The following is a 114,322-nucleotide window of genomic DNA, read 5'->3' as shown; positions in this document are numbered from 1 at the left end:
GTTTGGCTCAGTGGATAAAGCCTCGGCCTGAAGACTGAAGGGTCCCGGGTTCAATTCCCCTCATGGGCACATGCCCAGGTTGTGGGTTCGGTCCCCAGTAGGGGACGTGCAGAAGGCAGCTGATCAGTGTTTCTCTCTCCTCATTAATGTTTCTATCTCTTTCCCTCTTCCTTCCTCTCTGAAATCAGTAAAAATATATTTAAAAAACAAAAACAAAAATCAAGCCCCTGGGGACCCTTGCATCCGATTCCTGAACCCTCTCTAGGCACATCTGCCTCCCCTCTTGCTGCACTTGGGCACTCCTGGAAACTTAGGACCGTCTGAGCAGCAAACACATCAGCTTTATTTTTATAAATTCATTTTATTTATTTTTCTTTATTGATTAAGGTATTACATATGTGTCATTATCGCCCCATTGCCCCCCCCCCATCGTGCTTTTTCATACCAACAAGCCTTGCCCAAACCGTACCTCCTACTTAGAGAGCTTTCCCTATTCAATTCTCAGATCTTGACATGTCTCTCCCCCGCCCCGCCTTCCCTTTCTCAACTCAAACCCCCAGAGCCAAATAATACCGCCTCCTTCTCTCTGTCTTTTCAAAATTCCCAGCCCTGGAGCTTCAGCTGTGACTGTGCCTTTGAGCCTGTCTCCTTTCACACACTGGGAGCGAGGACAACACCACCACCCGCCCCCTACCCACCCACCCCCCGCCCCCTCACCCCCCCATCCCCCCGCCCCACCCCTGCCGCCAGCCTGCACTTTTAGGACCACGGTCACTGAGAGAGTTGGGAGATGGGGAAGGGGAGGCCTGGGGTACTCCTTCCCCTTTATTCTGACACTTGAAGGGCAATCTTTTTTTTTTTTAATATTTTTAAAAAATATATATTTTATTGATTTTTTACAGAGAGGAAGGGAGAGTAATAGAGAGTTAGAAACATCAATAAGAGAGAAACATCGATCAGCTGCCTCCTGCACACTCCCCACTGGGGATGTGCCTGCAACCAAGGTACATGCCCTTGACCGGAATCGAACCCGGGACCCTTCAGTCCGCAGGCCGACGTTCTATCCATTGAGCCAAACCGGTGCTGGCTTGAAGGGCAATCTTGAGTAGGGCTCCTGGACAGGTCTGAAGAGCTAGAGCAACTTTTCCAAAAAACCTCTGCCCAGCTGTAGCTGGTTTGGCTCCGTGGATAGAGCGAATGCCTGCCGACCAAAGGGTCCAGGGTTCGGTTCCTCTCAAGGGCACATGCCTGGGCTGAGGACTCCATCCCCAGTGTGGCAGCCAATCAATCATTCTCTCTCATCATTGATGTTTCCATCTCTCTCTCCCTCTCCCTTCCTCTCTGAAATCAATAAAAATATATTTTAATATGTATATATTAAAAGAAAATTTTAATATATATATTAAAAGAAAAAAAACCCCTCTACTCAGTCTAGTTAGGAAACTTTCAATAAAGGAGGGGAGGGCTTGCATAATTCAATCCTTGACCTCCATATCTGCAGGATCACACTCCAACCCACCAGCTCACTGAGACTACGGTTCTTCATAGCTAAGGGTGCACTTTACATATCGTAAAATTTCACTTGTCAGTTATATCACAATAAAGCTGAACAAAAAGGTCACAGATGTGCCATGCTGAGGTAGCCTCTGCATCAGAAACAGGTGTAATCAGCACCTTGATTCTGGGCAGACTCTCCAAGAGCAGGCCCTTACCATGGGCATCTAAATGAGTGACCCAGACAGTTATTACAGAACTGCCATCAGTTTCCACAGTTCACAGCCCCAAAGTGGGGTGCCCTTAATCTGCCAAGGGCAGTTTTCCAAGTGGCACACTAAACAACTAGGCCACTGGCAGCAGCCCAGGTACCTGAGAACTGACCGGTGACAGGAACAACCACATCCGATTTCAGTTCTGCACAGGTGGCATTGAGACTGAACAGCCCCAGGGTCCACAGGACACCAGCAGGTTTCAGCTTAAACCACCAACGAACCAGGGCCCTGCACTTAGGGGAATCTCAGAGGATTGGGGTTCCCAGTGCCAGTGGCTTTGGCTAAAGTGTGGAGCTTAAAATTTCCTCCATAAGGGACAGATACCACATGTTCCTGTAAAGTCAAGGTGTTGTTGGGCCAGTGTAGCTTCATTCTTTTCTTTTTTTCCAATATGTTTGTTTTTTTAATTGATTTTTAGAGAGAGAGGAAGAGTGAGGGATAAAGAGATATAAACATGGATGGGAGCCTGACTGGTGTGACTCAGTGGTTGAGCATCGACCTATGAACCAGGAGGTCATGGTTGCATTCCTAGTCAAGGCACATGCCCGGGTTCTGGGCTCAGTCCCCAGTAGGGGGTGTGCAGGAGGCAGCCGATCAATGATTCTCCTATGTCACTGATGTTTCTCTCTCCCTCTCCTTTCCTCTCTGAAATAAATAAAAATATTTTTTTAAAAAGAAACATTATTAATCAGCTGCCTCCTGCTCACCCCCGGCTGGGGATAGAGGCCGTAACCCGGGCATGTGCCCTGACCAGGTGCTCTTGGTTCATGGGTTGATGCTCAACCACTGAGCCACACCGGCCAGTCTAGCTTCATTCTTGAATATGCACTTTGTAGGAGACGCAGAACTCTTGGGCCCTTCTCACCATGTGAGTAGTGGAGTCCAAGTTGACTCACTCTAAAACTGGAATACCAAGCCTGTTGAAAAGGAGACAGCAGGCCAAAAATGGAGTCATGTGTAGGACACCCCACATTAACCAAACGAGACATAATACCTAACCTGGCAGTTTCAAGGGCTCTTGGACTGTAACCTTTGACCGCTCCACCTGGAATTACATGGTCAGCATCAATGAGGTAAAATTCCTCAACTTCCATTCCCCTTACAAAGGCAACCCTGCTGGAAATGATATGTTTTTGATAAGAATTTCCTTTTCCCACCTTAAAAAAAAATCTTTCATTTTATGGAGCCCTTTGGAGTTCCTTTCTACTGGCTAGATAGGATGTTGACTGATTCAGGAATCATTGAATAAAGTCAATCTAATGTTTAAATTGACTTGTTAGAATTTTTATTTAACAAGCCAGAGAAGTGCATGTTCCTAAAAGTCACACCTCAGTTTGGAAGAGTCCCGACTAGTAAGCTAATTAATGCTTTCAAAAGTGTATCTGAGCCCGGCTGGCGTGGCTCAGTGGATGACCTATGAACCAGGAGGTCACGGTTCAATTCCCAGTCAGGGCACATGCCTGGGTTTGCAAGCTCAATCCCCGGTGTGGGGTGTGCAGGAGGCAGCCGATCAATGATTCTCTCTCATCATTAATGTTTCTCTTTCCCTCTCTCCCTTGCCCTTTCTTTCTGAAATCAATCAAAAAAAAAAAAAAGTGTACTTGTTGCCCTGGCTGGTGTTGCTCAATGGTTAGAGTGTTGGCCTGCACACTGAAGGGTCTCTGGTTTTATTTCCAGTTAAGGGTACTTACCTAGGTTTGCTCCCCAGCCCCGCAGGGAGGGTGCTGGAGGCAACCAGTCTATGTGTGTCTCCCCCGTAGATGTTTCTCTTTCTTTTCCCCCCCTCCTCCACCCTCCCTCCCTTCCACTCTCTCTGAAAAAGCAATGGGAAAAATATCCTCGGGGAGGATTAACAATAAAAAAAAGCGTACCTGTTAGTTGTGTCAGGGTGGCCCTGAGTTCATACATTAAATGGGTTCTAAGGGGAGGCTACTCCCTTTGCCAGAGGCTCTAAATCACAAAATCATCACAGAGACGGAGCTATGTCCATATCCCAGGGGTCTATGAGGGGCTGGGCCTCCTGTGGATAAAGGGGAGCCAGAGCGACAACAGACATTCCTTCCCTGCGGGAAGGACAGAGCTCAGTACATCTGCCTTAGAGTCCCAAACAACACTCTGGCCCTAGCTGGTTGGGCTGAGTGGATAGAGCGTCCGCCTGCAGACCAAAGGGTTCCAGGTTTGATTCCAGTCAAGGGCATGTACCTTGGTTGCAGTCTCCTTCCCAGCCAGGGCCTGGTCGGGGCACGTGCAGAAGACAAACAAATCAACGTGTTTCTCTCACATTGATGTTTCTATTTGTCTTTCCCTCTCTTTTCCAGTCTCTCTAAAAATCGATGGAAAAAATATTCTCACCAAACAAAACAGAAAAACCACTGTGCATATGGTCAAGGTGTAGTAGTCACCCCCACTGGCCGAGAGGTGACGACACCTTAGACATGGCTATGGAGACTGAGGCCTCCAATTTGCCAACAAAGAGAATACCATGCCCTGGCTGGTGTGGTTCATTTGGTTGGGCATCATCCTGTGTTGGTTTGATTCCCAGTCAGGGCACATGCCCAGGTTTCAGACTTGATCCCTGGTGGGGGGCATGCTTGGGAGGCGATCAATGTTTCTCTCCCTCTCCCTCCACTCTCTCTGAAAAACACACACAAATCAATAAAAACATTTTTTTAAATATTTTTTTAAAGAGAGAATATCATTTACATGATAAAAACTGTGTATATCAGGGGTTAGTGGCACTTGATCTAAACGCTCACCTAACCGACGACAACAGACAGGGTAGTTTGTCTCCTTACCCCTACTCTACTTGCCACTGCTCTACTGACCTCACTCTGGTGCATAGGGGATGAGGAGGCACAGACATATCACACATATCTCCTATTATATTCTGATGTCGAAAAGCAAAAGAATGTTGCCTTGGCCTAACTGGTTTGGCTCAGTGGATAGAGCGTCGGCCTGTAGACTGAAGGGTCCCAGGTTCAATTCTGGTCAAGGGCATGTACCTTGGTTGCAGGGCACATCCCCAGTAGGGGGTGTGCAGGAGACGGCTGATCAATGTTTCTCTCTCATCGATGTTTCTAACTCTCTATCCTTCTCCCTTCCTCTCTGTGAAGAATCAATAAAATATATTATTAAAAAAAAAAAAGAGCCGAAACCGGTTTGGCTCAGTGGATAGAGCGTCGGCCTGCGGACTGAAGGGTCCCAGGTTCAATTCCGGTCAAGGGCATGTACCTGGGTTGTGGGCACATCCCCAGTAGGAGATGTGCAGGAGGCAGCTGATCCATGTTTCTCTCTCATCGATGTTTCTAGCTCTCTATCCCTCTACCTTCCTCTCTGTGAAAAATCAATAAAATATATATTTAAAAAAAAAAAAAAAGAATGTTGCCTTTTGCCAAGAGGTCCTGCTATGATCTGTGTCCCACACAAAATTCATATATTGAAACCCAACCCCCAAGGTCAAGGTATTAGGAGGTGGAGCCTTTGGGAGGTGATTCGGTTACCAGGGCAAAAGTCCTCATGGATGGGATGGATGCCCTTGAACGGGGGGCCTGAGAGAGCTCCCGTCGTAACCCCCTCTGCCTTGTGAAGATTCAAGGAGAAGTCTCCCATTCAAGAGAGAACCCTCAGCCCTAGCCTGTTTGCCTCAGTGGATAGAGCATTGGCCTGCAGTCCTTAGGGTCCCAGGTTAGATTCAGGTCCAGGGCATGTACTTCGGTTCCAGGCTCCTCCCTGGCCCGGGCCTTGGTCAAAGCTCCTGCAAGAGACAACCAGTCGAGTGTCTCTCTCACATAGATGTTTATGTCCTTCCATCTCTCTAAAAATCCATGGAAAAATATACTCGGGTGAGGATTTATAAAAAAGAGAGCGAACCCTCACCAGACCGTGCTGCACCCTGACCTCAGACCTCCATTCTCCAGAACTTTGAGATAGAATTATTGTTTATCAGCCACTCTGTCTGTGAAATTGTGTTACAGCCCAGGCAGACATGGCCCGTCGATCTCAACAAGTCAGCTTCCCTCTGGTACGAGGCGATGCACAAAGGCTATTCATATAGGGGCTCAGTCACCCTCCCTCCGCATGGCCAAGACTGTCAGAGATGGAAAGAGGTTAATATTTTACTCCATTTGCAAGCCAACAAGGTAGCCTGCCTGTTTCAAGGATGCCGAACAAGACATGAAACTCCTCGGACTTAGACAAAGACATTATTATTCACAGCACAACAGGTCGCAAGAGCTTCATGTTCACAGGGGTTCCCATGGCTCCCATGGCCCCATGGGGCCATGTAAAGAGAGCCAGGTGGCCCAGCCAGCGTGGCTCAGTGGTTGAGCATCGACCTATGAACCAGGAGGTCCCGGTTCAACTCCCGGTCATGGCGCATGCCCAGGCTGTGGGCTCCATCCCCAGTGGGCTTGCAGGAACCAGAGAGGAGGGAGCCCGATTCCGGGGTGTGTCACCCAAGAACCATCCTCTCGCAATCCGGGACCCCTTGGGGGATGTCAGAGAGCCAGTTTCAGCCCAATCCCTGCCGCAGGCCAGGCCAAGGGACCACACCGGGCCTCTAGCCCATTGGCTCCTCACTTCGGGTCTGGCTCCCCACCAGGGCTCTAGCCCACTGCAGAGATCATGGGTCTGGCCCTTACAGAAACTTTTCCACTAGCCCTGACCAGTTTGGCTCAGTGGATAGAGCGTCGGCCTGCGGACTGAAGGGTCCCAGGTTTGATCCCAGTCAAGGGCTTGTACCTTAGTTGCGGGCATATCCCCAGGGGGAGGTGTGCAGGAGGCAGCTGGTCGATGTTTCTCTCTCATCAATGTTTCTAACTCTCTATCCCTCTCCCTTCCTCTCTGTAAAAAAAATCAATAAAATATATTTAAAAAAGAAACTTTTCCACTCAGTTAGCTACATGATGAGAGGTGCAAGACCTACTGGCTGTGGGCCCAGACATCTGGCGCCCATGCCGGCCTTTCCGCTTAATATCAATTTCCAGTGGAGGCAATGAATTTTCCCGCTACCACTCTCGGCTGAGAAGCCGCAGCTTCCCTCCTTCCGGGTGGACAGTAGCTCCAGTGGGCAACCTCTGGGGAGGGAAGGAGGTGAAGGAGCAGCTCAGGTGGGAAGAAGGTTCCCGCTGCCACAGGACTCCTCCTGGGCAGAAGGGCCTGGGCCTGAGCCTGATAATGAGCAGGGTCCCTAGGCCAGCTAGATTCCAGGCTAAGTAAATCCTGTTTGCTAATTAATTGCATTTTGCAGTTAAATGCCCACAAGTCGTCAGTTACTGCCAAAGGTAGGGTAAAGTAAGATGAAAGAAGTGAAACAGATATAGAGAGAAAGTGACATAATATTGGGAGGAGAGGGGAGGGAGCCCAATTCCAGGGTGCCTCATCTGAGAACCGCCAGCTCACAATCCAGGGCCCCTGGGGGGTTGTCAGATAGCTGGTTTCAGCCCCATCCGTGAAGGCCAGGCCAAGAGACCCGGGCCTCTAGTGTATTCATAATTAGAGATTAAGTAATTAAATAAATGACATCGATGTTATACAGATCATTCCAAATGAGAAGGAGGCACAAAAAAAAGACTTAAAAATAGATACTCTGCTCTTGCCAGTATGGCTCAGTTGGTTGGGTGTCGTCTGGTGCATGCAAGGTTGCTGGTTCGATTCCTGGTCTGGGCACATGTATCCTGGGTTGTAGGATCTATGCAGGAGGCAGCTGATCATCTCACATCATCTCACATCGATGTTTTTCTGTCTCCCTCTCCCTTCCTCTCTCTCTAATAAGCAATTAAAAAGCTTTAAAGAATAGACTCACACAATGGTTTTCATTTATCTCTGTTAAAGTAATCCTTTATAATAAAAGCGTAGTATGTAAATTGTCCCCTGGATTGGGAATTCGACCAGGAGTTGGACCAGGGGATGGGACCGCATCCCCTCCCCCCAGCCAGCCCAGCCTGATTGGCCCAATTGGGGCGGGCCAGCCAGACCCCACCTGTGCACAAATTGGTGCACCAAGCCTCTAGTACAGTGGTTCTCAACCTTCCTAATGCCGCGACCCTTTAATACAGTTCCTCATGTTGTGGTGACCCCCAACCATAAAATTATTTTCATTACTACTTCATAACTGTAATTTTGCTACTGTTATGAATCGTAATGTAAATATTTGATATGCAGGATGTATTTAGGCGACCTCTGTGAAAGGGTCGTTCGACCCCCAAAGGGGGTCGCGACCCACAGTTTGAGAACCACTGCACTAGATCGATTGTACCTAACTACTTTGTTAGGTAGATAATGACTAGAGTATTTACAGGAGAAGACAAAAGAATTTTTAATTAGTACTTTGAGGAAGAAACAAAATGAAATTTGATCAAGTTGGATGAAGGTATCATCTAGTCCAGTGATAGCGAACCTTTCGAACTCAGCGTGTCAGCATTTTGAAAAACCCTAACTTAACCCTGGTGCCGTGTCACATATAGAAATTTTTTGATATTTGCAACCACAGTGAAACAAAGACTTATATTTTTAATCTTTATTTTATATATATTTTTAAAATATATATTTTATTGATTTTTTACAGAGAGGAAGGGAGAGGGATAGAGAGTTAGAAACATCGATGAGAGAGAAACATCGATCAGCTGCCTCCTACACACCCTCTACTGGGGATGTGCCCGCAACCAAGGTACATGCCCTTGACCAGAATCGGACCTTCAGTCCGCAGGCCAATGCTCTATCCACTGAGCCAAACCGGCTAGGGCTATTTTATTTTTTTGATATTTATTAAATATTATATATTGAAATGCCATTTAACAAAGAAAAATCAACCAAAAAAAATGAGTTCATAGGTTCGCCATCACTGATCTAGTCTGTTCCCAGCAGTCAACATCTGAGCCTCAACCTACCTACTGTCCAGGGTCCCTGGGTGTGCAAAGCTGCAGCTTCATGCATGTCTACAGACACACTGGCCTACTCCCCCAAACAAACAAAACACAAAAAAATCGGATACCAAATTAAATCTGAAATATGAACCGGAAACTTGCGTTCACTAACCGGCCCCATGCCCAGGATTCTCGGTATATCACTATCCTGGCAAAGACACCGCATTCAATGACTCTCACCTACCACTCCAGTTTTGAGTTTTCTGTTGTTAATCCTCACCCGAGGATATTTTTCTATTGACTTAGAGAGTGGAAGAGAGAGGGAAAGGCAGAAAGAAATACTGATGTGACAGAAACACATCTCCTGCATGTGCCCGGACCAGGGCCCAGGCCAGGGAGGAGCCTGTATCCGAGGTACATGCCCTTGACCGGAATCAAAACTGTACCGGAATCAAACCTGTGACTCTTTGGTCCACAGCCTGACGCTCTATCCACTCAGGCAAACCGGCTAGGGCTTCCGTTCTTTTTTTTTTCTTTTTTTTAAAAATATATTTTATTGATTTTTTTACAGAGAAGAAAGGAGAGTGATAGAGAGCCAGAAACATCGATGAGAGAGAAACATCAATCAGCTGCCTCCTGCACGCCCCCCACTGGGGATGTGCCTGCAACCAAGGTACATGCCCTTGACCGGAATTGAACCCGGGACCCTTGAGTTCGCAGGCCGATGCTCTATCCACTGAGCCAAACCGGTTCTGGCTCCCGTTCTTGATCACTGAGCCCCACAGCACCACGCAGGCCGACAACAAACCCTGTCGTTTGCATTTTCCATCATTAATATCTTCATAAACTCGGTAACACCGACACTAAAGCCAAGACGCCCTAGTGATTGAGACAAAAGTCCCCAGAGCTGCCCTTCTCTCGCCTCACAGGCACCCCACTCCCCTCGTCCGCAGACCCACCTGATGCTGAGCTTCTCAACACTCCACAGCAGCGACCAGTGCCCCAAGCCCGGTCTCTCTCTCTCTCTCTCTCTCTGTTGCTAGGGACGCTTCTCGGGAGTTCCGTTCTGGCCGTGGGCGTGGCTCTGTTACGCAACGTGACCACGCCCACCGCGCCCACCGCGCCGCTCAGGCCCCGAGTGGCCATTGTGGTGTCAGCGCCGCAGCGCGCGGAGAAGAAATTGAAGGCACTTTGTGGACGTCTCTTAGCCTCCTTGAAAGTGCCAACAACACTGCGTTGAACAAGCCTTCAGAGGCCGAGCCTAGTCGAGGCCAAGGTGGAGCAAGTTGTATTCCCTTCATGCTTTGGGCAAAACGGGAAGATGGCGGCGCCCTGGCACTGCGCCCTGTAAGATTGCTTGGGGGCAGCCATCTTACAGGAAGTGCACTTCCCTAGGGCAGAAGGGACCCCGGAACCTCATGCTGTGAGAAGACTTGGGGTGAAAAACTGCAAGTTTGTAGGAGCCAAGGCTTACGAGGTGGTGGGCAGACCTCACACGGCGCCCAGGAGGCCTTTCAGTCCTGGTGAGATCTGGGCCTGGGGTGGGGCTGGGGGTGGGCCAGCCTGGACGGCTTTTGGTCAGACACCTGTTGTGGAGGCAAAAGCAATGGTGAGGGCGGGCGGGGCTCTGAGAAATCGAGGTCCACAGGTTCCCTGGAAAAGTGATTCTCGGGATGAGGAGGACCCAGAAGGTGGGAAGTAAGAATTCCTCCCTCACGAAGACCAGTAATACTTTTATTATTTATTTACTAGAGGCCCAGTACACGAAATTCGTGCAGGGGAGGGGGTGTCTCTCAGCCCAGCCCTGGGGGGATGCCTAACTGACGGTTCCCTGTAGGGAACGGGCCTAAGCCAGCACTCGGACATCCGGAGGCAGGAGAGGCTCCCGCCATCACCACTGCGCTCGCCAGCCGTGAACCCAGCTTCTGGCTGAGAGGAGCTCCGCCTGTGGGTGCGCACTGACCACCAGGGGGCAGCTCCTGTGTTGAGCATCTATCCCCTGGTGGTCAGTGCGCATCATAGTGACCGGTTGTTCCACTGTTCGGTCGATTTGTGTATTAGCCTTTTATTATATAGGATTTTAAAATCTTTATTGTTGAACCCTATCTGGTTTGGCTCAGTGGATAGAGCATCAGCCTACAGACTTGAAAGGTCTTCTGGTCAGGGGCTCATGCCCAGATTGTGGGCTTGGTCCCTGGTGGGGTGTGTGCAGGAGGCAGCCAATCAATGATTCTCATCATTGTTTTACTATTTCTCTCTTCCTCTTCCTTCCTCTGTGAAATCAATAAAAAATAAATTAAAAAAAATCTTTATTGTTGAAAGTATTACATGTCTCCCTTTCCCCCCCATTAACCCCCTCTAGCCTACCTCTTCTCCCCACCCCAGGCCCTCACCACCCCGCTGTGTGCATCCATGGGTTATACTTTTATTAATTGCCTGTTTGGCAGCCAGTGTTTTAACTACGTGTACTTCTCACAACAAAGCTATGAGGAAGATACAATGAGATATAGTTAAGTTGTTCAGAGGCACACAGCTTAGGATTCAAATCAGGCAAGTGTGAATTCAGAACCCACTCCTAAGCATTATTCAAGGTGAAGGGTGGATTTCTTTGGAACATGAGGATCCTGGGTGTGGTAGTAGGCTTAGGTGTGCACTAAGCTGCCTTCACCTGGAGTTGTCAAGCTTTGAAAGGTGCACTCAGCACATAGGTCTCACAGCAGCCTGGCCAACCTACCTTTGCTTGGGTCCTGACTGTTCAATCCCATGATGTTGGAAAAAACACTGTAGTAATTTTGCTAGCATAAATGAATACTACATACCTACAACTATAGTCTACATATTTCAATCCAAGAGTCACTTGTAATAATGTTCAGCAAATGATTAGCATGTGATAATACCGCATCTCACTTGGTAATAGGTTCTGTAACCATATGGAATGACTTTCTACAGCAGTTTTAACATGTGCACCAGGCAATGTTCCAACTTGTGCTAAGCCACGGCCTAGCCTTGTAGACATATTCTGTATAAATGTAAAGTTAATGTATGTACTGTAGGACACATCATTGTAATCCTAACCTTAAAGTATGGACAAACAGAAGAGTTAATTTAGTCCAGCCGACCTGGATATCACGGTTGGATTCCCTGTTGGGGCACATGCCTGGGTTGCAGGCTTGGTCCCCAGTAGGGGGCGTGCAGGAGACAGCCGATCAATGATTATCTCTCATCATTGATGTTTCTATCTCTTCCTCTCCCTCTCTGAAACCAATAAAAAAATATTTTTTAAAGTTAATGTTAAATTAAAAATTCATACCAAAGTTGGAGTCTGGAGTGTCTGTGTCTTGTATAAGTGAGCACTGTGGCATAAAAAAGCAAACTGTATCAGACATTTTTTAAAAAAAGACAAGTCCAGCCAGTGTTGTTCAGTGGTTGAACGTCAACCCATGAACCAGGAGATCACAGAACTTGGTCAGGGCACATGCCCAGGTTTCAGACTCGATACCTAGTAAGGGGCATGTGGGAAGCAGCTGATTAATGATTCTCTCTCATCATTGATGTTCCTATCTCTCTCTCCTCCCTTCCTCTCTCTGAAATCTATAAAATTTTTAAAAGACAAAATTAAAAAGTTTGCATTAATATGTGATGTAGGTTCAAACACCCATCCCAGAAAACATATGAAATTGGCACATAAAACTCCAGTTGAAGAAGCATTGTTGAAGTTGTACCTGCAACAGCATTTTTATGGGATTCCAGTGCAGGCAGTTGAAATGAAATCTGTAGCAATGAAATTAGCCAACCACATAAACACACCATTCAAAGCAAGTGGCTTTGGCGTTTTCCTAAAAGGCAGAGAATTATGAACAAATTTACGGCAAAGCTTCAAGTGCTCCATCAGAAGATATTGAACTATTTCGGCAAAAATTACTGGAACAAATAATAATGAAATGCTATTACAGTCTCAGATTTACAGTGCTGACAAACTGGTTTGTTCTGGCGTTATGAACCTGAAAACACACAAGCCTCAAAATATGAACAATCAGCAAGGACAGGATCTCAGCACTGCTTTGTGCCAAAGCTGATAGCATAAACGGACACCTGTAATTGTTGGCAAATCTCATAAACCTAGAGTTTAAGAAATATATACTGAATCACCTGCCTGTTTTGTACATCACTTACCCAGCCCATGGACCAGGGCCACATGCGGCTCTTTGGCCCCTTGAGTGTGGCTCTTTCTAAGCCTTAGGAGTACCCTAATTAATAACAATGTACCTACCTATATAGTTTAAGTTTAAAAAGTTTGGCTCTCAAAGAAATTTCAATCGTTGTACTGTTGATATTTAGCTCTGTTGACTAGTGAGTTTGCCGACCACTGGACCAGGAGTAATTCTGGCAACAAAACGAATATACTGCAACAGTTTTTACTAGTAGAGGAAGTAATGGTTGCATTGCAGGGTGAATGAAGAAGATACAAGAGGACAGTGTACCTTACAAAATTTAGAGTTATAATTTAAAATAGGCAATTTTGAATTTTACTGAAACATTGAAAGAAAAAGTGCAAACATTGAAAAATGGTTAGAAGAATTTGCTTGACGATAAAGATGCAGAATTGGGTTTAAAAGAGCTAGAGGGCCCTAGCTGGTTTGGCTCAGTGGGTAGAGCATTGGCCTGCGGACAGAATGGTCTTGGGCTTGATTCCAGTCAAGGGCACATGCCCTGGTTGTTGGCTCAATCCCCAGTAGGGGGTGTGTAGGAAGCAGCCAGTCAATCATTGATGTTTCTAGCTCTCTCTTTCTTCCTCTCTGAAATCAATAAAAATATACTTAAAAATAGTAATAGCCTTAACCGGTTTGGCTCAGTGGATAGAGCTTCAGCCTGTGGATTGAAGGGTCCCCAGTTCGATTCCGGTCAAGGGCATGTACCTTGGTTGCAGGCGCATCCCCAGTTGGGGGTGTATGGGAGACAGCTGATCAATGTTTCTCTCTTATCGATGTTTCTCTCTATCCTTCTCCCTTCCTCTCTGTAAAAAAATCAATAAAATATATTTTAAAAATAATAAAAAATAAAATGGCTAGAGGTTACTGACGGCTGTAGGACAATACAGAATATTCGTGAAGAAGAAGCCAACTGTTTTACAGTGGTTAGAATTACCCTGGGCATCACAGCATGATGAAAGTGAAATAGCAGATGAGGTTATATCTTAGAAGATGAGGATGGAAAATGAGGAAAAAGAAACAACACACCCCAAAATAATCAGTGACTAGATAACATCTCAACAATCTAATAACATTTATTGACAATTCATCTGATAACAAAATTCAGTTTTATTACACCCTTTTATCTCGTTAATCCTCACGCGAGGATATTTTTCCCATTTTTATTTTTTTTCTAAAGAGAGTGTAAGGGAAGAAAGAGGAGTAACCTGTAACCCTGAGAATCCAACTCATGACCCCTTGCTTCAAGGGCCAATGCTCTAACCACTAAGCACACCAGCAGGGCTATTACACACACTTTTGTAACTTTAGGGAGTTAATTACTTTAAAAAACCAGGAGACTAAAAAAGTTCAAATAAAACTTGATAGTTTTTTCAAAGCATGATTACCTAAAGCAGGCGCTTTGACATTGAACATAAATGTCACACCACAATGGGAATGTCTGGATATATCATCATCCAAAGACAATTAAATAGTAAAATATGTTTGCTTTTACTAATATAAAATTTAAATTTTGTTTTGTTTTTAAGAACATTACTTATTTAGTTAAATATAAGTGTACATTCAGAAAAAAATATTTATTTCTATTTAGACTGCATACTTATTAAAGTCTCAAAACTACAGTGCATATATAGCAATAATGCATACAGAAAACTTTTGTGAAATTAAACTTTTCATATAATTTTAAATATTATTGCAAGTGTTACATATGTCCCCTTTTTTCCACCATTGACCCCCTGCAGCCCCCCACCCCCTGCCTTCACCACCCTATTGTCTGTGTCCATGGGTTATGAATATATGCATACAAGTCCTTTGGTTGATTACCTCTCACCCACCCACCCTCCCACCACCTTCCTGAGAAGTTTCCACACTTTGTTTCATGCTTCCATGTCTCTGGATCCACCCTGTTCATCAGTTTACTTGTTACTTAGATTTCAAATATGAGTGAGATCATGTAATATTTATCCTTCTATGACTGACTTACTTCACTTACCATGATACTCCCCAGGTCCCTCCATGCTGTCTTAAAGGGTAAGAGATTCTTCTTTTTTTATGCTGCATAGTATTCCTTCATATAAATGTTCCACAGCTTTTTTATCCACTCATCTGATTAGTCCATTATGTTGGTTTTACAGCATAAGGTTTCTCTTAAGTATGAGTTCACTGATGTAAAGTGAGATTGCTCTTCATAGTGAAGCCTTTTCCATATCCATTACACACATAGGGCTCCCCTCCTATATATTTTTTGCTGATGTCTGATGAGATGATTCTTCACTGTAAAACCTTTCCCACATTCACTACATACATAAGGTCGCTCTCCTGTATGAAACCGTTGATGTAAAATCAGCTGCATCTTTCTTGAGAAGCCTTTTCCACATTCACTGCATACATGGGGTTTCTCTCCTGTGTGAGTTCGCTGATATAAAATCAAAGAACTCTTCACAGTAAAGCCTTTCCCACATTGACTGCATATATATGGTTTCTCTAAAGTATGAATTCGCTGATGTACAGTGAGACTACTCTTAACGGTGAAGCCTTTTCCACATATATTACATACATAGGGCTTCTCCCCTGTATGTGTTAGCTGATGTTTGATGAGAAAACCCTTCCTGGTGAAGTCTTTCCCACACTCATTACATATATAGGGTTTCTCTCCTGTATGAGTTTGCTGATGTGTGGTGAGATGGTTCATCATGGTGAAGCCTTTCCCACATCATTACACATATATGGTTTCTCTCTTCTATGAGACCGCTGATGTAAAAGCAGCTGCATCTTCACTGGAAAACCTTTTCCACATTCACTACATACATAGGTTTTCTCTCCTGTGTGAGTTCGCTGATGTAAAATCAGAGAACGCTTCACAGTGAATCCTTTCCCACATTCATTGCACACATAGGGTTTTTCCCCTGTGTGAATTCGCTGATGTAAAATCAGAGAACTATTCACAGGAAAGCCCTTCCCACATTCACTACATACATAGGGTTTTTCTCCTGTGTGAGTTCGTTGATGTAAAATCAGAGAACTATTCACAGTGAAGCCTTTCCCACATTCATTGCACATATACGGTTTCTCTAAAGTATGAATTCGCTGATGTACATTGAGATTACCCTTCATGGTGAAGCCTTTTCCACATACATTACATACATATGGCTTCTCCCCTGTATGTGTTCGCTGATGTTCCAAGAGAAGGCTCTTTCTGCTGAAGCCTTTCTTACACTCATTACATATGTAAGGTTTCTCTCCTGTATGAGTTTGCTGGTGTCTGGTAAGACTGTTCATCAAGGCAAAGTCTTTGCCACACTCATTACATATATATGGTTTCTCTCCTGTATGAGTTCGATGATGTTCAACAAGGTGACACTTCTGGATGAAGCCTTTTCCACATTCACTGCATATATAAGGTTTCTCTCCTGTATGAATTTTCTCATGTTTACTGAGATTAGACTTTGTAGAGAAGGTCTTCCCACATAGACTGCATCCATGGGGTTTCTCTCCTGTATGAGTTTGCTGATGTATGGTAAGAGTGTACATAACAGCAAAGCCTTTCCCACATACGTTACATAAATACGGTTTCTCTCCTGTATGAGTTCGATAATGTGCAATAAAACGACACTTCTGGATGAAGCCTTTTCCACATTCACTGCATATATAAGGTCTTTCTCTTACATGAGTTTTTTCATGTTTCTTCAGATTAGACTTTGTAGAGAAGGTCTTGCCACACAAACTACATTCATGAGGTCTCTCTCCTGTATGAGTTTGCTGATGATAAATGAGGTGCCTCTTTTTGAACACTTTCCCACATTCACCACAAATATAAGGCTTCTCTCTCATCTGAGTTTTCTGATGTATACTGAGCTGTGATTTCTTGAGGAATGTTTTGTCACATTCAGTGCATTCATACTGTTTCAGTCTTGTATGAATTCTGTGATGTTCAGTGAGGCTGGATTTTCTGGAGAAGGCTTTTCCACACAGACTGCATCCATAAGATTTCTCTCTAATATGATCTCTCTGATGATGAATGAGCTGAGATATCTTGACAAAGGCTTTCCCACATTCAATACATACGTGGGCTTTCTCTATGTTGTGAGTTCTCTGTTGCTTTATAACCTGGGAATTGTTATTGATGTTTTTCATATTGACAGGAAATTTAATTTCAGTGCAAAATTGTTCATGGTTGTCATGCAGAATGCCTGTCCCATCTCCATTCAACTCAACAGAATTAGTTAAGTTACCGCTTCTGTTTTGGTTTTCAAAACATAAATTTGATTTTAAAGGTTTCTCACAAATCTCAAACATATCATGATTTTGCTTTAATAGGAAATGACCTTCACTTTGATTAACATTTGTAGATATATTATGTTCACAGCATTGTTCCACACTATTCTGAAGGCTTTGATTTTGCAAGTGATAATGCAGAGGATCGTCAACTTGCTTGAGTTCTGGGGAAAAAGGAGAACAGTAAATTCTGTAATCTCTCATAATCTTAGTTTGAAATAAAACTTTTCATAAAATGCTTTCATGTGAGTAACTATTTAGTGGCAATTCTATGTGTTGTAGAATAAGAAATATACTTGCTCTTGCCGGAGACCAATTCCAGCATGTCATAATTTCGAGAGTTTCATCAAAAGGTTGATGAGACCTGGGGACTCAACAGGGTTGAGCCACACATGTAGTCACCTGTTGGGAATGGCTGAAGTCATTTCCCCAAACCTGAATAGGAAACTGATTGTGGCTGCCGGACAGTTAAAAGGCATCTTAATCTATGTTATTGCCTCCTACTGGCCAAATACCTGAATAGCCGTAGGCTAATTCTTCCATTCTAACAATGGACTCTGTACAAATCCCTGACCCTTTGAAGTGTATATCTCTGCCTCACCTCAGGACAAATTGTGTTAATGAAAAGCATGGGGTCCTGGGGACGGAGAGAACCTAAGAAAGAACCTAAGACCTTAGACCTAAGATCTTGGATCTTAGATCCTTTAGTTAAGCTCCTCTGACCCCCAATGCCTTTCAATATTATATCTGGTCTCCGGACTCTTTATTAGTCTCTGGATTCCTATTAAATCTACACACAGCCTTCTCCAGATTCCTGAACCCTTCTTGATGCTGGGACAAGAACCCCGGCAGCAGTTCTTGACACTGCTTATAAAACCCTTGTAATTTCCTAAGTGATATGAGTATCTTTTATTATATATTTTTTAAAAAGCCTTCCAGCCCGAGCTGGTTTTGCTTAGTGGTGAGAACATCAACCTGCCAACTTAAGGGTTGCAGGTTTGATTCTGATCAATGGCATGGGTACTTTGGTTGCAGGCTCAATCCCTAGCCCTGGTCAGGGCACATGCAGGAGACAGCCAATGTATGTGTCTCTCTCAAATTGATATTTCTCTCTGTCTCTACCCTTCCCTTACTCTCTCTCAAAAAATTAATGGAACAAGTATCCTTGGGTGAGGATTAACAACAACAAAAGACGACCCTTATAATAACAGCTGAGTTTATGCTCATAAAATAACTTAGCACAGGGTTTCTACATACACTCAGGATGGAGATAGTTACCAGAAAGACCAATTGATGAGAAGGCTGGACTTTCTCAATGACCTCTGGGAAAGGAGGGAGAGACTAGGAATTGAAACTCTATAAAAACTCTTAACCAGATTTCATCATCTTCTGGGTTAGTGAACACATACATGTGCTCGATGGGTGGTTCATTCCAGTTCCATGGGAACAGAAGCTCCTATATTCAGGAATCCTTCAGACCATGCACTATGTACCTATTCATCTGTATGCTTTATAATATAAGTACTTCTCCCCTGAGGGCTGGTCTAACAAATTAATGGAACCAAAAAAAAAAAAAGCTCATGAGCACTTCCAATTTATAGCCAGTTGGTCAGAAACACAGGTGACCATATAAACTTATGATTGAAATCTGAAAGGGTATAGTCTTATGGGACTGAAATCTTAACTTGTAACATCTGACACTATATCTGTGTAGATTGTTTCAGAATAGAGTCAAATTTGTTGGGCCTCCAGGTTTAATAATTTGAAGGATAGACACCTAAAAAAAAAAAAAAGTAATAAAGGCAATCACAGTCTGTGAAACATGGTTCAAGGAGCAATGGAGATGTAAGAGGTTGAGTAAACCAGGATATACAGACTCGGGCAAAAGTAGGTTTTATAGTTGTTTATACGGAAAATCATGGAATAATTAATAGATAATAATATAAGTAGAAACCCTGTGTTTTATGTACTCACCAATAAAAACCTACTTTTGCCCTGTATTTGAAGAAAAGACAAAGTTCAATGATGGGATTGCTGAGATAAGCAGGACAAAGTTACTGAAAGTGAGGACTCAAAGATTACTCCAGGAATTATCTGGTGTGAGGCACTGGGTAGGTGGAATGCAACAAGGGATACTATTGAAGTTCAGAATAAGGGGATTTGAGTGCATTGTAGAACAAAGTTTAAGATGATTATTACATATCCAAGTACCAAGATGAAGAAATTGGTTGAATGTATAAAACTTATGAAAGGTCTATTCTGAAAATACAGGTATGGATCCTATCAACATACACAAATTCTTTAAAGAAAAAGACTGAGACTGGTTTTCTTTTTTAGTGTTTTTTTTTCTCTCCTGATAATCCACCCAAGGATATTTTTTCCATTGCTTTTTAGACAGAGTAGAAGGGAGAGACACAAGGAGGGAGGAAGAGAGAGAGAGAGATTGAGAAACATCAATGTGAGAGACACACATTAATTTGTTGCCTCCTGCACATATCCTGACCAGGGCTGGGAATTGAACCTGCAATCCAGGTATATGCCCTTGAACAGAAATCGAATTGGTGACACTTTGGGCCAATGCTCTAACCAGTAAATCATACCAGCCAGGGCTTTAATTTTTTTTTTTTTTGAGTTGCATAAAAACTGGATTTATTTTATGCTGTGGGTTTGTGGAAGAGAAAAGCAATAACCATCTTGGGTCACATTTCTGTATATCATTTTTCTTTTTTTTAAATTTATTTTATTGATTTTTTACAGAGAAGAAGGGAGAGAGATAGAGAGCCAGAAACATCGATGAGAGAGAAACATCGATCAGCTGCCTCCTGTACATCTCCTACTGGGGATGTGCCCGCAACCCAGGTACATGCCCTTGACCAGAATCGAACCTGGGACCTTTCAGTCCGCAGGCCGACGCTCTATCCACTGAGCCAAACCGGTTTCAGCACATTTCTGTATATCTTAATGTGTGAAACATTCACCTACACAACAACAGTTTGATAAAGTAAAACATATATATATATAGAGATAACAACACAAATATTCCCAGCAGATTTACTTATAATACCCCAAACCTGGAAATAACCAACATCATAGACAGATCAATAGAAAAAGTCATTATTCATAGAACACAATACTACTCGCCAATCAAAAATTAACAAGTGTTGAATCTCAAAATAACTGTATTGCATGAAGAAAACCACTATTTGTCACACAACACACCTGATAGTGCCTATAAAATTATGAAAAATTCGAACTAATCTATTGTATAGGAATCTTTAGTGGTTTTTTAAAAGTTGATTTTCAAGAGGGGTGGGGGTGGAAACCATAAATGTGAAAAACATCAATTGGTTGTCTCCCATACAAGCCCCAACCCAAAGATTGAACCCACAACCTAGGAATATTCCCTGACACCCAACAGGAGTGAACCTCCAACAATTTTATGTACAGGTCAACTCTCCAACAGAGCCACATTGGCCAGGGCTTTATTTATTCATTTTTTTACTGAAAAAAAATTTTTTTTTAAGATAGAAGAAGAAGATGGAGAGAAAGAAACATCGATATGAAAGGAAAACTTTGATCAGTTGCCTTCTGCATGCCTCTAACACAGCAGTTCTCAACCTGTGGGTCGCGACCCCTTTGGTGGTCAAACGACCCTTTTCACAGGGGTTGCCTAAGACCACCCTGCATATCAGATATTTACATGATGATTCATAACATTAGCAACATTACAGTGATGAAGTAGCAACGAAAACAATTTTATGGTTGGGGGTCACAACATGAGGAACTGTATTTAAAGGGCCAGAAGGTTGAGAACCACTGCTCTAACAGGAATTGATCCTGCAACCTGGACATGTGCCCTGACCAGAAATCTAATTGTGACTTCCTGTTTTCACCTGGTTCATAGGATGACACGCAATCACTGAGTCATACTAGCTGGGCTCCCATTGATTTTTTTGTTTTTGTTAATCCTCACCTGAAGACATTTTTTAAAAAAAGAGATTTTTATTGATTTCAGAGAGGAAGGAGTGGGAGAGAGAGATAGGAACACCAATGATGAGAGAGAATCATTGATGGGCTGTCTCCTGCACGCCCTCTACCGGGGATCAAACTGGCAACTTGGGCATGTGCTCCTGACCAGAATCAAACCTGGGAACCTTCAGTCCACAGGCCGACGCTTTATCCACTGAGCAAAACTGGCTAGGGCAAAACATTTTTCCATTGCTTTTCAGAGAGAGTAGAAGAGGGAGGGAGGGAGGAGGAAAGAGAAAGAGAAAGATCGATATGAGAGAGACACATCAACTCGTTGCCTCCCCCATACATCCGACCTGGTACGGGGAGTGAATCTGCAACTGAGGTACAATGTGCCCTTGACCGGGAATCAAACCCCTGATCCTTTGGTTTGAGGGCTGATACTCTAACCACTGTAGCACACTTGCCAGGGCTTTCCATTGATTTTTAGAGAGATTGGAAGTGAGGAGAGAAGGGGAGAAAGAGAGAGAGAGAGAGAAAGGAGAGAGAAACAGCAATGTGGGAGAGACAAATTGATTAGTTGCCTTCCACATGCCCCCCTACCAAGGGTGGGGATCAAACCTGCAACCCAGGTACGTATGCCTTTGACCAGCAATCCAATCCTGAATGCTATAACCATTGAGCGCACTGGACAGGGCATCTACCTTTTGTACTGCTGATAACTTCAAAAATATTAGGCTCTCGCCAAAACCGGTTTGGCTCAGTGGATAGAGCGTCGGCCTGCGGACTGAAGGGTCCCAGGTTCGATTCCGGTCAAGGGCATGTACCTGGGTTGCGGGCACATCCCCAGTAGGAGATGTGCAGGAGGCAGCTGATCGATGTTTCTCTCTCATCGACGTTTCTAACTCTCTATCTCTCTCCCTTCCTTTCTGTAAAAAATCAATAAAACATATTTTTTAAAAGAAAAAAAATATTAGGCTCTCAAAATGCAAGTTTTAGCCAGGCCAGTGTGGCTCAGTGGTTGAGCATCGACCCATGAACCAAGAGGTCATGGGATCCATTCCTGGTCAGGGCACATGTTCAGGTTGCAGGCTTGATCCCCAATAAGGGGTGTGTAGGAATCAGCCAGTCAATGTTTCTCTCTCATCGATGTTTCTATCTCTATCCCTCTCCCTTCCTCTCTCTAAAATCAATCAAAATGTATTTTTTTAAATGCAAATTTTAAAGAAATAAGGCAATCACAAGTATGGAACACATTAAACAGTGTTTAGGAAGGTGACAGAAACTTTCTCATCAAGACAATAGGTTATCACAGAGATCACTGAAAGATAATCTGCAATTTTTTTTTTAAATATATTTTTTATTGATTTTTTACAGAGAGGAAGGGAGAGAGATAGAGAGTTAGAAACATCGATGAGAGAGAAACATCGATCAGCTGCCTCCCGCGCATCTCCTACTGGGGATATGCCCGCAACCCAGGTACATGCCCTTGACCGGAATCGAACCTGGGACCCTCCAGTCCACAGGCTGACACTCTATCCACTGAGTCAAACCGGTTTTGGCGATCTGCAATTTTATATGACAGGAAATTTGGTTACCTGGGAGGAAGTGTCATTTGAACATGATGGGAAAATAATAAATTTTCTTTTTATATCCTAGCAAAGAATAGTCTGAAAATGCAAACAATACCATTTAGTAAATAATAAAAGAGAATCTCATACTTAGGAACAAACTTAAGAAAAGGAACTGTAAAACTTTTTTTTTTTTTTTAATGAGACCTAAGAAATTAAAGACCAAATTAGAGCCCTAGTCGGTTTAGCTAAATGGATAGAGCTTCAGCTTGTGGACCCAAGGGTCCCAGGTTTGATTCCAATCAAGGTCACGTACCTCAGTTGCAGGCTCCTCCCGACCACAGCCTGGTGGGGCTTGTGCAGGCGGCAACCAACTGATGTGTTTCTTTCAATATACTATAACCCAGTGAATCATATTTAATTTAATTACATGTTTTAAATAGGTAAATTGTATGGTCTGTGAATTTAATCTAAGTAAAACCATTAAAAATATGATGTGGCCCTGCCGGTGTGACTCAGTGGTTGAGTATCGACCTATGAACCAGGAAGTCATGGTTCAATTGCCAGTTTGGGCACATGCCCAGGTTTTTAAATTTTTATTTATTTAAATTTAAATTCTTTATTGTTTAAAGTATTACATAAGTCTCCTTTTTCCCACATTGACCTCTCCCCGGCTGCTCCCACTCCCCAGCACATGCCCTCACCCCCCTCTACTGTCTGTGTCCATAGGTTATGCTCATATGCATGCATACAAGTTCTTTAGTTGATCTCTTCCACCCTCTCCCCTGCCTTCCCTCTTAGGTTGGATGGTCTGTTTGATGCTTCTATGTCTCTGGATCTATTTTTGTTCATCAGTTTATGTTGTTCGTTATATTCCACAAATGAGTGAAATCATGTGATATTTATCTTTCTCTGATTATGCCTAGGCTTTGAGCTCATTCCCCAGTGTGAGACGTGAGACGTGCAGGAGGCAGCCGATCAATGATTCTCTCTCATCATTGATGTTTCTAGCTCTCTCCCCCTCTCCCTTCCTCTCTGAAATCAATAAAAAAATATTTTTAAAACATATAATGTGAAAACAAAAGCTTTAAAAAATGCATGCAGCCATTCATTTTCTAAGAATGAAGAAAAATCTGAATTAGGAAAACTGGGAAATAAGTCACATGAAGCAGTTATGATGTAGGTTGGGCTGAAACTCACGTAGCATGCTAACAAGATCTTTTCTACTTAATCGAATGAAATGGTAGAGACCTTTAAGAAGAGAGCTAAACATGGAAAGAACATCCCAAGTGATGCCACGATGGACAGAATTGAAAATGTATAGTGCAGGAAAACAACCTAAATTTAAAATAGAATGGAGGAAAGATGATTGCTGCTCTCACACACAAAAAAAGAGAAGTCATAGGCCAGCTGCCATGATGATGAGTAAAATACATAGAAAGAAAGTGGACATTAGACAATTTTTTTCTACCTCCACGCCCCTCCATCCCTACCCCAACCCCACTGCACTCAAGATTTTGGCTTTAGGGAAGAGTGAACAGCATGAGTACCTTTATTCGACCACTAAACAGTGGATTTATTGTTTGCCTTTCTTTTCTGAACTTTCACCTTTCCTCCCCACCCAAAGAATTACATCTTCTACATCTAGAAAGATCCATTCACACCAATTTCCCCCAATCTCTCATTTGGTCCAGGACTTAATTAATTAGCTTCATTGATTACCCTTGCCTTTTTTTCCCCTTTTAATCCTGCCCTATGTGTAGCTTTGGGCCAAACTTCTCATGAAAACTGATCCTTCAAATGAATTTCTGATGATCTCTATGCTACCTGCTAGGAACATCTGAATCTCAGTTCAGACTCAAACTGGAAAACAGTTATATGGACTAGTAAATTTTACCAAACACTAAATGTACACATTTCTTAAAGTAAAACAGGCCAATAAAAATATCTTCCAAATTGAACTTGACCCAAACAGATGAATCTTCCTGGTTCAATTCCAGATACAAAATTGTTTTGATTTTCAACCTCATCTCAAGATGTTTAGAGAGGAAACCAGTTAAAGACACCCAAATCTATTAGTTCTATTTCCAGGTCTCTGGCAGATTCTCCATTAGACAATACTGAGGGAGTAGTCAATTTGGGAGTCCATTTCACAGAACAGAAAGAGGTCAACTCATGGGAATAGAGGAGATGTTTAATATTGATGAGAACTGAGTATGAAGAACCTTGATGGGACCAAGGCAAAGAACACATAAATGCACTGTGAAAATGAGATCACGGGGACCCACCATCCAAGATGGGGTTGGATGTTATGAAGGAAAATCACTATTTTCCAACAGAGCAGGTAAGCCCTGTCGTAAGGAAAAAATGATGAATTGTCTGGCTCTGTGGATGAGTGTTGACCTATGAACCAGGAGGTCACAGTTCAATTCCCAGTCAGGGCACATGCCCGGGTTGCAGGCTCAATCCCCAGTGTGGGGTGTGAGGAGGCAGCTGATCAATGATTTTTTCTCATCACTGATGTTTCTGTCTCTTCCTTCCTCTCCCTTCCTCTCTGAAGTCAATAAAATATATATGAAGAAAAAGGTGATGAATTCAAAGTTCTGTCTTTCCAGAGAGGCCTGGAAAGTGGAATTTCATAGCAAGAGAGGTGCTAACATAGGCAGAGACAGTGTGGCTGTGGATAAAGAAATAAAAAAGATCTGAGAATCGCCCTGACCAGACTGAAGGGTCCCAGGTTCGATTTTGGTCAAGGGCATGTACCTTCGTTGTGGGCACATCCCCAGTGGGAGGTGTGCGGGAGGCAGCTGATCAATGTTTCTCTCTCATTGATGTTTTGGATTCTCTATCCCTCTCCCTTCCTCTCTGTAAAAAATCAATAAAATATATTTTTTAAAAAAAAGATCTGGGAATCATAGGGCAAAGAAAACCACACAAACAAAAACAAGAGTAGAAAAAATAAATGGGTCAGAGCTCAGAAGAGACAAATGGGGTATGTTATATTCCAAATTTTTACAAAGAAAAAAAGGGTTCTCATATGTGGCAGAATGGTTTGAGTTTCCTCATTCACTGTCACTGCTCTGATGCCATTTCTGACTAGAATGTGACTTCCCGGCCGCCCACCTTGCTGGCTCTCACCCCCTCACCTGGAAAGACTGGACAGTGGAGTTCATCTTGTACTATCCACAGTTCCTCCCCTCGTTCTAATTTGGAGAGCACGTCTGGTTTGGGGGCTTGATATCCTGCGCAAGAAAAAAATGACAAAAGACTTAGACATACTGAATTGGGTGGGATTTGTCAAGAAGGGAGAATGAAGAGTTTTTACAGCTAACACAATACTTTTTCTATTAGGAGAGGGGACATTATAATATCTTGCGTGGGGCAAGAGAAGGATCTGAGATTGCATCATGTCAGAGAACTAGAGTTATTCTGAAAGTTAAGCAGCTGAGAAAGGAAAAAGCCACTAACAGGGCAGCGTCTGAGTGACACAGGGAAGTTGTCCTCACCCAGGGCCATTAGGTGGCTGTAGTTCTCCATCATCACGTCCCTGTACAGGTCCTTCTGATCAGGGTCCAGGAGTTGCCACTCCTCTGAGGTGAACTCCACGGCCACATCGTGAAATGTCAGGGATTCCTGTAACAACAACATGCTGTTTAATGGAATGAAGTCTTTTTTAAAAATATATATATTTATATTTAGTGTTGACAGTATTACAGATGTATCCCATTTTCCCTTCGACAGATACATTCCTTTTAAAAATATATATATAGAGGAGAACCAAGATGGCGGCATAGGTTAACGCCGGAGTTTGCTGCTTTGAACAACTACTTCAAAAGTGAAACCAAAAAACGGAAGGGACATCACCCAGAACCACAGGAACGCTGGCTGAGTGGAAGTCCTACAACTAGGAGGAAAGAGAAACGCATACGGACACTCAGAGGAGGCGCAGTGCTCAAGTCAAATTCTGAGGTGCAGAGTGCGCGGAGCAGGCTGGCGGCGGAGGGCGCGGTTGGCGTTTTCAATCGGGAGGGAGTCCCTGACTCTGAACTCCAGATACAGGGGAGTCTTTAGGGACCCAGACTCAAACGGGAGAAGCGGGACTGTCTGGCTTCGGTCAGAGCGAGTGCAGCTTTCTCTCCGAGGTTTGCAGCCATTGCTGGGACTCAGAGAGGCAGAGCCCCTGGGGACAGGACTGAGAGCCGCCATAACTGCTCTCTCTGGCCCACCCTGTTGATCCTGTGCGACCCGCCCCGCCCAAGCCCTGCACAGAGGCATTTGCCGGATAGCCTCAGGCAAAGGCTAGATTAGCACCTCCCTAGAAGACAGAAGTTCTCTCACTGCTGACACAGCTGATTCTCATAGCCACTTGGCCTGGAGGTCAAACCCTCCCTGGAATTAGCTACAACAATCAAGATTTAATTATAAGATTGCGAACAAAGACCACTAGGGGGTGCACCAAGAAAGCATAACAAAATGCGGAGACAAAGAAACAGGACAAAATTGTCAATGGAAGATATAGAGTTCAGAACCACACTTTTAAGGTCTCTCAAGAACTGTTTAGAAGCCGCCGATAAACTTAATGAGATCTACAAGAAAACTAATGAGACCCTCGATCTTATATTGGGGAACCAACTAGAAATTAAGCATACACTGACTGAAATAAAGGATAATATACAGACTCCCGACAGCAGACCAGAGGAGCGCAAGAATCAAGTCAATGATTTGAAATGCGAGGAAGCAAAAAACACCCAACCGGAAAAGCAAAATGAAAAAAGAATCCAAAAATGCGAGGATAGTGTAAGGAGCCTCTGGGACAGCTTCAAGCGTACCAACATCAGAATTATAGGGGTGCCAGAAGATGAGAGAGAGCAAGATATTGAAAACCTATTTGAAGAAATAATGACAGAAAACTTCCCCCACCTGGTGAAAGAAATAGACTTACAGGTCCAAGAAGCGCGGAGAACCCCAAACAAAAGGAATCCAAAGAGGACCACACCAAGACACATCATAATTAAAATGCCAAGAGCAAAAGACAAAGAGAGAATCTTAAAAACAGCAAGAGAAAGAAACTCAGTTACCTACAAGGGAATACCCATACGACTGTCAGCTGATTTCTCAACAGAAACTTTGCAGGCCAGAAGGGAGTGGCAAGAAATATTCAAAGTGATGAATACCAAGAACCTACAACCAAGATTACTTTATCCAGCAAAGCTATCATTCAGAATTGAAGGTCAGATAAAGAGCTTCACAGATAAGGAAAAGCTAAAGGAGTTCATCACCACCAAACCAGGATTATATGAAATGCTGAAAGGTATCCTTTAAGAAGAGGAAGAGGAAGAAAAAGGTAAAGATACAAATTATGAACAACAAATATGCATCTATCAACAAGTGAATCTAAGAATCAAGTGAATAAATAATCTGATGAACAGAATGAACTGTTGATTATAATAGAATCAGGGACATAGAAAGGGAATGGACTGACTATTCTTGAGGGGGAAAGGGGTGTGGGAGATGCGGGAAGAGGCTGGACAAAAATCGTGCACCTATGGATGAGGACAGTGGGTGGGGAGTGAGGGCGGAGGGTGGGGCGGGAACTGGGAGGAGGGGAGTTATGGTGGGGGGGGAAGAGGAACAAATGTAATAATCTGAACAATAAAGATTTAATTAAAAAAAATATATATATATTTATTGATTTCAGAGAGGAAGAGAGGAGAGATAGAAACATCAATGATGAGAGAGAATCATTGATCAGCTGCCTCCTGAACACCCCTCACTGGGGATCGAGCAGCAACCCACGCATGTGCCCTTGGCCAGAATCGAACCTGGGATCCTTCAGTCCGCAGGCTGACGCTTTATCCACTGAGGCAAGCCTGCTAGGGCAAAGGCGTGAAGTCTTTTAAGATGCTATGGAAAAAATGTTATTTTTGTGATCATTTTCACTTTATACGTTGCATCTATATAGTGAATGGTGTTTTATTTTATATACAGTGGAATAACCACATGCCTCATAAAATACTATTTTATAATTGTTCATTCATCTATGAATTCATCCAATTAGGTGTTACTATAATGTAAAGAAGTTAAATTTTTTTGTTAGCCTAGAAACACCTTTCATATATTCTAAGTTATATATTTGAGACTATATATATTTTTTTTCCAGATTAATGAAGGTGTATTTTTTTAAATCCAAACCCAAGAATTTATTTATTATTATTATTATTTTACTGATTTATGAGAGAGAAGAAGGGAAAGGGAGAGACACAGAGAGAGAAACATCTTTTGGCTGCTTCCCTTATGTGCCCCTGACTGGGAATTGAATCTGAAACCTTTTTGGTGTACAGACCAATTGTGCCAATCGGCTGGGCATGAAGTTGGTTTTTATAGACTTCTGCAAATCCGTTACTGAAGAAAGAGAAAACAAACCCAATCACCTGAGCCTGGAGCATGTTCTTCTGTTCTTTGAAAAGAGCTGGTAACTAGGAGGCTCTGTCTTGGTGTGTTCGGGGTCTGCTCTAAACTTCTGCTCAGAAATCTGTCTTCAGTCAGGTATGTCCCAGGAAATGCTGCAGCTTCCCCCTGCTTCTTCCTAGAATAAAAGAACATTATTCTATTGTTCCTGGTGTCATCTTAAGATACGTCCAAACCTGTAGAGAATTTTTCTGAGTTTATTTAAATCAAACTGAAAACAACTGCCAGGAAGCAAAATAAGAACGGATTAAGACTGCTTTACAGAACAGCAGTTCTGCACCTTATTTTATACATCAGAATCAAAGAAAAGGAGGGTTACATCAAATCCACTGGTGAGAGATTAGGGAAGGGAGAGAAAGCAAAGCAGGGAATTCTCTAGGACTGGGTAAAAAGTAAAAGAAGTAGACACATATTTCTTCTACGAATGTGGGATAGGACAGTTGACAGTTAATAATTAATGTGATAATAATAACAATGATGAGCTCTGAAATCGCTTGCTCTATGGGAGATTGGGTCCTGAGGGGTCTGGAAAAAAAATTTAACCCGACATTCCAAAGGTATGTTATCTTTGATGCAAAAAGACAATGGACAGCCTGTTTGCTTCATTGCTACAAAGAGCGTCAGATGGGTCACCAGCAGCTCTACTGGAGCCATCTGAGGAAATTCGGCCAGGGTTCTCATTCTTGCTGTGTTTGCTCAAACCTCCACGGTCTGATCCGGAAATACGGCCTCAACCGGTGCCGCCAGTGTTTCGGTCAGTATGCGAAGAACATAGGATTCATTAAGTTGGACTAAGTGAACGTCCATGAATGAGTCATTTAAGACATATACCTTATGACAGAATGCTATCTCTTTTTACATAAAAAAAAAAAACCTTCAAAAAAAAAAAAAGACAATGGACAGGCTCAGTTAAGGCATACAATGACTCAGTGGATTGAGTGTTGTCCCATGCACCAAGAGGTTGCTGGTTCGATTCCTGGTCAAGGCCTGCAAGAGGCAGCAGATTGATGTTTCTCTACCTTTGAGGTTTCCATCTTCTCTCCCACTCCTTTCCGCTCTGAAATGAATAAAACTATATATATATATATATACATATATATATATATATTTTAAAGAATGGAATTGGAGAGAAACCAAGATGGCAGCATAGATAAACACCGGAGTTTGCTGCCTCGAACAATCACTTCAAAAATACAACTAAAAGACGAAACGGACATCATCCAGAACCGCAGGAAGGCTGGCTGAGTGGAAGTTCTACAACTAGGAGGAAAGAGAAAAGCATTCCGAGACTCAGAGGAGGCGCAGTGCTGAAGTCAAATACTAAGGTGCAGAGTGCATGCGGAGTGGGCTGGCGGCTCAGGGCGTGGTTGTCGTTTTCAATCGGGAGGGAGTCTCAGGCTCTGAGCTCCAGTTCCGGGCAAGTTTCTAGGGATCCAGACTCATACGGGAGAAGGGGGACTGTCTGGCATCGGTCAGAACCCTAGGGCAGCTTTCTCTCCAAGGGGCTTGCAGCGATTACCGGGACACTGAGAAGCAGAACCTCTGAGGGCAAGACTGAGAGCAGCCATAACTGCTAACCCCGCCCTGTTGATCCCATGGGACCCGCCCCGCCCAAGCCCTGCAGGGAGACTTTTGCTGGATAGCCTCAGGCAAAGGCTAGATTAGCACCTCCCTAGAGATCCAGGAGCCAGGAAGCCCAGAGGTCAGAGTGGGACCATCAGTTTGCAGCTCCATGGAACCATAAAAGACACACTCAGGGGGCAGACTCAGTGAGCACCAAAGCCCCACCGAAGCAAGTCTAGCCCCAGAGGGGTGTCTCCAGCACAGAAGTTCTCCCACTGCAGACATAGCTGATTCTCACAGCCAATTGGCCCGGAGGTCAATTCCTCACAGTGATAACTACAACAATCAAGGCTTAATTACAACAAGACTGTGCACAAAGCCCACAAGGGGGTGCACCAAGAGTGTCTACCTCAGGTAATTGGGACACTTAGCACTCTATCAACACAGCGAAGCATAAAAAATGACGAGACAAAGAAACAGGACACAAACGACAGAATTGGAGGAAAGCAAACTACTGGATATAGAGTTCAAAACCACACTTTCAAGGTCTTTAAAGAACTGTCTAGAAGCCGCCGATAAATTTAATAAGGCCCTCGAAAAGACTGGTGAGACCGCTGATAAATGTAGTGAGATCTTCAAGAAGACTGGTGAAACCCTCGATGTTGTGATAAAGAACCAACTAGAAATTAAGCATACACTGACTGAAATAAAGAATATTATACAGACTCCCGCGCTAACCGGTTTGGCTCAATGGATAGAGTGTCAGCCTGCAGACTGAAGGGTCCCAGGTTCGATTCCGGTCAAGCGCATGTACCTTGGTTGCGGGCACATCCCCAGTAGGGAGTGTGCAGGAGGCAGCTGATGGATGTTTCTCTGTCATCGATGTTTCTAACTCTCTATCCCTCTCCTTTCCCCTCTGTAAAAAAATCAATAAAATATATATTTTTTTAAAAAGAATATTATACAGACTCACAACAGCAGAACAGAGGATCGCAAGAATCAAGTCAAAGATTTGAAATACGAGGAAGCAAAAAACACCCAACCGGAAAAGCAAAATGAAAAAAGAATCCGAAAATACGAAGATAGTGTAAGGAGCCTCTGGGACAGCTTCAAGCATACCAACATCCGAATTATAGGGGTGCCAGAAGAAGAGAGAGAGCGATACTGAAAACCTATTTGAAGAAATAATGACAGAAAACTTCCCCTACCTGGTGAAAGAAATAGACTTACAAGTCCAGGAAGCGCAGAGAACCCCAAACAAAAGGAATCCAAAGAGGACCACACCAAGACACATCATAATTAAAATGCCAAGAGCAAAAGACAAAGAGAGAATCCTAAAAGCAGCAAGAGAAAGAAAATCAGTTACCTACAAGGGAGTACCCATACAACTGTCAGCTGATTTCTCAACAGAAACTTTGCAGGCCAGAAGGGAGTGGCAAGAAATATTCAAAGTGATGAATACCAAGAACCTACAGCCAAGACTACTTTATCCAGCAAAGCTATCATTCAGAATTGAAGGCCAGATAAAGAGCTTCACAGATAAGAAAAAACTAAAGGAGTTCATCACCACCAAACCAGTATTATATGAAATGCTGAAAGATATCCTTTAAGAAGAGGATGAAGAATAAAAAGGTAAAGATACAAATTATGAACAACAAACATGCATCTATCAACAAGTGAATCTAAAAATCAAGTGAATAAATAATCTGATGAACAGTATGAACTGGTGATTGTAATAGAATCAGGGACATAGAAAGGGAATGGACTGACTATTCTTTGGCGGGGGGGAAGAGGTGTGGGGGTGAGGGAAGAGATTGGACAATAATCGTACACCTATGGATGAGGACAGTGGGTGGGGAGTGAGGGCGGAGGGTGGGGTGGGAACTGGGTGGAGGGGAGTTATGGTGGGAAAAAAGAGTAACTAATGTAATAATCTGAACAATAAAGATTTAATTAAAAATAAATAAATAAATAAAAAGAATGGAATCAGCCAAATATCCTACTATAGACAGTGATTTAAAAAGCCCTAGCTGGGCCCTGGCCAGTTTTGCCTAGTGGATAGAGGGTTGGCCTGCAGACTGAAAGGTCCCAGGTTCGATTCCGGTCAAGGGCATGTACCTTGGTTGCGGGCACATTCCCAGTGGGTGGTGTGCAGGAGGCAATTGATCGATGTTTCTCTAACTCTCTATCCTTCTCCTTTCCTCTCTGTAAAATTTCAATAAAATATATATATATATATTTTTTTTTTTTAAATATATTTTATTGATTTTTTACAGAGAGGAAGGGAGAGAGTTAGAGAATAGAAACATCGATGAGAGAGAAACATTGATCAGCTGCCTCCTGCACATCTCCCACTGGGGATGTGCCCGCAACCAAGGTACATGCCCTTGACCGGAATCGAACCCGGGACCCTTCAGTCCGCAGGCCGACGCTCTATCCACTGAGCCAAACCAGTTTCGGCAAAATATATTTTTAAAAAAGAAAAAAAAAAGCCCTAGCCAGGCCCTAGGCCAGTTTTGCTCAGTGAATAGAGTATTGGTCTGTGGATTGAAGGGTCTAGGGGTCAATTCCAGTCAAGGGCATGTACCTTGGTTGCAGGCTCAACTCCCCGGGCACATGGGGGAGGCAACCAATCAATGTCTCTCTCACATCAGTGTCTCACATCGATGTTTCTCTCTCTCTGTGTCTCTATCCCCCCCCCCCTCCACTCTCTCTAAAATTAATGGAAAAATATCCTCCAGTGAGGTTTAACAACAACAACAAAAAAGTAAATGTCCTTCATAGCTTCAACTAGGTTTTCAGAGCTTCTCCCAGGTCTGCAGTTTCTTCAAGTCAACCAGCCTAAATTAAGAATCAACATCCCATAGAGACATGTTTTAGGGTGGGAAATGCTCCCCTTCATACTCAAGGAATTGTGTATTTAAAAGAGAAAATTCTTTCCCAGAAACGACTAACAGATTGTCACATATATAGCTGGTTAGAACTGTGTCATGTACCTAAGCTCATTTCACATTGATTCAATCACTAGCAATGGGAATTGGAACCACCAAGGTTGTCTAACACAGATCAATACTTACTAATACACTGGCATATGGGTCATGCTACCAAAGGGATGGGTATTACATAAAATGGAGATTCAGTTAGCAAAGAAATACCTATGAACATATGACAGGCAAATAGGCAACAGTGTCTGCTGCTATATACTCAGAGATGAGTTCAGGCATTGTGTTGGCAAACATTGTCTGAAAGAGAGATGAACATTTTCCAATTTGCAAACTAAAACCTATATCACAACAACCCAGTTTTGCCTTTGCAGCGAGAAAAGTGCCAAAGAGGATACATGACAAAGGCATGTTGTTGGTTTATCTTCTGAATTTGTAGTCAGTCAACTACTAGATTAAAAGTTAAGCCCTAACTGGTTTGGCTCAGTGAATAAAGCGTTGGCCTGCAGACTGGAGGGTCCCAGGTTTGATTCCGGCCAAGGGCATGTACCTTGGTTGCGGGCACATCCCCAGTAGGAGGTGTGCAGGAGGCGGCTGATCAATGTTTCTCTCTCATCGATGCTTCTAACTCTCTATCCCTCTCCCTTCCTCTCTGTAAAATATCAATAAAATATATTTTAAAAATAAAAATAAAAGTTAAAACACACACACACACACACACACACACACACACACACACACACACACAGAAAGATTGGAAATAGTACCCTGGGTCCTAAGGCCTTCGGTCCCAACAGCAGCCGAGGCTTTAACCTTAAACACCAATAATCCGCCGCGTCCAAAACTTCACCCTCACAAACCTCTCCGGACCACGGACACCGGTCACACTTCCTTTATTAAACAGAAACCTGGGTCGGACACCCGCATGGGACGGCCACCCGCACAGGCCCCCAAATCTCTAAGCTGCCTACCAAAAAAACCCCAACCTGAACTCGACTCCGCCAATCTTCCTAAATGCCTCCGAGATCCCTTACAGGTGGGGTGCCCTGCAGAACCCCAGACCCCGACAGTGAGGACAAGGGCGTGATCTCTACAGACTCTTCATCTGGGCACCGGCCCCGGGGGCACCCCGACCATAGAACGATGCCTCTGGTTCCCTTCAAATACCTCAAATCCCGTGTCCATGTAGTTCCCCTTAGCAACCTCCTCTCGGGCGCTCCTACCCTCCCCCTCCGACCCAGGTGATCATTCCAAGCTCCTCACGACACCACGTGCACACGTCACACTGAAAGAAACAAAACTTCTACTGTGATGGAAACACGTCCGGGTACAAAGCCACACACTCACCTGAGTTTTTCCCCAAAAAACCACAAGAGGAGCGCACATGTGGTATTTCCTTCCAAACCTCTCTAGCTGCTGGACCGGTCCGCTCCTCTACGGTGGCCGATCGGGATCTCGGGCGTTTGCAGTAGCAGGTGACCCGTTGCTGGCTTTCAGCGGCAATATGTCTGCGCCGGAGTCGCTGTGCCACCATGGAGGCCGCCATGTGGTGGGACCTGCATTGCCGTACAGAAGGCAAAGATGCAAGTCCGCAACCAGGAGCCCGGGAGAGCAGGAAAGTTAGAAGCTCCAGAAATTGTCCCCTTTCCCGGCACTTCTACGCTTGTGGAAAAGGAGTGTCTTATCAGAGATCCGAGGTTCTTGCGGCAAATGGTGCCGCGAGGAAAATATCGGTCAGTGGGCGCTAGGCAAAGAAGTCATATGGGCCCTAACCGCTTTGGCTCAGTGGCTAGAGCGTCAGCCTATGGACTCAAGGATCCCAGGTTCGATTCCGGTCAAGGGCATGTACCTTGGTTGCGGGCACATCCCCAGTGGGGAGTGTGCAGGAGGCAGCTGATCAATGTTTCTTTCTCATTGATATTTCTAACTCTCTATTCCTCTCTGTAAAAAACCAATACAATTAAAAAAAGAAGTCATATGGCCTCCGCCTTTATTTTACAGTTTGTGTTTGTGTGTGTGTGTGTGTTTTAAAAATATATATTTTTGTTGATTTCAGAGGAAGAGATAGAAACATCAATGAGAATCACTGACCAGTTGCCTCCTGCACGCCCCCTATGGGAGATGGAGCCCACAACAGAGGCATGTCCCCTTGACCAGAATCGAGCCTGGGACCCTTCAGTTCGCTGGGCAACGCTCTATCCACTGAGCCAAACCACCCAGGACTAATGCATACCTTTTTTATGTGATTCTAGTTACCATTCTACTAGTTCACGCATGATATTATTATAGCCACTTCATATTAATTACATATAGATCAGCGGTGCTTAACCTGTGGGTCGCGACCCCTTTGGGGGTCGAACGACCCTTTCACAGGGGTCTCCTAAGACCATCGGAAAACACATATATAATTACATATTGTTTTGTGATTAATCACTATGCTTTAATTATGTTCAATTTGTAACAATAAAATTGGGGGGTCACCACAACATGAGGAACTGTATTAAAGGGTCGTGGCATTAGGAAGGTTGAGAATCACTGATATAGATGGACATAAATATTTTATAATATGGAAATACTTATGAGAAATTAAAATGAAATTAGATTATACATTTTTCCCCAGTTTGAGATATAGTTGACAAAGATTAGACCTACTTTATTTATTTTCACTGCAGGATATTTTTTTCATTGATTTTTTTAGCGAATGGAAGGGAAGGGAAGAGACAGAGAGAGAGAAACACTGAGGCACATCAATTGGTTGCCTGCCAAATGCACCCTGATCAAGGCCAGGCATTGAGCCTGAAACAGAGGTACATGCCCTTGACTGGAATCAAACCCATAAGTCTTGTAAGACTGAGAGCAGAGGGCCCAGGTAAACTGTGTCTCAACTTCTGACTGATAGAAACTGAGATAATAAATGTGTGTAGTTTTAAACCAGTTTGTGGAAATTTGTTACCCATCAATAGAAAACAAGTACAGTGATTGATACAGAAAAATTTTAAATAACAAAACTAGTGAGAAGCAGCTAAACCAGTATATGGAGAGAAATTTATATCCTGGTTTATGCTCTAAACTTTCGGATACATTAGTTCACTTAAATTCACAACATCTCTTGGCAAGCCTGTTCAAGGCACACAGCTAAGGGGGAGAGCGCTACAAAAGTGAAAGATTTGCTCATGCCACTTACTCTTCAGCCAAAATTGTTTTCAGATAAAAGACTGCTCAACTAGAAAATGTCAGTAATACCAAGAGCAATGCAATTGCTCTATTAGACTACAAAATGTAGAAGCCAGGGCCCAGCTGGCATGGCTCAGTGGTTGAGCATCAACCTGTGTACCAGGAGGTCACAGTTTGATTTCTGGTCAGGGCACATGACTGGGTTTTGGGCTCAATCCCCAGTATGGGGCATGCAGGAGGCAGCCAATCGATGATTCTCTGTCATCATTAATGTTTTTATATCTCTCTCCCTCTCCCTCTCTGAAATCAATAAAAATATATTTTAAAATAAATAAAATTCAGAAGCCAGGAATTTTTTTTAAAAAGGCACTACTGCCTAGCTGGTTTGGCTCTATGGAAAGAGCATTGGCCTGTGGACTGAGGGGTCCATGGTTGGATTCCGGTTGGGGCGTGTGCCTGGTTTGCAGGCTGGGTCCCCAGTGCGGGGCATGCAGGAGGCAGCCAGCCGGTGGCTCTCTCTCATCATTGATATTTCTGTCTCTCTCTCCCTCTCCCTTCCTCTCTGGAAAAAAAAAATAATTAAAAAAAAATATATATATATCACTACTTATAATTGCATAGAAGTATCTGTAGGAATAAGTGTAACCAGAAATGGCTGAGATATACAGAAAAAGAGACACAACAAATCCTGGAGGTGGGTGGGAGAATCTGGATGAGCAGAGACTGACAATGGGTTGCAAAACAAACTATAACTGAGTACATAAGCCAAGCCTATCCAAATTAATGTACACATTGAATGGACTCTAGTCATCTTATCAGTAGCTCACCTGCCTAATGAGACACTATTGCAGACCTTAAGAAAATCTGCATAAAATGCCAAGAGCAAAAGATAAAGAGAGAATCTTAAAAGCAGCAAGAGAAAGACAGTCAGTTACCTACAAGGGAGTACCCATCCGACTGTCAGCTGATTTCTCAACAGAAACCATGCAGGCCAGAAGAGAGTGGCAAGAAATATTCAAAGAGATGAATAGCAAGAACCTGCAACCAAGATTACTTTATCCAGCAAAGCTATCATTCAGAATGGAAGGTCAGATAAAGAGCTTCACGGATAAGAATAAGCTAAAGGAGTTCATCACCACCAAACCAGCATTATATGAAAAGCTGAAAGGTATTCTTTAAGAAGAGGAAGAAGAAAAAGGAACTCTTACCATTTGCCACAGCATGGATGGAACTGGAGAGCGGATAAATACCACAAGATCTCACTTATTTGTGGAATATAATGAACAACATAAACTGATGAACAAGGACTGATCCAGAGACGGAGAGGCATTGATTGGACTATCGGGCCTTGGAGGGAAGGTAGGGGAGGGTGGGGGCAAGGGGGAAAGATCAACCAAAGGACTTATATGCAAGCATATAGGCCTAACCAATGGACACGGACAACGGGGGGGTGAGGGGGTGAGCGGGGAGAGGGGGGGTAGAGGGTACACATATGTAATATCTTAATCAATAAAAAATATTAAAAAAAAAAAAAAAAAAGAAAATCTGCAATCATTTTATACTATAAAATATGTTTCTAATTAGAGATTAAGTGATCAAATGGAAGGATATCTATGCTATACAGATCATTTCAAATATGAAGGAAGCACAGACTTTTTAAAAATGACATATATGCTGCCATGGCCGGTATAGCTCATGGTTGGAGCATTGTCCTGCACCCTGCAGGGTCACAGGTTCGTGAAAGATCAGACAGAGGCCGAAAACCAAGACTACAGGCTTTATTAGAGGAGAAGGACCTTGCTGGGCTGTCTCGCAAGGGGAGGACAGCAGCACGTGCAGAGGTGAGCCCGTCTTTTGGGGGGCGGGATGGGAAGGAATGGGGGCTTAGTGTACTCGGCGTGCGCTGATTGGTGGCTTAATGTATGGTCCATATAGGAACAAGGGCTTAGGGTATTTGGCAGGTGTTGATTGGTGATTCAATGTATAGTCCATATAAGGTGCCTGGTTAGGTACTCAGGTATTTATGGGCTGCAGGTTAGGTCATACTCCGCCCACCAGTTGAGGGGAAGGGAGGATCTATCAGTTCGATTCCCAGTCGGAGGACACACCCAGGTTCCGGTTCCATCCCCAGTTGGGGCACCTACAGGAGGCAACCAATGGATGTTTCTCTCTCACATCAATGTTTCTCTCTCCCTCTCTTCCTCCCTCTTGAAAACTTTTTTTTTTAATCTTTAAAAAAAATTAAAAAGACACACATCCAGTGCTTTCACTTATCAGAGCTCAGGGTAATAAAAATCATTACTTGTGTAAAATGAGCATGAAAGGAGATACCCAAGACAACTGTGGAGGGAAGTTTGAGGCAGAGAACAAAACACATTATTTTATGACACACATTAGATCATATCTAACTACTTTGTTAGGAAGATAACTTTATTTACATGAGAAGACAAAAGAGGTTTTAATTAGTTCTTTGAGGAAAGAGTGAACTAGATTAGGATCAGCTGGATGAAGTATCATGTTTCCAGCAAACATCTGAGCTGCAACCCACCTACAGCCTCAGGTGTCTCCACAGACATACATTGGCCTCCCCCAGAAAACAGAAAACAAAAACCTGATTTCAAGTTAAACCTTAAGTCTGAATCAGGAACTCCCGTTCATTAACACCCCCAAAACCACCCCACCTTAAGTTTCTCCCTACCCGAGCCCCCAGTAAATTGCGATTCTGTAAGAGACACCACCTTCACTGACACCTACCAGTCCAGTTCTTTTATTATTATTATTAATATATTTCTTTATTGATTTCAGAGAGGAAGGGAGAGGGGAGAAAGAGAAACATCAATGATGAGAGAGAATCATTGATCGGCTGCCTCCTGCATGCCCCCTACTGGGGATCAAGCCGGCAACCCAGGCATGCGCCCGTGGCCAGAATCGAACCTGGGACCCTTCAGTCGGCAGGCTGACGCTCTATATCCACTGAGCCAAGCCGGCTAGGGCTAGCAGTCCAGTTCTTAATCACCGAGGCCCACAGGATCACACACTGACAGTTGACCCCTGGGTCGTTAACATCTTCATATGCTTAAGGACACTGACCGCCAAGGGGAGGACCACTAAAGCCAACTCCCCAGTGGCCGAACCCAATGTCCCCCAAAGGCCCTTCTCTCGCCTCACAGACCCCAACCCACCTGATGCTGAGCTTCTCAAGACTCCATGCAGCTACCAACAGCTCAAGTCACTTCCAAAACAGTCATCCCCAGGCGCTAATGCGGAGGCCCCCTAACTCTGGCTGTTGCTAGGGACGCTTCTGGACATTCCAGGTCTGGTCCCGGTGGTGGTGGTGGTGGGGAGTAGACTCTATGACGTCACGTGACCACGCCCACCTCCCGGATCTAAACCCAAGTGGCCAACCTGAGGTGGAGGAGGAGGAGCAAAGAAATTTTTTAAAAATATATATATTTTATCGATTTTTTTACAGAGAGTTAGAAACATTGATGAGAGAGAAACATCTATCAGCCGCCTCTTGCACACCTCCCACTGGGGATGTGCCCGCAACCAAGGCACATGCCCTTGGCGGGAATCGAACCTGGGACCCCCTCAGTCCGCAGGCCGACGCTCTATCCACTGAGCCAAACCGGCCAGAGCAGAAATTTTTAAAAAATATAATTTTGTTGCTTTCAGAGAGGAAGAGAGAAGGAGAGATAGAAACATCAATGATGAGAATCACTGATCGGCTGCCTCCTGCATGCTCCTACTGGGGATCGAGCCCGCAACCCGGGCATGTGCTCTTGACTGGCATCCAAGGTGACCTCCTGGTTCATAGGTCTATGCTCAACCACTGAGCCACACTGGCCAGGCAGCAAGAAATTGAAATCACCTTTTGGACACCTCTTAGTCTCTTTGTGGATTGAGAGCACCGAGCTGCAGAAGTTTTCAGAGGCCAGCGTGGAGCAGTTTGTATTCTATTCAGGCTTTTGGGCAAACGAGGAAGATGGCAGTGCCCACATGCCATTCCTGAGGAGCAGGATGGGGGCGGCCATCCTCCTGGGGCAGAAAACAGCCCGGGAGCTAATGTCCTGGGGTGCCTTTGGACAAACAATGAAGTTGGTGGAGCTGAGATGTTGGAGGCAGCAGTGAGACTGGGGACAGAACACTGGGAGGCTTGAAGTCCTGGTGAGAGTTGGGCATGGGGTGGACTGGGGGTGGGGTTGACTGAGGCCAGTCTGGATGGCCTTGATCAGACACCTGTTGAGGGCAGGGCTCTGTGTAAATCCAGCCTACAGGCTTCACTGCAAACGAGCAAACTGAAGAGGACGATCCAGTATATGAGAGGAAGGAGGGATTTCCCCCCGGCTAGGACCAATAATGATACTTTCATTAATTGCCTATTTGACAGACACTGCTTTTTAAACTACATTCACTTCTTTTTTAATTTTATTATTTTTTTAAATATACTTTTATTGATTTCAGAGAGGGAGAGGGATAGATAGAAACATCAATGAGGAGAATCATTGATCAGCTGCCTCCTGCACGCCCCCTACTGGGGATCGAGCCCACACCCTGGGCATTGAGCCCACAACCTAGGGAAGTGCCCTTGGCCATAATCGAACCTGGGACCCTTCAGTCCGCAGGCCAATACTCTACCAACTGAGCCAAACCAGCTAGGGCTTTTTTTTTTTTTCTTTTTAATCTTCACCCTAGGATATTTTTTCATTGATTTTTAGAGAGAGGGAAAGACAGAGAAATATTGATGTGAGAGAAGCACATAGATTGGTTGCCTCCTGCATGTACCCAACCAGGGCCTGAGCTGGGGAGGAGCCTGTAACCAAGCTACATGCCCTTGACTAGAATGGAACCCCAGAACCCTTCATCCACAGGCCAATGCTCTATCCACTGAGCCAAACCTAATAGGGTTAAACTACATCCACTTTTAACAACAAACCTGAGGCAGACAATACTTTAGAGATCCACTGAGACATAGGTGAGTTAAGTGACTTGCTCAAAGGCACACATCTTAGGATTGAAATCAGGCAGTGTGACTTCAGGAACCACTCCCAAGCACTATTCCAGGTGAAGGGTGGATTTTATTGGAACCACAAGGATCTGGGTGTGATAGCAGGCTTAGGTGTGCACTAGGCTGCCTTCACCTGGAGTGGTCAAGCTTTGAAATGTGAGCTCAGCACAGGAAACAGCGTTCAGGGAAGCCTGGCAGCAGGTCCTAGGGTCCTGACTGTTCAGTTCCAGGTGTGAGCTGATGTGACCTTGCTATGGCCACATCTGGAAATCTCAGGACCAGAAGTGTAAGCCTGGTTGGTGGAGCTCTCATGACTGATTCTTTGCTGGAGACTGTATGCCCTGAATCTACCCCATTACTAGCTATACTGTGAGGGCAGTGGTGGGGACATTAATCCAGATTAAAATTTCTATAAAGGCTGTTCTTGTGCTGTTGTGTTCACTGATGTATCATGTGTGTAAAACTGTACTTTTTTCCAATTAAATTCAACAATCTAGAATTTATTTTTATTTTCTTAAATATATTTTTATTGATTTCAGAGAGGAAGGGGGAGGGAGAGAGATAGAAACAAAAGATGATGAGAATCATGGATCGGCTGCCTCCTGCACAGCCCCTACTGGGGATTGAGCCAGAACCTGGGCATGTGCGCTTGACCAGAATCGAACCTGGGACCCTTCAGTCCGAAGGTTGATGCTCTATCCACTGAGCCAACCCAGCCAGGGCTAAAACTGTACTTTTTCACAGTGATAGCACTTTTATTTCTACAAGCGAATTATCAGAATGTCTTGAACTCTGAGACAGCCACAGCATGGCAAATTTCCATTTCTTTTCCTATGCGTAAGACTCACTGTATGTAACTGGAATATAATAGTCTCATGAGATCAAGAGAAAGAACTCTGAATAAAGGAGAAAGTGAAGAACCCAGGGCAGTGGGGAGGAATGAGGGAGGTGAAAGTCCCATGTATCAATTCAGCAGGTCCCAGAGGAGTCCTGATCCTTATCACAGGTGACAGGCCAAACTTATAGATTAATCTCCAAAACATTACAAATAGATGTCACTTCCTCATTCATAGAGACTAAGGTTCTCATTTTGTTTTTTGTTCTACTTATTCTAGGAATCATCTTCCTTTTCTGCCTTCTTTATAACCAGTTAATAAATCTCTCTGATCCTATAAAAAGAGTTTTGGGTGACAATTCTGTTCTTTAGAACTATTTTCTTTTTAAAATATATTTTATTGATTTTTTACAGAGAGGAAGGGAGAGAGATAGAGAGTTAGAAACATCAATGGGAGAGAAACATTGATCAGCCGCCTCCTGCACATCTCCCACTGGGGATGTGCCCACAACCCAGGTACATGCCCTTGACCGGAATCGAACCTGGGACCCCTCAGTCCGCAGGCCGACGCTCTATCCACTGAGCCAAACCGGTTTCGGCTAGAACTATTTTCTATGAAGTAGTTATAAAAACTAGCCAATTAGTTCATTCATTCACTTTCCAAATCTATATGAAATAAGGGGTTTGGTTTGTTTTTATGGGCTGGCAAATGTAAAATCATAGAATCTACAACTCACCGATATCATTTTCTAATACAATGGAAATAACAGTAATTTCTCTCAGAGCCTCAGTTTAGCTCATTGTCCTATATCTACTCCTCACATGACTGCTGAGCATATGAAATACGACTAGTGTAAAATAGAAAATGATTTTTTATTCATTGGTGTTCAATTATTTTTAAAAAATATATATTTTATTGATTTTTTACAGAGAGGAAGGGAGAAGGATAGAGAGTTAGAAACATCGACGAGAGAGAAACATCAACCAGCTGCCTCTTGCACACACCCCACTGGGGATGTGCCTGCAACCAAGGTACATGCCCCTGACCGGAATCGAACCCGGGACCCTTTAGTCCGCAGGTCAATGCTCTATCCACTGAGCCAAACCAGTCAGGGCCTGTGTTCAATTATTTTAACAATTAAACTTTAAGTAAAGCCACTAAAATTAAGAACTTTATATCCCTGTGGAGAAAAGTAATGGGCTTAAAAATAACTTATTTGTGTTCTGTGGTACTTAACTGCAGGCCATTAAAGAATCACTCCCCAATCCCTCATAATAATATGCAATTTCAACAATACATTTTCGCATCCCCTTGAACCAATTACTTCATGTCCATTTCACCCAATAAAGACATTTACATTCTCTAACTAGATTAGCTGGAGTATAGAGATACCACTTAAAGATAACCCAACTACCTCAGTGCTCTCTCGCAGAAACCATGGGATTCTGCTGTGATCACCACTGTATCCTCAGCTCCTGGAGAAGAACCAGGTACAAAGTATTTGACAAAAATTTAATATAAATGAATGAACTGACTCAATCTGAACCTGTTGTCTCATAAATCCTTCTGCATAATATAAATGTCTAAGAGTTTATGGTAAACATCCCAGTTTTCAATTAACCCTTCACCTTGGACTAAGGAAACTGAATTGATATATACATGCCCAATATCCCACCAATCCATATTAGCTCCTTTCTGTTTTTTGATTCATATTAACATTCCAGATATAATTTTTAAATTTTTGATTAGAGAGAGAGGAAGGGAGAAAGAAAAATATCAATGTGAGAGCAGAACATTGATTGGCTGCCTCCTGCACACCCTCTACGAGGGATGGAGCCCACAACCTAGGCATGTGCCCTGACTCGGAAAAGAACCAGCAACTTTCTGGTGCACTGGACAACATCCAACCAATTGAGCCATATACAAATTATTTTTATGTTTTTAAAAAATTCACTTATTGCCCCAGCCGGTTTGGCTCAGTGGATAGAGCATCGGTCTGCGGACTGGGGGGTCCCGGGTTCGATTCTGTTCAAGGGCATGTGCCTTGGTTGCTGGCACATCCCCAGTGGGGGGTGTGCAGGAGGCAGCTGATTGATGTTTCTCTCTCATCAATGTTTCTAGCTCTCTATCCCTCTCCCTTCCCCTCTGTAAAAAATCAATAAAATATATTTAAAAAAAAATTCACTTATTGGCTCCACTTAGCTACTTTCTCTTTCATTTAGTTAACACAGTAGACAAATTGCTGTGTTTGGTTTAACATTATGCTTTTGTGTCAATACACATATTTAATAGGATGAGAATATCACAACTTCCCCTTCTCAGCATTTATTCAAAAAATTTCTCTCCGTATATAATTTTCAAAAATAATCTGAGCTACATTTTTTTTATCTTTTAAAAACATATATATTTTATTGATTTTTTTTACAGAGAGGAAGGGAGACAGGTAAAGAGTCAGAAACATCAATGATCAGCTGCCTCCTGCACACTCCCCACTGGGGATGTGCCCGCAATCCAAGGTACATGCCCTTGACTGGAATCGAACCCGGGACCCTTCAGTCCGCAGGCCAACGCTCTATCCACTGAGCCAAACCAGTTAGGGCTGAGCTACAGCTATATTTTTTTAAAAATACTTTTGATTTTGAGAGAGGAAGGAAGAAGGAGAAAGAGAAACATCAAAGTGAGAGCAGAACTGCCTCCGGCACATCCTCTTACCAAGGATTGAGTCCACAACCCAGGCATGTGCTCTGACCAGGAATTGAACCAGCAACCTTTTGGTGCATGAGCTGATGCCCAACTGAACCACATGGGCCAGAGCTGAGATAGAAATGTCACATATATATCTTTATTGATTTTGGAGAAGAAGGGCAAGGGAGAAACATCAATGATGAAAGAGAATCATTGATTGGCTGCCTTCTGCATGCCCCACACTGAGGATCGAGCCCACAACCCAGGCACGTGCCCTTGGCTGGAATCGAACCTGGGACCCTTCAGTGCGCAGGCTGACGCTCTACTCACTGAGCCAAAACGGCTAGGGCTATTTATTTATTTATTTTTTTATTTCAGAGAGGGAGGGAGAGGGAGAGATAGAAACATCAATGATGAGAGAGAATCATTGATTGGCTGTCTCCTGTAAGCCCCCTACTGAGGATCAAGCCCTTTACTGGAATTGAATCCAGGACCCTTCAGTCTGCTGGCTGATGCCCTACCCAATGAGCCAAACAGGGTAGGGCTGAGCTAGAAATTTTTGATCAAATCGTTGCACACAGAATATCTCTGGATTTTATCTTATTGGTTTCCTGTGACATAAAATAAAACATAATTGCTCACTGAAGGCGAGACCACACTCACTGTATTCATAAGGTTTCTGTCCTGTGCAAATCCACCTGAGGGTGCACATCTGGCCACAGGCTGGCCCACGATGACTACATTTCTGTCTTCTAGAGGCCCACTGATGTTCAATACTGTCTGAGGGACCACAAAAGGCACCTGCAGAGTCACTGTATTAACAAGGTTTTTCTCCTGCAGGACGACACTGGTCTGTGATGAGCTGGGACTCTCTGAGCGAGGATGTTCCACCTTGACTGAATGAATTTTCTGATGTTCTTTGAGGACTGATTTTGCTCTGAAAGTTTTCCCACATTCATCACAACCATAGGGTCTCTCCCCTGTATGAATTCTCTGATGTACAGTGAGCTGTGGCTTCCTGATAAAGGTTTTCCCACAGTTACTACATTCAAAGGGTTTTTCTCCTGTGTGAATTCTTTCATGTTTAATGAGATCTGTCTTCTGGGAATAGGATTTTCCACATTCACTGCACAAAAAGGGTGTCTTTCCTGTGTGAAATCTCTGATGTGTTGTGAGAGATGTCTTCTGGCTGAAGCCTTTTCCACATTCGTTGCATATATAAGGTTTCTCACCTGTATGAGTTCGTACATGTACCATGAGGTTGCCCTTCTGGATAAAGCGTTTCCCACAGTCACTGCATACAAAGGGTTTCTCTCCTGTATGTATTTTGTAATGTATGTTGAGCTGTGACTTCTTGAGAAAGCCTTTGCCACACTCTGTACATGCATGAGGTTTCTTTCCTGTATGCGATCTCCGGTGTTCATTCAGTGTGACCTTTCTGGAGAAGCTTTTCCCACACAGACTACATTGATGAGGCTTCTCCCCTGTATGAAGATTCTTGTGATCACTGAGCAAAGACTTCCTTGTGAAGGCTTTCCCACATTCACTGCATACGTGAACCTTCTCTCTTTTATGAGGTTTCTTATAATTAATGAGTTGGGACTTAGTGTTGACGAGTTTTTGGTTTTCCAGGAATTTCATTTCAGTCTGAAACTGTTTACTGTTAACGTGGGAAAAAGATTTCCCATCTTCAGGAAGTTCACCAGGCTCCTTGATTTCATAGTCACAATTTTCAAATAACTTATTTTTGTGACATTGTTCTAGGCTATTCTCCATGCTTTCATTTTGTATGTGCTCTGGCAGATGGTCATCAAGTTTCCAGATATCTAGTAAAGAAAATGAATTTCCCATCATCTTGATTTGTAAGAAAGGTAATGAAAAATATACCTTGATGTGTGATGCCTTTTATACTGAGTGTAACTAACACTTCATGTTTGATGTTCCCTGTTCATTAGTACAAGTAATGAAAAAAAAGTAAAACTGAATAAACACTTTGGCTACTTTCTGAATATTATTAGCCTTGCCAAATATGCACACTGTGAAATACAAACCATTTACTGTTTCTCACTTCTATTATCCTTCAGCATATACCAGGCTATCACACCACAGGTGGGAGGGCCACCTCATCTGAATTGGAGAGGCATTCCTTCCACATTCCTCACTGATGACTACTGTATACCAACATGGTCCTAGGTTGGGGACACACAAACACAGTCCTGATGTTCACAGAGCTTACACTGCAGTTTGGTGAAGCCACTTAAAGGGCAAAGACACATGCAAGAAACACCTGCAGCCCTGACTGGTTTGGCTCAGTGGATAGAGCGTCGGCCTAGGGACTAAAGGGTCCCAGGTTTGATTCCAGTCAAGGGCATGTACATTGGTTGCCGGCATATCCCCAGTGGGGGATGTGCAGGAGGCAGCTGATCAATGTTTCTCTCTCACTGATGTTTCTAACTCTCTATCCCTCTCCCTTCCTCTCTGTAAAAAAATCAATAAAATATATTTTAAAAAATTGGAAAAAAAAAAAAAGAAAGAAACACCTGCAGGTTGTGAAAACGGGTGGGAAGGTGCAGCGGAAATGGAGAGAGGTGAAGGAAATCAGGCTACATTTTGGAAGAAGCCAGGACTCACTGTGGACTCATTGTGCTGGGTGGGCATGAAGCAAGGAAAGATGATGACAGAGAAGAGAACTTCCAGCACTTCTGACTCTAAAACTACATCTCAGAGAAGTGTTCTGTTTCCCAACGAAGTAACGCTAGCCATTATGCTGACTAAATTTCATTCCAGCACTTTTCACCCCGTATACCTATAATTTACTTTTTTATTTTTATTGATTTCAAGATTCCACCTTTTAGAATGAGAGCTTTTGGTGTATTTGTATGCCTTTTCTCACATCTATTATCCTTCAGCATATACCAGGCTATCAAAAGTACTTTATAAGCCCGGCCAGCATGGCTCAGTGGTTGAGCATGGACCTATGAACCGGGAGGTCAGGGTTCAATTCCCGGTCAGGGCACATGCCCAGGTTGCAGGCTCCATCCCCAGTGTGGGGTGTGCAGGAGGCAGCCGATCCATGATTCTCTCTCATGATGAATGTTTCTATCTCTCTCCCCCTCTCCCTTCCTCTCTGAAATGAATAAAAATGTTATTTCAAAAAAAAAAAAAAAAAAAAGTACTTTATAAGCCTAGCTGGCGTGGCTCAGTGGGTGAGGGGTGACCTAGGAACCAGTAGGCCACAGTTTGATTCCTGGTCAGGGCACATGCCCGGGTTGTGGGCTCCATCCCAGTGTGTGGCATGCAGGAGGCAGCCAATCAATGATTCTCTCTTTCATCTTTTATGTTTCTGTCTCTCCCTCACTCTCCCTTTCTCTCCGAAATTAATTTTAAAAAAAGAAAACCAATTTTTAAAAAGTACTTTATAAAAGGATAAATCAAGGAAGCAATCTCAAGTATGGAATATACTGTGGAGTTTAGGAGAGAAGATGTAAATCTCTGCATGAGCAAGATATACTATATCACAGAAATCACTGGAGGATTTCATGTCATGTGAGAGGCAACAGTTAACTGGGACTTAATGTTGACGGAATATGATGGAAAGAAAAAGGAAACATTTCAGGAGGTAAATACAGTGGGAATATCTATGACAAACAGTTAAGAGAGATCAGAATTAAATACACAAAGGAATTAATTTGAAGTAGGCAACAGTTATGGTCTGGTTTAGGCTAAAACTGTATGCAAGTTAAACTAAATGTTCTAGTTAAAACACACCGTGAACAGCAGACTCCTTTAAAGAAGAGAGCGCTGTGGGTAAGGAATAACTGAGGTGGTGGCTGGATGGCCAGGGGGGCAGGTGCACAGGCGTGAAGGAGAACCTAAGCTTTCAGGGGTTCTCTAGGAGGGACGATGATTCTAGTTCCTTGCTGTGCCTGGGAGCTCATCGAGAGTTGCCATCGAGATGAGTAAATTCCACAGAATAGCGTCTGTGGTGGATCACATTGGGGAGGTCGCACTATGGGAGTCTTGTGAGGGGAACAAAAGAAGCTTAGCTGATTAGAATGAAGAAAACTTTGAAGGGTTAGTGGTTCAGATGACAAAATGGAAACCAGAACCTTCGAAGACCCTCAGAGTGAAGAATAGGCGAAACTAAGATAAAAAGAAAAGCAAAGGCACAACGAACCAATTAATTTTGGAGGCAGAGCATCCAAGATGGGATGAATCTTAGGAAGGGAAATCAGTATCACCAGGGGCAGAAAGGAGCAATGGTCAGAAAACAGTGACCACAGTTTCTCTTGGGATGGAGGCCTTGGACAGTGGACTTCCATAGCAAAAGAGGTGAAGGAATATAAAGACTAAAGGAAAGGTTTCAGAATTCTAAAAAAAAAAGAACCATACAACCACAACTCAAGGTGCAGATAAAGAGGGATCAAATCCCAGAAGAGAGTAAGGGATCTATTTTTCTCTAAACGCCTACAAACAGAAAGGGCTCTACCCTCTCTCACTGCGAAGGACATACACTGAGGCACTGCTCACCTATCCTCAAATCCCTTCACCTCTGAGCGCCTTCTCTGAGCGACTAAAATGTGATTGATTTCCACAGCCCCCCTGCGCTGGTTCTCACTCACCTGAACGGGTCCCACAGAGGAGTTCACCTGCCACTGTCCATGGTGCTTTTCCGTGATCCAACTTGGAAAGTATGTCAGGTTTGCTGGCCTTACGACCTGTTCATGGGGAATGATAGAAGCCTTAGACACACTGAATAGGACGTGGGGTCTGTGAAGACCATAGAATATAATAAGGACAAAACAATTTTCACACTTAGACAGTAAAGGTATTCTCTCAGGAGAAGAGAGAATATTCCTCTCTGGGGCCAAACAGAAGACTAAGATTCATCTACCACTTCAGAAAGCCAGACATGCCAGAGCTTTCAGAAGCTGAGAATGGAAAGGCCACTGACTGAGGCCCATTGGACTGACACACGGGAGCTGTCCTCACCCACGGACACCAGGTGGCTGTAGGTCTCCAACATCACATCCATGTACAGGTCCTTCTGCTCGGGGCCTAGGAGCTGCCACTCCTCCCAGGTGAAGTCCACGGCCACATCGTGAAATGTCAGGGGTTCCTGTACCAACTCCATGCTGTGTAACGGCGTGATGTTCTTTAGATGACATAGGAGAAATGTTAGTTTTTCTGCTCATTTTCACTTTATAGGCTACACCTATATAGCCAGTGAGGTTTTAGTTTAGTATACAGTTGAATAATCACATGCCTAGTAAAATACATGGTGGAGAAAAGTAGTTTTACAGTTGTTCCTATGGAAAATAATACAATAGCCCTAACCGGTTTGGCTCAGTGGATAGAGCATCGGCCTGCGGACTCAAGGGTCCCAGGTTCGATTCCGGTCAAGGGCATGTACCTTGGTTGTGGGCACATCCCCAGTGGGGAGTGTGCAGGAGGCAGCTGATCGATGTTTCTCTGATCGATGTTTCTAACTCTCTATCCCTCTCCCTTCCTCTCTGTAAAAAATCAATAAAATATCTTTTAAAAAAAGAAAAAAGAAAATAATACAATAATTCATAAACAATAATCAACTGTTTCACATACTAACAACTGCAAAGCTACTTTTGCCCCACATTGCATCTTACACCTGAGCATTCAGTCATCCATGTGTTTATCCAATTAGGAGTTTCTATAATGTGAACGTAAATGCACTTGTTACCTAGAAATACCACATTCGTATATTTGAGATACAATACAGGGTGTCCCAAAACATGTATACACACTTTGAATAATTATTAATTCCAGTGGGTTCAATCTGAAACGAAGGAAATATCAATCGTGATATTTATAGGCCTCATTTCCTTCTGTTCTCTGAAAAGAGTTGGCCACGGGGAGGCTCTGACTTGGTGTGTTTGGGTTTGCTCTAAATTTCTGTTACCCAACTGTGCAACTACCTCCTTCCTGCTTCAAGTGATTCTATTGCGTCTGATGAGTCAGAACCTGTGGGTTAAGGTGAAAATTCAATGAGTGATACATTTCGTCTGGGATCCATTGCTAACAAAATGCCCACAGTATCCCCGGTGTCCCTTTAGTTTAGTGGTTCTCAACCTTCTGGCCCTTTTTTTAAAAAATATATTTTATTGATTTCTTACAGAGAGGAAGGGAGAGGGATAGAGAGTCAGAAACATCAGTGAGAGAGAGCCTCCTGCACACTCCCCACTGGGGGTGTGCCCGCAACCAAGGTACATGCCCTTGACCAGAATCGAACCCGGGACCCTTGAGTCCGCAGGCCGACTCTCTATCCACTGAGCCAAACCGGTTAGGGCCCTTCTGGCCCTTTAAATACAATTCCTGCTCTCCTGCTCCGAGGCGGCAGCACCCTGGAGCAGTGGGCGCCTTCCTGCAGGGCAGGTGGGCGTGCGGCGGCGGAGCAATGGATTGGCGGCCCAGCCACAGGCCGGCGCGGGCAGCCGGGGAGGAGCGGAGCCCGGGGAGGAGCGGAGCCCGGGGAGGAGCGGAGCCCGGGGAGGAGCGGAGCCCGGGGAGGAGCGGAGCCCGCCTGCGGACCGGGATCCCAGCACTGCAGCCGCTCCCGCCCCGAGCCGCGCCACCGGGCGGCGTGGAGACCGTAGCTCAGCTGGGAAGAGCCCTCCAGGAGCCTGAGTGGTTCCGGGTGGGGGCGGCGGGCCCAGAGGACACCCCCGCTCACTCAGGCCCCCAACGCACTGCAAGCCCGGGCGCCACCCCCAAGTTCTCGGGGTCCTTCCAACCCTGACTAGGACTTGGATTCTGGTGTGATCGGGAGGCTCACGCCCTGCCCTGGGGAACCCAAGAGTGTGGGAATGTAAATGAGACAGCAGAGAAGGGTGGACGATCCTCTCCAGAGAAAGAATGAGGAAGGGCTGTCCTCACGTGGTTGCTGACCCTCCGGCCACCCGGGGAAGACGTTATTGGTTGATGCAGTCGGTACCAGGCAGGGCAGAGGAAGAGGTGCAGAAGCCGCCTTCTAATCGTTCCCTCCATTATGCTAGAAACATGGTGTTCAGCAGGCATTCATTCAGCATCTCTAGTGCGCCCAGCGCTGAGCCAGGGGGGTGGGCAAGGTGAAGCCGGGAGGGGCTCACACAGGACGGAAGGATCTGGGAGGCCTTCGTGGAGGAAGTGGCACTTGAGCTGAGTCTCAAAGGACCAAGTAGGTGACAGGGAAGAAAGGCTGTTTCCGAGAGGGCGTGAGTTTGGGGAAAGGCAAAGAGTGTGATGGTCCTGGCGCTTTCCAGATGTACCGTGTCAGGAGGATACAGACTGGTTGTGAGGGGCCTTTAATGGCAGCAGGGCTGGGACGAGAGTGCAACATTTAAGGAGACACTCTCCGGACAGCGCACAACCCTGAGAGTGAGTGCCTACTTGAGAGCTGGGCCCTAGCCCAGCCAGCGTGGTTGAGTGTCAGTCTATGAACCAGGTGAGGGTTCCATTCCCGGTCAGGGCACATGTCCAGGTTGCAAACTCCATCACCAGAGTGGGGTGTGCAGGAGGCAGCCAGCGATCAATGCTTCTTTCTCATCATTGTTGTTTCTATCTCTCCCTCTCCCTTCCTCTCTGAAGTCAATAAAAATATATATTATTAAAAATAAATAAATAGCCAAAACTGGTTTGGCTCAGTGGATAGAGCGTTGGTCTGCGGACTGAGGGGTCCCGGGTTCGATTCCGGTCGGGGGCGTGTGCCTTGGTTACGGGCATATCCCCAGTGGGAGATGTGCAGGAGGCAGCTAATCGATGTTTCTCTCTCATCGATGTTTCTAACTCTCTATCTCTCTCCCTTCCTCTCTGTAAAAAAAATCAATAAAATATATTTTAAAAAATAAATAAATAAATAAATACAATTCCTCATGTTGTGACCCAACCATAAAATTATTTTCGTTTCTACTTCATAACTGTAATGTTGCTACTGTTATGAATCGTAATGTAAATATCTGATATGCAGGATGGTCTTAGGTGACCCCTGTGAAAGGGTCGTTCGACCGCCAAAGGGGTCGCGACCCACAGGTTGAGAACCGCTCCTTTAGTTGGTCTCCAATAAATATTCACTCTTCAGGTCAATAAAAACCTTAGGGCCGAAACCGGTTTGGCTCAGTGGATAGAGCGTCGGCTTGCGGACTAAAAGGTCCCAGGTTCGATTCCGGTCAGGGGCATGTACCTGGGTTGCGGGCACATCCCCGGTAGGAGATGTGCAGGAGGCAGCTGATCGATGTTTCTCTCTCATCGATGTTTCTAACTCTCTATCTCTCTCCCTTCCTCTCTGTAAAAAATCAATAAAATATATTTTAAAAAAACAAACAAACAAACAAAAAAACCACCTTAGGTTCTAAATGTGGAGGTATTCCTTTATTCTGTGGGATTTAAGTGGTGCATTGTGAAAGAAGATGAGGGAAATGCCATTATAGGGGCAGAATAATTGTTCCTTCTCTTCTAGGTTCTTTGGCTGATCTAATAATTAAATCCATATAACAGATTAACAGAGGAAAACAATAAAAAATACCTCCTGTATACAGGGAAGCACTCAGAAAAATGGAGTATTGGCCAAAATGGCAAACATCACCACCTGAAAAACCTTTACCTAAAGTCCAAACATGTTGGGGGCGGAGAGTCAGCTGTAGAGGTTACTGGAAAAGGCACAATAAAGACAGTTAATGTTGGTCAGCCGCGGGACCCTGGAGATGGCGGCTCAGAAGATAAACGAGGGGCTGGAGCACATCGCCCAAGCTGAGAAAGACCTGCAAACTGGTTTCTTAAAGTGGAAGCCAGATTATAACAGTGCTGCTGATGAATATAGAGAAGCAGCTCTTGCTTTTAAAAATGCCAAACAGTTTGACCAAGCAAAACATGCCTGCCTGAGAGAAGCTGTGGCCCATGAGAGTAACAAGGCTCTTTTCCATGCTGCTAAAGCTTATGAGCAAGCTGGCATGATGCTGAAGGAGATGCAGCAACTCCCACAGGCTGTCCGGCTGATTGAAAAAGCCAGCATCGCCGAACCGGTGTGGCTCAGTGGATAGAGCATTGGCCTGCGGACTCAAGGTTCCCAGGTTCGATTCCGGTCAAGGGCATGTACCTTGGTTGCGGGCACATCCTCACTGGGGGGCGTGCAGGAGGCAGCTGATCGATATTTCTCTCTCTCATCGATGTTTCTAACTCTCTATCCCTCTCCCTTCTTCTCTGTAAAAAATCAATAAAATATATTTAAAAAAAAAAAAAAAGAAAAAGCCAGCATGATGTATCTGGAAAATAGCACCCCCGACACAGCAGCCATGGCCTTGGAGCGCGCTGGAAAGCTTATAGGAAATGTAAACCCGGAAAAGGCTGTACGTATAGTTATACCAACAGACAGCTAATGTGTTTGAAAATGAGGAACCTCTAGGACAGGCAGTTGAAATACTAGGAAAAGTCTCCAGACTGCTAGTACGAGGACGCAGGTTTGATGAGGCGGCACTCTCAGAAAGAAAAAAATATTTATAAGAAAATTGAGCCCTTGCCGGTTTGGCTGAGTGGATACAGTGTCAGCCTGCGAACTGAAGGGTCCCCAGGTTCGATTCCAGTCAGGGGCACATGCTCAGGTTGTGGGCTCGATCCCCCGTGGGGGACTTGCAGGAGGAGCCAATCCATGATTCTCTCTCATGATGGATGTTTCTACCTCTCTCTCCCTTTTCCTTCCTCTCTGAAGTCAATAAAAAATACATTAAAAAAGAAAAAAAGGCCCTAACCGGTTTGGCTCAGCGGAGCGTCAGCCTGCAGACTCAAGGGTCCCAGGTTCAATTCTGGTCAAGGGCGTGTACCTTGGTTGCGGTCACATCCCCAGTAGGGGGCGTGCAAGAGGCAGCTGATCGATGTTTCTCTCTCATCGATGTTTCTGACTCTCTATCCCTCTCCCCTCCTCTCTGTAAAAAATCAATAAAATATATTTAAAAAAAAAAAGGCCGAAACCAGTTTGGCTCAGTGCATAGAGCGTCCGCCTGCGGACTGAAGGGTCCCAGGTTCGATTCCGGTCAGGGCCATGTACCTGGGTTGCGGGCACTTCCCCAGTGGGGGATGTGTAGGAGGCAGATGATCGATGTTTCTCTCTCATCGATCTTTCTAACTATCTCTCTTCCTTCCTCTCTGTAAAAAAATCAATAAAATATATTTTAAGAAAAAGAAAATTGAGAGAATTATCCAACTTGTTATAAGAAAACAATTGCTCAAGTCTTAGTTCACCGTCACAGAAATGACTATGTGGCTGCAGAAAGATGCATCAGGGAGAGCTACAGCATTCCAGGGTTCAATGGGAGTGAAGACTGTGCTGCGCTCAACAGCTGCTTTAGGGCTATGACCAGCAAGACCAAGATCAAGTGTCAGAGGTCTGCAACTGGCCCCTCTTCAAGTACATGGACAAAGATTACGCTAAGCTGGGCCTGAGTTTGGTGGTTCCAGGAGGAGGAATCAAGAAGAAAGACACAGCAGCACCCCAGGCACCATTGCTCTCCTCCTTCCCCACGCCCCCAAAGATGAATATGCGGGAGGGCTGTGCTAGGCTTTGCCGAAGGGAAACATCCTCATAAGGCATTCATGGACTTGGAACTTGCCTAAGGGTACCCACATTCCATTGCAGTCTTGGCTTTGAATGCTAATAAAGGTAAATTTAGTTTACCACTTCCTCAAATCACCCATTGTACCTGCTACCCGTGAAGCACTTTTTTTCTTTCTAAATACACCGGAAGGAATTAACCGGAAAAAGTAGTGTCCCATTTTAATAGTTGATTTTAAAGTTTGCAAGCCAAATTCTAAGACAAATTATGTTCTAAGCAAAACAAAAGAGCCCATAGACATATTCTTTTTCTTGTAATTTATAGTTAGAGAATTTTCTTTGCATTTTTTAAACTGCTGCTGCTAAAATTGAAGTTTACTAGTTAAACAAAATATTTTAAACATTTGTTTTGCTATAGGAAATTTATCCCTTGTAATATTAGCTACATTTTCTTTTTTTAAATATATTTTTATTGATTTCAGCAAGGAAGGGAGAGGGAGAGAGAGATAGAAACATCAGTGAGAGTGTCATTGATCTGCTGCCTCCTGCACACCTCCTACTGGGAATGGAGCCGGCAATCCAAGCATGTGCCCTTGACCAGAATCAAATCCGGGACCTTCCAGTCCGCAGTCCAATGCTCTATCCACTAAGCCAAACCAGCAAGGGCTAGCTACATTTAAATTAAATCTTTTTAGATGAGAGATTGGAACAGGAAGCTATTTTGATCTTAACAATATTTTGTAGCCCAGTAAAGGACGCATTTAAAGTCTTCTATAAAAAAAAAGAAGAAGCAGCAGCTTAATGTTGTTGTGCAGATATAAGTCCTGCTTCCTCCACTGATTGTTTAGGGGGGTTTGGTATAGTGAGGGAGACACCCTTACAGATGAAATTGCTCTGACAAATATAAATGGCCTTTTTAAGGGGTAACTTCTACTAGGTTTTCAGAGCTTCTCCCAGGGCTGCAGTTTCCTCAAACCAACAAGCTTAAAATAACCAATATCCAGGCAAAGAGGCATGTTTTAGGGTGGGAAATGCTCCCCTTCATACTCACAGAATTGGTTATTTAAAGGAGAAAACTCTCTCCCAGTAACGACTAACAGGTTTTCAAATACAGTGGAGCTTTGACTTTCGAGTTTAATTCCTTCCGTGAAGGAGCTCGTTACTCAAATTACTCGTATGTCAAATCACTGTGACGTTCGCTGCGCCAACTAGCGGTGGGGGTATCTGAAGCTGGTTCGTACGTAACCCGAATTTTAGCTCTCAACTTAAAGCAAAAAATCGGCCAAGAGGCAGCTCGTATCTCAAAAAACTCGTTCGTCGGGAACTCATAAGTCAAGGCCCCACTGTATATAGCTGGTTAAAACTACACAATGCATCTAAGCTCATTTCACAGTAACTCAATCACTAGCAATGGGAACTGGAATCACCTTGTTTGACTAAGATGGACCTGGACTTACTAATACACTGGCATATGGGTCACCTTCCCACAGGGATGGAAACTAAAATATAATAGAGTTTTTGTTAGGAAAGAAAAACACATGAATGCCTATCAGGCAAATAAGCAACAGTGTCCCTTGCTGTATACTAAGAGGTGATGCAGGCGTTGGCAAACATTTGCTGAAAGGGATAGATTAACATTTTCCAATTTGCAGACCAAATGTCTGTCACAAGGACCCAATTCTGCCTTTGCAGGGCAAAAGGTGCCATAACGGATACATGACAAAACAGGCTGGCCATTGCTGGTTTAGTCCCTGAGTCTCCAGTTAGTCAATTAGTGGACTGAAGGTTAAAAAAACAGGACTGCCCTAGCCGGTTTGGCTCAGTGGATGGAGCGTCGGCCTGCAGACTGAAGGGTCCCTGGTTCGATTCCGGTCAAGGGCATGTGCCTTGGTGGCGGGCACATCCCCAATGGGGGGCGTGCAGGAGGCAGCTGATCAATTTTTCTAACTCTCTATTCCTCTCCCTTCCTCTCTATAAAAAAAAATATATATTTTTAAAAAACAACAAAAAAAACAAAAAACAGATGGACTGCCCTAGCCGGTTTAGCTCAATGGATGGAGCGTGGGCCTGAGGACTGAAGGGTCCCTGGTTGATTCCAGCCAAGGGCACATGCCTGGGTTGCGGGCTCATTCCCCAGTAGGGGGCGTGCAAGAGGCAGCCGATCAATGATTCTCTCTCATCATTGATGTTTCTATCAATCTCTTCCTACCACCTGAAATCAATAAAGAAATAAATAATAATAAAAATAAAAACACACAGAAGGACTGGAAATAGAACTCCGGGACCAATGCCTTTGGTCCCAACCGCAGCCCGGGTCCTAACCTTACAACAAACACCAGGGATCCTCCACTTCCAAAACTTCACCCGTACAAGCTTCTCAGGACCACACTGACCACACTTCCTTTTTTATTTTTTTTTCCAATATATTCTATTGACCTTCCACAGAGAGGAAGTGAGAGAGACAGAGAGCCAGAAACATCGATGAGAGAGAAACACCGGTCAGCTGCCTCCTGCACATCTCCCACTGGGGATGTGCCCGCAACCCAGGCACATGCCCCCGACCGGAGTCGAACCCGGGACCCCTCAGTCCGCAGGCCGACGCTCCATCCACTGAGCCAAACCGGCCTCGGCCACACTTCCTTTTTAATCAGAAACCCGGGCGAGACACTGCCGTGAGCTGACCTCCCTCGCCGACCTCAACATCACTGACCCGCGTTTTAAACCCCAACCTGAACCTGACACCGCCATCTTCCCAAATCTCTCCGGCACTTCTTACACGTGGGGTGACCCGCAGCACCCCATGGCCTCACAGTCAGGACCAGGGCGTCACCTCTACAGACTCTTCATCTGGGCACCGACCCCGCGGGCACCCCGACCACAGACAGATGCCTCTGCTTCCCTTCAAATACCTCACATCCCGGTCCTACGGGGCTCCCCTCGGCTACGTCCTCCCGCCGCTCCTACCCTCCCCCTCCGTCCCCGTGATGATTCCACGCTCCGCACAACGCCGCGCCCACCCGTCACCTGAGAGAAACCAAATTCCTACTGTGACGCAAACACTTCCGTGTACTCACCTGCGTTTTCCCTCAAACGCCGCATTACAGCACAAACAGCGCGAACCCTTTCAACTTCGGCACGCGCCCCGCTCCCTCTACGGTGGCCGAGGAGGGTCTCAGGCTTTTGAAGAAACGAGGCTTACGCTTTGCCGTACGTTTTCAGTGCATTCAGGGGCAATATGTCCGCGCCCACGCTGCGGTAGCCCATGGGGGCCGCCATGTCGGGACGCCTGACTGCCGTACAGATGCTACCGCGGCGAATTTCATGCACGTAGCCAGGGATGGCGGACAGGTGAGAAGCTGCTGAAATGATCTCTGTTAGGTCGGAGAGAGCCCAGGATCGCATACATGCAGACATGTGACGAGATAATGGACTCCCCCTGGCATTTCTAACAGATCAGCATGCCAGACACAGACACTGGCTTCTCCACGACCCCTACGCAGATACTGACCCCTTTCTGAATACCTTGCTGACCCCCTGCAGCTGAAACTTCCTCAGCTGAATACCTCAGCTCATGTCCCCGCCCCTCACCCAACCGCGGTATAAAAAAAGCGCCCCCCTCCCTGTTGGCGTGAATCCACGTGCCCTGTCCTTGGGGGTACGTGGGTCTCCCGGGGACGCAGCATAAACTTTCCTTCCTTCCTTGCTTGCTTTTCTGATCAACTCTCTTTATTTCCTTCGCCGCCTCCGGAGCCACCTAACCTAACAATCTCCTTTACGGGCACTTGGACTCTTGCGGAAAACGGGTACATTTTGAGAGCTTCGTGATGCCAACATGGTGCGAGCTCAGTTGCTTTCAGCGGGCTGGGCAGAGAAGTGTATTCTCCACTTTGTATTTCCTGCGCACACGCAAAACGTTCCCAAAGGATCCATTAGGACCTCAGGTGGCAGCAGAGCAGCGCAGGAGGAGCTCCTAGAAAGAGACAGCATCACACACCTGTTCAAGGGACACCCACGGAGAGCTCTGGCCAGAAAATAGTTGGCCTGAAGCGCTTTTTAAAAATAGATATATTTTATTGATTTTTTTTACAGAGAGGAAGGGAGAGGGTTAGAGAGTTAGAAACATCCATCAGCTGCCTCCTGCACACCCACTACTGGGGATGTGCCCGCAACCAAGGTACATGCCCTTGACCAGAATCGAACCTGGGACCCTTCAGAACACGGGCCAATGCTGTAGCCACTGAGCCAAACTGGTCAGGGCCTGAAGCACTTTTTAATAACAGAAAGGTTTTTTCAGAAGCTGGTACAGTGTGAGGCTGGGCATCACCAACTAGGAGAGAGGAACTCTGGGAGAAGCCTAAATTGTCATGGGGGGGGGGGGAGGGGACCCTGAAAAAGGCTACTAAAGTGAAGGCAGTAAAAGTCTGGAATCAATGGCAAGGCCACATCATGAATCCATCCCATTACGAGGTATATTGTAAGGGTGGTGATGGGGCTGTAATCCAGGATTTAGGGCAAAGAATGTCAGATTGAGGTGTGCATGAGGCCGCTGTTAAAATGCTATAGTCCTGGAAACCAGTTCAGTACTGGAGTTTCTGGTTTAGGGGATGTGGGATGTGACCAGGAAAATTGCGTTCATTTTAAGTGTCTGAGGCAGGAAGCCTGTCCATAATCAGAACCAGCCCTGTGCTGGACTTACTGGGGATCATTCTGTAAGTTATACACATGCCTAATCACTGTACACCTGAATCTAACATAATGCTGTATGTCAACTGTAATTGAAAATTTTTAAAAATATATTAAAGGATAAAAACCATCCTGGAATGTGTTCTCTCTCTCTCTCTCTCTCTCTCTCTCTCTCTCTCTCTCTCTCTCTCTCTCTCTCCCCCTCTCTTTCTCTCTCTCTCTTAAAATCTTCACCAGAGGATACTTTTCCATTGATTTGTAGAGAGTGGAAGAGAGAGGGGAAGATAGAAATATCGATGTGAAACACATCAATCGGTTGCCTCCTGCATGATCCCCGACCACTGGCCCTGGGGCCAGGCAGGAGTCTGCAACCCAGGTATGTGCCCTTGACCAGAACTGAACACGGGACCCTTCCGTCCAAGGGCTTATGCTTTACTTACTGAGCCAAATCGGCTAGGGGTGGAATGTTCTCTCTTTTTTAAATATTTTTTATTGATTTTTTTACAGAGAGGAAGGGAGGGGGATAGAGAGTTAGAAACATCCATGAGAGAAAGACATCAATCAGCTGCCTCCTGCACACCTCCCACTGGGGATGTGCCCGCAACCAAGGTACACGATCTTGACCGGAATCGAACCTGGGACCTTTCAGTCCACAGGCTAACGCTCTATCCAGTGAGCCAAACCAGCTAGGTTGGAATGTTCTCTTGATACACACATTATGATGGGTGACTCCCCTCAGCCCCTCAGTCTTGGTTCAAAATATATCCAGAAAAGCCTAACAGAGCAGGGCCAGAATACCACCCCCCATCCCATTACAACCTATACATTATTATAAATTAGTATCTATTGTTATCTTTCTTCCTCATAGGATTTATCACATGCTGAGATTGCACAATCCATTTACTGTCTCTCTCCCACCATTATAAGGTCCATAAAAGCCGTTCCTTTGCCTGCTTTGCTTACTGTTGGAACTTCAGTGGGTACTACAGTGTCCGGCACAATATTTGGTGCCTGAAAATATGTCTGAAGGAGTATAAATTACCCCAAAACCAGCATTTGAGATTAAATCCTGAAAGAGCCACCACATAGCAGAGCTAATTTCCATTTCTTTCCCCAAAGCAGAACTGTTTATAGTGTGGATCGTGGGAAACTATGGGACAGTTATGAGATTAAGGGAGAGTGCCCTGGAGAGCGAGAAAACCAGAGTCCCTCTCCCAGGAGAAGGAGAGGAAAAAGGAAGAAAAAGCACATGTCTCAATTCAGCAGGAAACAGTGGAGCTGGAAGCTTTGAAATGGTGGCAGCTCTTAAGAATGATTGATAGTCCCTTGGACAAATGCAAAGGCTTTGTTTGGCAACATCCCTTAAGGATCTCACACCCCATCTCCCACATTCTCCATTCTTAGAGACTAAGATTCTTGTCACCCTTTTTGCTCTATTTATTCTGAACACCTTTTTCTCTCCTGCTCTGCCCAGTTTATATTCAGTTAAGCTTTCTACTCACACATGATTTTGGGGGGGACTGTCCGGTCAGCCAATGTGACTCAGCGGCTGAGCATCCACCTATGAACCAGGAGGTTGCTGTTCAATTCCTGGTCAGGGCATATGCCTGGGTTGCAGGTTCTATCACAGGTGGGAGTCATGCAAGGGGAAGGCGATCAATATTCTCTTTCATCAGTGATGTGTCCATTCTTCTCTCTCTCTCTCCCTGAGGATAAAAATATATATATTTTAAAAAATAATTTGTGCCCTAGACTGTTTTTGCTTAGTGGATAGTGTGTCGATCCTTGGACCAAAGGTTCCGGGGTTGAATTCTGGTCAAGTACACATACCTTGGTTTCAGATTCCCTGGACCTGGTTTCTCTCTTTCTCTCCCTCTCCCTTACTCTCGCTCTCTGAAAAATCAATGGAAAAATATTCTAGGGTGAGGATTAACAATAACAACAAAAAAAGAATAATTTGTGGGGAGATAACTGTTCTTTTTTAAAATCTATTTTCACTGATTTCAGAGAGGAAAGGAGGCGAGAGAGAAACATCAGAGAGAAGCACACAGATAGAAACATCAATGACCTGCTGCCTCCTGCATGGCCCACACTGGGGATCAAGCCTGCAACCTGGACCTGGAATGGAACTGTGAACTCCTGGTTCATAGGTCCGATGCTCGACCACTGACCGACCCAGACTGGGTGAGACAACTGTTTTCTACAATTTTTTTATGAACCCTTTTCAATGGCTCATTCCTGTCAGTGACAAAAAACTCTGATTAGTAATTTTAGCACAATCAGTCACTTCCCAAATCAACATACAACTGGTTTTTATTTTTCTGGGCTGGGAAATATAGAATCATTTCAAGCAGTGCTCTCCAATGTAACTCCCTGGCATAATGCAAATTATGAGATTTCTCTGAGTAGCCATATTGTTAGCTACAAAGTTTTGTTCATTGTGCTGTCCGATGAGGTCGCTACTAGTCACACATATATGGCTACGGAGCACTTGAAACGTGCTTTCCGGCACCCTTAAAACAGTTTTTATTTGTTTTGTAAAGATGAAAAATTTAGTCACCAATGGGAACCAATGGAAGACCAGGAGGTGAGAGGGCAACAGAAGCTAGAGGGTCCAAGGAGGTGGGAGCAACCAGGAGAGCACTATCCTGGAGGAAGGGGATCCTTAGTATCAATGCATATATTCCAATGCATATTGGAAGACACCAGAGCCAGCCTGGATCCTGAGATGTTGACAGTGGCAACTCTGACTCATCCACCAGGCTCACCCTCCTAAGTGACAGCCAACTCTCCTTGCAGATTGGGGCTCAGTTTAAGCTGCTTCCCGTGAATGAGCAGATCTGGGAGCTGCAGACCATCATCCAGACAAAACAGCCAGTAGAAGGGACCTCATGTTTTCTGCAAATCATTTGCTCAGATTTGTTGTGGAAGAGAGATTGGATGAGCTGCCCTATAAAGAAGGCATGGCATATATGCATAATCCATGGACACAGACAATGGGGAGGTAAGGGCCTGGGGCAGTGGGCAGGGGCTGGCTGGAGGGGATCCATGGGGGGAAAATAGGACATATGTAATAATTTCAACAATAAAGGATTATTTCTTTCTTTAAAAAAATATTTGTATTGATTTCAGAGAGGAAGGGAAAGGGAGAGAGAGAAACATCAATGATGAGAATCATGGATTGGTTGCCTCCTGCACGCCCCCTACTGGGGATCAAGCCCGAAACCCAGGCATGTGTCCTTAACTGGTATTGAACCTGGGACCCTTTAGTCCCCAGGCCAATGCTCTGTCCACTGAGCTAAACCAGCTAGGGCAAGAATTATTTCTTCTTTTTCTAAAAATATTTTTATTGATCTCAGAGAGGAAGGGAAGGAAATGTCAATGATGAGATTGAATTATTGATCAGCTGCCTCCTGCACGCCCCACACTGCAGATGGAGCCCACAACCCGAGCATGTACCCAGATCTGGAATTGAAACCCTGACCTCCTGGTTCAGAGGTCAATCACTGAGCAACACCAGCCGGGTTTGAAAAATATTTTAATAATATTCTTATGCCAATTGCAGATCCCTCAGTACATTGAAACTGTTTCCTAATTGGTAAACTTTCTCTTACAGCCACAAATAAACCCAAATGGGAGTAAGTTTTTTGATCCTCTCTAGTTCGCATTTTGTTTAGTTTGCTTACAGTTCATGAGGGCTCCAATTACAGTGGACATATAGCATTATATTAGCTTTAGGTGTACAACATTGTGATAGGCATGACTATAATTTACAAAATGAGTTCTATTTAAATAAATTTCTGCTTCTATAAGCCACCCAGGCTATGGTATTGTCTTACCGCAATGAGAACAAACTAAGACCAGGCCCAGGGTGTAGACACTGACATACCCTTACACGATTAGCTGGTGTGTACAGGTGCCACTTAGAGATAAGATCACATGACTACCTGAATGCTGTCTCTGGGACACCATGACCTTCTTCTCTTTTCATCACTACTGCCTCTTCAGCTCCTGGAACAGAACCAGGTACAAAGGAAGTACTTGACAAAAACTCAGTATAAATAAATGAATAGACCCAATCAATATAAAGCTTCTGTTTCATAGGACCCTCTGTATAACATAAACTTCTTAAAGAGTTTAGGTAGACACGCCCATTTTCAATTAACCATTCACACTGGTCTGGGGAAACTGAATTGATAAATACGTGCACATATACCACTGATCCAGTATTAGCACTTTAGTGGTTTTCACTCATACCAACCTTTCAGATACAATTACGTTCATGTTTTCAAAATTCACTTATTACCTCCAAAGAGCTCCTTTTATTTCTTCAACTGACACAACTGACCCATTGATGTATGTGTTTGGGTTAAGATCAGAGTATGCCTTCATATCAGTGCATATATTTAACAGCAGGAGACTCGCATAACTTCCCAGTTTCAGCATGTAGACAATTTCTCTCAGGATATACTTTGCAACAATAACCTGAACTAGAATTTTTGGATGAAATCTTTGCACACAGGATGACACCTATTGGTTTCCTATGACATAGAATAACACATAATTGGTCACTGACGGTGAGACCACACTCACTGCATTCAGAAGGTTTCTGTCCTGTGTACCTCTGGCCTCAGGCTCACCCACAGTGACTACATTCCTGTTTGCTAGAGGCCCACTCATGTTTAATACTGTCGGAGGGACCACAGAAGGCCCCGGCATAGTCATCGTATCAACAAGATTTATCTCCTGCAGGACAGCACTGGTCTGTGATGAGCTGGGACTCTCTGAGCGAGGAAGTATCGCCTTGACTGGGCCACCACCATGAGTTGCTCTTGGGTGTATTTTTTTATGTGTCACAAGGGTAGACATGTAGGCAAAAGCTTCCCCACACGTGTTGCAGGTATAAGGTCTCTCTGCAGTGTGAATTCTTTGATGTTTAATGAGACTTAACTTCCGGGAAAAGAATTTTCCACACTCACTGCACACAAAGGGCGTCTTTCCTGTGTGAAATCTCTGATGTGCTATGAGATCGCCCTTCTGGATGAAGCCTTTTCCACATTCGTGGCATACATAAGGCTTCTCCCCCGTGTGAATTCGCCTGTGTACAGTGAGATTGCTCATCCGGATGAAGCCTTTCCCACATTCCTTGCATATACAAGGTTTCTCCCCCGTGTGAATTCGCCTGTGTACAACGAGGTCGCCGTTCCGGGTGAAGCCTTTTCCACACTCAGTGCATACGAAGGGTTTCTCTCCTGTGTGTGTTCTCTGATGTATACTGAGTAAGGATTTTTTGAGAAATGCTTTGCCACATTCAGAGCATTTATAAGGTTTCTCTCCTGTGTGCTTGCTCTGCTGTTCAGTGAGCATGAAGTTTCTGGAGAAAGCTTTCCCTCCCTCACTGCATTGATGTGGCTTCTCACCTGTATGAATGACCTGATGATCAGTGAGGCAAGACTTCTTCTTGAAGGCTTTCCCACAGTCACTGCATACGTGAGCCCTCTCTCTTTTCTGTGGTTTCTGAGGTTTGACGAGTTGGGACTCAGTGTTGAGGAGTTTTTGGCTTTCATGAGATTTTATTTCAGCCTGAAACTGTTCACCGTTAGCATGGAGGAAGGATTGTCCAGCTTTAGGATACTCAGGGGGCGTCCTGATTTCATAGTTTCTCCTCCGGTTAAGTAAAGAAAAATCTGATTTCATATTTTTTCCACATGAGTCAAACATATGTTTTTGTCCTAACAGAGAATGGTTTGTGCTCTCATGGGCGGTATTTTCACATGTGTTACGTTGATGCCATTGTTCTAGGCTTTCATTTTGTAAGTGTTCTGGCAGATTATCATCATGTTTACAGATTTCTAGGAAAGAACAGAACAATGAACCCATCCAACATCTTGAACTGGAAGAAAGGTAATAAAAAATTATCCTGATACATTCAGCCCAGCTGGCTTGGCTAAGTGGTTGAGCATCGACCTATGAAATAGGAGGTTTTGGTTCGATTCCCAGTCAGGGCACATGCCCGGGTTGCAGGCTCAATCCCTAGTAGGGGGCATGCAGGAGGCAGCCAATCAGTGATTCTTTCTCATCATTGATATTTCTCTCTCTCTCTCCCTCTGCTTTCCTCTTTAAAATCAATAAAATTGTACTTGTTACAAATTTCATGTTCAATGTTCTTTGGAAAACACAGTAATAAAAAGAAAGGAAAGGCAAAAGTTGAATATAAAAACAGGTTCTATGATGAAATATATATCTGTCTACTTCCGTAAGGATATGACACACATGCAGACTGTAAAATATAGGCAATTTATGGTATCAGCAGACACAGGAAAGGGCCACCTTAACCGAACTGGAGAGGGACAGACACTCCTTCCCCATTCCTCACTGCTGACTACTGCGTACCAACACGGTCCTAGGTTGGGGACACACAGACACAGTCCTCACATACAAGGGGCCTACACTGCAGTTTGATGAAGCCACTGAAAGGACAAAGACGTGCACAAAACAGCAACTGGTTGTGAAAACGGGTGGGAAGGCACAGTGGAGATCAGGGGTCCTCAAACTTTTTAAACAGGGGCAAGTTCACTGTCCCTCAACCGTTGGAGGGCTGGACTATAGTTAAAAAAAAAAACTATGAACAAATTCCTATGCACACTGCACATATCTTATTTTGAAGTAAAAAAAAAAAAACAAATCGAGCCATAACCAGTTTGGCTCCAGTGGATAGAGCGTCGGCCTGCGGACTGAAAGGTCCTAGGTTCGATTCCGGTCAAGGGCATGTACCTTGGTTGTGGGCACATCCCCAGTGGGAGGTGTGCAGGAGGCAGCTGATCGATGTTTCTAACTCTCTCTCTCTCTCTCTCTCTCTCTCTCTCTCTCTCTCTCTCTCCCTTCCTCTCTGTAAAAAATCAATAAAATATATTAAAAAACAAAAACAAATCGGGAACAAATACAATATTTGTATTTGCATGTGGCCCGCGGGCCGTAGTTTGAGGACCCCTGGTGGAGATGGAGAGAGGTGGAGAAAAACAAGTTACATTTTAAAATATATATTTTATTGATTTTTTTACAGAGAGGAAGGGAGAGGGATAGAGAGTTAGAAACATCGATGAGAGAGAAACATCGATCAGCTGCCTCCTGCACACCCCCCACTGGGGATGTGCCCGCAACCAAGGTACATGCCCTTGACCAGAATCGAACCCGAGACCCCTGAGTCCGCAGGCCGACGCTCCATCCACCGAGCCAAACCGGCTAGGGCACAAGTTACATTTTAGAAGCCAGGACTCTGTGGGCTCATTAGTGAGGTAGGCATGGCGGGAGTAAGGTGATAACACAACAGAAAGCTCCTAGCACCTGTGACTAACAACCTCCAGAACAGAACCCCTGATTTTGCAACCCAAATCCTTCTGCGCATCTCATCTCCATTAACGTAAATGAGAACTCCACTCTTCCCTGTAACCAGAAAAAACTTCTCAGTATCACCCTTCATCTGGTACTCTCGCTCACACACAGCATCTACCTCAATGATAAATCCCGCCTATCTTCCCTTTGAATATGTCCAGAATTGGACTAAAACCCCTTCCACATGTGGAAGGAAGTCCCTCTTTCAGACTACAGCAGTAGCCTTCTGCCTGCTTTTCCTGCTTCTCCCTGCCAGTGACTGTTATTTCTGGAATGCTCCCCACAGCCCACTCTGCTCCATTCACACCAGCTCCTGAATGTTTCTTCAAACACATTCCTATCTTTTCTTCTGCTGGCCTCTCTACGGGGAATCTTCTAACCCAGCAGCCTAATGTCCCTCATCTCTTGGCTCAAAAGCATCTTATCAGAGAGGAGTTCCCTTCCTAAAAGAGCAGCCCGAGCCCTAGCACCTATAGCTGCATTCTTCAGAATGAATTTTTTTAAAAATATATTTTATTGATTTTTTTTTTTACAGAGAGGAAGGGAGAGGGAGAGGGATAGCAAGTTAGAAGCATCGATGAGAGAGAAACATTGATTCAGCTGCCTCTTGCACGCCCCCCAGTGGGGATGTGCCCGCAACCCAGGTACATGCCCTTGACCGGTATCGAACCTGGGACCCTTGAGTCCGCAGGCCGACGCTCTATCCACTGAGCCAAACCAGCCAGGGCCTTCAGAATGAATTTTTATCACAGCAGTTTTCACCTCCTCCATATATTATTTGTGTGTTTTGATTCATTTTCTTACTCCTTCTCTTAAAATGAAAGCTCTTGGTATATTTGTAAGGTTTGTCTCACTACTGTTATGCCCAGCATACACTAGGTTATCTAAAAATAATTTGTAGAGGATAAAACAAGGAAGCAACAACAGGTATGGAACACAATGGGCAGCATTTTTGAAAAAAGATAAAAATCTATCTCTTTACGAACAACATATCATATCATGCAAATAACAGGAAGAAAAAAATTTTAACATAATTTTGATGGGTATTAGAGTTAACCAGGATTGAATGTCCTCATTCTATGGTGGGGAGAAAATGAAAAGTTTTAGGGAAGTGAATGCTACAATGGTAACATCTACAATACACAAGAACAAAGTTCAAAATTAGAAAATACACAAAGGAATTAATTTGAAGTCAGCAAGAGTATTATTTAGGCTGGAATGTACCTAGTTAGATGTTCTAGTTAAATCACATCATGAACAACAGATTCCTTTAGAGAGCGCTGTGGGTAGGGAACTGATATGATGGCTGGATGGCCAGGGGGGCAGGTGCACAGGAATGAAGGAGAACCTACACTTACGGGGGTTCTCTAGGAGGGACGATAATTCTAGTTCCTTGCCGTGACTGGGAGCTCATCGAGAGTTGCCATCGAGGTGAGTAAATTCCACAGAATAGCGTCTGTGGTGGATCACATTGGGGAGGTCGCACTATGGGAGTCTTGTGAGGGGAACAAAAGAAGCTTAGCTGATTAGAATGAAGAAAACTTTGAAGGGTTAGTGGTTCAGATGAGGAAATGGAAACCAGGATCTATGCAGAACCTCAGAGTGAAGAAAAAGAGAAGAGAAAAAGGAAAGGAAAGCACAGTGAGTCATTTCACTTGGGGACACAGCATCCAAGATGGGGTGGATGTGAGGAAAGCAATCAACATCAGTGGGGGCAGAAAGCAGCAGTGCTCAGAAGACAGAGAGAATTTTGTCACTGAAGGGCGGCCTTGGCCGGTGCAGTCTCATAGCAGGGGAGGTGGAAGGGTATGCAGAAGGGAAAGATGTGAGTATCCTGAAAAAAAAAAAGAACCATGTCCGGGGGGCATGGCTCAGTGGTTGAGTGACAACCTGTGAACCAGGTCACAGCTCGATTCCTGGTCAGGGCACATGCCTGGGTTGCAGGCTCAATAGCTAGTATGGGGCGTGCAGAGAGCAGCCGATCAATGATTCTCTCTCTACAAAGTGATTCCATCTCTGTATTCCTCTCCCTTCCTCTCTCTCTAAAAACAAACAAACAAACAAACAAACAAAATATTTAAAAAAGTAAAAACCATACAACCAAAACTCAAGGTGCAGATAAAGAGGGATCAAATCCCAGAAGAGAGTAAGGGATCTATTTTTCTCTAAACTCCTACAAACAGAAAGGGATATCTCTCTCACTGGGAAGGACATACACTGAGGCACTGCTCACCTATCCTCAAATCCCTTCACCTCTAAGCCCCTTCTCTGAGCGACTAGATAGAATGTGATTTCCACAGCCCCCCTGCGCTGGTTCTCACTCACCTGAACGGGTTCCACAGAGGAGTTCACCTGCCACTGTCCATGGTGCTTCCCTGTGATCCAACTTGGAAAGTACGTCAGGTTTGCTGGCCTCACAACCTGTTCACGGGGAATGATAGAAGCCTTAGACACACTGAATAGGACTTGGGGTCTGTGAAGACCATAGAATATAATATTTAAAGACTAAACAATTTTCACATTTCGATAGTAAAGGCTATTTTCTCAGGAGAAGGGAGAATATTCCTCTCTGGAGCCAAACAGAAGACTAAGATTCATCTACCACTTCAGAAGACCAGACATGCCAGAGCTTTCAGAAGCTGAGAATGGAAAGGCCACTGACTGAGGCCCATCGGACTGACACACGGGAGCTGTCCTCACCCACGGACACCAGGTGGCTGTAGGTCTCCAACATCACGTCCCTGTACAGGTCCTTCTGCTCAGGGTCCAGGAGCTGCCACTCCTCCCAGGTGAAGTCCACGGCCACATCGTGAAATGTCAGGGGTTCCGGTAACAACTCCATGCTGTGTAATGGTGTGATGTCCTTTAGATGATATGGAAGAAATGTTAGTTTTTCTGCTCATTTTCACTTTATAGACTACACATATAGCGAGTGGGGTTTTAATTTAGTATACAGTTGAATAATCACATGCCTATGGTGGAGAAAAGTAGTTTTACAGTTGTTCCTATGGAAAATAATACAACAATTAATAAACAATACAGCAATCAACTCTGTTTCACATACAACTGTAAAGCTACTCTTGGCCCACTTTGCATCTTATAATTGAGCATTCAATCATCCATGTGTTTATCCAATTATGTGTTTCTGAAATATGAAGAAGTTAAATGTTCTTGTTTCCTAGAAATACCACATTCATGTATTTGAGACACAATACAGAGTGTCCCCAAAAAATGTATACACACTTTCAATAATTATTAATTCCAGTGCGTTAAATCTGAAAGAAAGAAACATCAATTGAGCTATCAGTCTTAAAGTGTGTATACAATTTTTTTCGACACCCTAGATATATGTATACTTCTCAGATGAACAATGGTGGTTTTTATAGGCCTCTAGACATCCATTCAGGAAGACAGAAAATGATAAAACAAACCCAAAGTCACCTGATCTTGGAGCATTTTCTTCTGTTCTCTGAAAAGAGCCGGTGCCTTAGCCAGTTTGGCTCAGTGGATAGAGCATTGGCCTGGCGCCCGCAGAGTCCCGGGTTTGATTCTGTACAAGGGCACATGGCTGGGTTACGGGCTCCATCCCCAGTAGGGTGTGTGCAGTAGGCAGTCGATCAGTGGTTCTCTCTCATCATTGATGTTTCTAACTCTCCTCCCTTCTTCTCTGAAATCAATAAATTTTTTTTGAAAGAGCTGACAACGGGGAGGCTCTGACTTGGTATGTTTGGGTTTGCTTTAAATTTCTGATACCCGATTCTTCAACTTCTCCCGATTCTTCAAATTCCTCCTGTTTCATATGATTCTATTGCTTCTGATGAGTCAGAACCTGTGCATTAAGGAGAAAATTCAATGAGTGACATATTTGGTCTGGGACCCAGTGCCAACGTCCTCCTGTTCACACAATGCCCCCCATGTCCCTCCCTTCATTTGGTCTCCTAGAAGTATTCACTCTTCAGGTCCATAAAGCCTATATTTTAAAGTGGTGGAGGAATTCCTTTATCCTGTGGAATTTAAGTGATGCATTGTGAAAGATGATGAGGGAAAAACCATTGCAGGGGCAGAATAATTGTTCCTTCTATTCTAGGTTATTTTGCTGATCTAATAATTAAACTCATATCACATAGATTAATAAGGGAAAAACAATCAAAAAGGTTAATGACATGTATACCTCCTATATACATGGAAGCAACTCAGAAAAATAGAATTTTGGCCAAAATGGCAAACATTATCACCTGAAAAACAAACCACTGTTACCTAAAGTCAAAAAATGTTGGGTGGAGCCCTAGCTGGTTTGACTCAGTGGGTAGAGTATAGGCCTATGGCCTGAAGGATTCCAGGGGTCGATTTCAATCAAGACATATACCTGGGTTGCAGGCTTAATCCCCAGTATGGAGCGAGCAGGAGGCAGCCTATCATTGATTCTCTCTCATCATTGATGTTTCTATGTCTCTCTCCCTCTGCCTTCCTCTCCGAAACCAATAAACATACATTTTTTTTTTAATGCTGAGAACATCGTAACTATTAAAAAAATATGTTGGGGGTGAAGAGTCAGTTAGGGGAGGTTACTGGGAAAAGCACAGTAAGGAAGCTTAAGGCGGTGGTGTAGATATAAGTCCTGCTTCCTCCACTGATCCTTTAGGGGGGTTTGGTATAGTGAGGGAGACACCCTTACAGATGAAATTGCTCTGACAAATATAAATGGCCTTTTTAAGGGGTAACTTCTACTAGGTTTTCAGAGCTTCTCTCAGGGCTGCAGTTTCTTCAAGTCAACCAGCTTAAAATAACCAATACCCCACAGAGGTATGTTTTTAGGGTGGGAAATGCTCCCCTTCATACTCACGGAATTGGGTAAAACAGAAAATTGTCTCCGAGAAACGACTAACAGATTTTAACATATATAGCTGGCTAGAACTGCACTATGTACTTAAGCTCATTTCAAGGTAATTCAATCACTAATGATGGGAACTGGAACCACCACATTTGACTAAGATGGACCTGGACTTACTAATACACTGGCATATGGGTCACCTTATCGCAGGGATGGAATCTAAAATATAAAGGAGTTTTTGTTAGGAAAGAAGAATGCACTAATGCATATCAGGCAAATAAGCAAGTGTCCTTGAGTATATTCACCCATTAACTGCCACGCGTCCAAAACGGAAACCATACCCACATGCCAGGATATTTTGAATTTAACTAAAAAAATCAATTTGCAATGAATGTTATACAAATAAATATATTCCTCACAATTCGGGTGTTCTTGAATATTTTCAGTTGAAAATTCTCACGAAAAATGATTTTAAAGTTGGTCATGGCTGCCACTTAGGGAAAACCTTTTTTTTAATTCTTCCAAAAAAACATTTTTAATTATTTTTAAAATACACTTTATTGATTTTTACAGAGAGGAAGGGAGAGGATAGAAACATCAAAAATAAACATCAAAAATATAAATCTTTGTCTTACTATGTACCTTAGTTGCGGGCACATCCCCAGTAGGGGGTGTGCAGGAGGCAGCTGATCAATGTTTCTAACTCTCTCTCTCCCTTCCCCCCTGTAAAAAAACTCAATAAAATATATTTTTTTAAAAAGAGGTGAGTGCAGGGGTTGGCAAATATTTGCTGAAAGAGACAGATGAATATTTTCCAATTTGCAGACCCAAATGTCTGTGTCACAATGACCCATTCTGCCTTGGCAGGACAAAAGGTTCCACAAAGGATACATGACAAACGGGCCGGGTGTTGCTGGTATAGTCCCTGGGTCTCTAGTTCGTCAACTAATGGACTAAAGGTTAAAAAAACAGAAGGACTGGGAATAGTACTCTGGGCCCCAAGGCCTTTGGTCCCAACAGCAGCCAAGGTCTTAACCTTAATTAAACAAACATCAGAACTTCACCCTTACAAGCTCCTGGGGACCAGAGAAGAGACACTAATCCCACATCCTTCTTCTTTTTTTTTTGAATTGGAACTTGCTTTTTAAAAAATTTTTTTTTAAAATATGTTTTATTGATTTTTTTACAGAGAGGAAGGGAGAGAGCCAGAGAGCCAGAAACATCGATCAGCTGCCCCCTGCACATCCCCCACCAGGGATGTGCCCACAATCAAGGTACATGCCCTTGACCGGAATCAAACCTGGGACCCCTCAGTCCACAGGCCAACGCTCTATCCACTGAGCCAAACCAGTTTCGGCTGGAACTTGCTTTTAAGTGAGGAAGACATGCACTTGGGGGTGGGTGGATGGGAGTTCTCATTTGTTTTGAAATCCTAAATGAATGAGCATGATAAACTGTTACTGCTGGCACTGGCTTTACCCCAAGTGGCCAAGAGGCACTGTCTGACTCTCTACTCTTTTTTTTTTTTTTTTGACTCTCTACTCTTAAATCCCCTAACCCCCATCCTTTGCCTTTCCATTGACTTGGGACAGCCCTTGTAGACCTGCCAATCACAGTGGGAAGGCGGAGATCACAGTGCATGGGGTTCAAGCTCACATTGGGAGGAGCAAAGGGGAGCACCGTCCAAGTGAATCAGGTGCTTCCCTCTGCTCAAGTCCAGTTGTTCGCCATGGCAGTGCGCCCCCAAGCGGGCAAACCCAGGAGGTAGTGACGGGGTAGAGGTGGCATTCTTTCTTGCCCGCATTTACCTGCGCTGTTTGAAGCCTTCTGACCCATCAGGACCCAAAACTGTCTGATCACATGATTGGGCTGCCTGCGGTCTTCGGGGTGGGAGAGCCTGGCTGGCCCCCTGAGGATGGGTTTCTCTGGTTCCTCCTGGGGCCGGCGCTGCGCAGGACCCGCTCCTGGGCTGTGCGCACTGTGCCTCCCGCTGTGCCGGGGACGAGATGGGAAGGGCTGGCCAGCTGGCAGAGTGGGGGCTGCTGACCTCATCGTTTCTGGTTGGGCCTCCTGAGGATGAGGATGTGTGGGGGGGGAGGGGGGGAGGATTGGGCGGGGGAGAGGAGGGGATGGTGGGCAGGCTCTGGCCCTGCATCACAATGGACACTTTGGGAGATTTGCATTCCTGCCCGCCTTCTGCCGCCGCCTCCCAGCTCTCTGAGATCTTACGCGCCGCTTCCCCTCCTCCCCACTCTTCCTTCTTAACCAAATCCGGGTACGGACCTCCCTCGCTGAACTCAACATCCCTGACCCGCCTATCAAACCCCAACCTGAACCTGACACCGCCATCTCCCTAAATGCCTCCTGCACTTCTTGCAAGCGGGGTGACCTGCCGCACCCCATAGGTGACAGTCAGGACAGGGGCGTTATCTCTACAGACTCTTCACCTGGGCACCGACCCCGCGGGCACCCCGATCACAGATGCCTCTGCTGCCCTTCAAATACCTCAATTCCCGGTCCTACACGGGTCCCCTTAGCAACCTCGTCCCGGGTGCTCCTACCCTCCCCCTCCGACCCCGTGATGATTCCATGCACACACGTCACCTGTGCGAAACCAAACTCCAACTGTGACGCAAACACTTCCGAGGACAAGGGCACACACTCACCCGAGTTTTTCCTCAAACCCACCAGGACAGCACACACTGTGGGGTTTTCGCAAAAACGCTTAAAAACGCTTCAGCTTCTGCACTATTACGGCTCCCTCTACGGTGGCCGAGGAGGATCTCCGGCTTTTGAAGAAAGGCAGCAAACCCTTTTCAGTGGCAGTATGTCCGCGCCCACCCAGCGATGGCCCACGGGGGCCGCCATGTCGGGACACCTGCTCACCGTACAGATGTTACAGCTGCGACTTTGAGGCAAGTACTAGCCAGGGATGGCGGACAGGTGAGAAGCTGCTGAAATGATCTCCTTTACGGGCACTTGGACTCTTAAAAAACGGGTACATTTTGAGCGCTTCGTGATGCCAACACGGTGCGAGCTCAGTTGCTTTCAGCGGGCTGGGCAGAGAAGTGTATTCTCCTCTTTACATAGAATTAAACACAAAAAACCTTTCCAAAGGATCAATTAGGATTCTAGGTGGCAGCAGAGCAGCACAGCACAGGAGGCGCTCCTAGAAAGGGACAGCATTACACACCTGTTCGACACTCAGAGATCGCTCTAGCCAGAAAATATTTTGGTGTTGTTTTTTTTTTTTTAATATTTTATTGATTTTTTACAGAGAGGAAGGGAGAGGGATAGAGTTAGAAAAATCGATGAGAGAGAAACATCGATCAGCTGCCTCCCGCACACTCCCCACTGGGGATGTGCCCGCAACCAAGGTACGTGCCCTTGACTGGAATCTAACCTGGGATCTTTCAGTCCGCAGGCCTACGCTCTATCCACTGAACCAAACCAGTCAGAGCCAGAGAATAGTTTTTTAAGAACAGAAAGAATTTGTCCCGGCTGGCATGGCTCAGTGGATGAGCATCAGTCTATGAACCAAGAGGTCATGGGTTCGATTCCCAGTCAGGGCACATGCCCAGGTTGCGGGCTTGATCCCCAGTGGAGGGTGTGCAGGAAGCAGCCAATCAATGACTCTTTCCCTCTCACTTCCTCCCTGAAATCAATAAAAATATATTTAAAAAATAACAGAATTTCAGAAGCTAGTACAGTCTGAGGCTGGGCATCACCAACTGGAAAAGAGGAACTCTGGGAGAAGGCTACTAGTAAATTGTCACGGGGTGGTGGTGGGGGGGTGTGGGCGGCGTGAGGGGAGGACTCAAATAGGCCACTAAAGTGAGGGCAGCCGAAACCGGTTTGGCTCAGTGGATAGAGCGTCAGCCTGCGGACTGAGAGGTCACGGGTTCGATTCCGGTCAAGGGCATGTACCTGGATTGTGAGCACAGGATGTGCAAGAGGCAGCTGATTGATGTTTCTCTCTCATCGATGTTTCTAACTCTATCTCTCTCCCTTCCTCTCTGTGAAAAATCAATAAAATATATATATAAAAAAAATAAAAATAAAAAAAATAAAGTGAGGGCAGTAAAAGTCTGGAATCAATGGCAAGGGCAAACGGCAATCCATCCCATTACGAGGTCTACTGTAAGGGTGGTGATTGGGCTGTAATCCATGATTTAGGGCAAGGAATGTCAGCCTGAGGTGTGCATGAGGCCGCTGTTAAAACGCCCTAGTCCCCAGGTTGAGCACCACCTGGGAAGTCAAACTCCTCAAGCCAAGTGGCTGAAGTTGTTTTATCACAACAAAGGCCCAGTTTGTTCCATGAGAATGTTGTATAATTATTATCATTTTTTTGTTAATCCTCACCCAAGGATATTTTTCCATTGATGTTCTTAGGGAGAGTGTAAGAGAGAGGGAAAGACGAAGAGAAACACTTATGTGAGAGTATGTATGTATTTTTTCAGTTAAAGCCTTCAGAAATACATAATAAATTTGGACCAGGGGATTTGTAATTATTTAAAAAAAAAAAAGAGAGAGAAAAACACATAATGTTTACTCACAACATTTAATATCATTTCACACTTTCCAAATTCTATAAATTTTAAAATATATATACTACATAGTTATGCTTTAAGTTGCTACACACTGTACAAATAAAAGTTACGTTTTTAGGTACCCAAACTTATTTGAAACTTCTCAAAAAAATTTCTCCCCATGTTTTTAAAACCCTTCTTGTCTAGTCAAACAGAATACAATTTATCCTTCTCTATTATTATTGCCAAAATGAAGAAAAAAACACCTTTATTTTTGCTGATTATAAGTTATACATGCTTCTTAAAAATTAAACAATACATAAGAAAGGTTACCTGTTATCTAACCTCTAGGAAATTTAGCAATTAACACTTTAGAGTGTATTTCTCAAAACTTTTTTGATCCATCTATAAGCATATGCAATTTCCCTTTAACTTCTATTAAACCATCTTTTACCACACAGAAGTTACATTTTGTGTAATGTTTCTGGATTTGCGTCACACTTAGAAAGGCCTTCCCTAACAAAAGAATATAGAAAATCCTTCTATTAAATTTTTGCTTCCCCCCCCAGTTAATTAGAATTTTTATATTAAAAAAAATCAATAGTCCTGGATCCCAGATCAGTACTGGAATTTCTGGTTTAGGGGGTGTGAGATGTACCCGGGAAATTTGCACTCATTTAAGTTTCTGAGGCAGGAAGCCTGTCAATCATTAGAAGTAGCCCTGTGCTGGGTTTACTGGGGATCATTCTGTAAGTTATTCACATGCCTAATTACTACGTTGTACACCTGAAACTAATATAATGCTGTATGTCAACTGTAATTAGAAATTTAAAAAAATTAAATATTAAAGAAAAAAACTGCCCTGGAATGTTCTCTTGATACAAACATTATGATGGGTGACTCCCCTCAGTCCCTCAGTCGTGGTTCAGAATATATCCAGAAAAGCCTAACAGGCCAGTGCAAGAATACCCTTCTCCCCACCACCTATTACAACTATACATTATTGTAAATCACTATCTATTACTGTGCATTCTTCTTCCTCATAGGACTTATCACCTGCTGAGATTGCACAATCCATTTACTGTCTCCCTCCCTCCATTGTAAGGTCCATAAAAGCTGTTCCTTTTCCTGCTTTGCTCACTGATGTCACTTCAGTGGGCACTATAGTGCCTGGCACAATGTTTGGTGCCTGAAAATATACCGTAAGGAGTAAAATTACCCCAAACCCAGCATTTGAGATTGAATCCTGAAAGAGCCACCACATGGCAGAGCGAATTTCCTTTTTTTTTTTTCCAAAAGCCAAACTGTTTATGACTTTATGACTTGGATAGGTGGAAAAGTATGGGACAGTTAGTAAAGTGCTCTGGAGAGCGAGAGAACCAGAGTCCCTCTCCCAAGAGAGAGGGAAAAGGAAGAGAAAGCACATGTCTCAATTCAGCAGGAAACAGTGGAGCTGGACGCTTTGAAATGGTAGCAGCTCTAAGAATGATTGCAGCCCTGACCGGTTTGACTCAGTGGATAGAGCGTCGGCCTGCAGACTGAAGGGTCCCAGGTTCGATTCCGGTCAGAGGCATGTGCCTTGGTTGTGGGCACATCACCAGTGGGGGGTGTGCAGGAGGCAGCAGATCGATGTTTCTAACTCTCTATCCCTCTCCCTTCCTCTCTGTAAAAAAAAAAAATCAATAAAATATATATATATTTTTTAAAAAAAGCATGATTGCAAAAGCTTTGCTTGACAATATCTCTTAAGGATCTCACATTCCATCTCCCACATTCTCTATTCTTAGAGACTAAGATTCCTGTCACCCTCTTTACTCTGTTTATTCTGAACACCTTTTTCTTTCCTGCTCTGCCCAGTTTATATTCAATTAAAGTTTTTAATCACACATGACTGTCCGGGACTGCCCAGCCAGCCTATGTGGCTTAGTGGTTGAGCACAGACCTATGAACCCAGTTATGGCATATGCCTGGATTGAGGTGGGAGGCCTGCAGGGGGCAGTCATCAATTATTCTCTCTCATCAGTGATGTTTCCATCCTTCTCTCCCTTTCCCTGAAGATAAGATATAATTTGTAGGGAGACAACTGTTCTTTATTCCAGAGAAGAAGGAATAGGGAGAGAGAAACATCAATGATGAGTGAGAATCATACAGATAAAAACATCAATGATCTGCTGCCTCCTGCATGCCCCCACTGGCGATCAAGCCTGTAACCTGAACCAGGAATCAAACTGTGACCTCCTGGTTCATAGGTTGATGCTCAACCACTGAGGCACCCAGCCTGGGTGAGACACGTGTTTTTTTACAGTTCTTTACAATTGCCTTCCAATAGCTCATCCCTGTGACAAAAATCTGATTAGTAATTTTAATACAACCAATCACTTTCCAAATCAACATACAACTAGTTTTTTACTTTTCTGTGCTGGGAAATATAGAATCATTTCAAGCAGTGCTCTCTAGTATAACTCTCTGGCATAATGCAAATTAAGACAGATTTCTCTGAGTAGCCATATTGTTAGCTACAAAGTTTTGTTCATTGTGCTGTCACACAGATATGGCTACTGAGCACCTGCAATGTGGTTTAGGCAGGGTCGGCAACCGTTAGTTTAGGTCACCCTTCAAACAGTTTTTTTTGGTTTTTTTAAAATATATTTTATTGATTTTTTACAGAGAGGAAGGGAGAGAGATAGAGAGCCAGAAACATCAATGAGAGAAAAACATCGATCAGCTGCCTCCTGCACATCCCCCACTGGGGAAATGCCCGTAACCCAGGTACATGCCCTTGACCGGAATTGAACCCGGGACCCTTCAGTCCGCAGGCCGACGCTCTATCCACTGAGCCAAACCGGTCTCGGCTGAAACAGTTTTTATGTTTTGTAAAGATGCAAAATTTAGTCGCCAATGGGAACCAATGGAAGATCAGGGGGTGTGAGGGCAACCAAGGCTAGAGGCTCCAAGGAGGTGGGAGCAACCAGGAGAGCAACATATTGGCAGAGGGGCGTCCTCAGGCCTGAGGCAGCGCTAGTGCCAGCCTGGATCCTGAGATGTTGACAGTGCCAACTATGACTCACCCACCCTCGACTCCCTCCTAAGTGACAGCCAACTCTTCTTTCATATCGGGGGCTCAGCTTAAGCTGCTTCCCATGAGTGAGCAGATCTGGGAGCTGCAGGCCATCATCTGGACAAGAAAGCCAGTGTAGGGACCTTTGTGTTTTCTGCAAATCACTTGACCAGACTTGGCGTGGAAGAGATTGGATCAGCTGCCCTATAAAGAAGGCATGGTGCCGAAACCGGTTTGGCTCAGTGGATAGAGCGTCGGCCTGCGGACTGAAAGGTCCCGGGTTCGATTCCGGTCAAAGGCATGTACCTTGGTTGCGGGCACATCCCCAGTGGGGAGTGTGCAGGAGGCAGCTGGTCGATGTTTCTCTCTCATCGATGTTTCTAACTCTCTATCTCTCTCCTTTCCTCTCTGTAAAAACTCAATAAAATATATTAAAAAAAAAAAAAAAAAAGAAAGCATGGTGACCACTCCTTCAGGATACAAGGATGGAGTGAGATTTGAGAAGGGAAATTGTGGCCTCAGCATGAGTATCAATTCACATATTTAACAGCATGAGACTCTCACAACGTCCCAGTTTCAGCATTTATACAATTTCTCTCAGGATATACTTTTCAACAATAGTCTGAACTGGAATTTTTTTGATCAAATCTTTGCACAAAGTCTCCTATTGGTTTCCTGTGACATAAAGTAACACGTAATTGATCACTGATGGTGAGACCACACTCACTGCATTCACAAGGTTGCTGTCCTGTGCAAGTCCTCCTGAGGGCACACCTCTGGCCACAGGCTGGGCCACGATGACTACATTCCTGTTTGCTAGAGGCCCACTCATGTTTAATACTGTCTGAGGGACCACAGTAGGCACCTGCATAGTCACTGTATTAATAAGGTTTATCTCCTGAAGGACAACACTGGTCTGTGATGAGCGGGGACTCTCTGAGTCAGGACATGTCGCCTTGACTGAACTATCACGTTTTCTTCTTAGGTGTTTTTTCTCATGTCTCACAAGGGTCGGCATGTAGGCAAAAGCTTGCCCACACGTGCTGCAGGAATAGGGTCTCTCTCCAGTGTGAATTCTTTGATGTTTAATGAGACCAAAGGGCCGGGCAAAGAATTTTCCACACTCATTGCACACAAAGGGCGTCTTTCCTGTGTGAAATCTCTGATGTGCTATGAGATCGCCCTTCTGGATGAAGCCTTTTCCACATTCGTTGCATACATAAGGCTTCTCCCCCGTGTGAATTCGCCTGTGTACAGTGAGATTGCTCTTATTCACGAAGCCTTTTCCACATTCGTTGCATATACATGGCTTTGGCCCTCTGTGAATTCGCCTATGTACAATGAGGTCGCGATTCTGGAGGAAGCCTTTTCCACAGTTACTGCATATGAAGAAGGGTTTCTCTCTTGTGTGTGTTCTCTGCTGTTCAGTGAGCATGAAGATTGTGAACGCTTTCCCATATTCCCTACACTGACGTGGCTTCTCACCTGTTTGAATGATGTGATGATCAGTGAGACAAATCCTCTTTTTGAAGGCTTTCCCACCGTCACCCATTACGTGAGCCTTCTCTCTTTTCAGAGGTTTGATGAGTTGGGACTGAGTGCTGATGAGTTTTTGGCTTTCCTGAAATTTCACTTCAGCCTGAAATTTTTCACTGTTGGCTTGGAGAAAGGATTTTCCAACTTCAGTAAGCTCAATAGGCAAGGTGATTTCATAGTTTCTTCTCTGGTTGAGTAAAGATAAATCTGATTTTTTACTATTTTTAAGTACATTAAACAAATGGTTTTGTGGTAACAGAGCATGGTTTATGCTCTGATGGACAGTATTTTCACATGTGTTAAATTTATGCCATTGTTCTAGGCTTTCATTTTGTAAGTGTTTTGGCAGATGATCATGTTTCCAAATTTCTAGGAGAGAACAGAACAATGAACTCATCCAACATTTGAATTGGAAGAAAGGTAATGAAAAATTATCCTGATACATTCAGCCCAGCTGGCTTGGCTAAGTGGTTGAGCTTCGACCTTTGAACCAGGAGATTATGATTTGATTCCCAGTGAGGGCTCAATCCCCAGTAGGTGGCATGTTGGAGGCAGCCAATCAGTGATTCTCTCTCATCATTGATGTTCATATCTCTCTCTCCCTCTGCTTTCCTCTCTGAAATCAATAAAAATATATTTGTTACAAAATTCCATGTTTAATGTTCTTTGGAAAACACAATAATATAAAGAAAGAAAAAGGTTAAAGTTGAGTGTAAAAATAGGTTCCATAATTCACCATGATGAAATACAGATTCGTCTACTTCCTAAGGTCATGATAAACATGCAGACTGTAAAATATAGGCAATTTATGGTATCAGCAGACACACAGAAACCAAATTGGAGAGGGGCAGACTCATTCCTTCCCCATTCCTCACTGCTGACTACTGTGTACCAACACGGTCCTAGGTTGGGGACACACAAACACAGTCCTCATGTACAGGGGCCTACACTACAGTTTGGTGAAGCCACTTAAAGGGCAAAGAAACGTGCAAAAAACAGCTACAGGTTGTGAAAACAGGTGGGAAGGCACAGTGGAGATGGAGAGAAGTGGAGGAAAACAAGTTACATTTTAGAAGCAGCCAGGACTGGCTGTGGGTCCATTAGTGTGGTGGGCATGGCAGGAGTAAGGTGATAACACAACAGAAAGCTCCTAGCACCTGTGACTAACAACCTCCAGAAAAGAACTCAAATCGTTCTGCACATCTCATCTCCATTAACGTAAATGAGAACTCCACTCTTCCCTGTCACCAGAACAAAACTTCTCAGCATCACCCTTCATCTGGTACTCTTGCTCACACACAGCATCTACCTCTGTGATAAATCTCGCCTGTCCTCCCCTATGAATGTGCCCAGAAGTGGACTAACACCCCTTCCACACATGGAAGCCAGTCCCTCTTTCAGACTACAGCAGTAGGCTTCTGCCTGTTTTTCCTGTTCCTCCCCTGCCAGCGACCATCTGTTTTCCATCCAGGAGCCAAAGTGATCTTTCCACATAAATTATACCACAACTACAGGCCCAGTGCATGAAATTTGTAAACATATAGGGTCCCTATACCTGGCTGGCGATCAAGGCCGATTGGGGCCTTCTGGCTGCCAGCCGGGGCCTCTCTTCCCTGGCTGCTGGCCAGGGCATTCCTTTGTTCCGCACCGCCCCCTGGTGCAGATAAAGAGGGATCAAATCCCAGAATTGATTAAGGGATCTATTTTTCTCTAAACTCCTACAAACAGAAGGGATATCTCTCTTGCTGGGAAGGACATACACTGAGGCACTGCTCACCTATCCTCAAATCCCTTCACCTCTGAGCCTCTGCTCTGAGCAACTAAAGCGTGATTTCCACAGCCCCCCTGTGCTGGTTCTCACTCACCTGAACGGGTCCCACAGAGGAGTTCACCTGCCACTGTCCATGGTGCTTCTCCGTGATCTAACCTGGAAAGTATGTCAGGTTTGCTGGCCTCGTAACCTGTTCATGGGGAATGATAGAAGCCTTAGACACACTGAATAGGACGTGGGGTCTGTGAAGACCATAGAATATAATAAGGACAAAACAATTTTCACACTTAGACAGTAAAGGTATTCTCTCAGGAGAAGAGAGAATATTCCTCTCTGGGGCCAGACAGAAAACTTAAGATTCATCTACCACTTCAGAAAGCCAGACATGCCAGAGCTTTCAGAAGCTGAAAATGGAAAGGCCACTGACTGAGGCCCATCGGACTGACACACGGGAGCTGTCCTCACCCACGGACACCAGGTGGCTGTAGGTCTCCAACATCACATCCCTGTACAGGTCCTTCTGCTCAGGGTCCAGGAGCTGCCACTCCTCCCAGGTGAAGTCCACGGCCACATCGTGAAATGTCAGGGGTTCCTGTACCAACTCCATTCTGTGTAATGGCATGACGTCCTTTAGATGATATAGAAGAAATGTTAGTTTTTCTGCTCATTTCCACTTTAGAAGGTGCAACTATATAGCGAGTGGGATTTTAATTTAGTATACAATTCAGTGATCACATGCCTAGTAAAATGCAAGGTGGGACAAAAGTAGGTTTACAGAAATAAGACCATAATAAACAATACCGGAATTAACTCTGTATCAGGTATACACAACTATAAATCTACTTTTGCCCCATCCTATATTTTGAAATTGAGCCTTCAGTCATCCATGCTTTCATCCAGTCAGAAGTTTCTATAATGTGACCAAGCACAATTGTTCGTTACACTAGAAACCCCACATTCATATATTTGAAAGACAAAAGATACACACACACACACACACACACACACACACACACACATATACTTTTCAAATTAACAGAGGTGGTTTTTATAGGCCTCTAGACATCCATGAATGAAGACAAGAAAGGATAAAACAAACCCAATCACCTGAGCCTGGAGCATTTCCTTCTGTTCTCTGAAAAGAGCTGGCAAGGGCGAGGCCCTGCCTTGGTGTGTTCGGGGTCTGCTCTGTATTTCTGTAGAGAAATCCGTCTGCAGTCAGGGGTGTCACGGAAATGCTGACACCCAACCCCACAGCCTCCTCCTGCTTCACATGGTTCTATTGCTCCTGGGGAGTCAGGCCTGTGGATGGAGGAGAGAATCTCACGGGTGGTGCATTTCCTCTGGGCCCCGACGCTACACTGCTCGGAGCACTCACCTCACACAAGGCCACAGGATCGCTAGTGGCCCTTCAAATGGTGCGGGGAAGTAGGTATTCTTCTGGCCAGGAGAGCCTTAGGTCCCACCTGTGCGGCGGCACTCCTTTATCCTGTGGAGGTAAGTGGGGTGCGTGTCACAGGAGACCGGGGAGATGACATCCATGCCCGCACCAGGCCTAGGAGCGGGTGAGCGTCAGGAAAATCACTAACACAGAGCAGAGCATGTGGACGGAGGGGGGTCTGGGCACTGTTTCCCTTGAAAGCTTGTGTGCTCAGGTGCCTCTTCAAACGTTTCTGCACACATTTCAGGCGGAAACCCAGTGCACTGGGCAAGCCCTCAGCTCTGTCTCAGAAGCAAAAATGTTAATATCTTAGGAGGTTTTTTTGTTTTTTTTTTGTTTGTTTTTAATATATTCTATTGATTTTTTACAGAGAGGAAGGGAGAGGGATAGAGAGTTAGAAACATCAATGAGAGAGAAACATCGACCAGCTGCCTCCTGCACACCCCCCACTGGGGATGTGCCGGCAACCAAGGCACATGTCCTTGACCGGAATCGAACCTGGGACCCTCTGGTCCGCAGGCCGACGCTCTATCCACTGAGCCAAACTGGTCAGGGCTCACATAGATGTTTCTCATTAAAAAAAAAAAAAAAAAAGGGAAATACAACTTTTGAAATGGCCACGACCGCACTTGTCACTGTGTCCAGCCGGGGAATGAACCTCAAGCCGCCCACCAGCCCGGGGGGTCCTGGGCGACCACAGCTTCCGCCTCACGAGGCTCTGAGCATGGCCCCGTTTTCATCCTCAAACCCGGACCCGACGCCCCCGCGCGGCGGCACCCACCTCCCGGAGCCCGCGGGCAACCCCGCGCCGCAACGCCAGCCGCGTCCCTCACCGAGAGGGACCTGCACAGGCCACGGCGGGCGGGACACGGCCGTCCGTCTCTCCCGGCCCCGAACCCCCGGGGAACCCCAAAGTGACCCCAACCGCAGGCGGGAGCGTCACACCTGCTTCCTCCCAAACACCTCGGCGCTCCCCCGACCTCTACCGCCGCCGGGAATCCCACGGGCCCGTCCGCACCCCTTCCACCCTGGGCTGCGTCACCTGTGAGACCAAACTTCAACCGAGACAAAACTTTTTTTTTTTTCCTCTAAAAACTTCAAGGGGACAAAGAGCACACGGACCTGCTAAACCTCACACTCCCGCGAACAGATTCAGACGCTGGGATCGTCGCCCAGATATGGCGCCACTACGGTGGCCGCGGAGGATCTGAAGAAACCAAGCGATTTCCGCGGTGCCCCTCCCCCTATCCTCCCCCCCCCCACCCGGAAGCAATATGTCCGCCCCCAGGGCGCGCGCCGCCCCAGGGGCCGCCATGTCGGGGGGCCTGACTGCCGTACGGAGCGCGGGGTCCCGGGTTCGGGACCAGCAGCTGCGGGTGCTGGCAGGTGAGAGGCACCCGAGAGGGTGTCCTGGCCCCGCACGTGTTCTCTGGTGGAAAAAGGAGTGTATTTTCAGAGATTGGAGCTCCTCAGGGGAAATACAGAGCGAATTCAATGCTGTTTGGCGGGCTGGGCCAAGAAGTCGCGCGGCCGCTGACTTTATTTTAGTTTGTATAAATGAAACTTTAAAAAAGTTTAGCCCTGACCAGTTTGGCTCAGTGGATTGAGTGTCGGCCTGCGGACTGAAGGGTCCCAGGTTCGATTCTGGTCAAGGGCATGTACCTGGGTTGCGGGCACATCCCCAGTGGGAGATGTGCAGGAGGCAGGTGGTCGATGTTTCTCTCTCATTGATGTTTCTGGCTCTCTTTCCCTCTCCCTTCCTCTCTGTAAAAAATCAATAAAATATAAAATATATTAAAAAAAATTTCTTTTAGCCCTAACCAGTTTGGCTCAGTGGATAGAGCATTGGCCTGGGGACTGAAGGGTCCCAGGTTTGATTCCAGTCAGGGGCATGTACCTTGGTCGTGGGCACATCCCCAGTAGGGGGTATGCAGGAAGCAGCTGATTGATGTTTCTCTCTCATTGAGGTTTCTAACTCTCTATCCTCTCTGTAAAAAAAATCAATAAAATATACTTTTAAAAAAGAAAAATAGGTTTGCATTATGCTCAATTTGTGCAGTTATTCACTGTCTGGTAAGTTAATGTTCAAGACAAAATATTAATTTTTATTAAAATGTTCTATTATTTTAACGATTACTCATTTATTCCAGCCCTTTGTATTCAGCATGTCTCTATCAGAATCAATGGAGATGTCTGGGACATACAAGAAAAAAGGTACCAAGAAACAATGGATTAAGAAAATAAGAATCTGGCCCTAGCGGCTTTGGCTTCGTGAATAGTGCATCGTCCTGTAGACAGAAGGGTCCTGGGTTCGATTCTGGACAAGAGCACTTACCTCAGTTGCAGGACCCTAGTTCAGGCTCCTGTAGGAGGCCACCAATCGATGTTTCACTCTCACATTGATATGTCTCTCTGTCTTTCCCTCTCTTCCACTCTCTCTAAAAATAAATAGAAAAATATCCTCAGGTGAGGATCAAAATATATATATATATAGTCATTTGAATAATGAAAGAACCAGAGGAAGGGGTGATTTCCCTGAGAGTCCCAATGACATTCGGGAATCTGTGATTCAAATCCAAAATGCCTAACTCAGGGCATGGGCAATCTGATCACTGCCCCCCATTTCCCTCTGCACTGGCTTTGGGACTCTAAAACACCCTGCCCACCCTGATGCCATCTGGTCCACCTGTTCTAACGCAAGAACCCCCATCACAGGAGACCAAGAAAATGGAGAGCTCTACCAAGCAAGGGTGTATCGCATTACCAAATGACGAGACTTGTGAACGTGATGGAGAATGTTAGTAGTGCAGATTAAAATTAAAAGTGTCCATTGCATTGTGCGGACCAGGAGCAAAGTATATATATATCATTCCAATTCGAAAAACCTTTATTCCATCAAGCCAGAAAGGCACCAGATGAAATTCCAACTTTCATCTTGGTTGTTTCACTCTCTTTTTGCTAAACAGCCAAAACTCACAGCAGATTAGACAGAACCTATGACCAAACATTTTAACAGAGATACAGAGGTAGCAAAAACACACCCCAGGAAGGGCTCACCGTAAATCCTTAGGAGAAAGCAATAAAACAACAGTGCGGTAGCATGACAAAGTTTTAAGAGATGTTTAAATAAAAAAAAAGATTGACCAAACCAACTATTGTCTAGTGTGTGGAGGAACGAATCCCTCATACACTGTTGGAGAAATGGACACAGGTCAATCAGTTTTGATCACAACTTGCAAATCTCTGTAAGTTAAATATTCACCTACCCTATAACTTAAGACTATGTACTGAGTTATTGACAAGGGCAAGTGAAACATAGCCACATAAAAAATTATACAGAAAAGTTTGTAGACTTCATTTCAAACCCTTATTTTAAATAGTCAAAAACAACCATCTCGAATGAAAAAACTAATTATGATATATTTGAAGATTAAAATATTTCTCAAACAAAAGTTGAGCTACTATTGTGTCATTAATAAATCTCTAAAGATTTACACAACGTAAACAAAAGCAGAAAAAATACTGTCATTCCCATCATGTAAAATTTAGAAATTACAAAGGTATTAAAATGGAATGTAAATCAATGGTTACTTGGAAAGCTGTGAGGGGCAGAGAGATTCAAATAGAACAGGCAGTAAATTCAGTGACATACATGGTCAATGTTGACTACAGTGATGGAATCACTTAATTCCATATGTGAAGACTCCTCAAATATTATATTTGACATATGTCATTTATTAAAAATTAAAACGTTTTAAAACTGGCTAAAGGTAAAAGAATTTTGCATATCCAACTTTTTGGGGAAAATAGATTTGACACATTGAAAATCAGTCCACGTTCTCATGCCCTGTGAAAGAGACCTTCCTCAGTGACAGTGAACAATGAAGGACTTTCACCAAACCAACGGGAATGCTCGCAGGGTCACAAGTCACATCCTGGAATGCACAGACCTTTAGATTATTTTCAATGACAATGACTGCATCCACAGAAAACACGTTTCGAGTAACACAGATTTGTGTACATGCCACCCTGCTGTCTGTTCCTCGGAACATTTCTGGATGTAGGTTTACAAGACGCTCATTCCATCTAGCTGGCAGCAATCTTTTCCAACACCATGGAGGCCAGCCCCTAATCCCTATGGTCCTCCAACTGGGTGACCATCACCCATGGAATTTTGGACATTAGGGCAAATAACCCTTTGTAAGACCTGGGCAAGAGATACCCCTGCAAACATGGACAATAATTCATGTTCCTTCCAGAAGGATCTGAGATTGTCACAGCTAACCACTCTTTGGAGTGATCTCCTGAAACTCTCCTAAAACTCATACCATCAGGCTTAAGATGAGGACTGGAGAGCTCAGTCTTTCCAAGGAAAAGAGGGGAGCAATGCACATCTGGCCTAAACTGCTGAGCTAATTTCTGCACCATGTCATTCACCCACAGGCAGAGAAAGTTTGAGCTGCCCATAAAGTTGTTCACATGCTTGTAGTATCCAAGTCTGTTTATAATCTACCACAGACAGTAAATAGAACACCCAAGATTAAAGACTTAGAAAGTCGCCCTGACCGGTTTGGCTCAGTGGATAGAGTGTCAGCCTGCGGACCAGAGGGTCCCGGGTTCGATTCCGGTCAAGGGAGTGTGCCTTGGTTGCGGGCACATCCCCAGTGGGGGGTGTGCAGGAGGCAGCTGATCGATGTTTCTCGCTCATCAATGTTTCTAACTCTCTATTCCTCTCCCTTCCTCTCTGTAAAAAAATCAATAAAATACATTAAAAAAAAAAAAAGACTTAGAAAGTCCTTCACTATTTTACAACCAAAGGGATAAGAGCCTGAACCAGTGAATTGACCAATCAAAAATTTGTCACTGTTATTTAGAAAAAGTCTGCCCCTGGGAAAAACAGTTATTCTGTAAACTGCTCGCTGAACTCAGGTGAGGTTCTCTGGGGACAACACTGAGTCAGGTCCATATAGCAACTAGTCAGAGTGAGAGGAAATAAGACCTCCTACAAGCTCAGGCTGCTCCCAATTTTCTCAAACAAATCAGAGAACAGAGTTGGCTTTCCTGAGCACATGAGGATGGTGACTGACACAATCTGTGAATACCTTGTAGGTGGAACAGCAACAGAAATATGTAGTGACAGCCCAGCCGATACAGTTCAGTGGTTGAGCCTCAACCTACGAATCAACAAAAAGGTCACAATTTGAACCTGAGTCAGGGCACAAGCCCCTATTTCAGGCTGGATCCCCAGGTTGGGGCATCCAGGAGGCAGACAGACAATGATTCTCTTTCTTCATTGCTGTTTCCATCTATCACTCCTGATCCCTCTCCCTTTCTCTCTGAAATAAAAAAATAATTTTTTTAAAAAAAGGTCTACAGATGTTATCAGAGTGACAGGAGATAGTTGTAAAAAAAATTATATAGCAACATGGATTTGGGAAGATACCTGTGTAAATTGCAAATTGTAACATACATGCCAGGCTGGTGTGGGTCAGTGGTTGAGCAACACCATATGAACCAGGAGGACTCAGTTTGGTTTCTGCTCAGGGTACAAGCCTAGGTCACAAGCTCAATCTCCAGTATGGGCGTGCAGTAGGCAGCTGATCAGTGATTCTCATAATTGATGTTTCTCTCTCTCTCTCTCTCCCTCACTCATCCTCTCTGAAATCAATAAAAACATTAACAATAAGTGCAACACATACATACACATGCTTTCACAAAAGTAAAATATATTGGGAATCTTCCTACTGTTGATGACTGAATGTATGAGATTCAATTCAAACAAGTGGGGCTTCGGAGTTTACTACATTATTATTAGGAGCAAACTAAAAAACTGCATTTCCTGAGTATGTAAGACCTTCCTCCAATGTGAATTCTTAAGTGTGGAGTAAGGTTAGAACTTTGCCTAAAAGATTTCCCATATTAACTACACACATAAAGCCTTTCTCTAGTGTGAACTCTCTGGTGAGAATGAAGGCCATAGGTCGCAGCAAAAGATTTTCCACATTCACTGCACTCATAAGGCTTTTCTCCAGTGTGAACTCTCTGATGACAGCGAAGGGTATAGAATCTGGTAAAAGATTTCCCACATTCACGACACTCATAAGGCCTTTCTCCAGCGTGAACTTTTTGATGATAATGGAAGCCAGTGATACTGGCAAAAGACTTCCCACATTCACCACACTCATAAGGCCTTTCTCCAGTGTGAACTCTCTGATGACAACGGAGGCCACTGCGAGAGGTGTAAGATTTCCCACATTCATTGCAAACATAAGGTTTTTCACCAGTGTGAACTCTTTGATGACGATGAAAGGTAACTTTCCAAGTAAACGATTTTCCACATTCGCCACACTCATAAGGTTTTTCTCCAGTGTGAACTCTCTGATGGCAACGGAGGCCACTGTGAGAGGTATAAGATTTCCCACATTCATTGCAAACATACGGTCTTTCACCAGTGTGAACTCTCTGGTGACGATGAAGGGTAACTTTCCAAGTAAATGATTTCCCACATTCACTGCACTCATAAGGCCTTTCTCCAGTGTGAACACTCTGATGATAATGTAAGCCAGTGCTACTGGCAAAAAACTTCCCACATTCACTGCACTCATGAGGCCTTTCCCCAGTGTGAACTTTCTGATGTTGATGAAAGCGAGAGCTAGTGATAAAAGATTTCCCACATTCACTGCACTCATAAGGCTTTTCTCCTGTGTGAAATCTCTGATGACAACGCAGGCCATTGCTATCAGTAAAAGATTTCCCACATTCATTGCACACATAAGGTCTTTCCCCAGTGTGAACTCTCTGATGACGACAAAGGTTAACTTTCCAAGTAAATGATTTCCGACACTCACTGCAATCATAAGGCCTTTCTCCAGTGTGAACTCTCTGATGACGATGAAGGTGAGTGCTGGCAATAAAAGATTTCCCACATTCACTGCACTGATAAGGCCTTTCTCCTCTGTGAACTCTCTGATGATAACGGAAACCATTGCTGGTGGTAAAAGTTTTCCCACACTCACTGCACTGATAAGGCCTATCTCCAGTGTGAATTTTCTGATGACAATGAAAGCCAGTGCTACTGGTAAAGGATTTCCCACATTCACTGCACGAGAAACAGTCTTTTCCAGTATGGACACCCTTGCCCTGAAGAAACGTGTGGTTACAGCCATTGGCTTTCTTACATTCTTTTCCGGAGCAATAGGTTTTTCTCTTTGGAAACATCCCCCCACACATGGAGATGTCATTTCGCCTGTCCCTGGTCTGAGTAGCCTCTTGCTGGGGATGTCCAGACTCAGTACGGATGTCCTGCCCTACCTCTCCACAGGTAAAAAGCTTCTGAGACACACTGAAATGGCAGCCCTTTGCCAGTGAGATGCTGTTCATATTTCTTTTCAAAGGCTTCTCTTTGCAGTGCTGCTCCTGGTGCTGGTGAAATTGTGCATGGAAATGAAATTGCTTTGTACATGCCCCACACCTCAACAGTATCTGTCCATGTTGTAATTCCTGCTGCTCAGTCAAGTGGAAAATGTTTCTCAAGACTAGTCCACAACTCTCACAGGGGTGGTGGCTCTTCTGGGAAGACAAAGCTAACTTGGGATTCTTTGCCTGTGACACTCTTAGAGCAATGTTCTCTTCAAGCTGTGCCTCCACACTCCCTGCTCTACAACAGCAACCTAAAAAACAAAAAAAGAAAATGCAGGTGAAGTACACGGTGATCTTAGCAGGAAGAAATATCCTCATCACACTGGCCATCTGTCACAGCCAGGCATGATTCTATGGCAGCCGTGGGCAAACTACGGCCCACGGGCCGGATCTGGCCCGTTTGAAATGAATAAAACTAAAAAAAAAAAAAAAAAAAAAAAAAAGACCTTACCCTTTTATGTAATGATGTTTACTTTGAATTAATATTAGTTCACACAAACACTCCATCCATGCTTTTGTTCTGGCCCTCCGGTCCAGTTTAAGAACCGATTGTGGCCCTTGAGTCAAAAAGTTTGCCCACCCCTGTTCTATGGGATGATTTTTGAGACCAGTGAGTTAGACTCTGACAAAATGATTGATACACATTATCTGACCCCTAAAGTCAGTCAACAGTGGAGATACTATGAAGGGAGGGACCTGAGGATAGGATGGGACACAAACAAGAGATACAGGGTCCACTAGTTATCCCTTTACAAACAGCTTCCTGTAGGACCTTTCATACCAATACCAATAACACAAGTCTGTGTGGACTAATCTGAATGTGCTCCAACATGTAAAAATCCATTGTATTTCAGCAAATGACGCGTAAAGTTAATGTAATGTGCACACGCCAAGGCTCTCAAGACATGAGCCAAAGTTGGAGTGCAGTAAAGAGGAACCAGTGAAGCAAGCAGTTCGGATGCAAACTTTAGAGAGGTGAAGATTATTCACGAGCTGGGAATCCAAGTAGAAAGAGTAACTATTAGAGCCGAGTAGTTGTGCCTTAGCTGGTGTGGCTCAATTGGTTGGGAATGGTCCTGTGCATGGAAAGTTTGCCAAATAGAAATCCGGTCAGGACACATGACCAGGCTGCAGGTGCAACAACTGTCTGGGCTGCAGTTTCTTTAGGATTTCTATCATCTATATCCCATGTAATTGCTGAACTGGGTTTTAAGGGGAGGTATTATTATACAGGAAGCAATTAACCAATGTTTCTCTGTCACAACGATGTCTCTCTCTCTCTCTCTCTCTCTCTCTCTCTCTCGCCCTCTCTCTCTCTCTCTTTCTTCCTCTGTATCCAAAATCAATAAAAACATATTTAAAAAGGAACTAAGTAGTTGGATTTCAATAATAAGCAAGAACAAGTAGAATGGCCCCAACCGGTTTGGCTCAGTGGAGAGAGTGTTGGCCTGTGGACTGAAGGGTCCCAGGTTCGATTCTGGTCAAGGGCATGTACCTTGGTTGTGGGCACATCTCCAGTAGGGGGTGTGCGGGAGGAAGCTGATCGATGTTTCTTTCTTTCTTTCTTTCTTTTTTTTTTTTTAAATATATTTTATTGATTTTTTACAGAGAGGAAGGGAGAGAGATAGTCAGAAACATTGATGAGAGAGAAACATCGATCAGCTGCCTCCTGCACATCCCCCACTGGGGATGTGCCCGCAACCCAGGTACATGCCCTTGACCGGAATCGAACCTGGGACCTTTCAGTCTGCAGGCCGCCGCTCTATCCACTGAGCCAAACCGGTTTCGGCGATGTTTCTTTCTTATCGATGTTTCTAACTCTCTATCCCTCTCCCTTCCTCTCTGTAAAAAAAAAAAAAATATATATATATATATAAAAGAACAAGTAGAATGGGGTAAAGAATTGGCAACAGTAACAAACCAATGTTGAACAAAATGGGTTCCTAATTATGACCTTAACAAAGCTCTGGTGTCAACAGCCCTTCACCATGGCAAGACTGTCTCTGGGTCCACTTTGCAATGGATGGAATCATATTTGTTCTGCGATGCACAAATAATACCTCCCCTTAAAACCCAGTACAGCAATTACATGGGATACAGATGACAGAAGTCCTAAAGGAAAACCTGAAAAGATGGATGGCCAGCATTGTGGTAGAACAAGAGAACACGAAAGGAAAAACTGTAAAAAAAAAAGGACAAAAGAAAAAAAAACTATGTGACACCAGCAATATGGCAAAGTAGAAATAGAAGAATTTATCTCCCTACCAGAACAAGTAGGCCCCTATCCACAAAGAAAAACCCCACTGCAAATGGAATAAGAGCTCAATAATGACAAACGGCAATGCAGAAGAGCAAAAAGGGGAGAACTGCAAAGAAAGGATGATTGGGAAGATGGGTGATCAAATATATCTGAAGATAGGTCAAATATATTAACACAAGAGTCAGAGTTACCTCATTGACACTAGTGGCCTGTTCTGTTAAAAACACTGGAAAATTTCGTTTTGAAAAACCACAAAAGCCCATATAACATCTGCGAACTCCTCAAAATTTACACATCAAAGGACTCTCTAGAGCAGTGGTTCTCAACCTTCCTAATGCCGCGACCCTTTAATACAGTTCCTCATTTTGTGGTGACCCCCAATTTCATTATTACAAATTGAACATAATTAAAGCATAGTGATTAATTACAAAAACAATATGTAATTATATATGTGTTTTTCCGATGGTCTTAGGCAACCCCTGTGAAAGGATCGTTCAATCCCCCAAGGGGTCGCTACCCACAGGTTGAGAACCGCTGCTCTAGAGCTTGTTGGCATGAATTACAAAAGAAGTCTTTGGCCACAACCTACTCTGAAAGAGAAGAGAAAAACCCCCAGTATGTCCCCAGTAGTATTTTCCACTCTCAACTGTCATAGGAAAAAACTGCTTCCAAAGCCACTGTGGACTTATAAATAAATAAATAAATAAATAAATAAATAAACAAACAAATAAATAAAATAACTTGACGATGGACTTCACAAATCTGTAAAGGAGATGTGAATGATCAAGTGCATGTACTCTCACAGGTCTCTGTACAGATTCAATGCAAACTGAACTTCACCAAGACACAGCATAATGAAAGTATCAGAAAATCAAAGGCAAAGACAATTGTGAAAGCACAAAGAAGAGAAACTCACTGCACACAGGGAAACGCCCAAATAAGGGAATTAGTAGATTTCTCCAAAGACATCTTGCAGTCTAAGAGGAAATATAATGATATATCCAAAATACTTCAGGAGCCTGGCTGGGGTTGCTCATTGGTTGAGTTTCGCCTCAGGAATCAAGAAATCATGGTTCGAGTCCCGGTCAGGGCCCATGCTGGAGCTGCCGGCTCCATCCCAAGGGGGCATGAAAGAGACAGCCAATCAATGCTTCTCTCTCTTTGGTGTTTCTATCGCTATATCTCTCCCTCTTCCGCTCTCTCTAAAAATAAATGAAAACATATTTTCAAAAAATATTCTATGAAAACCATTAATACTTTATCCAAGAAAACCTATTCTTTAGAAAGAAGAAGAAATAGCTTTTCAGACAAACAAAACCTAAGGAAGTTCATCACCACTCAACCTGACTTATTAGAACTGTCAAAAGAAGTTCTTCAAGATGAAATGAAAGAACACTAAATAGAAACAAGAATACATAGCAAGCCCTGGCCGGTTTGGCTCAGTGGATGGAGCGTCGGCCTGCGGACTGAAGGGTCCCAGGTTCGATTCCGGTCAAGGGCATGTACCTTGGTTGCGGGCACGTCCCCAGCGGGGCGTGTGCGGGAGGCAGCTGATTGATGTTTCTCTCTCATCGATGTTTCTAGCTTTCTGTCCCTCTTCCTTCCTCTTTGTAGAAAATCAATAAAATATATATATTTTTAAAAAAGGTTAAAATTAAGAATAAAAAAGAAAAAAAAGACACACACAAAAAAAACGTTAAAATTGAAAACTAGTAAAAATACCGAAGCTAATAATGTATACCTTAGAAGATGACCAATACGAAAAGATGTGAAATGTGACATCAAAAACATGTAAAGGGGTGTGTGGCGGAGAGTCAAAAGGTAGAATTTTTACAAGAAATTGAAGGTGTTGTCAGGATAAAACAGATTATAAAGAGTACTAGTAGTTTTATGTAAGTCTCTTGGAAACCACAAGCAAAACCTATGTAATAGATATACAAAAGAGAAAGGAGCAAACAACTATACAAAATTATCAAATCACAAAGGACAATCACAAGACAGGAAGACAAAAGAAATACAAAAGAGCCAGAAACCAGAAACCATGTTGAAGTGGCAATAGTAGATACTAAAACAAATTCCCAAATCACAAGACAGTGACTGAAAGGATAAAAACAAAAGAACAATAACCACAAACCAGAGGCAATATATGCTGCCTACAAGATACACTAAAACTTTATGGACACCAACAGGCTGAAGAGAATGAGACGCAAAAAATATTCCATGCAAATGAAACCCAAAAATGGCTGGGGTAGCTAAAGTTCTATCAGACAAGACAGACTACCTCAAAAACTGTCACAAGAGACAAATTCATTACAGAATGATAAGTTAATTCATCAAGAGGATGACAATTTTCAGTATTATGCACCAAAGAACTCAGCAACTAAGTATAGACAGCAAGTAATATCAGAAATGAAGACAGAAAAAGAAACCCAATGTTAGTAGAGATCATTCCACTTCAATAATAGGTAAATCATCCCATCAAAAGGCAATAGGGAATAATGGAAGTTTCACTAGACTTTACCAAACAGAATGAATAAATATATACAGAACATTCCATCCTAATGCAGAACATGCATTCTCGTCAAGTGCACATGAAACATTCTCTAGGAAGATTACATATTAGGTCAAAAAATAAGTCTCAAAATTTGAGAAGAAATCATGTCAAGTACCTTATGTGATCACAATGTACGAAATTAGAAATCAACTTTAGTTTCAAGAAAGATGGAAAATTCACAAATATGTTGAACTTAAACAACACACTCCTGAACAATAAGTGGGTGAAAGAAAAAACACAAAAAAGAACTCAAACCTGGTCAGTGTGACTCAGTGGTTGAGCATCAACCTATGAACCAGGAGGTCACAGTTCGAATCTCAGAGCACATGCATGGATTGTGGGCTGGATCCCCAATGTGGGCTGTGCAGAAGGCAGCCAATCAATGATTGTCTCTTATCATTGATGTTTCCATCTCTCTCTCCTCCCTTCCTCTCTGAAATCAATAAAAATATATTTTAAAAAGAACTAAAAAAATAGACGCAAAACAAATAGAAACAGTCTATCAAAACTTATGTATAAAATGCATAAAATGCAATTCTAAGAAGATATTTTATAGGGATAAATGCCTACATTAAGAAAAAAGATGTTAAATGAACAACCTAATCTTGCATGTCAGAAAAATAGAAACAAATTAAGAAAGTAGGCCCAAAGCTAGAAGAGGAAAAAAACAATAAATACTAGAACAAACATAAATAAAATAGACAAAAGAAAAACAAACATATGAGCCTGGCTGGTATGATTCAGGGGTTGAGTGTTGACCTAAGAACCAGGTTGAATGAGGTCATAGTTCAATTCCCAGTCAGGGCACATACTTGGGTTGAGGCTCGATCCCAGGTAGGAGGAGTGCAGGAGGCAGCCGATCAATGATTCTCTCTCATCATTGATGTTTCTATCTTTCTCCCTCTCCCTTCCTCTCTCGAATCAATAAAAACATATTGTAAAAAAGAAAAACATATGATAACAAAGAGCTATTAGAAAAAATATATATAAAATTGGCAAACCTTTAGCTAGACTAAAACAAAAGAGACAAGATTCAAATAAATTTAAAAAGAAATGAAAGAGCCCTGGCTGGTTTGGGTCAGTGGATAGAGTGCCGGTCTGGGGACTGACGGGTCCCAGGTTCGATTCCAATCAAGGGCACATGCCTGGGTTGCTGGCTCAATCCCCAGTAGGGGGCATGCAGGAGGCAGCCAATCAATGATTCTCATCATTGATGTTTCTATCTCTCTCTCCCTTTCCCTTCCTCCCTGAAATCCATAAAGATATATATATATTTTAAATATATTTTACTGATTTTTTACAGAGAGGGAGGGAGAGGGATAGTTAGAAACATCGATGAGAGAGAAGCATCGATCAGCTGCCTCCTGCACACTCCCTACTGGGGATGTGCTTGCAACCAAGGTACATGCCCTTGACCAGAATCGAACCCAGGACCCTTGAGTCCCCAGGCCGACGCTCTATCCACTGAGCCAAACCGGCTAGGGCATAAAGATATATTTTTAATAATAATAAAAAAGAAATGAAAGCTAAGACATCACACCTGACACTATTAACCAAAATGCATCATCAGAAATGTTGGTCGTTAACATGACCTTACATAGAGAAAAATGTCCAGATCTCACTATAAACTTCTGAAATTAAGAATCTCTAAATACATTTCAAAAAATGTTAACACTATCTGCAGACTATCAATGCAATATCTCTGCCTAAAAAAAAAATAATTCTACAGACCTTAATTAAAAATATCTTATCAGCCCTGGCCTGTTTGGCTCAGTGGATAGAGCACTGGCTGCAGACTGAGGGGTCCCGGGTTCAATTCCGGCCAAGGGCACATGCCCAGGTTGTAGGCTCGATCCCCAGTAGGGGGCGTGCAGGAGGCAGCTGATCAATGATTCTCATCATTGATGTTTCTCTCTCTCTCTCTCCCTCTCCCTCCCTCTCTGAAATCAATAAAGAAATATATATTTAAAAAAAAAATCTTATCACAAAAAAAGAAATAATTTCTCAGTAAACACCAGTAAACAGCATCTGAGCCTGATGGAAAATGGGGACACTAGACTGCCTGAATGCAGGGTTGTCCAAAACATGGAATTTGAAAAAAACACACACCAAAACACAAAAAAACACACAATATCTGCAAAGAATAATCAAGCCCATGGAAAAAGACATGTGCTTAAATGTATGTAAAAAGAAATTAATATATAAAATATAGAAAGTATTCAAAAGGCATTAGCCAAAAAATATGGTTAAAAAACAGGCTAAGGATGTAGAGACAATTTTCCCCAAAATATGTACAAATGACCAACAGGAATATAGAAAATGCTTTTCCTGGCTAATCAAGGTGGAATCCATTAGGCTCCCTGCCACACTACCAACCAAATATACTTCCCTATGAGTTCAGTGCAGCAGGTATAGGGGCTGCACGGAGAGAAGCCGGCAGTGCAAGCAAAGGACAGCAACTACCCAGAAAACTGGAAATCACCCAGTGTCCACGGTGCACCTGTGAGGATGGAGCGCACCTGGGAGAAGGGGCCTGGGGAAAATGCAAAGCCAAGTCCAGGTCACTGGTGAGAGCGAGGGTCTTACCCAGGGAGGATACAAGTTCAAAGTTCTCCAGCATCACATTCAGGTACAGCTGTCTCTGACCCTCATCAAGGAGGCTCCATTCCTTCCTGGAGAAGTACAGGGCAATGTCCTCAAAGGTCACGCCAACCTGTCAGAATGGAGACAATTGAAACCAGGGCTGCCTTTCTGAGAACCTGCCATCCTACTCCTTATACACCTTCCCCCACCCTCAACCTTCTCCAGGGCACCCAGATAGTGTGGACACCAGGCCCTAATGCCAGTGCAGGCTGCTCTCTCATCACAGTCCCATTACTCACTGCATGGCCCTCAGCAGAGCAGCTGGGTTGGGTGGGAAGGATTGGGGGAGGGGGGGGGGGAGAGGGAAATGCCATTTAAGGTCTGGGCGATGCCTGCAGCGCCCCAGCCTTCGTGCCAATCAATACCACTGCAGTCTCCCAGATCCTGCCTCCAGGACAAAGGCAAATATGAGCTTATGCTTCACTCTAAGTCCCCACACCGGGTCCCCGGACCATCAGCTCACACTTCCTCCAGATGTGCTCACCACTGGGTAATGTTTATCCCCTTCCCATCTTCAGACCCAGGTTCACTCCCTCAGCTCCGCCCCCTTCCTGCTCCAACGCCACTGGATCTCGCTGGACTCACCCATGAACTTGGCATATGGCGTGTAGAGAGCTTGGAGTCCAGCCGGATCCAGGACCACCCCAGGCCCCTGAGGGACCCCACAGCCGGGAAAGCCCGGATTGAGGCTGTGACGTCCTCCCTGCAGCCTCTGATCTTTGCGTCATTAATCACCACCCACATCCCCATGGAAACCTCAGATACTAGTCACCCCCGTCCTCTCTGCCCTGCACTTGCTGTGTCCTCAGAAGACACCACACTCCTCTCTCCCCTCCACCTTCCTCACGGTCCTCCACGCGGGACTGAGCTGCAGGACGGGACAGGCGCCCGCACCCGGGCTGCCCTGCTGGGTGTGAGGAGGCGTTGGCGGGGCGGCGGTCTCGCACTCACCTCAGCCCCGAGCCTCAGCGCGGGCGCCGCCATCGGACTTTGCGTGCGGAGAGGGGCGGGAGCGGCGGGAGCAGAGGCCGCCGCGGGAAGGGCCGCCCCTTTCGGGGCCCTGGAGTGGGTCAGCTTGGTGACCACGCCGCGCCTCACTCTCACGTGTGTGCTGTGCGCACCACGACTATCGCCCGTTCTCTGTCGGGGCATCTCCACCGGGACCCACGGATCTGGAGAATCCGACCCGTGTCCACGTAGCTAAGCTGATCCTGGGTGGACACCGGAAGTCCCGCCCCTGCGCCCTGTCCTTCAATGTCAACGCCTTTCCTGACCTTTCATTGGCTCAGCTGGAGGCATTCCACACCAGGTCTTCTGGGTAATGTAGTTCCTGGAGCTCCAGGCTGCAGGTATGCAGGGTTTTCACCCACCAGTCCAGGAGAAAAGCCGGACGTCACCTGCAGGAGGGGAGGGGCTAAAAAATCTGGCAAAAGAAAGTTGTCATCGCCCTAGCTGGTTTGCTCAGTGGATAGAACCTGGGTTCCATTCCGGTCAAGGGCACATGCCCGGGTTGCCAGCTCGATCCCGAGTAGGAGGCGTGCAGGAGGCATCCAATCAATGATTCTCTCTCAGCATTCTCTATTTCTTTCCTCTCTGAAATCAATAAAAATATATATTTTTAAAATCCCTTCACCTTTTCCTGGTGGAAGGATTGGAGTCCGTGTAAATGAAAACTCATTATCTGTGAGCCCAATACAGCGACTTACTCTAGTATATATAGTAACGATGTATGCCTGCATTACGGAATCTGGAAAATTTTATTACACAAATGACCTACTTACACTATCATACATGTATGTGAGAAATATAGCACAAGAATGTAAGGCAAACTTTTGAAATAAAAAGAACTAAGATGCATAATATAAACTTTATTTTTTATATTTTTTAGAGAGGGATAGAGAGAAACATCGAGAGAAATGTCCACTGGCTGCCTCCCGCACGCCTCATACTGGGGATTAAACCCAATATCTGGGCATGTGCCCTCATCAGGAATGGAACATGGGACCTCTGGGTCCATGGGAGGACGCTCAATCCACTGAGCAACACCAGCGGGGCACCTGACTGCCTTACAGAAGGCAGAGCCTGTGTTTGGGGCCAGTAGCCAGGGAATTGTGTGAAGCTCCTGAAATCATTTCATTTCCAGGCAAATGTGTGGAAAAAGGGTATATTTCAGAGGCTGGAGCTGAGTGAGGCAAATAAGAAGGGAACTAACTGCATTGTGTTCGGTGGGCTAGGCAATGAAGTCCTATAGTCTCAGCCTTTATTTTATTTTTTTTTAAACATATTTTATTGATTTTTTACAGAGAGGCAGGGAGATAGTCAGAAACATTGATGAGAGAGAAACATCGATCAGCTGCCTCCTGCACATCCCCCACCGGGGATGTGCCCGCAACCCAGGTACATGCCCTTGACCGGAATCGAACCTGGGACCTTCCAGTCCACAGGCCAAACGCTCTATCCACTGAGCCAAATCGTTTTTGGCAGCCTTTATTTTAAACTTTGTATCATATTGTTGTTGTTTTTTTGTTTGTTTGTTTTACATATATTTTATTGATTTTTTTACAGAGAGGAAGGGAGAGGGATAAAGAGTTAGAAACATCAATGAGAGAGAAACATCAATCAGCTGCCTCCTACACACCTACTGGGGATGTGCCCGCAACCAAGGTACATGCCCTTGACCGGAATCGAACCTGGGACCTTTCAGTCCGCAGGCCGACGCTCTATCCACTGAGCAAAACTGGTTAGGGCTCATATTGTTGTTGTTTGTTTAAATAGTCTTGAAACGGGCAGAAGCTCAGGTGTCATTGTAGCTGCAGAGAATGAAATCCTGAAAAGAGAAAACATATAGAGAACTCGCAAAACTCAACAATATCAAAACAACCATCCAAATACTTTAGGTATGAGGTCACGAATTTTCTAATACCGAGATTACGGTGACGATGGCACAACTCTAAGCTTACTAAAAGCAAGTTGGACAATAGTACATAAATGGTACACACAAATTAAGGCGGTAGAACTGTTAAAATGAATTGCTATTATATACTACAAAATGTATAGGGTATGAATTAAAAAAACACACACATCGCCAAGTACAATGGCAACATTTAAAAGTAGAAGTACATGGAGCTCTCTAGCCAGGTGGCACAGTTGATGGAGCTTCCTTCCACACACCGAAGGCTTGGGGATTCTATTCCCCATTCAGTGCACATGCCTAGGTTTCAGGTTCAATGCGGTTGGGGTGAGTATGGGAGGCGGCAGATGGATGGTGTTTTTCTCTTGATGTATCTGTCTTTCGCTTTTTCTCTCTAACCATATTCTCAGGTGAGAATTCAAAAAAAATTAAATGGAGATGTCTGGGACATACAAGAAAAAAGGCACCAATAAATCATGGATTAAGAATGTAAGAATTTGAATGAGAGAATCATAATATAAACTGAACATAACTGAATTTTGTTTTTCAAGTATACCTCATTTTAATGCATACCCTTATGTTACTCATTACCATCCTACTAACTTACCCACTTAATATTAATTACATATAAATATACATAAACATTTTATAATATGGAAATACATTTATGAGAAAGTAAAATAAAATTAGGTTATACCTCGCCCTAACCGGTTTGGCTCAGTGCATAGAGCATCAGCCTGTGGACTCAATGGTCCCAGGTTCGATTCTGGTCGGGGGCATGTGCCTTGGTTGCGGGCGCATCCCCAGTGGGGAGTGTGTAGGAGGCAGCTGGTTGATGTTTTTCTCTCATCGATGTTTCTGGCTCTCTATCCCTCTCCCTTCCTCTCTGTGAAAAATCAATAAAATGTATTTTAAAAAATTAGGTTATACCTGATTTTTTCTAGTTTTATTGAGATTTAATTGACATAGATTAGACATATTTTTAATTTGAGGAAAATTTTATTTCTACACAAAAGTCACAAGGTAGTATTACAAAGAGTTCACATTTACCTTCCTTTGACTTGCTGTCATGGGAACATTTTATATATCCACGGTACATTTGTCAAATCGAGAAATTAACATTGGTTTAGCATTCAACCAAATTACAAATTCTACTCAGATTTCACAAATTTTTGACTACAATTCTTTATCTGACCCAGAATTCAACCCAAAATACAATATTGTATTTAGACATCATGGTTCCTTGACTTTTTTTTTCTGTTTTGTGACCATTTCTCAGTGTTTTTCTCATTTGTGTCCTCATCATTCTGAGAAGTACTAATTAGGTTTTTGTATATTAATCCACCTTTTGGGTTGGTCTAAATATCCCTCATTAAAGAGGTGTTATGAATTTTGGAAAAGACATCCCCGAATTGAAATCTCCTTTTCAGCACAACCTTTCTAGGGTTAGAAAATATCAAAATGACTTAACATTGATAAAGGTAAAGGTAATATTTGTCAGGTCTCTACAATGAAAATACAAAAAAATAAAAAAAATTCAGCCTTAGCCAGTTTCACTCAAGTGGATAGAACAGGAGGCAACCAATGAATGTGTTTCTCTCACATCAATATTTCTCTCTTCTTTCCCTCTCCCACTCTCTATAAAAATCAATGAAAAAATATCCTCAGGTGAAGATTAAAACAAACAAAAAAACTGAGTTAAGCCCTGGCCGGTTTGGCTCAGTGGATAGAGCGTCAGCCTGCGGACTGAAGGGTCCCAGGTTCGATTCCGGTCAAGGGCACATGCCCGGGTTGCAGGCTCGATGCCTAGTAGGGGTCGTGCAGGAGGCAGCCGATCCATGATTCTCTCTCATCATGGATGTTTCTATCTCTCTCACCCTCCTCACCCTCTCCCTTCCTCTCTGGAATCAATAAAAAATATTTTTAAAAAAATTGGATTAAAAGATCCCATATAAATTAGGAGGTGGGTAAATGGAAAAAGCATTCCAAGAGGTCTGTACAGATAGAGAAGAGTATAAAAAGTACTAATTATCACAACACTTGATAAATAAAGGCTGTATGTTATTTGTAATCTCTAGTGTCAGGAGTAGAACTAATAATTCTTAGGAACGTAAATAATTTTCATATTAAAAGAAAGAAAAAATATAATGTAGAACCTACTCAAATCTCCTTTTATACCTTGAAAAACAGCCATAATTAAAAAAATATGTCTGAGGTCCAACAAACTTTATTATTATTTTTAAAATATATATTTTATTGATTGTTTACAGAGTGGAAAGGAGAGGGAGAGTTAGAAACATCGATGAGAGAAAAACATCAATCAGCTGCCTCCTGCACACCTCCTACTAGGGGTGTGCCTGCAACCAAGGTACATGCCCTTGGCCCGGTTAGGGCCCAACAAACTTTATTAAGATCACCTAAATCAAGAGTCAGTAGCCCTGCCCTGGCCGGTTTGGCTCAGTGGATAGAGCGTCGGCCTGCGGACTGAAGGGTCCCAGGCTCGATTCCGGCCAAGGGCATGTACCTTGGAACTGGAGAGCATTATGCTAAGTGAAATAAGCCAGTCAATGAAGGAAAAATACCACATGATCTCACTCATTCATGGATAATAGAGACCATTATAAACTTTTGAACAATAATAGATACAGAGGCAGAGCTGCCTCAAACAGATTGTCAAACTGCAGCGGGAAGGCCGGGGAGGGTTGGGGGGCAGGAGGTAGGGGGGTAAGAGATCAACTAAAGGACTTGTATGCAGGCATATAAGCATAACCAATGGACATAAGACACTGCGCGGTAGGGGAGACCAGGGGATTGTCAAGGGCGGGGAAAAAAAAGGGACACATATGTAATACCCTTTGTAATACTGTACGCAAAAAAAAAAAAAAAAAAAAGAGTCAGTAGCCCTGGTCAGTGTGGTTCAGTGATGTCAGTTGGTTGGACATTGTCCCATGCACCAAAGGGTTGCCGGTTCAATTCCTTCTCACATGAATGTCTCTCTCTCTCTCTCTCTCTCTCTCTCTCTCTCTCTCTCCCTCTCCCTTCTTCTCTAAATATCAATTTTAAAAAAATCACCTCTGTGAAAACGGTATCTCTAAATAAGGTCACATTTTTTAAAAGAATCTATAGAAGGCCTTCTCATCAAGACAATGGAGTAGTATGCCAATTATAAATGAAAAATAAATTTTGAAAAATTTTAAAGACTCAGTAACAACTTGTTTAGGGCCCAGATTACCTGTTTTGGTCTCTGAATAAAATTTTATGGCAACATGGCCATTTGTTGTCTCAGTCAGGCTGTTTTCACACTACAGTGGCAGAGTTGAGAAACTGGTTCTAGAAACATTATCCAAAGCAATGCAGTTTGAAAAAAATAATCAAAGATGACTTTTGGATATAAATAAAGGCAAATTATCAATACCTGCCTAAGATGTTTGTATACCTCTTCGTCAGGTGGCTGGTAAGAAAACTTAAAATAGAAAAATTCTGTACCATTCTAAAGTACACACAGATCAAGTGTCAGTGTTAAACAGAAGAACGTTTCATTAGAATAATTTAACATTCAATTGAAAACGGACAATACAAGTGTCACTAGTTATGTAAAAATCTATTTCTAGCTCTGGCCGGTGTGCTCAGTGGTTGGGCATTGGCCAGTGCACCAGGAAGTTGCTGGTTCAATTTCCAATAATGTCACAAGCCATTGTTTAGGGCTTATCCTTGGTAGGGGGTGTGCAGGAGGCAGCAGATTGATGTTGTGGTCTCACATCAGTGTTTCTCTCTCTCTCTCTTTCCCTATTCCTTCCTCTCTCTCTTTTTTTTTTAATATATTTTATTGATTTTTTTTTTAATATTTTTTTTTTAAATATATTTTATTGATTTTTTACAGAGAGGAAGAGAGAGAGATAGAGAGTTAGAAACATCGATGAGAGAGAAACATCGATCAGCTGCCTCCTGCACATCTCCTACTGGGGAAGTGCCCACAACCCAGGTACATGCCCTTGACCGGAATCGAACCCGGGACCTTTCAGTCCACAGGCCGACGCTCTATCCACTGAGCCAAACCGGTTTCGGCTATTTTATTGATTTTTTACAGAGAGGAAGGGAGAGGGATAGAGAGTTAGAAACATCGATGAGAGAGAAACACCAATTAGCTGCCTCCTGCACACTCCCCACTGGGAATGCGCCTGCAACCAAGGTATATGCCCTTGACTGGAATCGAACCTGGGACCCTTCAGTCCACAGGCCGACGCTCTATCCACTGAGCCAAATCGGTTAGGGCTGAGCTGTGTTTTTAAATCCTCGAGGTTAAGGGTTGACAGAACACAGGCTAAAGCGAGACAGAAAAAATGGGTGGTTGGTTTTTAACTTTGGTTTCTTATTTTACGTTGTATTTTTCATCCTCACACCAGAATATTTTTTTTTTCCCATTGATTTTTAGAGTGGAGAGGGAGGGAGGAGAAAGAGATGATAGATAGATAGATAGATAGATAGATGGATAGATAGATAGACAGACAGACATTGATGTGAGGGAGACACAGCAATTAGTTGCCTCCAAATACCTCAAAAGTTTGCTCAGACCCTGCAGATATATTGAAAAAAACAACAAACAGCCCTGGCCGGTATGGCTCAGTGGATAGAGCATCAGCCTGAGCACCAAAGGGTCGCGGGTTCGATTCCGGACAAGGGCATGTACCTTCGTTGCAGGCTCCTCCCTGGCCCGGGCCCTGGTCAGGACTCCTGCAGGAGGAAACCAATCCATGTGTTTCTCTGACCTCAATGTTTCTGTCTGTCTTTCCCTCTCTCTTCCATTCTCTCTAAAAACCAATGGAAAAATATCCTAGGGTGAGGATTAACAAAAACAAACAAACAAACAAACAATCAATAAAGGTGATTAATGTTTAAAAAAAAAAAGGAAAAAACAAACAAACCACGAAACAAACTAAAATTGACACAGGAAGTTGTACCTCCGAGGCTGGGAACTCCCAGACCCCAGCCGTCATTAATACTAAATAGAAGCCTTTACGTGCAAGTGATTTACAGAAATGGGAAGATTTAACTAGACATAGTATCAATTTTAAATGGCCAAGAGGCGGTTGTGTTTGGCTGCTACATTAAATTTTTGCATGCAAAAATTCGGAAAATGCCAGCTCTAAAATTAAACTGAATGAATGGGAACTGTATGTTGATTTGGAAATTAGAAGCTTCTAAGGAGAGGGACAGATAAATTCTTAAAGAAATTAATAACAAATTTTAGAGACTGTGTCTGAACTATTCTGAGGCTAATAGATACCCACACCCCATTCTGCTCCCTTCTATAGCTCTTCCACTATATCTTTTGCTCTCTGAGCTGCTTCCTTGTCCAGACTTGTTCTTCCCCTCCCTTCGTCCTTCCCTTCCCTTCGTCCTTCCCTTTCTATCTCCTCCACGCCATTCCATACTGACTGAAGGGAAAATGAGAATAGAAATTCGAACAGTTCCCTTTGGTGAAAAGCTGGTCTCAGCTAGAGAGGAACTAACAATTGTCCCCACTTTTATCGGGGACCCTGGTGGGTTTGCAATGCAATTTATCTGTTAAAACAGGTAATCCTGGCTATTCTAACCTATTCCAATTAATATACCTACTGGTTTCTGGGAGCAAAAGCAACGAAATTACTAAATAAGATTCCCAAGTAAACTGTAGAGAAGTCTGTCCATTTTAAGGATTATAGGAAACTACAATAGGATTTAGAAAATGGAAACAAAAGCAAAGGGGGTTACTCCCAAGATGTTTCCCCTTCTCATTGATCATTTGGAAGAAGTTCAAATTATAAAAAAGGAAGCCATTGAGGTCCCAGAGGATACTGGGGCTACTTTATTTGTTCTTAACCACACCCAACCAATTGCTTTCTCCAGTCAGAGTAAAGCTTCTGTACCAGTGACAGGGATATTTAACCAATGTCTGTTTTTAAATCAAAACCTGTTTCCTTCCAATGAGAAATCAGTGATGCCCACAAAGGCTTTTTCCAGAAGGATAATATGTATTTAGAATTAAATAAACCAGCTACTGAACCAAAAGGGGAAAATGATGACTTTAAAGGACTATCCCAAGAGGAAACTAACCTTGAGACTGACTGTTTGCTAACCATCTTTTCTTCATTCTGAACCCCCGAGACAGCTTAACAGGATACCCGGCCTACTCATAATGGCCCCAAGCAGTCCAGACCTGCAGAGATGCCACTAACTACTGGATTGGTACATGTGTCTCTCTGTAGATGGGGAAGCAATCCACATTGCCTTGAGAGTCCCTTTTTGGGGTAAATACTCACTAACCGGGACAATTTTGACCCTGAGTCCCTCAAGAAAAAGGCCAATCTTTTGTAACACAGCCTCACCCCAATATAAAGTGGGCAGTGGAGAAGTTTGGCCAGTTAATGACACCATTAATTTTAATATTTTTCTTGCAGCTGGTGATGCAGAATTTTTGGACTGGAACCTGGATTCTTTGTCCGCCGGAGTCAAAGAATGCATCCACGGACAGAAGGTGGTATAGCAAAGGTAGGGATTTATTAAAGAACAAGTACAGAGTCCCATGTGGGGAGGGGGAAAGGGGACCACTGAGTTCCTTTTCCCTACGGCTTATAAAGGCTGCAGATCCCCCTTGGGCTGGTTACTATAGTAACTTCTGGGCTCAAAGGTCGAATCTCACATGAGACTTGTGAGGTTCTCTCCTTATTGTTTTCCTATTCCCTTTGGGCTTTCTTCTTCTCCTGCTGGATGCAGGGCTTCCTTCCCTTTATTTTGTAAATGTAGACTTTTTGCTGTTCCCAGCTCCCTCATTCAATGGAAATGTGCCTGTAGCAGCTTTTCAGCTCCCCAACTCTATGGAAATATACCTTCTGCTGCTCTGCAGCCCTGTGCCTCATCCATGGTCCCCTTAATTTCTAAAATTTCCTAAAACCTGTCTTTTTCACCCCCCAAAATTCCTGTCTCACAAGGACCTGTTTTACCATTCCCAAGAAAACTGGACAGAGGTTCCATTTATCTAAGAGCATTATGGTTCTCAGAGCCAAACCTAAGCTATGTGCTGTCTGCAAACTAGAAAAATATGCCCAAATGGCAAGAAACATACCAAAAACTGGGTAAATGGATTTGTCAGGCCTTTGTTGTGGTGTGAAAGTACTGATCTTGTTTTATATATGCAATCTTGACAGGGCCAAAGATATGGCTCCAGGTCATTTAAATTCTTTTACCTTCCCCAAACCTTCCCTGTTCATCACAAGAGGTTTACAGACAATTAGCTTTATAAAACCAAAGTCCCAGGACCTTTCAAATGCAAATATTTGGTCTTTACCAAGAACTCTTTGTCTGGGCCATTTTTAAAAATACAAATTTCTGAAAGGTGATTCTTATCAAAAGGGGGAAAAAAAGAGAACTGAAGCAAGTAACTTTAATTATTTCCACTATTGCTTTATAAATTAGTGAATATTTTTTCTTTTCTTATTTTTTTAATTAGTGAATTTTAATTAAAGTCATTGAATACCTACATATTTTGAAATAATGTTATACTGAAATACTGATTGCTAAACAAGTCTTAAGTTTGTCTGCTTATGGTTTTTAAAATATATATATATTTTATTGATTCTGTGCTAGGGGTAGGGGCCTGACAAAAAAAGAATTACTAAGTAGACTGAGGGGCAGGGACGATGGGAAAGAAAAATTGCTAATTATCTCTAGAAAAGCAATGTGTTATGATTGAACCCAGCCAGGTGTGACCCTGCTCGTAAATTTTATGTAAACTTTTTACCCTGCCAGTACCAGGAACGGCTAATGAACCGCTTTGCAGTTTGTTTTTTCTTTTTTTAAAAAAATACTTTGTAGTGTTGCAGATAAAAGGTCTTGCTGTACTCTTGGTCTGCACTGCAAGCTGTGGGCTCTTATGGGAAGGACACGGCTAGCAGTCAGCTGGTCAGCTTAATAAAGGCTCTTAAAATTTAAATTCTGAGTCGGTGGTCTATCTCACTGAGCTAACCCATAACAATTCGATTCGAACCTTGACCGGTTCGATTCTGGTCAAGGGCATGACCTTGGTAGCAGGCACATCCCCAGTGGGAGGTGTGCAGGAGGCAGCTGATTGATGTTTCTCTCTCATCGATGTTTCTAACTCTCTATCCCTCCCCCTTCCTCTCTGTAAAAAAATAAAATAAAATATATTAAAATATATTTTATATATATATATATAAAATCAGGGTTGCAGAAAACACATAGTGAGTGCCACTGTCTCAGACAAGAGTGAGGATATAGAAGACAGAATCACAGGGAAAGTGGGTCCCCTAAATGGAAGAGAGATGAGCACCTGCGAAAGAAACCAGAATCCTGTAGGTCTCTAGCATCACTTACAAATAGGGCCCCAAATTCATACCCAGTTGTCCCCACGCCTGGAGGGTGAATGTCAATGCCACATTCAAACATCTCTTGGTAGAGTCCAACTGAGGCATCAGATTCATCACAGTGGATGGGATCGCAGCCTGACATCCAAAATGTGGGTGCAGGTGCAGAGACCCAGCCCAAATTACCAAGGTCTCCAGAGGGTCAAATTCTGTGCTGGGATCAAAGGGGAGGGAGACAAACAGCAGCTCACTCTGAAAGCAGGTTCCCCTCGACAAACCACTGCAGCTGAGATGGCGTTCCCCTGAACACGGGGAGGCCAAGGGTAAGTGCTCTGACATCTTAGGAAAATCATCATAATTGCAACAATGGAAAGAGCACCTTCAGCTGAGCCTCCCTGGTCCTCACAGTGTACCCGCCCCAGGTTCTGGAGCCAGAACCCCATGTTGGAATCCAGCCTCTTATACCAGACACATGTCTGCTGAGTAAACTTGCAGAGCCTCCATCATTTCTCTCATCCTTGATGTTGCCAGCAATTTGAAATTAGTTTCCACTTCCCAGGTGGTTGTGAGAAATGAAAAAGAAAATGCTCCAAGAGCTAATCCTGGAATCCTCTCACCAGCAAGGACTCAGTTGGTTTTCATTGATCTTCAGAGATTAAGGTAAGTGCCAACATCACCATCATGTCACATTCAGCCAAATGGGATTCAGGGAAGCTCACAGGTAAAGAACCCACACTGAGACCTCAGGGCCCACAGCACCTGCCTCCCTGCAGGTGGGTCAGAGGGTTCTCATGAGCCTCATTTTTTTCTCAAACACACCCCAAGTCAAGGTGTTTGTCAGCATTGGGGGAGTGAGGGATGTCTGGCCCGAAATGTCTCTATACTCAAAGGCTAGAGCTGCCTGAGCCCAGTCAGGCCACGGGCAGAGATGTCTCACTGCAAAGAGACATTTTAGCATTTGTCCTCCTCCAGCAGCTCAGGGATAGAGCAGTTTGCGGAGGAGAAAACTAGAGGAAGGGATGGTTTCCCCGTGAGTCCCAGTGATATGTGGAAATCTGGGATTCAAATCCAAAATGCCTGACCCGGGGTAGAAGGAGTCTGATCCCTGCCCCCCATTTCTCTCTGCACTGCCTTTGGGACTCTAACACACCCTGCCCATCCTGATGCCAACTGGTCCCCCTGAGAGACCTGTTCCAACCCAAGAACCCCCATGACAGGAGACCAGGAAAATGCAGAAGACTACAAAGCAAGAGCCTATCATAAGCATGATCAGATGACTGGTGTTCTGAAAGCAATAGAGAACGTTAATAGTGCGGGTGAAAATGAAAAGCGTCCATTGCATTGTGCATAGCAGGAGAAAAGTAAAAAACATTAGGACATAACATTCCAACAAGAAAAGCCTTTATTCCATAAAGCCTAAAAAGGCACCACAGGAAATCCCAATATCCATCTTGGTTGTTTCACTCTCCTTTTGTTAAACAGCCAAAACTCACAGCAGATTAGGCAGAACCCAAGCCCAAACATTTGAACAGAGATACAGAGTTAGCAAGAACACACCCCAGGAAGGGCTCACTGTAAATCCTTAGGAGAAAGCAATAAAACAACAGTGCGGTAGCAGGACCAAGTTTTAAAAAGTGTCTAAATAAAAAACGACTGACCAAACCAAGTATTCTCTAATATGAGGAGGAACTGAATCCCTCATACGCTGCTGGAAAATGCACAGGCCAATCAGTGTCAATCACTACTTTCAAATATCTATATGTTAAACCTTCACCCCTCTGACGACTCAAAACTTTGTACTGAGTTATTGAGAAGGATCAATGAAACATATCCTCATAAAGAGTTCTACAAAAATGTTTGTAGCAGTTTAAATAAAGTCAAAAATTAGAAATAAGCATAGTAAATGAATAAAGCATGCTAAATTCAAAGATAAAATCATTTCTCCCAAAAAAAGGTGAGCTACTAATATAGCATTAATAAATCTCTAAACATTTATGCAACGTAAAGAGTAGAAAAATATACCCAGATTCCCATCATCTAAAGTTCAGAAATTGCAGTTATCTATTAAGATGGAATGTAAATTAGTGGTTCTGTGAAAAGCTATGAAGGGCAGAGAGATTCAAAAAGAACACGCAGTGAATGATATTGAAAGTATTGTGACAACAGTGAAAGTTCCAGTAAATGACTTATGATCATTTACCCTTGTGAATGCATATGTGGACTCCTCAAATATTATACTTGACATGTCAGTTATTAATAAAACCATTTTAAAATTGGTTCAAGATAAAAGAAATTTGCATGTCCCCTTTTTTGGGAAAAAAACAGATCTGACGTGATATTCAATCCCTGTTCTCATGCCCAGTTAAAGAGGCTTGCCTCAGTGACAGCAAACAAGGGCTTTCACCCAAACCAACAGGAATGCTCCCTGGTTCACAAGTCACATCCTGGCCTAGAGATACCCCTTTTTTACAAATAGATTTTTATTGATTCCAGAGAAGAAGGGAGACGGAGAATAGAAACATCAATGGTGAGAATCACTAATCAATTGCCTCCTGTACAGCCCCTACTGGGGATCGAGCCCACAACCTGGGCATGTGCCCTGAGTAGGAATCGAACCTAGGACCCTCAGTCCACAGGCCGATGCTCTATCTACTGAGCCAAACCAGCCAGGGAACCCCTTTTCTTTATCATTCTTTTTTGTTTTTAAATATATTTTATTGATTTTTTTACAGAGAGAAAGGGAGAAAGATAGTTAGGAACTTCAATGAGAGAGAAACATTGATCAGCTGCTTCCTACACACTCACAACCAAGGTACATGCCCTTGACCTGAATCGAACCTGGGACCTTTCAGTCCTCAGGCCGACGCTCTATCCACTGAGCCAAACCGGTTAGGTCAGCGGTTCTCAACCTGTGGGTCGTGACCCCTTTGGGGGTTGAAGGACCCTTTCACAGGGGTCGCCTAAGACCACTGGAAAACACATAATTACATATTGTTTTTGTGATTAATCACTATGCTTTAATTATGTTCAATTTGTAACAATGAAATTGGG

At 44.0% G+C, this 114,322-nt stretch overlaps 4 protein-coding genes, 1 long non-coding RNA gene and 1 pseudogene across 8 annotated transcripts; 2 read left to right on the top strand and 4 right to left on the bottom strand.

Moving 5' to 3' along the window:
- Positions 1-15,087: 15,087 nt before the first annotated feature.
- Positions 15,088-29,241, bottom strand: LOC308530454. Its single transcript, XR_013996850.1, has 4 exons — positions 29,087-29,241; positions 26,162-26,288; positions 25,802-25,897; positions 15,088-17,279 (listed from the first exon to the last, which is right to left on the bottom strand). It is a non-coding gene; the product is annotated as an uncharacterized lncRNA (long non-coding RNA).
- A 506-nt stretch (positions 29,242-29,747) lies between these two features.
- On the top strand, positions 29,748-29,918 carry LOC308530453 (small ribosomal subunit protein uS14-like; the record flags this gene model as incomplete). Its single annotated transcript, XM_081107119.1, has 1 exon — positions 29,748-29,918. One exon carries the CDS (start codon positions 29,748-29,750, stop codon positions 29,916-29,918), a length of 171 nt encoding a protein of 56 aa, XP_080963245.1.
- A 15,550-nt stretch (positions 29,919-45,468) lies between these two features.
- On the bottom strand, positions 45,469-59,035 carry LOC308530448 (uncharacterized protein). The gene is made up of 4 exons (XM_081107115.1): positions 58,958-59,035; positions 50,324-50,486; positions 49,954-50,049; positions 45,469-47,157 (listed from the first exon to the last, which is right to left on the bottom strand). Exons 2-4 carry the CDS (start codon positions 50,463-50,465, stop codon positions 45,932-45,934), a joined length of 1,464 nt encoding a protein of 487 aa, XP_080963241.1. The 5' UTR covers positions 50,466-50,486; positions 58,958-59,035; the 3' UTR covers positions 45,469-45,931.
- Positions 54,043-55,917, top strand: LOC308530683 (gamma-soluble NSF attachment protein-like; annotated as a pseudogene). Its single transcript has 3 exons — positions 54,043-54,362; positions 54,591-54,848; positions 55,526-55,917. The product of its transcript is annotated as a gamma-soluble NSF attachment protein-like (transcript).
- Positions 59,036-64,092: 5,057 nt separating the features above from the next.
- LOC308530446 (uncharacterized protein) lies at positions 64,093-75,563 on the bottom strand. 3 transcript variants are annotated; one of them, XM_081107113.1, is made up of 5 exons: positions 75,456-75,563; positions 71,400-71,787; positions 70,659-70,821; positions 70,284-70,379; positions 64,093-66,418 (listed from the first exon to the last, which is right to left on the bottom strand). In XM_081107113.1, the coding sequence occupies exons 2-5, from the start codon at positions 71,412-71,414 to the stop codon at positions 65,097-65,099; spliced, it is 1,596 nt and encodes a 531-aa protein (XP_080963239.1). In that variant the 5' UTR covers positions 71,415-71,787; positions 75,456-75,563; the 3' UTR covers positions 64,093-65,096. The 3 variants fall into 3 exon arrangements, with proteins under 3 accessions (XP_080963239.1, XP_080963238.1, XP_080963237.1); XM_081107112.1 differs by having other exon boundaries at positions 75,394-75,516; XM_081107111.1 differs by lacking the exon at positions 75,456-75,563 and adding an exon at positions 74,598-74,955.
- Positions 75,564-81,016: 5,453 nt separating this feature from the next.
- On the bottom strand, positions 81,017-85,172 carry LOC308530447 (zinc finger protein 350-like). Its single transcript, XM_081107114.1, has 4 exons — positions 84,791-85,172; positions 84,149-84,311; positions 83,778-83,873; positions 81,017-82,281 (listed from the first exon to the last, which is right to left on the bottom strand). The coding sequence occupies exons 1-4, from the start codon at positions 84,803-84,805 to the stop codon at positions 81,041-81,043; spliced, it is 1,515 nt and encodes a 504-aa protein (XP_080963240.1). The 5' UTR covers positions 84,806-85,172; the 3' UTR covers positions 81,017-81,040.
- Positions 85,173-114,322: the final 29,150 nt, after the last annotated feature.

This window comes from Myotis nattereri, assembly GCF_964212035.1.
Source record: "Myotis nattereri genome assembly, chromosome: 15".
NCBI classification, from domain to species: domain Eukaryota; kingdom Metazoa; phylum Chordata; class Mammalia; order Chiroptera; family Vespertilionidae; genus Myotis; species Myotis nattereri.
The sequence above is the reverse complement of the archived record's forward strand: the minus strand, read 5'-3'. Positions and strand labels throughout refer to the sequence as shown.

What these genes read in the sequence shown, in the direction of transcription:
- LOC308530446 (XM_081107113.1), bottom strand. An exon ending in CAGCCACCTGGTGTCCGTGG is followed by an intron (nt 70,380 to 70,658) that starts GTGAGGACAGCT and finishes CCCCGTGAACAG; the next exon opens with GTTGTGAGGCCAGCAAACCT. An exon ending in CCTCTGTGGAACCCGTTCAG is followed by an intron (nt 66,419 to 70,283) that starts GTGAGTGAGAAC and finishes GTTCTTTCCTAG; the next exon opens with AAATCTGTAAACATGATGAT.
- LOC308530447 (XM_081107114.1), bottom strand. An exon ending in CAGCCACCTGGTGTCCGTGG is followed by an intron (nt 83,874 to 84,148) that starts GTGAGGACAGCT and finishes CCCCATGAACAG; the next exon opens with GTTACGAGGCCAGCAAACCT. An exon ending in CCTCTGTGGGACCCGTTCAG is followed by an intron (nt 82,282 to 83,777) that starts GTGAGTGAGAAC and finishes GTTCTCTCCTAG; the next exon opens with AAATTTGGAAACATGATCAT.
- LOC308530448 (XM_081107115.1), bottom strand. Translation starts at nt 50,465, where the DNA reads ATGGAGTTGGTACAGGAACCCCTGACATTTCACGATGTGGCCGTGGAC. An exon ending in CAGCCACCTGGTGTCCGTGG is followed by an intron (nt 50,050 to 50,323) that starts GTGAGGACAGCT and finishes CCCCATGAACAG; the next exon opens with GTCGTAAGGCCAGCAAACCT. An exon ending in CCTCTGTGGGACCCGTTCAG is followed by an intron (nt 47,158 to 49,953) that starts GTGAGTGAGAAC and finishes TTTCTTTACTAG; the next exon opens with ATATCTGGAAACTTGATGAC.